General features: G+C 36.2%; 1 long non-coding RNA gene across 1 annotated transcript; it reads left to right on the top strand.

The window, feature by feature from the left end:
- The first annotated feature begins 34,948 nt into the window (after positions 1 to 34,948).
- On the top strand, positions 34,949 to 141,049 carry LOC101687447. The gene is made up of 4 exons (XR_201438.2): positions 34,949 to 35,052; positions 56,773 to 56,857; positions 140,553 to 140,608; positions 140,901 to 141,049. It is a non-coding gene; the product is annotated as an uncharacterized LOC101687447 (long non-coding RNA).
- Positions 141,050 to 144,179: the final 3,130 nt, after the last annotated feature.

Raw genomic sequence — 144,179 nt, 5'->3', positions numbered from 1 at the left:
CTATATTTAGAGAACCATAAAGACTCCACCAAAAAAACTAGTAGAACTGATAAATGAATTGACTACAGTTGCTGGATACAAAATCAATGTACAGAAATATGTTGCATTGCTATACATTAATAATAAAGTAGCAGAAAGAGAAATTAAGAAAAATTATTTAATGAATTAAGAAAATCCCATTTAGAGTTGCCTAGGATACCTAGGAATAAACTTGACCAAGGAGTGGAAAGATCTGTGGCATAAAAAGTATAAAACATTGATGAAAGCAATTGAAGAGGACCTAAACACATGGGAAGATATTCCATGCTCACGTATTGGAAAATCAAATATTGTGAAAAATTTCTATACTACCCAAAGCAGTCTACAGGTTTAATGCAATCCCTATCAAAATACCACCAGCATTGTTCACAGAGCTAGAACAAATAACCTAAGTTTTGCATGGAACCACAAAAAACCTTGAATAGTCAAAGCAATCTTGTAAAAGAAAAACAGCACTGGATGTATCATTATTCCAGACTTCAATTTATATTACAAAGCTGTAATAATCAAAACAAAATGGTACTGTCACAAAAACAGATGCATATCAGTGGGGTAGAATAGAAAAACTAGAAATACACCCATGATTTGAATTAATCTTTGACAAAGGAGCCAGGAATATGCAATGGGAAAAAGACAGCCTCTCTACATATAACAGACTAAAACTGGACCACTTTTTTACACTATATACAAAAATAAATTCAAAATGGATTAAGGACCTAAAAGTAAGACATGAAATCTTAAAAATCTTAAAAATAAGACATGAAATCTTAAAATTCTAGAAGAGAGCATAGGCCTGACATTGACCAAAAAAAGTTTTTCAAGATATGTCTCCCGTGGCAAGGGAAACAAAGACAAAAATCAAACAAACAAACAAATACCACCAACCCCCCCCCCCAAAAAATAACCCCAAAACTATTTGGACTACATCAAAATAAAAATCTTTTGTATCACAAAGGAAACAGTCAACAAAACTAAAAGACAATCTACTTAATGGGAGAAGATATTTGTAAATGACATATCCAGTAAAGGGTTACTGAGGCCAGCATTACCCTGATCCCGAAACCTGACAAAGACCTCATCAAAAAGGAGAATTACAGACCAATATCCTGATGAACACAGATCCAAAAATTCTCACCAAATACTAGCCAATAGGATCCAACAGTACATTAAAAGGATTATTCACCACAACCAAATGGTATTTATTCTGAGGCTGCAAGGTTGGTTCAACATCTGCAAAATCAATCAATGTGATACAGTACATTAACAAAACAAAGAACAAGAACCATATGATACTCTCAATAGATGCTGAAAAAGCATTTGACAAAGTAGAACATCCTTTCTTGATCAAAACTCTTCACACTGTAGGGATAAATGGTACATACCTCAATATCAACAAAGCCATCTATGAAAAATGCACAGCAAGTATCATTCTCAATGGAGAAAAGAGCTTTTCCGCTAGGTCAGGAACATGTCAGGGATGTCCACTATCACCACTGCTATTCAACATAGTACTAGAAGTCCTAGCCTTGACAAACAGACAACAAAAAGAAATTAAAGGCATCCAAATTGGCAAAGAAGAAGCCAAACTCTCACTCTTTGCAGATGATATGATACTTTATATGGAAAACCCAAAAGACGCCACCCCAAAGCCACTAGAACTCAAACAGAGATTCAGTAAAGTGTCAGGATATAAAGTGTCAGGATATAAAATCAATGCACAGAAATCAGTTCCATTTCTATACACCAACAGCAAGACAGAAGAAAGAGAAATTAAGGAGTCGATTCCAATTATAAGTGCACCCAAAACCATAAGATACCTAGGAATAAACGTAACCAGAGGCCAAGAATCTGTACTCAGAAAACTATAAAGTACTCATGAAAGAAATTGAGGAAGACACAAATGGAAAAACGTTCCATGCTCATGGATTGGAAGAACAAATATTGTGAAAATGTCTATGCTACCTAGAACTATCTGCACATTGAAAGCAATCCCTATCAAAATACTGTCACCTTTTTTAAAGAAATGGAACAAATCATCCTAAAATTTATATGGAACCAGAAAAGACTTCGAATAGCCAGAAGAATGTTGAAAAAGCATACCAAGGTTGGCGGCATCACAATTCCTGACTTCAAGCTCTGTTATAAAGCTGTTATCATCAAGACACTATGGTACTGGCACAAAAACTGACACACAGATCAATGGAACAGAAGAGAGAGCCCAGAAATGGACCCTCAACTTTATGGCCAAATAATCTTCAATAAAGCAGGAAAGAATGTGAATGGAAAAAACAGTCTCTTCAACAAATGGTGTTGGGAAAACTGGACAGCTACATGCAGAAAAATGAAACTGGACCACTTCCTTACACCACACATGAAAATAGACTCAAAATGGATGAAAGACCTAAGTCTGAGACAGGAATCCCTCAAAATCCTTGAGGAGAACACAGGCAGCAACCTCTTCAACCTCAGCCACAGCAACTTCTTCCTAGGTACATCGCCAAAGGCAAGGGAAGCAAAGGCAAAAGTGAACTATTGCAATTTCATAAAGATAAGAAGCTTTTGCACAGCAAAGGAAACAGTCAACAAAACCAAAAAACAATGGTTGGAATAGGAGAACATATTTGCATTGGCATATCAGATAAAGGGCTAGTATCCAAAATCTATGAAGAATTTATCAAACTCAACACCCAAAGAACAAATAATCCAATCAAGAAATAGGCAGAAGACATGAACAGACATTTCTGCAAAGGAGACATCCAATGACCAACAGACACATAAAAAGTGTTATCACTTGGCATCAGGGAAATACAAATCAAAACCACAGTGAGATACCACCTCCCACCAGTCAGAATGGCTAAGATTAACTAGTCAGGAAATGACAGGTGTTGGCGAGGATGCAGAGAAAGGGGAAGGCTCCTACATTGTTGGTGCAAATGCAAGCTGGTGCAGCTACCCTGGGAAACAGCATGGAGGTTTCTCAAAAAGTTGAAAATAGAGCTGCCCTATGACCTAGCAAATGCACTACTGGGTATTTACCCTAAAGATACAAATGTAGTGACCCAAAGGAGCACATGTACCTATATGTTTATGGCAGGAATGTCCGCAAGAGCCAAACTATGGAAAGAACCTAGATGTCCATCAACAGATGAATGGATGAAGAAGATGTGATACACACACACACACACACACACACACACACACACACACACACTGGAATACTATGAAGCCAACAAAACCCCCCAAATTTTGCCATTTGCAACAATGTGGATGGAACTATAGAATATTATTGTAAGAAAAATAAGTAAATCACAGAAGAGTAATTGTCATATGACCTCTGATATGAGGAATTTGAGAGGCAGGGCAGGGGTAGGAGGAAGAGAGGAAAAAATGAAACAAGTTGGGACTGGAGAGGAGGACAAACCATAAGAGACTCTTAATCTCAGGAAACAAACAAGGTTGCTGGAGGGGAGGCAGAGGGGGGGAGATAGGGTCTTGGGTGATGGACATTGGGGAGGGTATATGCTATGGTTAGTGCTGTGAATTTTGTAAGAGTGATGATTCACAGACCTGTACCCCTGAAACAATACATTATATGTTAATAATTTTTAAAAATTTTGAAAAAGGGTTAGTATCCAAAATATATAATGAACTGATATAACTCAATACCCCCAAAACAAGTAATCCAATTTAATTAATCCAGTTAAAAAAGAGCAAAAGACAAGAACGTACATTTCTCCAAAGAAGACATACAGATGGCCAACAGACACATGAAAAGATGCTCAATATAACTCATCATCAGGAAAGCACAAATCAAAGGTACAATGAGGTATCAGCTCATACCTGTCAGAATGACTAAAACAAAAAACACAAGAAGCAATAAGTGTTAGAGGATATGTGAAAAAAGGAACCCTTCTGCACTGTTGGTCAGAATGCAAACTGATTGGTGGAGCCACTTTGAAAAACTGTGGAGGTGCCACAAAAAAAATTAAAAATAAAACTACCCTATGATCTAGTAATTGTACTACTGGTATTTACCCTCCCACAAAAAATACAACAACACTAATTCAGAGGGATGCATGTCCCTATGTCTTTATTGCAGCATTATTAATATGGGAGCAGCAGAAATAGCTATCAAGCAGATATATAAATTGAATACATTGAATATTATTCAGCCATGAAAAAAAATGAGACCTTGTTATTTCCAACAACATAGATGGATCCTGAGAGTATAATGGTAGATGAAATAAGTCAGAGGAAGACAAATACTGTATGATTTTCCATTGCTATTTGCATATGATTTCACTCATATATGGAATTTAAGAAATGTAACAAATGAACAAAGGGAAAAAAAAGAGAGAGATACAAACCAAGGAATGGACTCCTAACTATAGAGAACAAATTGATGGTTACCAGTGGTGAGGTAGTTGGGGGGATGGATGAAATAGGTGATGAGGATTAAAAGAGTACACTTATCATGATGATTAGTGAGTAAGGTATAGAATTGTTGAATAATTATATTGTATACCTGAAACTAATATAACACTGTATCATAACTATAATGGAATTAAAATAAAAACCAATAAAAATCTTTTCTATTCTGACTTCATATGTGACTATATTTTCTTTGGTTCTTTCCTCTTTATTTTAAAGTTTTATTTATTTATTTATTTAGTAATCTTTACAACCACCATGGGGCTCAAACTCATGACCGAGAGTTGCATCCTTTTCCAACTGAAACAGCCAGCCTGGTTCTTTCCTTAAAAAATAATTTCCCAGTCTCTTTCTTTCATTGTTTATTTCTCTTCCATTAGCACTTTAAATGACTAGCATTTAACTTTTCATCAGCATAAGATAAAATTTCTCCCAAATATATCATTCATAATCTAGTTTTTCTCCTGAGTTTCATCTATATTTCCAACTATTTATTACTCATTTCCTTGTCAATGTCTTCTAGAAATGTTCATCTTTATGTTCTTAAGACTGCTTATTATCTATGTCCTGAAATCTGCTTTTCTTCCTACATTTACTACCTCAGCTAATATTCAACAAACTCAAATCCAGGAGAATCACTAGACTTATAGTTAGAAGTCCTGGGATCAAATCCTGGATCAGGATCAGATTAGTTTTATGATTTTGTAAGAGTTTCTTCACCCAAGCCTTCATTTTCTCACATGAAAATAGTAATATATATATGTATGTATATATATAAAAGAGGCATGGGTAGTTTCCATGGTAGCAGAGAGGAAGGAATGATCAGTTTTGCCTTGGACAGTGAAGGAGGGGTATCTGGGAGGTTTTATTTAGAAGATAATAGTTAAAGTGTAGGAGATAGATAAGCATTCTCCTGGCAGATGAAAGATATAAAGTCATTACAAATAGGAAGAAGAATATGTCAAAAGGCAAAAGACATAAAAATACATGAGGTAGGGAGTTTTCGGAAGTAAGCCTGGACTGATTAAAGCAGATGATGAGGATGATATGAGTTCTAATGGATTTTCATTGTAAGATTTACTTTTCAGGTCATCTAGCTGTAATATAGATACAGTCCAAATACTATAACAATCCACTGTGGTTCACCAAAATAGGAACTGGAAAAAGCTAGATAAAACTGACACCATTCTTTTAGTAAACCTCTGCAAGAAGAAAGCTTCTCTTTCATAATTATCCCAAATCACACTTCCCATAATTAGTTGTGTTTGTTTTCACTGAGGTTCGAAGCTCTTCCCTTAATTTATCAGCATAGATGGTGGTTAATTACTGGGCTTGGGTCATACAGTTCCATGGAGTCCCTTAAAATGCAGTTCTATGGAGTCCCTTAAACCTGAAAATTATATGATCTCAGAGTTGGGAAGCAGTTCCTCAAATGAAAATCACATGGATTCTGGGCTGGTAAAAATATTTACCTATTGTTAACATTGTAAATTTTACTATCTAAGTTTTGAACTCATTACACATGGAGCTACTAGAAATTTTTTATTCTATAAAAATTAACTAGAACAGAGAGCACTAAAGTATGTTCTCACTTTAGCAAACATTACCAGGTGTTATATGTTTCAAAGTAGACTTACCTGATTGCATTCTTCCTTTTCTGATACAAGTAACTACCAACTCACTCTTAAACTTGTGTTCCTCATGCGTTGATAGTCTATAATGTGTGAGGAATATAGTACAAGAGGAAATTAGGGTTGAAGAGGAGAAGACATGGTATAAAGGAAAGGTAATTTTATCACAAAATTCTAAAGATTAAATATTTGCATGCAACCCACCTTGATTCAAACAAATATTTTATAGTGCCCATATTTCCTCACTCTCAAAGGGCTCAGAAATTAGCCGGGAAACAATCAATAGATTAAAGGATGGTTACAATGTAGAAAATGTGTTATTAGAGGGTGCTATGGGAACCCAGGAAAGGGACATTTTTCTTGGGTTTAAGGTGGGTTGCAAATGTTATGGGGAAATGTATTTAGGAAGAAAATATGTTCTCTAAGTACTATTGAGACATATTTTATGTGTTCTCCAATAATTTACATATGAAATTTCTTAACTGTTAAAAATCATAACAGCCAGAGTGAAAAAGGAAACCTTGATTTCATGTCCTATAAATTGCTTTAGTGGAAAATATTCCACTGACCTCTCTCTTAGAACTTTTAGCTTATTAATTTTATAAGTGTTCTGACCTATACATTAACACTTGGGATAGAATTTTAGAATGGAGGAGTAACCACAAAACTGGAAAATAAGTTTTAAAAGGACACTGTGAATAAGAAACTACTTTTAAAGTCTCTCTGAGTACTCAGCAAAGCTCTGGTTTCATTTAATAAATAATTTGAAACTTCTCTACACAACTGTCTTTATCAGAGGGCAGAGTATCTCAATGGGAAGGGGAAGAGAAATACAACTTGTGGGTGCCTACTCCTTTTCAGATGCAAGATTTTGTGCTCCTCAGACTCTCACAGAAGATAATTTAGTTCTTGTGTTGGCTTTACCAGTTAATCAGTCCATGGTAGTCTTGGGCATTTTTTTTTTCTTTGTTTCCTTGGCTCTAAAATGGGAATAACATTTACATTTCTTACTTTAACAAACAGGCATAACTACTTTCTTTTTCTTCCTTTCCTTCTTCCCTCTCTCTAATCCTTTCTTCTATTCCCTCTTTTTTTCTTTTTTTCCTGAAAACATTTCACTAGAGCCTGCTAAGTACTAGGCAGTGTGATTAGTGTTGGGGTACAAAGATGAAAACAGTATAGTTCTTTTCCTCAAGAGCTCATGGGCAGTGCAGGAAACTGAAACTGAACACTGAACAAGTAATGTATGATTTGTGTTCTGTGAGAGGAAGGAGTCTTACCTCAGGCTGCTAGTAGTCTCTTAGCTGAGAAAAGAAAAATATATCTGCATCACATATATAGAATTCCTTATAAAAATCAAACCTGAAGTGGAATAAACAGCAGTTACTTTAGCATATTAAGTTACTCAATGAGTCATGAGTAATAAGCTCAGTTATTCAATGAGACATGATCATGGTACTCATTTACTGGGCCTTTAGACCTGGTATAAGATAACTTTTTTCACATTGATGTGGTAGTAGTACCACTGCTCTCTCTAACTGTTCCATAATATTATAGTGACCATGAGTCACTAACATTTCATGACTCTGGTGAGGATTAAAAGTATATGAAAGTGCTATTCTTTTGTTAGTAGCATTTTAAAAAATTCATTTACTCATATATTCAACAAATACTTATTGTGGACATAATGTGTGCAGTGTATTGGCTAAGCACTGAGAAATGCAAATTACACACACACACATACAGATACACACACACACACACACACACACACAGGAATAGTATTTTGCTTTTGAAAAAGAAGGAAATCCTGTCATTTGCAATGACATGGGTGAACCTGGAGGATGTTATGCTAGTAAAATAAGCCAGACACAGAAAGACAAATAGTATGATCTACTTATCTGTAAATTCTAAAATACTCAGACTTATAGAAGAGGCAAATAGAATGGTGGTTACCAAGGGCAGGGTAGAAGGAGAAATGGGAAGATGTTGGTCAAAGGGTACAAAGTTTCAGTTATACAGGAAGAATAAATACTGGAGATCTAATGTATAGCAAGGTGACTATAGTTAACAATACTGTAATGTACACTTGAAATTTGCTAAGAGGTTACATCTTTTAAAGTGTTCTCACCAGAGAAAAAGGGGAGAGACAGAAAGAGAGAGAGAGAGGAGGAAGGAAATGGTAACTATGAGGTGATGGATATGTTAATTAGCTTGATTGTGGTGATCATTTTACATGTATGTATTGTAATACATTGTGATACAAAATATCAAGTTGTGCACTTTCACTATATACAATTCCTATTGTCAATTATATCTCAATAAAACTGTAACAGTACTATGAAGAGATTAACAAAACAATAATAGTGGCATATTCCAAGATAGGAGATACAGAGAAGAAAGTAGGTGTGCACAGGAAAGATGAGGAAGAGATGATGAATTTAATATTGTGTATGTTGTATTTGAAACAGCACTAATGGTTTAGCACTCAAAAGTGCAATTTGGAGGTACCTGGGTGGCTCAGTCAGTTAAGCATCCCACTCTTGATCTTAGCTCAGGTCTTAATATCAGGGTTGTGAGTTCAAGCCTCATGTTAGTCTCCATGCTGGGTGTGGAGCCCAATTCTTTTTAAAAAAGTACAATCTGGACTATCAGTTTTAGAGTCCATAGCTCACAGGTAGAAGCTCTCAACAAAAATTCTCATTCTTTCTTAAAAATATATTTGCTCTGAAATGATATGAATCCTAAAGGACATCTTTAAAATCTAATAAATTAATTATGGCAGTTTATACTTAGAAAAAAGTTGGTTTATGTTTGTGTTGGCCAGTTCTTGACCATATATAATACTTGTATCTAAAAGTAAGCTAATCCATTTCTTCTCTTTTAGTATCATAGTGTTGCTCAATGGAGGTATAAGAGATTTTTGGAAAGGTAGAAGGAAAGAATATGGATCAAGAAGCAATCCATTTATATGTAGAAAGAAAACTAAAAGCTCTCAACCCAATGGGATCATTGTTATCAGCTTGGTTTCTTTTTATCTTAACAGAGCTATTGTTATTTACCAGTCTTCCTGGACACCAGAAAATATACCTTTATTCTAGTAAAAGGTCAGATGTTGTGTTCATTCTATGCACTGTTCCTCATACCCATACTTTAAATAGGTAGTTGTTTCAAATTCATGTTATAAGAAAATATAGGTAAAAGATGTTCCATGATAATCTTTTTTTTCTCCCTTTAAAAACAAATCAGGTATTCAGCTGTAGGTGAATTAAAAAAATAAAATAAAACCAAGTAAATAGTTTATCTTTTGTGGAATAGAAGCTCTTTCATTGTCTGGGAAGATCAATATCAGAATTTTGTTTGCTGATGAAAAGAAATGCTACAGAAGAAAATAAGAATCACAATTTCCCATTTCTATATATTCTTCCTAAAATAATTCACAGTTTAATTACCCTAAACAACTTGTGAAGTAAGCAGGGAAGATACTATTATTCCCGTTTTACAGATACTCAACTTCCTTCAGATTTAGCCATTATCCAAAATTGGGTAATGGAGACTGGGGTCTAGGACCCACAAGAAGTACTGAGGAACTCTTGAAATTAAAAAAATTATGGAGTTAAAGATCCAGTGCATTAAAAAATAGATAAAATTGGTTATTTCCCTAGCAGTAAAATGAAGGATTTAACCAGAGATGTCAAAGGTCCTGTTTACATTAACATTCTATCAATTATTCCATGAACAAATGCTGTATACACTGTGTGCACTGTTCCCATTGCTCAGAAACTTAGTGGATCATTTCAGGCCATGATGTATGCTGTTTCTGTATTTATTCTAGAGATAAGGATTGATAATCTCTAAGTAATTTCATAATTACCATATTACTGTATCTTGAAAATAAATATTTTCTTTGCATTGGAATGAGTATTATTATTGTTATTTTATGCTTTATATGACAGCTACTCCCATTGTTTGAGATGACTAAATAGCTATACACTGCATTAATTGAGATCTTACCCTGTGCCAGGATGGATGGTCTCTATATGCATTCTGTAATCAATCCTCCAACAATGCTGAAGGATAGGTGATAAGAGCATTCTTACTATCCTTAGTTTACAGATTAGAAAATATAGGCACAAAAGGATGGAAGACACAGTAAAGAAGGCTAAGGATTAAATTCTTAAGTAGGTCTAGTTAGTTCCAAAGACCATCTGCTATGGAGTGTTTCTAAAATAAAACACATGTGAAGTATGGAGGAAAAATCACAGAAGAAAGGCTTTTAGAAAGAGGATATGGATAGCAACAGTTTAGTTGCTATAAGTATACACTATATCCAGCTCCAAATTTTCTGACAAAGCAAAAATATGAAAGTATTTGGGTTGAGAATAATCAATCTGACAAGTAGAAATATACATTCTTTTTTTTTCTTGACAGTAAATTTTCAGAACTATATTTTTTGTACCTTTATATGATAGAGATATTTAATAAGACAATGGTCTATTTTCAGAAAGTACCTTGGTCAACAAGTAGTTATTGATAATGAAATTCCAAGATGCAGTTAATTAAAATAATCTTTTTACCTATGGTAAGAAAAAGCAAACATTTGGACCCTTAACCACCAGTGTACATATTTTACCTCTGACACATTTAATAGTGTGATTTGATGCAAATTATTTAATCTTTCCAAAATTCCATTTTTTTCAACTAGAAAAGTACTTCACAGAGCTGTTGTAAGGAGTAATGAGTTAGCATATATAAAGTATTTCCTAGCATAGTATCTGGTACACAGGTTCTCAATAAGTAAGTCCACAAACCCCCCATCCTCAAATTTATTTCTGTAGGTATTTAGCAATTAAAGACAAGAGTCAAATCCATAGCCAAATTAAATTCTTTGTATTAATTATGAGAGGCTACTTCAATTCAGCTTTCTTGGAGCTTTGTTTTTATTTTAGAGTCAACAATTACTCATGATGTCCCATTGTTATTACATACCCAATTGCTTTATCCTTCAATATCCTTAAAATTTAGTGCCTCTGATACTTTCGCTGTTATTAAAGCACATGAAAATAGAGGTTAGAAAAATATAACAAAATAGAGGATAGGAGCCTTGTGTAGGGAAGAAACAAATTGGATGCAAACAATTGAATAGGAAGCTTACACAAAGTCCTCCCTGTTTTAATGATTCACATCACAGAATGTCCTCATATTAATCAGCAGCTTCCAAAGGATATAACCCTATGAAGAAGCACATAGCCCCAAGACATTTTGCTGTACCTAGAATGAATCTTTGATAAACGCAGAAAATATTTTCTATAGGTTAGCAAAGGCCACTTAAAAATACATGGAAAAAATCTCTCTGGATTTTTAGCTAAGGCTGAATTTATGCAAAAAGACTTTAGAAACCACATAAGAAAGGAACAGTTTGTTAATGAAATGATCACTCATAATTAAACTGGACACTGGAGGCAACCTATTCAGTTCTCTAGATAGTCTATTTTTGGTTTTGTTTTCCAATCTCTCATTGCCAAGCAGTAATTTTCACTCGTGTAGAGGTTGATATCCATATCCCTCACACAAACACAAAATAATTCTGAAATGGCACATTACTATGTTGAAACAATTATTTTGCTGTTATCAGTGCAATAAAGGATCAAAATGTTGAGTGTAAGATTTGGAAGTTAGGCAGACTGAAGATCTTGAGTCCTGGAGTAACAAAAGTAACATCCAAATGTGAATCCAGGCTCAGTCTTTTTCTAGCTCTATCCCCCAAAGAAAGCTACTTAGTCTTTACCAACATCAGTGTTCTTTTTAGGAAAGTGCCATCTCGTTTATCCTGACCAAGTTTCTGTGGCATTAAGTGAGAGGGCATATGCAAAGTGTCTAACAAGTGCCTCTTTACTTCCCTCTAGAATCTGGTTTAGGACTGGAAACAGATCTATGGCCTCCTGAGTTGAAAAGACACTTAAGTTAAACTGCTTTCCCTACTCTCCTCTCCAGTTTTTTCTGACCTGTAGTAATTTTTTCAGTTGAAAAATAGTTGATATACTATTTAGTATTAGTTTCAGGTATACAATGTAACAGTTTGATATTTATATGTTATAAAGTCCTCACCATGGTAAATGTAATTACCATCGGTCACCATAAAGGGTTATTAGAAATTATTGATTATATTCCTATGATGTTTCATTCCTGAGACTTATTTATTTTATAGCTGGAGGATAGTACCTCTAAATCCCCTTCACCTATTTTTCTCATCCCCTCAATTCCCCTCTGGTATCCACCAGTTGGTTATCTGTATTTATGGGTCTGTTTCTACTTTTATTGTTATTTTGTTGTTGTTATTGTTTTCAGATTCCACACACAAATGAAATCATATGGTATTTGTGTTTCTCTCTGTAACTTCTTTTCTTTTTAATTTTCAAAAAAATTTTTTTTAATATCTAATGTATTATTAGCCCCAGGGGTATAGGTCTGTGAATCACCGGGTATACGCACTTCACAGCACTCACCATAGCACATACCTTCCCCAATGTCCATAACCCCACCACTCTCTAACTATCCCCTTCCCCCGGCAACCCTCAGTTTGTTTTGTGAGATTAAGAGTCTCTTATGGTTTGTCTCTCTCCCAATCCCATCTTGTTTCATTGATTCTTTTCCTACCCCCCCCAAACAGCCCACATTGCTTCTTGACTTCCTCATATCAGGGAGAACATATGATATTTGTCTTTCTCCGACTGACTTATTTCGCTAAGCATAATACCCTCTAGTTCCATCCACATCATCGAAAAAGGCAAGATTTCATTTCTTTTGGTGGCTGCATAGTATTCCATTGTATATATATATACCACATCTTCTTTATCTATGCATCTGTTGATGGACATCCAGGTTCTTTCCATAGTTTGGCTATTGTGGACATTGCTATTATAAACATTTGGGTGCATGTGCCCCTCCGGATCATTACATTTGTATCTTTAGGATAAATACCCAGTAGTGCAATTGCTAGGTTGTAGGGTAGCTCTATTATCAACTTTTTGAGGAACCTCCATGCTGTTTTCCAGAGTGGCTGCACCAGCTTGCATTCCCACCAATAGTGTAGGAGGGTTCCCCTTTCTCCGCATCCTCACCAACATCTGTCATTTCCTGGCTTGTTAATCTTAGCCATTCTGACTGGTGTGAGGTGGTATCTCATTGTGCTTTTGATTTGTATTTCCCTGATGCCAAGTGATGTAGAGCACTTTTTCATGTGTCTGTTGGCCATCTGGATGTCTTCTTTGTAGAAATGTCTATTCATGTCCTCTGCCCGTTTCTTGATTGGATTCTTTGTTCTTTGGGTGTTGAGTTTGATAAGTTCTTTATAGATTTTGGATACTAGCCCTTTATCTGATATGTCATTTGCAAATATCTTCTCCCATTATGTCAGTTGTCTTTTGGTTTTGTTGACTGTTTTCTTGCTGTGCAAAGGCTTTTGATCTTGATGAAGTCCCAATAGTTCATTTTTGCCCTTGCTTCCCTTGCCTTTGGCGATGTTCCTAGGAAGAAGTTGCTGCGCCTGAGGTCGAAGAGGTTGCTGCCTGTGTTCTCCTCAAGGATTTTGATGGATTCCTTTCTCACATTGAGGTCCTTCATCCATTTTGAGTCTATATTCATGTGTGGTGTAAGGAAGTGGTCCAATTTCATTTTTCTGCATGTGGCTGTCCAATTTTCCCAACACCATTTGTTGAAGAGACCGTGTTTTTTCCATTGGATATTCTTTCCTGCTGTATTGAAGATTAGTTGACCATAGAGTTGAGGGTCTATTTCTGGGTTTTCTATTCTGTTCTACTGATCTGTGTGTCTGTTTTTTGTGCCAGTACTATAGTGTCTTGATGATAACAGCTTTGTAATAGAGCTTGAAGTCTGGAATTGTGATGCCACCAACTTCGGCTTTCTTTTTCAATATTCCTCTGGCTATTCGAGGTCTTTTCTGGTTCCATATACATTTTAGGATGATTTGTTCCGTTTCTTTAAAAAAGGTGATGGTATTTTGATAGGGAGAGATTCCATTAAACGAGTAGATTGTTTTAGGTAGCATAGACATTTTCACAATATTTGTTCTTCCAATCCATGAGCATGGAATGTTTTTCCATTTCTTTGTGTCTTCCTCAATTTCTTTCATGAGTACTTTATAGTTTTCTGAGTACAGATACTTGGCCTCTTTGGTTACGTTTATTCCTAGGTATCTTATGGTTTGGGTACACTTATAATTGGGATCAACTCCTTAATTTCTCTTTCTTCTGTCTTGCTGTTGGTGTATAGAAATGGAACTGATTTCTGTGCATTGATTTTATATCCTGACATTTTACTAAATTCCTGTACAAGTTCTAGCAGTTTTGGAGTGGAGTGTTTTGGCTTTTCCACATATAGTATCATATCATCTGCAAAGAGTGATAGTTTCACTTTTTCTTTGCTGATTTGGATGCCTTTAATTTCTTTTTGTTGTTTGATTGCTGAGGCTAGACTTCTAGTACTATGTTTAATAGTAGAGGTGATCACATCGATTGATTTGCAGATGTTGAACCAACCTTGCAGCCCAGGAATAAATCCCACTTGGTCATGGTGAATAATACTTTTAATGTACTGTTGGATCCTATTGGCTAGTGTTTTGGTGAGAATTTTTGCCTCTGTGTTCATCAAGGATATTGGTCTGTAATTCCCTCTTTTGATGGGATTCTTGTCTGGTTTTGGGATCAAGGTAATGCTGACCTCATAAAATGAGTTTGGAAGTTTTCCTTCCATTTTTATTTTTTGGAACAGTTTCAGGACAATAGGAATTAATTCTTCTTTAAATGTTTGGTGGAATTCCCCTGGGAAGCCATCTGTCCCTGGGCTCTTATTTGTTGGGAGATTTTTGATGACTGCTTCAATCTCCTTACTGGTAATGGGTCTGTTCACATTTTCTATTTCTTCCTGTTTCAGTTATGGTAGTTTATATGTCACTAGAAATGCATCCATTTCTTCCAGATTGTCAAATTTGCTGGGTATAGTTGCTCATAGTACCTTCTTATAATTGTTTTTATTTCTTTGGTGTTGGTTGTGATTTTGCCTTCTTTCATTCATGATTTTATTTATTTGGGTCCTTTCTCTTTTCTTTTTGATAAGTCTGGCCAGGGGTTTATCAATCTTATTTATTCTTTCAAAGAAGCATCTCCTAGTTTTGTTGATTTTTTCTATTGTTTTCTTGGTTTCTATTTCATTGATTTTTGTTCTGATCTTTATTATTTCTCTTCTTCTGCTGGGTTTAGGCTTTCTTTGTTGTTCTTTCTCCAGCTCCTTTAGGTGTAGGGTTAGGTTGTATATTTGAGAACTTTCTTGTCTCTTGAGAAAGGCTTGTATCACTATCTGCTTTCCTCTCAGGACTGCATTTGCTGTGTCCCAAAGATTTTGAAGAGTTGTTTCATTTGTTTCCAAGAATTTTTTTAATTCTTCTTTAATTTCTTGGTTGACCTATTCATTCTTTAGAAGGATGCTCTTTAGCCTCCATGTATTTGAGTTCTTTCCAACTTTCCTCTTGTGATTGAGTTTTAGTTTCAAAGCATTGTGGTCTGAAATTATGCAGGGAATGATTCCAGTCTTTTGGTACCAGTTGATACCGATTTGTGACCGAGGATGTGATCTATTCTGGAGTATGTTCCATGTGCACTAGAGAAGAATGTATATTCTGTTGTTTTGGGGTAGAATGTTCTAAATATATCTATGATGTCCATCTAGTCCAGTGTGTCATTTAAGGCCTTTATTTCCTTGTTGATCTTCTGCTTGGAGGATCTGTCCATTTCAGTGACAGGAGTGTTAAAGTCCTCTACTATAATTGTATTATTATCAATGCTTTTTTAAAAATTTTGTTATTAATTAGTTTACATAGTTGGATTCTCCCAAGTTAGGGGCATAGATATCTAAAATTGTTAGATCTTGTTGGACAGACCCTTTGAGTATGATATAGTGTCCTGCCTCATCTCTTATTATAGTTTTTGGCTTAAAATCTAATTGATCTGATATAAGGATTGCCACCCCAGCTTTCTTTTGATGTCCATTAGCATGGTAAATTGTTTTCCACCCCCTCACTTTAAATCTGGAGGTGTCTTTGGGTCTAAAATGAGTTTCTTGTAGACAGCATATTGATGGGTTTTGTTTTTTTATCCATTCTGATATTCTGTGTCTTTTGATTGGAGCATTTAGCCCATTTACATTCAGGGTACCTCTTGAGAGATATGAATTTAGTGCCATTGTATTGCCTGTAAGGGGACTGTTACTGTATATTGTCTCTGTTCCTTTCTGATCTACTACTTTAAGGCTCTCTCTGCTTAGAGGACCCCTTTCAATATTTCCTGTAGAGCTGGTTTGGTGCTTACAAATTCTTTTAGTTTTTGTTTGTCCTGGAAGCTTTTTATCTCTCCTTCTATTTTCAATGATAACCTAGCTGGATATAGTATTCTTGGCTGCATGTTTTTCTCATTTAGTGCTCTGAATATATCATGCCAGTCCATTCTGTCATACCAGGTCTCTGTGGATAGGTCTGCTGCCAGCCAATCTAATACTTTTACCATAGTATGTTACAGATTTCTTGTCCCAAGCTGCTTTCAGGATTTTCTCTTTGTCACTGAAACTTGTAAGATTTACTATTAGAGAGAGTGTGTAGAGTTATCTTTATTGATTTTGGGGAGGTTCTCTGTGCCTCCTGAACTTTTATGCTGTTCTCTTAGCCAAATTAAGGAAATTCTCTGCTATAAGTTGCTTCAATATACCTTCTGCCCCTCTCTCTCCTTCTTCTGGGATCCCAATTATTCTAATATTGTCTCATCTTATGGTATCTCTTATCTCTCAAATTCTCCCCTCATGGTTCAGCAGTTGTTTGTCTCTCTTTTGCTCAGCTTCTTTATTCTCCATCATTTTGGTCTTCTATTTCACCAATTCTCTCTTCTGCCTCATTTAGCCTAGCAGTAAGAGCTTCCATTTTTTTTTTTATTGCACCTCATTAATAGCTTTTTTTTTAATTTCAACTTGGTTAGATTTTAGTCCTTTTATTTCCCCAGAAAGAGATTTTATTTCTCCAGGAAGGAATTGTCTAATATCTTCCATGCTTTTTTGAGCTCAGGTAGCACCTTGATAATCATCATTCTGAACTCTAGTTCTGACATCTTACTAATGTGCATATTGATTATTAGGTCCCTAGCCATTGGTACTGCCTCCTGTTTTGTTTGTTTGTTTGTATGTTTGTTTTGTTTGGTTTTGGTTTTGGGTTTTTTTTTGGTGAGTTTTTCCACCTTGTCATTTTATCCAGATAAGAATAGATGAATGACAGAACAAAATACTAAAAGGGTAGAAATGACCCCAGGAAGATATACTCTAACCAAATCAGAAGAGATCTGAAACCAGGGGAAGAAAAAAAGGGGAGAACGGGGAAAAAAGAAAAATTATATGTATGTATGTATGTATGTGTATATATATATATACACATACACAGATATATATACATATATATATATACACATACACACATATACACACACATATATATATACACATACACACATATACACACACACATATATATATACATACATACGTGCGCGCACACACACACACACACACACACATATATATATATATATATATATATATATATATTAGGCTGGTGAATAGAAATGAGCCTCACAATGAGCCAAGACCAAGTTTTCTGATCAGTGAGAACTGCACAACTCCAGAGCTAGAGGAAAGCAACCCATAGAATTCATGGCTTTTTTCCCCATAACTCTTAAGTCTCTCAAAGTTAATTTTTTTTAATTTTATATTTTTCTTACTCTATTTTTAAAGGTTTTTCCTCTTTCCTATTTTAATGGTTTTTAATTATGTTATCTTATCAATACCTTTTTAAAAATCTTTTTAAATTTTCATTGTTACATATTTTATCCCTTCACTGTATTTACCCTTTTTTTTTTTTTGTATACTTACAGGTTTTTTTTTCCTTTAAAAATTTGGGATACAGGGCGCCTGGGTGGCTCAGTGGGTTAAGCCGCTGCCTTCGGCTCAGGTCATGATCTCAGGGTCCTGGGATCGAGTCCCACATCGGGCTCTCTGCTCAGCGGGGAGCCTGCTTCCTCCTCTCACTCTCTGCCTGCCTCTCTGCCTACCTGTGATCTCTCTCTGTCAAATAAATAAATAAAACTTTAAAAAAAAAATTTGGGATACAAATTTTTACACGTTTAATTTTGGGTGTATTTTGGTCTGTTAGAAGAAACTTCTTCCCAAAATTTTAAAGAAGGAAAAATATATATACACAAAAATAAGGGTAAACATGATGAAGGGATGGAATATAACTGTAAGGATGAAAATTTAAAAATATTCTATAATAGGAATTGATAAGATAAAAACTTGGTTGAAAAAAGAAAGGAAAGAATGTGATCAGGCTGGAAAAAAGCCATGTGCTATAATTAGGGTATATTTTGATCTATTAGAAGATATTGTATCCCAAATTTATTTTTATTTATTAGATTTGTTTTGTGGCTTAACATGTAATCTGTCCTGGAGAATGTTGCATGTGCACCTGAAAAGAATGTATATTTTGCTATTTATGGATAGAATATTCTGTATATATCTGTTAAATCCATCTGGTTTGATGTGACACTCAAAGCCACTCTTTCCTTATTGATTGTCTGTCTTTATGATCTATCCATTCATGTAAGTGGGATGTTGAAGTCCCATACCATTACCATATTACTATCACTTTTCCCTTTTTGTCTGAAAATATTTGCTTTATATATTTAGGTACCCCTAACTTGGGTACATAGATATTTCCAATTGTTATATTCTCCTGTTGATCCCCTAATCTATGACATATACTACTGATTATGCTTATGTAATGCAGCTCTAGGGCCTCATCCACTTGTTGTCCTCACCTTGCCTCCAAACACAAACCTGCCTTAGCATATCAAAGCCAGATTTTTCTAGACTGGCAATGGAATAACATCCTCACAGAGGTAGGAATAGCTGTATTTTATAGCCATAATCTCTTCTCTCTAGATTGATTTTTTCTTTTAGATTTTTCACCAGTAGTGCTTCCCTTACCTTGGTTGCAGGAATGTTGTTTCCCTAAAATATGGGTCAAAGTATGACTATAGAGACTTGCACTAATCTTCCAGTAACATGATTCCAGTCATTCTTAGCAAATATTTGTTAATTGTTGAGTGTGCCCTGGCACTGTTCTACACCTAGGGGAATGCATCAGTCAATAAAGCAGACAAACGTCCTTGCTCACATGGAGCTTGCATTCTAGTGTAGATCAGAAAGTAAAATTTAAAAGTAGGTTTACCAAACATTTGGGAAAACACAAGGGAAAGAGATAGAGCTGGTAATTTATAATTTGATAACTTTGCTCATAAATCTGGCCTCTTCTCTCTCCTTAGCTGATGAACTACTGTAGATTGTTCTTAACTAGTCTTTGTCTCAAAGTGTCATCAGGTGTTTCTTCTCTAACACGTAGGAGTTTCTTTAATCTTGACTGACTCTTGAAAGTCAGAATGAAAATTGTGAGACCTAAAGATATGCTTTGCAAAAATCAGCTTTACATCTCAGAAATAGTCTCACTGCTTTTTGGAGTGTAAGAGAGACTTACCAACTGCTCATAGGGATTTAGGTCATGTTTTCCCATTATCTCAGCACAGCAACCTTAAGTAAGCAATGATACTCAGTAAACAAAAATGAATGTTGGTGCTATATGCATATTGCAGTAATGTGGTGATGGGAAGAATGGGAGTATTTGATCACATACTTGCATGTACACATATACACATAAAGGCATGACATTTTAATTTAGTTGCTGGCTTTATCCTTTTTTTTTTTTTTATTGGTAAGTACACAATTGTGTGGAAATATTTTTCTTCCTCTTACAGAACATGACTCAAAAATTCATGTATTCTGGGATATATTAAGATTTGTTATTTAAGATGACATGCATACTTGCTACATACACATATAACTGGTAACAAGATATTTTGATTGGCTTAGCTGGATTCAGAACCTGCTGATATCAATAACATCTTCCTTCCACTTTCTTTGGGTTATATATATTTTTTGACCATGTGAATAGATTTACCATGAGTTTATTTGCCCTGAGTGTACATGCTATTTTGCCCTCACGATGCCCAAAGAAAAAAATGTTAGATATATATTATTTCTTTTTTTAAAGATTTTATTTATTTATTTGACAGTCAGAGATCACAAGTAGGCAGAGAGGCAGGCAGAGAGAGAGGGGGATGCTGAGCAAAGAGCCTGATATGGGGCTCAATCTCAGGACTCTGGAGTCACAACCCAGACCGAAGGCAGAGGCTTCAACCCACTGAGCCATCCAGGCACCCCAGGGTATATATTATTTCTTATCCTGTCTTTAATTAAGGCATAATTTGACAGATGCCTTATATATAGTTTATTTGTTATAGAAAAGAATATTTGGAACTTTATTTATTTATTTTTAGTAATCTCTACACCCAGCTTGGGGCTCAGACTCACAACCCTAGAATCAAGAGCTGTATGCTACTATGAACTAGTCAGCCAGGTGCCCCAAGAACAGAGGTTTATTTTCCAAAAACACTTCTCCAATTTTAAATGCTGTGGCAAATTGTTAGGTTCTGTTACATTCATTTTTCAATGGTATTAGGAAACTATCATGCTGTGCACTTTTCAGTGGTACATTGCACTTGGGGATGATTGAAAGCTCTAGGTATCAGTGATTCTATTAAAACTGGTTGCATTTCTGTCTCTCAAAACTCACTGGGAAAGGACTTTGATTCTGGAATAATATTATGAAAGCTTTCATAACTCTTAATCAGCTCTCTGTCTTATTGGTTTGTTTTCCTAATATAGTTTATAATACTTTATGGGTAATTCTTTTTTCCATGCTGGCAAAAAGATTTTACTGAAGATTTTCAAATAAAGATGAAGCTCTTTAGCATACAGACTCTACATAATATCTTCTGTCTACAATCAAGGGTCTCTTCTTTAGTCCTGTCTTTTATCCTTCTTTAAACTCATTCCTAGTCTTCCTGATATTGAGCTAGTTCCATCCCTGCTTCCTATAAACTCTAAGTGCTTGTGACTTTTCTTATTTTATAATAAAATTAATGAGGAGGAATTTTCATAGGAAAAAAAACCCACAAAAAACAAAAAAACAAAAAAAACAAAAACCAGAGAAACAAGAAAGGTCTCAGGTACACAACCTAACCCTACACCTAAAGGAGCTGGAGAAAGAACAAGAAAGAAGCCCTAAGCCCAGCAGGAGAAGAGAAATCATAAAGATCAGAGCAGAAATCAATGAAATAGAAACCAAAAAAACAATAGAACAAATCAACGAAACTAGGAGCTGGTTCTTTGAAAGAATTAATAAAATTGATAAACCCCTGGCCCGACTTATCAAAAAGAAAAGAGAAAGGACCCAAATAAATAAAATCATGAATGAAAGAGGAGAGATCACAACTAACACCAAAGAAATACAAACTATTATAAGAACATACTATGAGCAACTCTACGGCAATAAATTTGACAATCTGGAAGAAATGGATGCATTCCTAGAGACATATAAACTACCACAACTGAACCAGGAAGAAATAGAAAGCCTGAACAGACCCATAACCAGTAAGGAGATTGAAACAGTCATTAAAAATCTCCAAACAAACAAAAGCCCAGGGCCAGACGGCTTCCCGGGGGAATTCTACCAAACATTTAAAGAAGAACTAATTCCTATTTCCTGAAACTGTTCCAAAAAATAGAAATGGAAGGAAAACTTCCAAACTCATTTTATGAGGCCAGCATCACCTTGATCCCAAAACCAGACAAGGATCCCACCAAAAAAAGAGAGCTATAGACCGATATCCTTGATGAACACAGATGCGAAAATACTCAACAAAATACTAGCCAATAGGATTCAACAGTACATTAAAAAGATTATTCACCACGACCAAGTGGGATTTATTCCAGGGCTGCAAGGTTGGTTCAACATCCGCAAATCAGTCAATGTGATACAACACATCAATAAAATTAAGAACAAGAACCATATGATACTCTCAATAGATGCTGAAAAAGCATTTGACAAAGTACAACATCCCTTCCTGATCAAAACTCTTCAAAGTGTAGGGATAGAGGGCACATACCTCAATATCATCAAAGCCATCTATGAAAAACCCACCGCAAATATCATTCTCAATGGAGAAAAACTGAAAGCTTTTCCGCTAAGGTCAGGAACACGGCAGGGATGTCCATTATCACCACTGCTATTCAACATCGTACTAGAGGTCCTAGCCTCAGCAATCAGACAACAAAAGGAAATTAAAGGCATCCAAATCGGCAAAGAAGAAGTCAAATTATCACTCTTCGCAGATGATATGATACTATATGTGGAAAACCCAAAAGACTCCACTCCAAAACTGCTAGAACTTATACAGGAATTCAGTAAAGTGTCAGGATATAAAATCAATGCACAGAAATCAGTTGCATTTCTCTATACCAACAGCAAGACAGAAGAAAGAGATATTAAGGAGTCAATCCCATTTACAATTGCATCCAAAACCATAAGATACCTAGGAATAAACCTAACCAAAGAGGCACAGAATCTATACTCAGAAAACTATAAAGTACTCATGAAAGAAATTGAGGAAGACACAAAGAAATGGAAAAATGTTCCATGCTCCTGGATTGGAAGAATAAATATTGTGAAAATGTCTATGCTACCTAAAGCAATCTACACATTTAATGCAATTCCTATCAAAGTACCATCCATCTTTTTCAAAGAAATGGAACAAATAATGCTAAAATTTATATGGAACCAGAAAAGACCTCGAATAGCCAAAGGGATATTGAAAAAGAAAGCGAACGTTGGTGGCATCACAATTCCGGACTTCAAGCTCTATTACAAAGCTGTCATCATCAAGACAGCATGGTACTGGCACAAAAACAGACACATAGATCAATGGAACAGAATAGAGAGCCCAGAAATAGACCCTCAAATCTATGGTCAACTAATCTTCGACAAAGCAGGAAAGAATGTCCAATGGAAAAAAGACAGCCTTTTCAATAAATGGTGCTGGGAAAATTGGACAGCCACATGCAGAAAAATGAAATTGGACCATTTCCTTACACCACACACAAAAATAGACTCAAAATGGATGAAGGACCTCAATGTACGAAAGGAATCCATCAAAATCCTTGAGGAGAACACGGGCAGCAACCTCTTCGACCTCTGCCGCAGCAACATCTTCCTAGGAACAACGCAAAAGGCAAGGGAAGCAAGGGAAAAAATGAACTACTGGGATTTCATCAAGATCAAAAGCTTTTGCACAGCAAAGGAAACAGTTAACAAAATCAAAAGACAACTGACAGAATGGGAGAAGATATTTGCAAACGACATATCAGATAAAGGACTAGTGTCCAGAATCTATAAAGAACTTAGCAAACTCAACACCCAAAGAACAAATAATCCAATCAAGAAATGGGCAGAAGACATGAACAGACATTTCTGCAAAGAAGACATCCAGATGGCGAACAGACACATGAAAAAGTGCTCCATATCACTCGGCATCAGGGAAATACAAATCAAAACCACAATGAGATATCACCTCACACCAGTCAGAATGGCTAAAATCAACAAGTCAGGAAATGACAGATGCTGGCGAGGATGCGGAGAAAGGGGAACCCTCATACACTGTTGGTGGGAATGCAAGCTGGTGCAGCCACTCTGGAAAACAGCATGGAGGTTCCTCAAAATGTTGAAAATAGAACTGCCCTATGACCCAGCAATTGCACTATTGGGTATTTACCCTAAAGATACAAATGTAGTGATCCAAAGGGACACATGCACCCGAATGTTTATAGCAGCAATGTCCACAATAGCCAAACTATGGAAAGAACCTAGATGTCCATCAACAGATGAATGGATCAAGAAGATGTGGTATATATACACAATGGAATACTATGCAGCCATCAAAAGAAACGAAATCTTGCCATTTGCAACAACATGGATGGAACTAGAGCGTATCATGCTTAGTGAAATAAGTCAAGCAGAGAAAGACAACTATCATATGATCTCCCTGATATGAGGAAGTGGTGATGGAACATGGAGGCTTAAGTAGGTAGAAGAAGAATAAATGAAACAAGATGGGATTGGGAGGGAGACAAACCATAAGTGACTCTTAATCTCACAAAACAAACTGAGGGTTGCCGGGGGGAGGGGGTTTGGGAGAAGGGGGTGGGATTATGGACATTGGGGAGGGTATTTGATTTGGTGAGTGCTGTGAAGTGTGTAAACCTGGTGATTCACAGACCTGTACCCCTGGGGATAATAATATATGTTTATAAAAAATAAAAAATTAAAAAAAAAAAAAAGAAAAAAAAAAGATATTTTAAAAAACTAAAAAAACAAAAAAAAAACAAAAAAAAAAACAAAAAAAAACAAAAACCAGGAGTGGAACTTGCACATTTTGTTCTCAGTTATATACTCAGTACATTTGGGTAATTCCAAGTGTGTTCTTGGCTCATCTAACTTCTGTGGTCCCAAGAATGAGGATACTCTCAATTTATCTTTTGTCTTTTTCCACAACATATTATGAACCTATGCATATTCCCTTGAAACTGCTGACTTAACATATTCTCTTTCAAATAACCTTATACAATTCCCTCTTTCAATATAATAGACTCTCTTCTAATCAATACTTCCTAACTCCAGTAAAGTAAATGATTCTTTAAGCATAGGTGAGAAAAGTGTTCTATAAATGAAACATATGTTCAGTTTTTCCTCTGATGTCATCTTTTTTACTCTGAAAAAACTTTATTGTAGAAATGACACTAATTAAAGCCAGCCTTTCTTTATACAAACAAGAAATAAGGTTAGTTAATATATTCCATGTTAAGAATAATGAATCATTTGGAAAAAAAAAGAACAATGAATTATTTGAAAGGATAGTACATTTCTTTTTTTTTTTTTTTTTTTTTTTTTTTTTTTATTTTTATAAACATATATTTTTATCCCCAGGGGTACAGGTCTGTGAATCACCAGGTTTACACACTTCACAGCACTCACCAAATCACATACCCTCCCCAATGTCCATAATCCCACCCCCTTCTCCGTACATTTCTTTTATAGCGCTTTTAATAACTGCTATGATTAGTATTTTAAATACTTCATATCTTCTTTCATCTCAAACAGAAAAAAATAAATACTTTTCCTGAAAAGGCAAAGTTACATTATCAAGAAAGTAAAAAGACAATGTACAGAATGGAAGAAAATATCTATAAATCACATATATGATAAGGACTTAAAATCTCCAAATATATAATGAAGTCCCAAAATTCAGCACAAAAAGACAAATAATTTAAAAATGGACAAAAGATTTGAATAGACATTTCTCCAAAGAAGACGTATAAATGCCCAATAAATACAGGAAAATATGCTCAACTTTATTAATCATTAGAGAAAGGCAAATCATCAAAACCATTGTGAGGTACTACTTCACACCCTCTAGAATGACTGTAATAATGTGGAGAAATTGGAACCATCATACAACGCTGATGGAAATGTAAAATGTTATAGCTGCTGTGGAAAAGAGTTCACTGTTTTTTTCAAAAAGTTAAACAGAATTACTATATGACTCAGCAATTCCACTTCTAGATATATACTCCACAAAGAATTGAAATTAAGGTACTCTAATAGATATATGTATGCTAGTGTTTACTGCAGCCTTGTTCTCAATAGCCAAATGTCCAAATGTTCACACACCTCAAATGTCCATCAACAGATGAATGGATAAAAAAATGTGGTAATGCATAGAACAAAATATTACCCATCCATTAAAAGGAATGAAGTTCTTAATCTATGACATGGATGAACCTTTAGCTTTGTGAAATAGGCTAAAGGACAAATATTGAATGACTGCACTTACCAAAATTTCTAGAATAGGCAAATTCCTGGAGACAGAAAGTAGGTTGGAGGTTATCAGGGAATTGGGGAGGAGAGGAGGAATAAGGAGTTATTACTTAGTGGTTACAAAGTTTCTGTTTTGGGAGATGAAAATTTTTGGAAATATTGGTAACAGTTGCCTAATATTGTGAATATATTTAATGCCACTGAATTGTGTACTTAAAAATGAATAAATGACTAATTTTGTTATATATATATTTTACTGAAATTTAAGAATTTTTTAAATTTTAAAAAAGTCAGCTATATTAAGGATGTGCTTCATTTATGGTGTGCTAGTTAAAAACTAGTATTTCTGGCTATTAACTCCAAAGAACGAACCTAAAACTTTTGTTCCTATATTCAACTTTTCCTTAGTGTTGCTATATGAAAACTACCTCTGAGAATTTTTTAAAAATACCATTTTCTTAGTACACCCATGAATACAACTGAAAAATCCAGAATTGGTGCATTGATTTTCATTATAGGCATGTGACACCAATAACTAATTCAAAACCATACATGATGAAATTATTTTAATTGATCCATTCTTACAGAATGTCTCATATTCTTTGCGCAGCTAAGTAGTTCTTATCAAATCTATATGGTTCCAAAGAGTCCCATAATTTACATTAATAGGCTTAACTGAAGTAGTAATTCAAGTGGAAAGTTGAATATGAGCTTTATAAACTCTAGTAGAAAACATCATATCTGAAGTGGCACTTGGGGATTTTTGTCTTAGAGAAGGCACTAACATTTAGAGACTTGCTTTTAAGAAAAGTTGCAATATCAACAATAATAAAAGGATACTTGAGGATTTGCCTCAACTTCATTTTCAGACCAGAGAATTATTTTGGGAGCAAATAATGTTATAGTTTTTCAAGATTCTTTGGGTCAGCACAATGGAAATCCACAGGGCTTCATAAAACTTAATACTCTCTCTTTGCTAGTCTATCACAAATAATATCTTTGAAGTTTCTTTCTCATCTTTATTTTGCAAAGGAAAATGTTGAGAGATGTTGGTTTGATGCTCATTTTTCTGCATTTCTTCTGGTGCTGTGACTTCACATTCATCTGGTCCTGTAGGATCACAAGAAGCCCTAGGAATGCCGTATTTCTTTCAGTCTAATCCAGCCTCCCAAGTCACTGTCAGCACCTGCTTAATATGTCTTAAAATCTGAAGATGATGAGAAAAATGGAGAAATGTTTGACTTAAGTACTAACCGTTTTTGCCAGCATATTTGCCAAATAGCAGGAAAGATTGATGAAGTCTTTATAGTATCCCAGAGGTGTTCCTCAGCAGCCTAGGCCACTTTATAGAATTCATAAGACCTGGATTTCCTCCATGATTCTAACAAGTATAAGGGACATTTTTTTCATATGATACATTTCATGTGCTGATTTCATTTCTAGCTTTTATTATTTTTCATATCTTTCATTTACATATCATTTTGATGACCCCAGGCATTAATTGTATTTTAGCCTTTTGAATTAATTTTGTTTATGCTACCTTAAAACATTTTTGGAAAGAGGGAGGGAACATTTTATTTGTGAAAGAAAAATAGCTGTAGTTACCAAATGCTTACCATGTGTTAAAACTCTTTCAAGCATTTTACATGCTTTAGTGCTATTTAATTCTTAAACCCTACATAGTAGGCTACAATTATCTTCAATTCAAAAGATGAAAGTGAGATACCAAAAAGGTTGACATATGTAGCTTTTATATGATGGATCCAGGAGTCCTGACTTCACAGCTTATGCTGTACCACCACATCATATTGCTTTGTCTTGTATATTGACCATCTCTTTCTGTATTGTTATTATTACCTGGCTAATTGAATCCTCATTAATCATATTAATCATAGGGCATCCTATTTTATTCATTCACCAAACATGTGTCCAGAGTCCATTTGTATACTTGCTGTCAAGACTGGAGAGTACTGGGCACCTGGGTGGCTCAGTTGGTTGGACGACTGCCTTCAGCTCAGGTCATGATCCTGGAGTCCCGGGGTCAAGTCCCACATTGGGCTCCCAGCTCCATGGGGAGTCCGCTTCTCCCTCTGACCTCCTCGTTCATGTTCTCTCTCACTGTCTCTCTCTCAAATAAATAAATAAAATCTTTAAAAAAAAAAAAAGACTGGAGAGTACTAAGGTGAAAGTGGTATTTTTCCAGTGGGTAAATGAGTTGAAACTTCAGAGACAGATTTGCTATGAAGCTAATGAAGCTTACATGTCATCAGCTTGGGAGCTTTCCAAAATCTTGGGAGGAGCCCAATACCTCTATGTAACTGTTCACAAAGTCAGGAGTTTGGTAAACTTTTCCAAAATGAAATATTTTAACTGCAATTGGTCAAGACTTGGTCAAGACTGCTGTCTCTTTTTACTCTGACTTCTTATCTGTTACACTTTTTGTATTAGGAAACAGCGAAGTGGCCAGTTATTTTTGGGATCCAACTAAAGAGAAGTTGAGTTTAGTTTGTATTTTGTGGACTATATTTATGGGATTAGCAGTTACTCTCTTATATAATAAAGTTATTGCTTGTCACCCCACCATAGGAATTAACTTCAGGATACATTTGGAGTAAAAACAGTGAATTAGGCTTTTGCTTGTTTTCATAGCCCAACTAATGAAAAGGAATGCATCAAATGGACACTTTGGAAAATATTTTAATATTTTAATTTGATCTGAGTTCTGAAACTGATGAAGATAACAATTATAGGACAAACAGCTTAATGGGTATCACTAAGTCAATGAGTATGTTAGGTTAGTCCCTAGATAGGAAAACATGAAATGCTCTGAAATCATAGAACATACACAGGAAAGGTATTTGATAGAGGTTATATTACAATAACTCAAAAAATATATATGACATGACCAAAAACAAGTTGTAAAGCTAAAAGAAACCATTCTCAGTTACTTTAATAAAATTTCAATCAATCATGTTAGAGGAAGTTGTTTTCTTAGTCACTACAGAATAATTATATTATAAAATCATTATCGTATTCAAGAGGTATTTAAAGAGTATGCAACCAAAAATGTACAAAAAGCCTATTCTAACTGCTTGTCAGGTAGTTAATTAATAAAAATGTTATGCTATATTGCTGGATTTCATCACTCTTGTATTTGTCAGTATCTTAACATTTATAATTTGTTGTGACTTATTTTGTTATTCTAAACTAGCATTTACTTTTGTATCTAATTTTGTATTTATGATACTATATTTTTTCTTGAGAAGGCTCCCAATATGTATAAGACTCACAAAACGTGAAAGTGTCCCTAATCTTATGTATAGTATTATCAGTTTACAAATTATAATCTTATTTTTTTTTCAAAATTATTATCCCTGTTTTTCTTGATATGGAAAGGGAAACTTTAAAAGCTTCAGTGACTTGCTTATTTTCACTGAGGTCTAAAGTTCAATACCAGAATTCAGGCATAGATTGCTTGATTCTATTGTTCTCTTCCCTACACCTTACTGCATTTCATGTCTGAGATTTATTAATTAAAGCAAAATCTTTCAGATATGTGTTACAAAATGAAAGCAAAGCCCGATTTTAATGGATTGCCATTATCTTGTGAAGAAAACTTATTTGAATTCCCATAAAGCAGTAAAGATCTAAATGAGCCCTTAATAAAACAGTATAAACTTTGACTTAACGAGTTGGAGTTTATAAACATTTCAGGACATGACAAAGGGGCTTACTTATTAAGCAGATGAGAAGGGTCCATGAGGGTAAAAGGGAAGAAAGAGGCAAAGAAGAGAACAAGTATTTTTAAGCACTTTATTTTATTTTTATATGATAAAGTTTTCTTAACCCTTTTATTTTCTTTAGGCTTGACTGATCACATTAGGCTTTAGAAGGATGTTGATATACCGGACTAAATGATCTGCATAGTTTTCAAACTATAATTGATTTTTGTATACACATAGTGCTTCTCATTTGTTGTTAGGTCTCCAAATCCATCAAATCATCACAACCTGAGGAATCTTACTACTTGTAAAGCCTTTACTGCAAGATCAGGCACTAAGGTACTTTACTTTATACCAGGCACTAAGGTTTTTTTTTTACATACATTAACCCATATGATAGTCACATTAACTCTTACAAGATTGGCATTATAATGATTTTTCCCAAATGGAAATTGAGGCATGGAAAGGTTAGGTAACTTGTTCAAGGCCATGCAGCTAGTTAAATGGGACTCAGTCTTACACTTTGGTGTATAAACCCTTTATCATACCTGTGAGAGGGATGATGCTGTTTGTAACATTTTACTTGGATGTATTTATTCTATGAAGGCTGTAGCTATATATCATGTTCTATATGCAGTTGGTTCCTTTATTTTATCTTTATTTCTACTAAATTAGAAATTCTTTTGTCATAATTATAGGTTCTTGGAAATGGCAGCAAGTGTTTGTTGGCACTGTCATAATAGTTTCAGATTTTCAGACTGCATATGGATCCAAAAATATGAAGAAATTTTCCACTGAAGTCTACTTTGACTATTCCGAAGGATGCTAAGTAGGCAAGGTTAATGTACACTAATCCTAAAAGCTTCAACTTGGGAGAGATAGCCGATGGTTTTCTAATTTGTTCTTTAGATAATGCTTACCTTTAAAAGTATAACCCATATTCTGTTGCAAGATTTTGGTTCAGATTACAAATAAGCCTAATTTCTTTCTCTGGCAAGTGTTGAACTCTTGGCAGCCAAGTTTCCTATCCCACCACTTGTTTTAAGAAATCCTGATGGGGCACCTGGGTGGCTCAGTGGGTTAAGCCTCTGCCTTAGGCACAGGTCATGCTCTCAGGGTCCTGGGATTGAGCCCCACATCAGGCTCTCTGCTCAGCAAGGAGCCTGCTTCCCCCTAACCACCCTGCCTGCCTCTCTGCCTACTTGAGATCTCTCTCTCTCTGTCAAATAAATAATTAAAATCTTAAAAAAAAAAAAAAAAGAGAGAAAAGAAAAGAAAAAGAAATCCTGATATCCTCTGGGGTGCCTGGGGGCTCAGTTCATTGAGCATCCAACTCTAGATTTTGACTCAGGTCATGATCTCAGGGTTGGCACTCACCAGAGCCTGGCACTGGGCTCTCCACTGGGTGTGGAGCCTACTTAGGATTCTCTCTCTCCTCTTCCCTCTGCTCCTTCACCTGCCTCTCTTTCTCAAAGAAAGAAAGAAAGAGAAAAATCCTGATATTCTCAATCTCAATATCAAAATTTTGTGTTTTGGCCATAAAGTGATAATCTCAGACTGTTTAAGATACAGGATTTATCTTTGAGGCACAGAGCTGGAGCAAATCACTTGAAATAAAGAAACCATCTATCAGTTCATGAAGAAATCCTTTTATCTTGCTTATCTTTTCAAAATCTCATGTGTCCTTTCAACGGCTAGCATTATTTAGTGGGTAAAGTCATCCTGTCCTGCCACTTTCTCTGCACAGCTCACTGAGAAAGTCATACTAGTGAAACCTTCCCTCACCTCCCAGTGCACTTACCTTAACCCTCTCTCATTACAAAACTCCCTCTCCCTCTGCCCTGCTTTATTTATATCTATGGTGTTTATCTTTTTTTAAAAAATATTAAGTTGAACTGTATGAACTTGTTATTTCTGTAGGACAAAAACTATCAAATATCAACTATGAAATTCAGTTTATTTGGTTTATTGTCTGTCCTCCTCCCCACCAACACACACAGCAAAATGAAGCAGATAATTTTGTCTGCTTCATTACTGATATATTCCCAACCCCACCAGTCAGTGCCTATCATGTACAATAAAAGTTTATTGAATCAATTAGAACATATTTGAAATCTGAATCACTTCCTTCAATATTGAGTCAATGAGGAGGTAGCTTTGACGGGAGTGATCCTTGTTGCTCCTGAACATCATTTGAGGAAATGATGATTAAGAAGCAGCAATATTTGTGGGATGGTAATGACTAAGCCTGGGTGGCTTAGTTGGTTAAGCTTCTGCCTTCAGCTCAGGTCATGATTTGGGGGTCTTGTGATTGAGCCCCATGTCTGCCTTTGGCTCAGGTCATGATCTCAGGATCCTGGGATTGAGCCCCACATCAAGCTCCCTGCTCAGCTGGTGGTCTGCTTCTCCCTCTCCCTCTGCTCCTCCCCCCACTCCTTGCTTGTATCTCCCTCTATCTCCTTCACAAATAAATGAATAAATAAATAAATAAAACCTTAAAAAATTAATCTTGCATTTCACATTTATGAAACTGCCAAACCACCTTTGAACCACTTGATAAGGCGCAGGCAGTGGTGTGTTGGTAACAGCAGGCTCTCTGGGGAGGAAGGCACTTGATTTGTAGCATTTGCCAAATTTTGTGATGTAAACACTCCCACTATGGCCAATTTCAAGCTACTACTAGTTTTCAAAATTCCCGGAAGCTTAAGAAGTTGGTTCTTACAAAATCGAAGTGGCATTAGCCTGTTCCAGCATCCATCGCAGGGGCCGTGCACCGATCTTGAAAATCCCTAGTCAAAGAAAGAAAAGCGGTTAACTACTCTTGGATTTTAAAAGTGGCTTATATTGTAAGACTTCCTTTACCTCCATTTAGTCTTGTAGCTTAGAACTGGCTCATTAGATGCAACTAATTATGGTTCAGCAGAGATCCTAGTTTTGAAACCAAAGGAAAACTTTATTTTCATAGTCTGACTTTATTAAACATGTGAATTTAAATTGGAAAATGACTAGAGCTTAAATACTTAAACCAAACTGGGCCACAGATTTATTTGAATCTGTGAAAAATTCGAATGTAGTGAGTTTAATTTTATACCTCAGAAAAAGGAATGTTCAAATTCTAACCCCTTCCTCCCTCTCTCCATATCTATAAATGTGACCCTATTTGGAAATAAGATCTTTGCAGTTACAATCAAGTTAAGGATCTCAAAGTGACATGATATGGATTTAGAGTCAGTTCTAAATCCAATGACTGGTGTCCCTGTGGGAAAAAAGGGCACAGAACACAGACAGAGTGAAGGGAAGATCATGCGAACATGAAGTCAGAGACCGGAATTCTGTTGCCACAAACCAAAGAATACCAGGAGATGGAAGCAGAAAGGAAGGATTCTCTTGTACAGGTTTCCAGGGAGCATAGCCCTGCCAGTGTTTCGATTTCAGACTTCTAGTCTCCACAATTATGAGAAAATAAATCTCTTGTCATTTTAAGACACCAAGTTTATGATAATTTGTTATGCAGCCTGAGAAGACTAATATATATTATATCAAATTAGTAGCAAAACAAGAAAAATCACTGTTTGTCTGGTTTCAGTTTTCAACTGAGTTACACAAAAGCTCAATTTTTTAAAAAAGAAATAAAATGAAAAAAAGCTCAATTTTTTAAAATGTATTTTTATTCCACAGAAGAGCCCTATTTCTATCACTATTAATTTAAATGTAAGATTATTTTATTCATGAAAACTAGCCATTAAATAGAATATCTTATAACTATTGAGACTTCCTGTAACTATTAAGATCATCATTTATGGGTACCATAATTAACTAATGAGTACTGTAACTAGTTTATTTAAGAAACTAAATATTCACAAAATCAAACAAATGCCTATAGACATTAAGCAGGTAATTTAAATGTGTGGATTTGGCTGGATGTGGTATGCAATAGTGTGTGAATGGGGCCTTTATGACATAGGGTATTCATGCTGCACATGAAAGAAAACTTAGCTCTTCAACTCTAGCTGCTTGTTGCCAGTGGAAGTGTGAGTTGCCAGATCCTCGGGTTTTTCTGAGGAGAAGCAAGGAGTCTAGATTTTATGTAATAGTCCTGAAGTTTTATATGTTGTCTCAAAAAATAAAGCAAAAACAAAAAATTTTTTTTAAAGGAAAAGGAAAAAGGAGGAAAGAAGAGGAAAAAAAGACTAGTTACCTGCTTTTGGACATATATGTGAATGTATGCTTTATACAATAAGTTATATTTTGAAAATTTTGCATAAATTTGATAGTGGCATCATGTTTTTTTAAATGTCTTTAGCTGGCAATAGTTCACAATAGAATAGGCTAGGCTTAAAAGTATCTGTCTTTTCCTCTTGGTCAAAGAAGTCAAATAGTAAATGATCTATGAAGAGAAAAAAATCTTGAATGTCTGGAAACTCATTTTCTAAAATTTTTATGGTAAAAATTTTCAGATGATGAAAGCTTTTTGTACTGCAAAAAGCACCTAATTGGGGGTCTGGGTGGCTCAGTGGGTTAAGCTGCTGCCTTCAGCTCAGGTCACGATATCAGGGTCCTGGGATTGAGTCCCGCATCGGGCTCTCTGCTCGGCAGGGAGCCTGCTTCCTCCTCTCTCTCTCTGTGTGCCTTTCTGCCTACTTGTGATCTCTCTCTGTCAAATAAATAAATAAAATCTTTAAAAAAAAACAACACCTAATTGATTTTGTAAATCTGCTTCTCATATATTACATTTTCTCAATATATTTCTCATATATTACATAACAGTATTGTATTACATATACATCTCATATATTATCATATTGCTTCTATAATAAGAATTGTTATTTTATAAAGGACTTTGACCTCTCATCTCATGTTTGAAATTTTCAGAACTAGTTATTATGTCTTAAAAATGTCAACCATCCCAGATGAAAAAAAGTTTGTCACTTTTAAACCTCCATTTGGGAGATGTATTTTTAGTTGTAGGGATGAAGGTGAAGGGGTTTGTTCTGTTGGTGTCATGCTGTCTTAACTTTATGAAAAGAAGGAATTAGGAACAACTTCTAGACAATGTACTGCAGCACATAGCAGCTGAGGTTAATTTATTTTGATTCTTTTTTGCTACCTATTGTGATGTTACAATGGATGGTGACAGTTTACATTATCCAGAGGCACAGCCCTCAGCAGAGGACTGAAGACATTGTCACAGGAGCTCTAGGTCAGTGATCTGGGCACAGAGACTTTGAAAGTGTGCACAGAAGTCAGACCAGAGTCAGAGAAGACCTGGCTGCAAAGAGAGCAGACAGATGAGGTAGGATATCATACAGGCAAATGAGAGAAGAAGCATTCTTACTGAACAAAAATGATGAAGGAAAGACAGCTGTGTGTCATTGAGCAAGATGGTAGGGTCTATAGTGAGGATTAGTTTAAAAGAATTTAAATAAGTATGACCAATTGGGAGGAATATTTTATGTACAAACTTAAATAAATACAGCCATAAGGAGTTTTTTTAGAGTTTTCTGAGGACTCAAATGGATTTATGGAAAATGAATTACCATAGGATTTCAAGGTGAATGACAAATGTTTGCTATGAAAGATGGCTTGGGACAAATTCCCAGAGGAGGAATAGGTGAATATTTTTCTGCATAGAGAAAGATATAGTAAGATTTCTTCTTGAGAAAACTTGTTTTATTCAACATTTTCAAATTAAGAGATAAAAAGTAAATGAGAGGAGGAGGACAATGTAAATACCCATTTTGCATTTGACCTTGTGTTATTTATGAATTAAATATCCTGGTCAATGGACATATATCCTAACATATCTGTTTGTTAAATACCAGATGAGTTTCCTCCCTACTTTTAATTTTCCAATATTTTTTTTTTTTTTTGAATTTTAATTTTTTTATTTTTATAAACATATATTTTTATCCATATTTTTAAAAAGTTATTAGCAAAACAATATATGGACCTAGTCTAAATAGTACAGTACTACTAAGAAGCTTATAATAATAGCTGTTTCTGACTCAACTCCTCTTTCTGATCCTACCTAAAAGGTAGCCATCTTCTGGGCATCTATCTGTGTCCCTCTGGTATACTTTAAAATATTTAAGTAATGAAATTATTCTGCTGTTCTTGATTGATCAGTTACAGACATTTTCAATGTTAGACATAATAATGTAGATGCAGGCCTCTGTGTCTCTTACCAGACACTCCTTTTTTGTTTTCTTAACAAAAAAGAGTATCTGGTAAGTTGCCCTAATTCTAGGATAAAACAATTGTCCATTTGCATCTGGGATATTATATACAAGTATAGTAAATGGATCTCACAAAAAAGACAAGAAAAATGATCAGAAGAGTAGAGGAATGCTGCTTGTAGACTGACCAACAAGATCTCTTTAGGGAGAACAGACCAAGGCTGATACTGGCCAGGATTAATATTTAAAAATATATAAACACCATGCATAATGTAGACACAGAGTTCTTAGTTCACTTTTAAAATTCTAGGAAGTAAAATTTTGAATAAAAATAAGTTCTTTATTCTGAAAGTGCATTTTTTTTTTTTAAAAGAGAACAAGCCTACTTTACATAGGTGCTCCATTTATACCCTTAGAAGAAGCCCTTATTTTATAGCAAGGATAGACAGCTGTTTGTGGGCATGTGTGTATGTTTATGTTATGTTTTATTTTTATTAAAGACAGAGTTCACATTAAAGACCCATTAAAACTTAATTGAATTGAAAATTTTATCAGCATCTGTTAAATTTGTCATGCCTTAAAATGTGTATTATCTTGGATTTTGCATGAGAATATAAAATGGTTTCATAAGTATAACAAATAATACATTTCCTGAACTAAAGAATAAGGCATAATTTTCTTCTCACATGCATACTTGGAAACTCTAAGTAGTGTTGGTTCTATGATTTGGTTGTCTTGGGAGACAAATAATGAAATCACATTTTAGCTTGAGTTCAGACATCTATAAAGAATTTTTGTTTTGCATAGATTAAAAAATACTTGTTATCATTTTACTTAAAAATAAAATATTTTCTTCTGGCAAACTTCATCTCAAAAAGTGTTTCCATAGAAACCTGAGAAGAAAAATGGGAACATCATTTTAGCTCTGCTCAGAATGATCTACAGTACCCAGATATTTTTTTTTTCATTGAAGTATTGTTCATACATAATGTTACATAAGTTTCTGGTGTACAACTAGTTATTTGACATTTCTATCCATTATGCTGTGCTCACCACAAGTGTAGTTACCATGTTACCATACAATGCTATTATACCATTCCCTATGATGTACCTTTTATCCTCATGACTTATTCATAAGTCACAACTGGAAGTCTGTATCTCCCATTATTTCTTTACCCTTTTTCCCATCCTGCCACTCTTATCCCATCTGGCAACCAACCATTTGTTCTCTGTATTTATGGGTCTATTTATCCTTTTTGTTTGTTTTTTTGTTTTATTTTTTAGATTCCACATATAGGTGAAACCATACAGTACTTATATTATTTTGTCAGATTTATTTCACTTAATTTAATACCCTCTAGGTTTATCCTGTTGTCACAAGTGGCAAGATCTCATTCTTTTTTTATGGCTGAGTAATATTACACTATTTCTATATACTATATTTTCTTTACCCATTCATCTATAGATGGACACATGTTGTTTCATATCTTGGCTATTATAAATAAAGCTGTAATAAACATAAGGGTATGTATATCTTCTTGAACTAGTGTTTTAATTTTCTTTGGGTAAATACCCACTAATGGAGTTACTGGATCATATGGTATTTCTGTTTTTAAGTTTTTTTGAAGAAGTTCCGTACTGTTTTCCACAGTGGCTGCACCAATTTGCATTCCCACTGCACTGACAGTACAGAAGGGTTCCTTTTTCTCTACATCCTCACCAACACTTGTTATTTCTTGTCTTTTTGATTCTAGCCATTCTGACAGATGCAAGGTGATATCTCACTGTAGTTTTGATTTTCATTTCTGTAATGATTAATGATGTTGAGCATCTTGCAGTGTCCAAAGATTTAAACTCGGCTTGAGATAACATTATTTATGGTCATTACCATAGACATATGGTCATTGATTATTAATAAAAGCAATTTATCTGGTTTCTTTATATATGTGTATATATATATACACATATATATAATTAGTTATCATCATCATTAGGATAGAAGAAACTCTGATTTATGCAAAAGCTGCAGCTATCTGCATAATTTTAGAAGCTAGGGGGGAAAAAGTAACAACTTTTATAATTCTTTCACGTTCCATCTTACTCTGGCTGAAGTACATCCTGAGAATTAAGAAAAATCTATTTATTTTACAAACTATATATATTATACTTCAGGGATGGTAAATAATTTTATTCCGTGAGCCGACCTTGAGATAGGAATAGTGCTGCTAGGAAGATTGTGCAAGAAGCCTGGCCTAACAGGTGAGAGTGATGAGTTTGATTAGCAGTGTCTGCCAGGAGTTCAGAATGGAGAAGTGACAGCCTGCAAACTATATATTTACTATCCCTAAAGTTCTAGATTCATAGATGTATTCAACAGACTTGTGTTCAGCATTCATCTACTTACTCTAATTTGTATTATAGCTTGGTCTCAGTTTAAGTTTCTGTCTAATATGTTCTTAGAAATATTTTTGGAGAAAAAGAACTTCAAAAAATTTTTTCAGATCTGAAATGAAATTTTAGATTTTTCTTCTCTTATCAAAAGTCTAAAGAAGTCCAATTCTCTTCTCACCAAATTGATCTTTAGAAAGGAGAAAGGATAGATGAAGTAATAAGGAATCCTAGCTAATGCAGTAAGGCAAGAAAAAGAAATAAAAGGGAGATAGTTTGGGAAGGAAGAATAAAACTATCATTGTTCACAGGTCATATGATTGTCTATGTAGAAAATACAAAACAATTGACTACAAAAAAAAAAAAAACCCCAAAAACCAAAAAAAACAAAAACCCTCCTAGAGCTAATAATAATTATAGCAAGGTTGTGGGATACAAAGTTAATATATAAAAGTTGATTGTTTTCCAATGTACCAAAAACGAACAAATTCTTCTATGTAGAATTTGAAATTAAAAACAATGCTATTTACATTAGCACCCTCAAAAATGAAATACTTGGAAATAAGTTTAACAAAATATGGATGAGATCTCTATGAATAAAACTACAAACTAACGAAAGAAATCAAGAGAATTGCATAAATGGGAAGATATTCCATCTTCCTGGAGAGAAGACTCAATATTGTCAAAATATTAGTTTTTTCCAACTTGATCTATAGATTCCACACAATCCCAGGAAAAATCTCAGTAAGTTATTTTCTGCATATCAGCAAACTGATTCTGAAGTTTATATGGAGATGTGAAAGACCCAGAATAGCCAATGCAGTGTTGAAGGAGAAGAACAAAATTGGAAGACTGACACTACCTGACTTCCAACTTACTAGAAAACTATAGTAATCAAGATAGTATGGTATTGGTGAAAGAATAGACAAAGAAATCATTAGAATAGACTATAGAGAGTTCAAAAGAAGGTCATTAAAGATACAGTCAACTGATCTTTAACAAAGGAATAAAGGTAAAATGGAGCATAAACTGTCTTTTCAACAAATGGTGCAGGAACAACTGGACATTCATATACAAAAAAATGAATTTCGACACTGACCTTACATTCTTCACAACAATTAGTTCAAAAATGGATCATGGACCTAAATGTAAAACACAAAACTATAAAGCTCTTAGAAGATAACATAGGAGAAAATCTAGATGATCTTGAGTTTGGTGGTGACTTTAGTCAAATGAAAAAACTAAGGGCATACTCCATGAAAGAAAGAATTGATAATTTGAATAATATTAAAAATCTTCTGCTCTGCAAAAGACCCTATGAAGAGAATGAAGAGACAAGACACAAACTGGGAGGAAATATTTGCAAGACACATCTAATAAAGGACTATTATCTAAAATATACAAAGAGGGGCACCTGGGTGGCTCAGTGGGTTAAAACCTCTGCCTTCTGCTCGGGTCATGATCCCAGGGTCCTGGGATCGAGCCCCGAGTTGGTCTCCCTGCTCAGCGGGGAACCTCCTTCCCTTCCTCTCTCTCTGCCTGCCTTTCTGCCTACTTGTGATCTCCATCTTTCAAATAAATAGGTAAACTCTTAAAATATATATATATATATATATATATATATATATATATATATATACACACACACACACACACACACAAAGAACCCTTAAAGCTCAATAGTAAGAAAATAACCTGGTTAAAAAATGGGCCAAATTCTTTAATATACTCCTCACCAAAGAAGATATACGTATGGCAAATAAGAATATGAAGAGATGTCCCATATTATATGTCATCTGGTAATACAAATTAAGACAACAGTGAGATACCACTACACACCTATTAGAATATGGCCAAAATTCACAACACTGATGACACCAAATACTGAGAAGAGTGTGGAGTAACAGGGACTGTCATTCATTGCTGGTGGAAATGCAAAATGTTTTAGCCACTTTGGAAGAAGTTTGGCAGTTTCTTACCATATGATCTAGCAGTCATACTCCTTGATATTTATCCAAAGGAGCTGAAAACATACTCACACAAAAACCTATGTTCAGATGTTTATAGCAGCTTTCTTCATAATTGTCAGAACTCGGAAGCAATGAACATGGCCTTCAGTAGGTACGTTCCCTCGAGACAACGGAATATTATTCAATACTAAAAATAAATGAGCTGTTAAGTCATAAAAGGACATGGAGGAAACTTAAATGCATATTACTACCTGAAAGAAGCCAGTCTATAAAGGCTACCTACTGAATGATTCCAACTATATGACATTCTGAAGGCATTATAAATTTGTCCAAACCCATAGAATAGACAACACCAAGAGTGAAATCTAATGTAAATTATAGAGTCTGGGTGATGATGATAATGATGTGTCTGTCTGTACGTTTATCACTTGCAACAAGTATACCACTCTGGTGAGTGTTGTTGATAATTGCAGAGGCTGTATATGTGTGGAGGCAGGGAGTAAATGAGAAATGCCTATACCTTCCACCTAGTTTTGATGTGAACATAAAACTGCTCTAAAAAATTACTTTTATTTAAGAAAAAATAAGTAATGTTAAAGGAAAAATAGTAAATGTTAAAAAAAAAATGAGGCATGGGTACTCAAAATCCTGATAAATAGTAAAATGTCTCCTCTATGCCTCTCCTGTTTCTACATTTTTGTATTGAATATGTTAATATCAAGCCCATGTATTTACCAGGACACTAGGTATAGGCCCATGAATATCACTGTGAAAAATGAGAACAACAAAAACAAAAAACAAGATTTTACCACTTTTTAATGCTGACTAGTGGCATGAAAACACAAGTATGCACTATATTTTCTGGTGAAATCAGTCCATGCAGTGGCACATGAATTTGTTGCTATTGCCAAATACATCAGTCAAATTTATTTAAACTGGCATGTTTAAGCATCATCTTTGGGAGGGGGATATAAGATAATTCTAAATCGTTACTGGCATATATTATTTCCCAAAGTACTGAAATGATAAGGGAATAAAGTAAGAAGAGTATCTCTTGGGAATAGGGAAGGAACAGGAATTAATGCATTTCAGCAATAAGTGATGTTTTCCTGAAAAATAACCACCACAGAAGATTCCAATAATTAGAAGAATTCGTTATAAATATAAAAAGAAGTTTAAGACCTAAGATAGGAAAACCAGGACTTTCTCCTAGTCTGACATTTCATTTTGATTATTTTTTTTAGTGAATTATGCATGGCTGATTAGAAATAAGCTAATAGAAATGTGTTTTTTTCTTATAATTAAATAATAAGCACAGATATATATTTTTAAATACCTCAGTGTTGAATTTAAAGTTGCTTTGTATACCATACAATTCAGTCTAATCTAAATCTAAAACTTGCTTGTCAGTGGTCTTTAAAATACAGAACCCTCAAACAGAGAAGACACTTTGATAGGATTTAAATGCTAACAGAAGTATTGCTTCTATTGTATTGCTATTAATTATGAATTCAATTTAACATCTTGTGTAAAAAAATATTTTTTCTAAGGTTAATGAGGATTTTAAAATGATTTGAGGCAGGGCAAGAAAGTCTCTTACCACAAATTTTCCTTAAGTATGGAAAAAATACCATGTCTTTGTCTCATATGACTGTCCTATTTTCTTTAATACAAAAGAATCATTTTTGTGTGAAAATATGACCTTTATAGGACTATAAATGTCAAAGCATGGCCTTTTTAATTCTTCAAATTTCTGACAGGCAAATATTTAATTTATTTACTAATGTCAGCTTTTGTACTTTTTCATTCCTAGCTCTTAGCCTAGTGGTTGACACATAAATCCCTCATAAATACTAGTAGAATCTAAATGAATTCTTTGAAAAGGTTCAGTTCTTTAGAACACAGAGCTCATCTCTATCACTCTTGTGCATTGCCATCATCAGACATTTATTAACAGCCCTTTGTTAAAGCAGAAAAAAGTCTTAACAGTCAGTGAAATCATATCCTTTAATAAAGGTAGAGTTTAGCAGCATAATCGTTTCATCTGAAAAATAAAATCATGGTTAATCAGTGAAAAAGGACATGAAGCTTCCAGCTTGTGTCACTGCAGCTCCAGCTGCAGGACTTTTTTGCCCACTGTCAGCACTCCAGGATCATGTTTTGATCCTTCTTATGTAATCTAGCTTGCTCCAGAAGCAGACATTGAGGCAAAACATTCCAGTGCAAAGAGAGGAATTAAAAAATGAGATAGGGAAGGGAATGAAGCTGATAGAAGATATATACCTTGCATGTTATAATTGCTGGTAACTTGGAACTCGGAATTAATGTGAAACTCAAGCCTCAGAATTATCCCTCCTGTGGATGATGGAGTTGGGAGTATTTATATCCAATATTCATGAATCATTAGTTGAGTGCGGCTCCCAGGTGGTGCCACTTCCCTGGAACTTCCAGCCTGCCAATCAGAAATTAGAACCCAGCTGCCAGGCAAAGCCTTAGGAACAGAGGAGCAGAAAGCTAGCATTTCAGAAAGGGTGCTAGCGGTAACTAGAATAGTAAACCAAAGGGGAAAGTGTGGGGCAGAGATTGTACAACTATTCTCCTCTAAAAGGAACCAAGATTTTAGGATAGCTTATTCCAGGTTTTAGGCAAGAGCAATTTAAATAGGGAAAAAATTGTTGTCGCTAGAAACCAAGTACATTTTAAAAGATGTTGTGGCAATGCTAAAAGGACAAAGTTGTGATAATATAAGCATCACAATAATAATGATGATAATTGTGATCAATTTGAATAAGTTGAATCTGTATTGGGCCAGGAGTTTATAATAATATAAAGTATGCAAAACATAGTTGTAACAAAACAAAGAAGAAGACTGAATGCAATAAGGCATATTTAATTTTTATTTAAAGAAACAAGGGAACGCTAATGATAATATATTTGGGTGTGTTGTTACTTCTACTTAATGTACATATGCTAATAAAGCATAGATAGGTATTTGACTCCATATAAACGTAGGGAACTATGAGTATATCTCTAGCAAAATTAGCAGTTACACCAAGGACTAATTAGTACTAGTGGTCACACAAAATAACCAGCCAGGAAGGGAATTGAGCTGTGAATCAGCATCAGTGATCACAACAATAACTAAGGAGGAACAGGGCTTAACTGTGTGTTCAAGATGATAAATTAGCCTCATGAACTAAAGAAGAGAACTAAGAGCTGAGGCTCACACAATCCCAGTCTCCTGGGAGATACTTCAGCTGGCCCTACTAATAAAAATAATAATGTTAAGTATATAGAACTTTAATAATGTTAACAACATAATTCAGTATCCTGGGACAGGACAGTGGATTATAATAAATCTTGCCAAGTGAGAATTTTAAAGTATATCTTTTAACATAACCATCCAAAGAAAATGATTATTGCACTAACCTTAAATGCAGCATTTTGATCATAGATTGTGAAATACAAAGACATCTTAATCTACAGTCAAGATTTTTATTGTTGGTAATAGTATCAGTGATGTTATTTTAGATATATGCATATACTTATAAGTTTATATTATAGGAAAAAACAAATAATTATGTTAATGTTAGGAATCAAGATTTTCAGAGAGAGAGAGATTGAGAAAGAGCCAATGATGTTAAGTAAAAATCTTACGAATTTAAATTTCAGTTGGAACTATTAGGCAGAATTTGTGACACTTTATCTCCTTTTATAAAAAACAAATATTTCCCAACTTTGTCCACTGAAAAGGTGTGGAAGTATGACAATGCAGGAGTAATTGATGAGCACGCAGAATGCCAAATTGTAGTATTGAAATTTCTCTACTAAAAGGAGTCAGGGCTCTTTGGGGGAGATGGCTGATTTCATATGTGGGGTTAGAATGTTCAAGATGAGTCTGTGATATATCATTGTGCCAGGAAGCAAAGGAGCTAACAAAGACTGACCAGTGGGGTCATAAAGGAAATAGGAGATAACATAAGGAGACTCCTTTTAGCCAAAGACTGCTCTTGGTTATATCATATTTAATGGAAAAAGGCTGTGTTCCTAATGGTATGAGAAGGAGGAGAGGGAGGAGAAGGAGGACTGAAAAAAAGAAACAAACAAAACGCATGGAAGCCATTGGATGTTGCCAGGACATCAACACAGTACTTCAAGTATTGGCAATTATAAAGAAAGAATTAAGCATTTACCTCGACTTTCTTTATAAACTTTATTTTGGTTCAATGGCATAGTTCTGTGAATAAAGGAATTTAGAGTATTCTCGCTAATTAATACAGAAGGATAAAAGAATTCTAGAATCACTAGTTTGCAAACACTAATGAAATATATTATTGAAGCAGGGCTCAAATGCTAGAACTATCAGGCGAATGTTGATAGAGAACTTTACAACAAAGGAAATTAAGCTGGCCAATCCCTTACACACACTGATTAATCGCAGCACTATTAAGAGTGAAATAACCGATATGCCTTCACATGTGGTGGGATGTTAAGGAGTCTACACCTTCTATGTAGTGTTCTTAAGCCTCTTCCCCTAAATATTGAATGTGAGCCAAATAAAGCCTTTCGTACCATTTTGTAATCAACAGGAAATACCTGAAAATAAGGAACCAGCCAGTTCTTTAAAGCCTGTAGTACCATTTTGTAATCAATAGGAAATATCTGAAGATAAGGAACCAGCCAGTTCTTGAGCAAGAAAGCAATCAAACACATACATGTTGCAGATGTTTTAGAGGACAATTCACTGGTTTCTCCAACAAATCAGAGTAATGAAAATAAAAAGATACTATTCTAGATTCAGAGAGACTTAAAAACAACTTAAAAGACCTAAAAAATACAGTGAGTGGATTTGTTTAGGTACTTATTTGAAAAAACTTAATAAAATGAAATAGTAGATAATTTGAATATGGGCTGGAAATTGACCATAGCAAAGAATTATTATTTTGTTAACTGTGAAGATAACATTGAGGCGATATTACCCCACCCCCGTTTTAGATGCATGTTGAAGTAGTTAAAGAGGAAATGACATTGTATCTTGTATTTGCTTTAAAATATTCAAGAAAAAGAGAGGAAGGGAACAGATGAAATAATTGTGGCAAAATAATGATGGATGCTGAAGATAGGGAGTGACTATGTGAAAGTTTGCTTGTACTTGCTACATTTTTTGTGTGAAATTTTCACAATAAAATTTTTTTAAAAAAACACCTTTTGGGGCGCCTGGGTGGCTCAGTGGGTTAAGCCGCTGCCTTCGGCTCGGGTCATGATCTCAGGGTCCTGGGATCGAGTTCCGCTTCGGGCTCTCTGCTCGGCAGGGAGCCTGCTTCCCTCTCTCTCTCTCTGCCTGCCTCTCCATCTACTTGTCATTTCTCTCTGTCAAATAAATAAATAAAATCTTTAAAAAAAAATTTAAAAAAAAAACACCTTTTAGTGAAAGACAACCAAGTTGTTCAAAAGTAAAACCTATGTGAAAGATATGGATTTTTAAAGTTTAGAGTTGAAAAACACCTTGAAAGAAGAAAACAAGTCCCTTAAACAATCATTTAAAAACTTGTACTCTGGGGCGCCTGGGTGGCTCAGTGGGTTAAAGCCTCTGCCTTTGGCTTGGGTCATTATCCCAGGGTCCTGAGATCGAGCCCCACATGGGGTTCTCTGCTCAGCAGGGAGTCTGCTTCCCCCCCATCTCTGCCTGCCTCTGCCTACTTGTGATCTTTCTCTCTGTCAAATAAAATCTTAAAAAACAAAAAACAAAAAACTTGTACTCTATTCTGGGTACAAGAATACCATGCCAATTCCAGGGAAGCTGTAGCAAACCTGGAAAGCCAAAACTCAGGGAAGTTATTACAATAAGTACAATAAGAAGCTCTAAAAACATAAGGTGAATAAATGAACTAAACCATGTATTGATATTTTATAATAAGTTTAATTGTATACTTAGTAACACATTTTGTAATTATTACATTTGTGTGTGTTTTGATATACTCAAAGAATCAGTTATGGTAAATTGTAGTTGCAGTTTTGTACAAAAACAATCAAATTGTAATCAGTGTTTAAATGCTCAAGAAAAATTGGTTTCCAAAGTTTTGTTTATCAGATACATGATTTTAATAAATTGAACATTAAAGTACAAATAATTATGAGTTTGTCACTAGATGTGCAAAGGACTTTTGGAGATTTATTGAATTAATCCTATATACCCAGTACTGTAAAAACACTGAATTAGTATTTTAAAGAGGTTTTTTGTTTTGTTTTGTTTTTACTAAAGGAGAGAATTATTGTAGCCATGAAAATTGAGACATGATGCTTTCATTTTACTGAGGAGTTCTTTTTCACAGAATTCCATCCATTTGTTAGAATTCTAGTATCTTACCTTCACGGTTTGAAAAGGGCAGGGATCATGACATTGTATTTTTGCAACTATTGGCATAAACTGATTTGGTTGTCCAAAGTTTGTTTTAAAATACCTGAAATGTGTGTGTCTATGTAGACTGGCGTCTTCTTTAGGGAACAATTGTATTTGTAGTAAGTACCACTTGATTGATAATTATGATGACAATGATGAAGAAAGATGTCATTGAGTTATGTCAGTGGACAATATATCTCATGAGATAATATAAGCAATGTTTCTAAACTGTAGGACTTAATGGTCATATTTTTATTACATTAGGATGAAAAATATAGTTATTACTTTCCAGTCATATGTCTTTTCTGAACAAACTATGTTACTTAATTAAGGGCCTTAAGGACCATCCAAGAGACTATATACTTCCTATTATTAATACACTTTATATTTCAGGGAATATGAAGGTTCTCCCTACCTTGCCCCAAAAGACACCAAACTAGAGCTGCCTGTTCAAAAGAGACTGAAGTGTTCTTAATTCTCACAAATATAGCATCTTTTTTATTCCCCTGAAGCAACACCAGTCTCAGAAAAATATGTCAGATTGCTGTGTGTCAGGTTTCTCTCAAATGCAAACAGCTGTCTATGTTTATAGCTTCAAAAGTAATTTACCCTTTGAGCCTGGGGCATATTAGGATGCTTAAATACAGAAAGGCCTTGTACAAAAATATAAGGTAGAAGAAGCTGATTCATGTCCTTTTTGATCCCTTTGGCATCTTCTTTTACCCTTACATGGTGCCTGTGTTTATGTGGTTTTCCATCATCTCCCTCACAAAACCTGTTTTCTAGATATTACTGATTACTGACATATTTTCTACTGGAAACAGGGCTGTATTTCTTGCTAACTTTTCACATTCAGGATTCCAGTTCTTGAAGCTTCTGTTTGTCCTAGATGTCTGGCACAAGAAAGACAAGACTAAGTTTATTAAGCCCTGTATAATAATATATTATGCTGTAATAGCAAAAAATCAAGGGGCTGCCTGTATTTAATGTATTTCTGGATAAATTGCTTGATACTCTGTTTTTTTCCAATAAAATTGGATTTGCCATTTCTTGAGCTCTTACTAATTTCTACCAAATTCTTCCTTGAACAAGGAAGGTTACAGGTTCTTTTCATGTTGTATCAATGTACCTCGGACAATTTTTGATGCTAAAGATAAATACGTCCAAATGTAGACATTGGGAGAGTAAAAGTTCTAGAGGTTAAGAGGTGTGGAAAGTATTTAAAGACTGCATTTAAAACAAGGATCCCTGCATTTTCTTTTTGTACTGGGACCTGCAAATTATGTAGTCTGACTTATGAAGGGTAGCCATTTATACTGTACTCTAATAGCAATGATTAATTATGCCTGTTTTTACAATGCATATAAATTGAGATACATACACAGGACGTACTCTTCTTGTGTCTGGCTTCTTTTGTTCAACAGTATATTTCTAAATTCCTCTGTATTGTTGTGTGTAGTTATAGATTTTTCACTTTCATTATTGTAGAGCCTTAATTTTCATTTTTGTGTGCATCAGAAGTACCTGGTGGGCTTGTGAAAACAGATTCCTGGGCTCCACCCCAAATTTGTTTTTCTGTAGATCTGGGGTATGGCCCAAGAATTTGCCTTTCTAACAAGTCTGTGAGAGTTATGTTGAGGCTGCTGCTCTGGAAATATGATTATGGCCCTGGCCCTAAGAATAGGTAGCTAGTTAGGAAGAGAAAAGCAATCAGAAAAGCAATAAATGTTACAATAAGAGTATGCAGAAAAATAAGAAAGATGAAGGTGGTGAGAAAATATTCTATCTGAAATTACTACTAGGCTGAATCTGGACATGGAGTGTTAGCTATAGAGGGAAAGGTAATTCTAGGCAGAGGAAAAAGCTTTGTGGAAGTTTGGGTGGGGGACTGGTAGATCACATCTAGGGAACCGCAGCCATTCCACTTGGAGGAACATTGGATAAAGCTGCAGAGATAGCCAGAGGAAAAAAGAATTATGTCTTGAAGTGACCAAATTAGTAGACTGGAAATCTAGCATCAGTTGAATGAATATATTTTATAATGTAAACTTATATCAATAGGGATATATGCCTTACTTTAAGCCCATGTAGAAAAATCAAAACCTTTACATTAGAAAAATTATCAGAAAATTCCTAGGTTTTTCTTTGTTATATTTCAAATAGGAAACAACTTTACTCTTCCAAATTGGTTTATATGTCAATCTTTAAACAAGATATGTACTTTCTTACTTTTCTAAAACAAATGCATAGCTACATAAAGAATAATAATAATATTTATTGAGTGCTAAGCATTGCCTCATTTCATCCTACCTAAAATTCTATGAGGCATGAATTATTAATATTGTCTTGATTTTACAGATGAAAAAATTATGTAATCTTAAGTAATTTGGTGAAGGCCATTCAGTTAATAAGTGGCAGATCTGGAACCCAGGTCTGATTCAAAGGTCTTGCCTTTAAGTACCAAGTCTCTTCCTTTTGCTATTTCATATTTAGCATGATTAACTAGGTGCAATTTAGAGCCATAAAATGATAATCTATGTGGATCTACTAGGATTCATTCCTTGGAGAAATCCCCACTAGCCTTACCTTCATAGAACCAACAGTCTAGTAGACAAGACTGATAATAAACACAAGTGGATGTGATAAATTATTACAGGGAATAATTGGACACAGATAATTCAGGGAGCAATTCTACTATACAGGAAGAATAAAGCCTTACGTTGAGTCCTATACTCCTGGCAGGTGTATAGCAAACAAAGGGAAAATGCCTTCTAGACAGAGGAAACATTTTGAACAAAAACCTTGTATGTTCTAGGAATTGCAAATAGTTTCATCTGGTTGAGGCATAGGGTGAATATGGAGAAAAATGACTAAAAAGTTGAGTGATATTACCTAACAGAAGGCCTTAGAAGCCACTGAAAGTTACATGGATTTTATGACTGAGGAGGGAAAGATTGAACAGGGGAATCATGTGATTAGACTTGCCTATTTATAGACCAAGAAGGCAGGGTGAAGGATGGATTGAAAGAAGCCAGGGAGACAACTTGAGAATTTTTCATCATAATTTAAGCACACTCTAATATTAATCTGTCTATGCCTACCATTTTTATTATCTATGAAAAAGCAAAACAATGATAAAAATGTCATCCACTGCAATTCTTCACTTAAAATCACAATGTCATCGGGAAGAAAAATAATACAATAGACCAGCGCTACAAAAAATTTTACAAAATTACAGATTTAAAATAAATTGTGTATGAAAAAAATCATTTCAACTTTGTTGATTTGCTCTAAGAGTATAATATTACAGAGAGCTTTATAAAGATTTAGATATAATATTTAGTCAAGAAATAGGAGTAATGATGTTTTATTGATTATGACCAATTATAGGGCTATACTAGATGCTGGCCTTCTTGTGAGCAGGGTTTTTAAAATACAGATATGGGCGCCTGGGTGGCTCAGTGGGCTAAGCCTCTGCCTTCGGCTCAGGTCATAATCTCAGGTTCCTGGGATCGAGTCCCGCATTGGGCTCTCTGCTCAGCAGGGAGTCTGCTTCCTCCTCCTCTCTCTCTCTCTGCCTGCCTCTCTGCCTACTTGTGATCTCTCTCTGTCAAATAAATAAATAAATAAAAATCTAAAAAAAATAAATAAAATACAGATATATTTTATATTATAACCATGTATAATTAGTATTACTATTCATATATATTATTTCATTGAAGACATATATCAATTCTGTGGAGCAGACAGGTATCATTTCCACTTTAAATAATTCATCCAAGGTCACATAGTAAGTAGTAGAGCAGAGATTTAAACTCAAATAAATGTGCCCTAGAACCTTACATCCTTAACTATTAAATTAATTCCTATAACATACCTCTCCCTTAGATTGATGCACGGTAGAGAGTTAATGTTAAATAAATGCTTGTCTTTTAAATACATAAAATAACTCAAACAATACATATGAACAAAATTTCATTGATCCAGGAGGACTTGCTTTAATAGTTGAGATTAAATGGAAATGGAAACAATATGTATTAACAGAATAACATTGTATGCATAAAAAGAGGATTATAAATTTTAAAAGCTAACTAAGCCTAAAGTGGTAGATAAAATGTGCACTATAAAGGATGGTACATGTACACTTGAAAAACTAAGTCTAAAAGGAAAAATGAACTAAGTCTAAAAGAAAATTTTCATTTTTCTAAAAAGAAAAATGAAATGGGAATGTGCACATTCAAAGAAAAGAGTACAAAAACAAAAAGAAAAGGAAAATTTGTGTGGTTGGGGATTGTGACAGTCCATCGGCAATTGGCTTAGGTACTATTCCCTGTTAGAATGACCATCCCTCATTTTACGCTTCCAAACTGAAATTATTCCTAGCACGTTGAACTTCTATATTGTTTAAGCAGCATTTTTTACAAAGTGGAGAGAGAGTAAGGATATTTACATGAGGTTTTAATGGTGGTGGTATGCGTCACTTCTATCCCCATTTGACTAGACAGACGAAGTCAGTCCCATGCTCTAACTGTAGGAAAACTCTAATAGTAGCTTGGTGATATGCCAAAGAATGAGAGCAAAGATCGGTGAACAATTAGTCACTTGCATACTCCCCAGCTATATTGTTAGTTCCTAACAGACATAAATAGTACTTTATAGTTATTTGTATGTCCCATAGCACCTTAACAGAATTTATGGAATGTGATAGATTCTCAACTAATTATTGAATAAATGTGTGAACTCTCTAGCTCACTTCTTAGCTTCAGGGCCATTTAAAGACCTTCATAGGCTCTAGTCACTCTTTTTTTTTTTTTTTTAAAGATTTTATTTATTTATTTGACAGAGATCACAAGTAGGCAGAGAGGCAGGCAGAGAGAGAGAGGAGAAGGCAGAGAGAGAGGCAGAGAGAGCCCGACGTGGGGCTCAATCCCAGGACCCTGGGATCATGACCCTAGCTGAAGGCAAAGGCTTTAACCCCCTGAGCCACCCAGGTGCCCCGCTAGTCACTCTTATTTAGAAAGCCAAACATACATTATATCAAAATATCAGTGTATACTTATATACAATATTAAATATAATTTTACCAGTAAGATTTGAAAAACATTACTGATTTTGAAGTTATGTGACTACTCCTATCAAATGGCAAAATTAATCAAAAAGGGTATCTATTGCATCAAAGAAGAGTATCAAGACTTCATAGGTAAAATTAAATTCATTATTAACAAATTCAAGAAAAAGTATATAGTTTAGAAATATCTGTTAATAGGAAATAAAATTAAAATCTGTTAATAGCACACAAAATAAGAAGGAAGCTGAAAACTGTAGTGTTTTTGCCATCACAGGAAGGGTGAACCAAGAACACAGCTGAATTTTGACTAAATGGAGGAAAACGTTTAATTAAGAATAAGCTACACAATGACCTTTCTTGCTACCTTAGTAACTAAATCCTGTATCATGATAATGTTATTATAACAAGAAATTAAAATGAAAATTAAAAAATTAATAATTAGATAATTAATAATCAGAGGTGAAATCACAGGAACCTCTCCTTCTCCAATCTGGAGATCTTAGGCTTTTGGAGGGACTTTATGCAGCAAAGGATAAGGTAATAATTTTGGAGAGTATATTAAAATTGGGGGTTAAATCGGGGCCTGCCTGCTTGGAAAATTCTTGGCTGTTAGAGATATTGTATTCTCTACTGACTTAGCTGTGCATGATTGAAATGTTCATTCATCCATGCTACCTCACCTGGCTTAATTGATATATCATTACACGTACAACTCTACAGAAAGTGGTAGAAGACAGTAAGAGTTTTAAATAATTTATTTAAATAAAATCAGTTTTTATTTCTTCACAATAATTATATATATTAGGAAATATTAATGGAATAAGAAGTCTAACCTAAAAATTGTTTTCTAATATAAAGACAAGGTTTGCAAATTCTAAGAATGAAATTGACATGTTATAATTTATTTAAATATTTAAACATTTATAGATTTAGATTTGCTTCTTTTCATATTTTGAAACTGATGCATGTATATTTTTCATGTCTCTAGTGTTTAGTAAGCCCTTGAAAAGCTCAGAGGCCCTGGGCTCTGTGCCTATATTGTGTAACAGAACAAATGGTCATGCTTGGTACTTGGCAATTGGGATTGCACTGAAGTGTGGCATGTGAAGAGAGGCACATTCCTTCTGTGTCAGCTCATGGATGAAAACCAAGTGGTTCTTTTGGAGGATTTTCTTTTGACAGATAACTTTGAGTTTTATAAATACATATTTTCATATTTACAAATATATAAAAATTTTACCAGATGCAAGATCCTGTGCTGCTTCTTGCTCTTTTCAGTTAGCTATACCTTCAAAATCTTTATATTTAGCAGTTTTTAATTCTGTCTGAATCAATTTTTTGTATATATTATTAATGTAAAAATCATAATTTTCTAAATCCATTGTTCCTGTTAGCTGGTAGTCTATCTAAGGAACTTTTCCTTCTCATTCATCTATCTATATCTATCCTATCTACCTATATCTGTCTATCTATCTATCTATCTATCTATCATTTATCTATCTGATCAGCATTATGGAGTCATGGATTCTTGTTTTATTCAGTGAATTATTGTCTTTAGTTTTATGTTTAAATTTCTCTAGATGTGGCCAGTGGGGGCTTCTTTAAAGTGATTCCTGGTTTATCATGCCCCCATTTTTTGGAGCACTTCTTTATTTTCCAAGGATGTTTGAATGCTATTCGTGTGGAAAGATATTTAGAAATAGAGACTTGTATGCTAGTTGTGCCCCTTGCTGATAGATTTCATTGCTTCCTTTGGCAAAGAAAGCTAGAAAACACATTCTCACCCCCTATTAACACACACACAAACATACACACACACATTTATATACTGAGACTTCCCATTTCAGTCCCATTCCATAGAGCTCTTTCTTTATTACCCTATTCCATTTATATTTCCTTTTTGCAGTGAGATCCTGGGATCCTCACATCAATGTCCTTATTTAATTGTTCTCTTCTTTTTTAAAAAATTTTTTGTTGTTCTCTTCTACAGTACATACAAAAAAGTTTCAGAATTGTTATACTTCTAAAAACAAATTTAAGAAAGTTTTAATATTTGTTTCAATTTTTATTTTCTTTGGATTAAGGATATGTAGTTAAAATGTTTACAAAATTCAAATGTTACTTAGATTTTTTAAAACCTTCTTTCAGCCTCCCTAGCAGATTTTGAAGTCTGGATAATTCCTCCTCCTTTTTTAAACTTAGATATTACTTTCTAATAGATGCCTTTCCACACTGTCCATGTTAGGTTTGTTTGTTAGATGATCTCATAGGATTCTCTTCTTTTCCTGTGTAGAACTTTTTGTCTTTAATATTTGTTATTTGCTGTCTTTCCTAATATGCCATAAGTTTCAAAAGAACAGAGATAATGTCTCTCATATAATCTCCTATTCCCCTCTGAACACATAGTTGGTATGAAATAAATGTTCATTGGATAAAGAATTCTAATTGTTGCTACAGGAATGTAGAAAAAGGAGGAATTATGAAAGGTTGCTTGTTACCTTTCTTTTTCCTCTCACTATTCCAGCCTTTTCCTTTCCTCTTCCAGAGGCAGAGATGCTTTCTGTTTAGTTGAGAAACACTTGTTAAGAGACAGTTATTAAAACACCTAATGCATATCTTCTGGGCACTAAAATACAGATGTTACACAGGATGTTAAGTTCTAGTGCCCAAATGTATTGTATGGTGACTCAAGAAATCAACTGAGATTATCCAAAGACCCCAGAAGGGTTGGCATAAATTGGTTTCTACATTCATCTGCCTTGAAACGTAGATATTCTTGTTTGATTAATGATCCGTACATTTCCATGTTCATTTTTAAAGATGTTTCTGCTAAGTATGCTTTCTCTTCAAGAGTTAAATGTAAAAATAGAACTACTTGCTTGAGGAGCCTCTGAATTAGGTTCTGCATATGAGTGTGAAAAACTATTACTGACGGAATTGCAGTGTAAATAATTGTAAGTAATTTTTCAAGGCTAGGTCTAGAGCTATGGGACTTCTTCCAATTTGGACCTTCCAAATGAAAACCATGTAGCCCATAACTAAATTGAATTTTTCATTATGTATTAGAAAACAGTAAAGAGGAAACAAAGCAATGGGAACAATGATAAGAACCTCTCTGGAAGGAATTTAAATGAAGTAGGAAATAAATTAATATGAAGTTATTTCTGTCACGTGATTTTCCTTCTTCTGTTGTGGCTAAGTCCCTGGATTTTTGTGCCATTTTCTTCATACCCTAAATCAGATTTTTGCTTGTTTCTGTTGAATTCAATGCTCAGTTGATTAAGTTCCTTTACTTTACCTTAGCTCCTGGAAAAAAAACTGGAGGATAATCAAAGAAAGAATGCAAAAAGAGGCACTATGGTATCATGGACTAGGATGGGCTTTAAACCAGGAAAGGCCTATCTCTATATCTCAGCTCTACTAGCTAGAATGCCTTAAACAAAGTTAATTTTTCTAAGTTTCATGTTCTGCATCACTAAAATGATGGGTTTTTTTTCAGTATATTTTTGGGAAAGTTGAAATTATATACAGTAATATTCCTCACACTATGCCTGGTGCATAGTGAGTATAAATAATCTGTAGTCATTATGTGGGTTCTTTCTCTTCTCTGTATCTACAAGCAATTACTGAGTATCTATTATGTGTTCTGTGGACTAAGTAGGATATAAATAAATTGTAAGTTACAATACCTGTCACATATAAGGGCATGGCAGTCAAATTAAGAAAGGCTGAGCTTGGAATTACTCCTACTATCTAGGTGGGAAGAAGGCCAGCCACAGTTGTTAAAAAGACAGCAGAAGATAGAATCTACAGTTTTGCAGAGTCTTATAAAGGATTCAGCTTGGATCCATTGCAGTTACAACGTGTGATATAGAGATGACAAGAGCCCAGGAGTGGGTGATATTCTTAAAGTCAAGCACACAAGCCAAATCAATCACATCTTTCCACAAACACAAAAAATCTATGGTCATTGTGCCACGTTGTGGGACAAAATTCAAATCTGTGGTAGAAATTGTCATTAAAAATGTAGAAATTGGTCCTACAAATTCTGAAATCCTTAACATGTTTATCAGGAGAAGGTTTCAGAAGACAGAAGCTAGGGAAGAGCTGCTTAGCAGAGCTGGGATACAGAGCAGGGACCGAGTCTCAAGAACAAAGTAGAACACTTCTTTTTAAGGCAGGGCTTTTAAGGCAGAGAAGTAGTAAGTATGATTGGATGGTGAGATAATTCAAATAGGATTATCTGAGAGGGAGATGAACCATGAGATATTATGGACCCTAGGAAACAATCTTGAGGGTCTCAGAAGGAAAGGGAGTGGGGGCAGGGGGTGGCAGGGTGATGGTATTAAGGAGGGCACATGTTGTCATGTGCACTGGGTATTATGCATAACTAATGAATCATAGAACACTACACGAAAAACTAATGATCTACTATACAGTGGATAACTGAAAATGTAAAAAAATAGGATTACCAAAATCAGACACACAAATGAGAAATTTGTGCTAGGAACAAGTTTTAATAAGGATTTCAGGGACACAATCAGGAGACATAGGGGTAGGAAGGAAAGATCTGAAATAGTGCACCTTACTGCATCCTTATTTTTTTCCCCCTCTCTGCAGCAGGATGTTCCCTGATTAATATATGAAGATTAATATATGAAGTCTTGAATGAAGTGTATAGTCAATTATGGAGGAAGAGCTGTTTGGGTTGTAAAACATCTCCATTTTAAACTCAAATAGTTACGTAGTTTATGTGACATTTTCCCAGGAAGCTGTCTATAAATCCATAGATTCCAGGCATTTATAAACTAAAAAATAATTTTATAGCAGGTACATACTGCTATCCATGAGGACTGTATCTCTAACAAATACCATTTGTTTGTTTTATGGGAGTCATTAGCCTTAGCACATTTATGAGGATATTTGACCAGGTCATCTTATCTTTCCTGGAGATGTCCCCTGTTAATTGAGGAGAGTGAATTGCAAATCTGTTTAATTATTTACTTTCTAGGTGATGAGACCCAGAAAATTGGAGCAAGCCAAATTCCTTCCTTCCTGAATCTGAAATTTTGAAGTTTGACTTAAGGATGGAACTAGTAAGTCGGAGGAATACAAAACTGAAGAAAAACTCAAGAAACTTTAGTGTTTGTCCTTACACTCAGTGAATAAATATACTCCATACCATTAAAACTTAAAAAGGATAAATGATATATAATAGATATAAAATGCCTTGAGTGTATGGATAAAGGAAGATCAGGTGAATAGGAGTAACCAGGGCAGGCTTTGTGACCTTCTTTGTTTACCTTCTCTTTTAATTCAATCCTTACTCTCAGCCTGTAATTCACTGAGAGAGATTTCTGTAGTCTACTAATGAGTGAATTTCTGAGCATAAAGCCAAAGCTCAGTCAGTACAAAGTCCCAAATAGAAGTGTTAAAGGTAAAAGAGGAACTATGAGATAGGATTTAATAGGTAGGTGGTTTCTCTGTCTTGAACAGGTTTGACTGAATTTATCATTGATACACAGCCCATTGTCAAACCTGAAGAACATTTCCTAGTAACATCTCACACCACTTGGAAATATTTCCATGGGGGATCATGTTTCCTCAGCCTTGGTTTCTTATGCAATATTTAACACCCAAACTAAGCAAACAGGTTAATTTCCTTCTATGTTGATAATTGAAGTTTCTTACCTATTCAATCTTTGCCTATAATTAACAGCTGAAATAAGAATTGGAGATCTGTACCTTCATAACAAGGTACAGAAAGAGAGGTAAGTTAGGCACAACAAAGCTCATCATATCATTAACTAACAATTCCTGCTATGAGCCTGGCTGACTTTGCATCTTTTAGCATGATGGGCTCAGCTAGTACCCTATACCAAGACATTGAGCAGAACTTTTAAAGACGGGACATAGAATATTTAGAGCAAACAGCAAGGCAGAGAAAGTGTTCATGGAAGGGTCCTACAGTGTTTCTGAGTCTTCTGGTAAATAATGTGAGTAGTGAATTCTCCATTACCTTGCAATATTTCATCTATGGTTGTCTTAAAATGTTATTTAAATATGTTTTATTATTTTCTACATTTACACACTTGCATTTTTTCACGCTAACTTTCGAGTTTCTAGACAACACAAGCAGTATAGGTGTTCAGTACATGTTTTTAAGATCTCATTTTGTAGATCTAAGGGACTTTGAGCAACTATTTTAAAAATGTCTCTTTGGTATTCTGTCTCTGCTAAGGCACCTTTCAGAATTTGTAAAGACAGGCCAAATACAATTTGTAACAGAAAATTTAAATTTTCCAGCTTCATTTTAGAAGACCATACGCTAGTACTAAAATAACACTGGGCTTAAAGAGAAAGCAAAAGAACATTATGTGGCATTAAAAGGGAATTAAATGACAATCAAATAAAATTTTTTTTTTTTTTTTTTTAGATTTTATTTATTTATTTGGCAGAGATAGCACAAGCAGGGGAAACGATAGGCAGAGGGAGAAGCAGGCTCCCCACTGAGCAGGGAGCCCGATGTGGGGCTCAATCCCGGGACCCTGGGATCATTACTTGAACTAAAGGCAGATGCTCAACCAACTGAACCACTCAATGCCCCTCAAAATCTCTGGAGTATTGTTTGAAATGAATTTTAAGAGAAAGGGTCAAAAATGTTTTAATCTTTTAATAGGCTTTAATTTTTTTGTTCTTTATCCATTATTGTAAGCAGTTCCCAGAAAATCTTTACTAATATTACAAATACTGTCTATATGGGTTCCAATCAGAAAAATGGATATTACTTAAAATATTCCATCTGGGGTCTCAAAGAGGATGTTTCTCTAGAGTTTGTCCATCTGCTCACACTGCTAGCAGAGATGCTTCTCTCTTCAACCTTCCAAATCTAGCCTAAGTGCTTCTCATCATCAAAATCGACTCAGATTGTTAGGTATTCTAGAAAACATAGTTTTGACCTCTTATTTGTGATGCACAGGAGATGTAGAAAGAAATGGACAGTGATGCCTAGTAGACCACAGATCATCTTGTATGCTATTTGTTAAGCATTAAAAAAATTTTAAAGGAGTTATAATAAGGATTGGTACATTAATATTTGTATATTTGCTTCAAAGATACAATGAACTTCCTCTTCAGATAGAAAGCAGGAATTTTTAGATATATTTGAGGAAATTCAAAGTGACTCTAAGTCTCATAGTTGGGAATAGTGCTCTAGGGAAAAATTTATACTTCTCTTTATCTTCAAAGTAGGTTCTGACATAGAACATCCTAGCAAAACATTTTTACTTTTGTTTCATGATGTAAGAGTTCCATGAACTACAGTGAACTAAGTTTTCTCATTTTTTGGTATCCCAGACATGACTATAGGACAATAATAGAAAGGCTGACTTTGTTATCTTTTTCTGTTGTTAGGAATAAGTTTAAGAATAATGGATATAGGGGAATCTGGGTGGCTCAGTGGGTTAAAGCCTCTGCCTTCAGCTCAGGTCATGATGCCAGTGTCCTGGGATTGAGCCTCACATCGGGCTCTCTGCTTGGCAGGGATCCTGCTTGCCCCCCTCCACCCCCACCCCCCACCTGCCTCTCTGCCTTGTGATCTCTCTCTCTCTCTGCCAAATAAATAAATAAATAAAATCTTTTAAAAAATATATTGTAAAAAAATGATGGATATAAATGACATTTACTACAGCTAAGTAGTAACAATGACATTGTTGAGTCAAGGGTATTTAGAAAACAAAATTTGTTATTGATTTTTAGACTTTTTAAAACTGTGATTATTGTTATGGATATAATTAATTATCAGTTGTTGACTTATAGAACTCTTTTGATATGCCAGGTTAGTGCTTTCTGTGTGAAATTTTAAAATAATGATGTGTATTAAGCATTAATATCTTTAATTTATGGAATAGCACAAATGAGATTACTATCACAAATATTAAGTGACCCAGCTAGTAATGGAACCTATAGGACCTCCATTTTTAACCAATTACGTGAGCATTTTTAATTAAGAGGAGTTTTAGTAGAGTTAGTTTAACTATTCATTCTATACTCCAGGGAACTAGACGTTGAAGAGTTAAAGCATCTTGCCTTTGGTTATTCAGTAGACCTTTGAACAACACAGGTTTGTACGTGAATCCACTTATAGTGGATTTTTTTCAGGTAGAGTATAGTATTGTAAATATATTTTTTCTTCCTTATGATTTTCTTAGTAATATTTTATTTTCTCTAGCTTACTTTATCATAAGAATATAGTATATAATACACATAGCATACAAAATATTTAATCAGCTGTTTATGATATAAACAAGGCTTCTGGTCAGCAGTAGGCTATTAGTAATTAAATTTTGGGGGGAATCAAAATTATATGAGAATTTTCTGTTGTAGGGGAGTTGGCACCCCAACCCCCATGTTGTTCAAGGGTCAACTGTACTGCTAATGGTAAATTCAGAGTTGTTACTATGATACAGGTATGGTAGCCAGGTCAGGCTAAGTTTGGCTGCCATAACAAATGGCCTGAAATCTCAATGGCTTCAATACAATAAACATTTATTTCCTCTTTATAAAGTCTAGGAGAGGTCAAGCAATCCTACCCTATGGAACACTTAGCCTCTACTCACTTTTAACTGCCTGGGTCTGAAAGTAATGTTTTAGATTTCATGCAAGAGAATCAATCAAATAACCTCAACTTAACTGCCAGGACAGCTGGAAAATATGGGCTTCATACAGATGTGGCAAACGTACAACATTGTCCCTATCATCAGAAGTCCTGATAATCAGTCACATACTCTTATTATGACATTATTCTGCTTTTTGCCCCAGAAACTCTCCAGCTTTGAAGCTGGTTTGATATTCTTTAATGATAGTATTCTTAGCTAAATCATATTTGTTTCCATAAAAGCTGGTCATTCCATTAATTTTTTCCTTGTTTTAAGAATATTAATCATGACTGCTTATAATGAGTAAAAAGTTTTTTTTTAACAAATTCCCATTTGGGGGCGCCTGGGTGGCTCAATGGGTTAAAGCCTCTGCCTTCAGCTCAGGTCATGATCCCAGGGTCCTGGGATCAAGCCCCACATCCGGCTCTCTGCTCATCAGGGAGCCTGCTTCCTTCCTCTCTCTCTGCCTGCTTCTCTGCCTACTTGTGATTTCTGTCTGTCATATAAATAAATAAAATCTTAAAAAAAAAAAAAAAAAAAAAAAAAAAACAAACAAATTCCCATTTGAGGGGCGCGTGGGTGGCTCAGTGGGTTAAGCTGCTGCCTTCGGCTCAGGTCATGATCTCAGGGTCCTGGGATTGAGTCCTGCATCGGGCTCTCTGCTCAGCGGGGAGTCTGCTTCCTCCTCTCTCTCTCTCTGCCTGCCTCTCTGCCTATTTGTGATCTCTCTCTGTCAAATAAATAAATAAAATCTTTAAAAAGAAAATTCCCATTTGACACAAATTTCAAATTGGCAAAATAGGTGAAGGGAAGTGGGTGATACAGGCCTCTAGTTATGGAATGAATATTTCACAGGGATAAAAGGCACAGCATAAGAAATGTAGTAAAGTGAAAACAAAAACAAAAACAAAAAAATAGGCAACATTCCCCATAAGTCCCTTATTCAAAGTAGATGGGAAGCTCATCAGGTCTCATAGAAACAACTCAGGTTTCACATTTATTTCTTCTAGTTTTATAATGTAAGTGGGCACTGTACGCATTCCATTTCCCCACTTCACGTTGAAAAAAATCACGCTAACTGCAGGTCTAGTTCTACGATCTTAGATGAAATATCAATGGAAATATGTCATTGTGATAAAGAGGAGAATTTGGCCAAGATTTGACATTTTTTATGTTACTCTTCAGAGAAAAGCTATTAACAAGAGCTGAATGGTATTTTTGGTATTTGAACTATAATGAATAGAAGATATATAATGATGCAAAAATTCAAATATTTATTGAGTAATAACTAAATAAAAAGGAGAAAATGCTGATTCTGCTCTACACTGACACCTAAGAATCATGAAGTATGGCTAGACAGCTGAATATCACCAAATGAGGTGTATAATAGAGAGTTAACTTAGTGGGCTTGTTGTCCTCAAATCCTGCATACCCCAGAAGGAAATGGCACTTGACTAGTTCCTGGGAGACAATCTCTGAGTCCTTGGAATATCATGCCTGAAAAGAGTATCTTTGTATACCTGAGACGTTGGAACACAGGAGATGGTTTATGCTAATAGTAAAATTTATGGTGAATGCATGTTTTTATCCTTCCTCAGCCATGCTATATTAGTTTGACCTCTTGTGACAGTGGAGAGGGTTGGAGAGTAAATAGTTAGGTTGGTCACATAAGCATAGAATTGCTACATGAGTGACTCCCAATAAAATCCTAGGATCCCAAGATTCTAGAGAGCATCTCTGGTTAATAATACATTGTAGATGTTGTCCCACATTTTTCCTGGAAGAATTAAGTATTGTCTGTGCAACTCCAATAGGAGAAGGTAACTGGAAGCTTGTGCCTGGTTTCTCTTGGACTTTGTACTATCCATCTTTTGTTTTTTGCTGATTTTTTTTGTCTTTCTATACTTTTTTTTTTATTAATTTTTTATTTTTTTTAAACATATATTTTTATCCCCAGGGGTACAGGTCTGTGAATCACCAGGTTTACACACTTCACAGCACTCACCCAAGCACATACCCTCCCCAATGTCCATAATCCCACCCCCTTCTCCCAAACCCCCTCCCCCCAGCAACCCTCAGTTTGTTTTGTGAGATTAAGAGTCACTTATGGTTTGTCTCCCTCCGAATCCCATCTTGTTTCATTGATTCTTCTCGTACCCACTTAAGCCCCCATGTTGCATCACCACTTCCTCAATATCATCAAAGCCATCTATGAAAAACCCACCGCAAATATCATTCTCAATGGAGAAAAACTGAAAGCTTTTCCGCTAAGGTCAGGAACACGGCAGGGATGTCCATTATCACCACTGCTATTCAACATAGTACTAGAGGTCCTAGCCTCAGCAATCAGACAACAAAAGGAAATTAAAGGCATCCAAATCAGCAAAGAAGAAGTCAAATTATCACTCTTCACAGATGATATGATACTATATGTGGAAAACCCAAAAGACTCCAATCCAAAACTGCTAGAACTTATACAGGAATTCAGTAAAGTGTCAGGATATAAAATCAATGCACAGAAATCAGTTCCATTTCTATAGACCAACAGCAAGACAGAAGAAAGAGAAATTAAGGAGTCAATCCCATTTACAATTGCATCCAAAACCATAAGATACCTAGGAATAAACCTAACCAAAGAGACACAGAATCTATACTCAGAAAACTATAAAGTACTCATGAAAGAAATTGAGGAAGACACAAAGAAATGGAAAAATGTTCCATGCTCCTGGATTGGAAGAACAAATATTGTGAAAATATCTATGCTACCTAAAGCAATCTACACATTTAACGCAATTCCTATCAAAGTACCATCCATCTTTTTCAAAGAAATGGAACAAATAATTCTAAAATTTATATGGAACCAGAAAAGACCTCGAATAGCCAAAGGGATATTGAAAAAGAAAGCCAACGTTGGTGGCATCACAATTCCGGACTTCAAGCTCTGTTTTTTGCTGATTTTAATCTATATCCTTTCACTGTAATAAATTGTACCATGAATATAACAGTTTTTCTGAATTCTATAAGTTCTTCTAGGAAATCATTGTAGCTGAGGGTATATTGGGGTCTCATGAAACAAAAGATGAGTAAAGAGTTCATAAACAAAAAAAAGTTGCCAATACAATTATGAGATACTCAGTGTCATAATTATAGATCACATGTTTATTAAGTGCATTACCATTACAAAAATTTCTCATAATTTATTATAAGTATTCAGAGGAGTGAGAATCACTTCAAACCATAGAGGTTGAACAAGTGGAAGAAGAGTCAGGATGTTAACCTGCCTCTCAAAGGGCTCAGGAGAGGAGGAAAAAAACAGAACAAAATAAGGAAAAAACAACCTAGGGCCAGAGGGCAGTAAGCAGAATACCTTGACTGAAGTGTGAATTTGAAAAAGGTAAGTAAAGAGTTAAGATTGGAAATGTAGACAGGGAACAAACTGTAGGGTTTTAATGCTGCTGTTTACCATAAAACAAAAAGCTAAACTTTCAATAAATTAAGCTAATCAAATACCAGAAAGTTTTTGTGTAGAGAGGTTTCCCTATAGGAGGTCTCAATATGCTGCTAAATTCTAATCATAAAGTGATTGTTACTGCCAGAAAAAAGTAATAATGATCTAGTGAGGTTCCACATGTATCCAATTACAGTGATGTCCACATCAAATTTGCACAATTTATTACCACAAAATTAGGTTGTCTTTGGCCAGAAATTTTAAGATCAACCTGTCATCTGAGAATCCAGCTGTGTTCTTTTGGGGTTGTTGTAACATCACAGTAATAAGCATTTTATAATCAGAATTGAGCTCGGAATTTTGATAATGATTCATGATACAAAACTGTAGCTCAGCTTCCCTGTGGCTTCACTGGCCCTAAAGTCCCCAAAACTGCTTCTGTCAGGAAGATACACTGGTATTACTTTGGTGTTATTCACTGAGTACCCTAAATACATATAATTTTCTTTGGAAGTCAGTTGTGGGAGAATGGGGTTGGAGTTGGTGGGACTTATTAGGAGGAGAGGTTAGGTTTATGGAGGGGTTTGAATTACAGAAAGGCGTGAAACCTCATGTAAATGTTAAAAGGTTGTAACTGTGGGCAGGCTGCCCCTGCATCTTCATTTCTATAAGAAAGTATTATACTAACTGGCCCAGTTTCTTTCCCCCCAGCTATATAAAGATAATGTTGTGAGTTGGATATGTGTTTTTAGTTCAAATCTATTTCTTCCATCAAGAGTGAGCCTGAGTGGCTCAGTGTGTTAAGCTGCTTGCCTTCGGCTCGGGTCATGATCTCGGGGTCCTGGGATCGAGTTCCGCATCGGGCTCTCTGCTCAGCAGGGAGCCTGCTTCCCTTCCTCTCTCTCTGCCTGCCTCTCTGCCTATTTGTGATCTCTGTCTGTCAAATAAATAAATAAAATCTTTAAAAAAAAAAAAAAGAGTGAGAAACAGAGGCACACTGTATTTGACAGTCCAGTTTGTTTCAATGCAAAATTCATATTATTATATTACTTCCTGCCATATTATTGTAGAGAACAATTTTATCATAGCCATATACTCTTACATATCTTTTTTTTAATTTAAGTATAATTGACATACAGTGTTATTAGCTTCAGGACAACGGTGTAATGTTTCAACAATTCTATGCATTACTCAGTGCTTATCAAGATAAGAGAACTTTTAATCCCCTCTGTCTTTGTTGCCTCTCCTCCTGCCCACCTCCCCTCTGGCAAGCACCAGTTTGTTTTCTGTATTTAAGAGTCTGCTTTTTTGTCTTTTTTCTTCTTTGTTTGCTCATTTGTTTTGTTTCTTAAATTCCACATATGAGTGAAATCATGTGGTATTTCTCTTTCTCTGACGTATTTCATTATACCTTCTAGATCCATCCATGTTGTCAAAAATAGCAAGATTTCATTCTTTTTTATGCCTGAGTAATATTCATATATATTTTTCATATGTATTTTTTGTATACTTATATATTTATATAACATCTTCTTTATCCATTCACTTCTATCAATGAATGCTTGGGCAGCTTCCATAATTTGGCTGTTGTAAATAATGCTGCAATGAACATAGGGATGCATATATCTTTTCCAATAGTGTTTTCATTTTCTTTAGGCAAATACCCAGTAATGGAATTACTAGATAATATGGTAATTCTGTTTTTAATTTCTTGAAAAACCTCCATACTGTTTTCCATAGTAGCTGTACCAATTTACATTCCCACCAACAGTGCATAAGCTTTCCTTTTCTGCACATACTCACCAACACTTGTTATTTCTTCTTTAATTCTAACCATTCCAACAGGTATGAGGTGATTTATCACTATGGCTTTGATTTGCATTTTGCTGATAAGTCTGTTGGTCATTTGTATGTCTTTTTTGGAAAAATATCTGGGCAGGTCCTTTGCCCATTTTAAAAAATATTGTTTATTTTTTAACAATTTCTATTAACAGACAGTGTTATATTTGTTTCAGGTATATAATATATTGATTCAACAACTCACACATCATCCAGTGCTCATCACAGCAAGTGCATTCCTAAATCCCCATACCACCAATTTAACCCATCCCTCCACCTAACTCCTTTCTGATAACCATCAGTTTGTTCTCCATTGTTAAGAGTCTGTTTCTTGGTGTGTGTGTGTGTCTCTCTTTTTTTTTCCTTTGGGTCATTTGTTTCTTAAATTCCACATATGAGTGAAATCATATGGTATTTGTCTTTCTCTAATTTACTTTGTTTAGCATTATATTCTTTAGCTCCATCCATATTGTAGCATATGGAAAATTTTTCATTTTTTTCTTCCAAGTTTTTATTTAAATTCCAGTCAGTTAACTTATAGTGTAATATTACTTTCAGGTGTAGGATGTAGCGATTCATTATTAACATACAACACCTGGTGCTCTTCACAAGTGCACTCCTTAATACCTATATAACCCCCACTCACCTCCCCCCAGCAATCCTCAGTTTGTTCTCTATAGTTAAGAGTCTGTTTTATGGGGGTGCCTGGGTGGCTCAGTGGGTTAAGCCTCTGCCTTCGGCTCAGGTCATGATCTCAGGATCCTGGGATCGAGTCCCACATCAGGCTCTCTGCTTGGTGGGGAGCCTGCTTCCTCCTCTCTCTCTCTCTGCCTGCCTTTCTGCCTGCTTGGTCTCTCTCCATCAGATAAATAAATAAAATCTTTAAAAAAAGAGTCCGGGGGTGCCTGGGTGGCTCAGTGGGTTAAAGCCTCTGCCTTCGGCTCAGGTCATGGTTCCAGGTTCCTGGGATGGAGCCCCGCATCAGGCTCTCCACTCCTCGGGGAGCCTGCTTTCTCCTCTCTCTCTCTGCCTACTTGTGATCTCTGTCTGTCAAATGAGTGAATAAAATCTTTAAAAAAAAAAAAAAGAGTCTGTTTTATGGTTTGCCTCTCCCTTTCCCTGCAGCATACTAATCTGTTTTATTTCTTAAATTCCACATATGAGTGAAATCAAATGCTTTTGTCTTTCTCTTACTGACTTATTTAGCTTAGAATAATATTCTCTAGCTCTATCCTCATCACTGAAAATGGCAAGATTTCATTCCTTTTTATGGCTGAGTAATATTCCATTATATAAATATATACATATATACATATATACCCCCACATCTTCTTTATCCATTCATCAGTCAATGGATTTTTGGGCTCATTCCATAATTTGGCTATTGTTGATAAAGCACATATTCAGGGTGCACATATTCCTTTGAATCAGTATTTTTGTATCCTTTGGGTAAATAAATACCTGGTAGTAAAGTTGCAACATCATGGAGTAGTTCCATTTTAACTTTTTGAGCAAACTCCATATTATTTTCCACTGTGACTGCACCAGTTTGCATTTCCACCAACAGTGTAAGAGGGTGACCCTTTCTCTACATCCTTGCCTACACCTTTTGTTTTTTGAGTTGTCAATTTTAGCCATTTTGACAGGCGTGAGCTGCTATCTCATTTTAATTTTTATTTGTTATTTCCCTGATGATGAGTGATGTTGAGCATCTTTTCATGTGTCTGTTAGCCATCTGGATGTCTTCTTTGGAAACCTGTCTATTCATGTCTTCTGCCCATTTTTTAACTGCATTGTTTTTTGGATGTTGAGTTTGGTAAGATCTTTATAGATTTTGGATACTAACTCTAAATCACATATGCCATTTAGAAATACCTACTCTTATTCTGAAAGATGCCTTAGTTTTCTTGATTATTTCCTTCACTGTGCTGAATCTTTTTATCTTGATTAAGTCCCAGTAGTTCATTTTTGCTTTTGTTTCCCTTGCCTCTGAAGATGTAGCTAGTAAGAAGTTGCTACAGCCAATGTCAAAGAGGTTCCTGCCTATCTTTTCCAGGATTTTGATGGCTTCCTGTCTCACATTAAGGTCTTTCATCCATTTAGAATTTATTTTTGTATATGGTGCAAATAAGTGGCCCAGTTTCATTCCTCTGCATCTTGCTATCTAGTTTTTCCAACACCATTTGTTGAAGAGAATGTTTTTTTTCCATTGGTTATTCTTTCTTGCTTTGTTGAAAATTAGTTGGCCATATAGTTATGGGCCCAATTCTGGGCTTTCTGTTCTGTTCCATTGATCTATGTGTCTGTTTCTGTGCCAGTATCATACTGCTTTAATCACTACAGCTTTGTAATATAACTTGAAGTCCAGAATTGTGATGCCACCAGCTTTGCTTTTTTTATTTCAAGACTACTTTGGAAGTCTTTGGGGTCTTTTGTGTTATACAAATTCTAGGATTGTTTGTTTGAGCTCTGTCAAAAATGCAAGTGGTATTTTTTTAGGAGTTGTATTAAAAGTGTAAATTGCTTTAGGTAGTATGGACTTTTAACAAAATTTGTTCTTCTAATCCATAAGCATGTAAAGTTTTTCCATTTCTTTGTGCCATCTTCAATTTCTTTCATAAGTGTTTAGTAGTTTTCAGAGTACAGATCTTTTACTTCTTTGCTTAGGTTTATTCCTAGGTTTATTCCTTATGGTTTTTGATGCAATCGTAAATGGGATCGGTTCCTTGATTTCTCTTTCTGCTGCTTCATTATTAGTATATAGAAATGCAACAGATTTCTGTCCATTGACTTTGTATCCTGTGACTTTACTGAATTAGTGTATCAGTTCTAGAAGTTCTTTGGTGGAGTCTCTTGGGTTTTCTACATAGAGTATCATGTTGTCTGCAAAGAGTCAAAGTTTGATTTCTTCCTCACCAATTTGGATACCATTTATTTATTTTCGTTGTCTGATTGCTTTGGTTAGGACTTTCAGTACTATGTTAAGTAACAGTGGTGAGAGTGGGCATCCCTGTCTTGTTCCAGACCTTAGAGGAAAAGTTCTCAATATTTCCCCATTGAGGATAAGATTACCTGTGTGTGTTTTTTGTATATGGCCTTTATGATCTTGAGGTATGTTTCTTTACCCCTACTTTATAAGATTTTTATCAAGAGTGAATGTTGTACTTTGTCAAATGTTTTTTCTGCATCTATTGAGAGGATCATATTGTCCTTATCCTTTTTTTTTTTTTTTTAATGTGGTGTATCTCATTGATTGATTTTGAACCACACTTGCAATCCAGGAATAAATCCCACTTGATTTTGGTGAACAATTCTTTTAGCGTCCTGTTGAATTCAATTTGCTAGTATTCTGTTGAGAATTTTTGTGTCCATGTTCATCAGGGATATTGGCCTGTAGTTCTCTTTTGTAGTGGAGTCTTTGTCTGGTTATGTAATCAGGGTAATGCTGGCCTCATAGAATGAGTTTGGAAGTTTTCCTTCCACTTCTGTTTTTTGGAATAGTTTGAGAAGAATAGGTATTAACTTCTATAAATGTTTGGAAGAATTTCCCTGTGAAGTCGTCTGTCTCTGGACTTGTTTTGGGGGAAACTTTTTATTACTTGTTCAATTAACTTGCTGGTTATCAGTCTGTTCAACTTCGATTGTTTTATTTCTAGGAATTAATCCACTTTTTTTTCCAGATTGCCAGATTTGTTGGCATATAACTTTTCATATTTTCTTAAAATTATTTATATTTCTGTGGTGTTGGTTGTGATTTCTCCTCTCATTTGTGATTTTATTTATTTGGGTCCTTTCTCTTTTCCTTTTGATAAGTCTGGCTAGGGGGTTGTTTATCAATTTTATTAATTTTTTCAAAGAATCAGCTCCTTGGTTCATTGCTCTGTTCTGCTGGGTTTTTTGTTTGTTTTCCTATCATTTATTTCAGCTCTAATCTTTATTATTTCCCTTCTTCTCCAAGTTTTAGGTTTTCTCTGTTGTTCTTTTTCTACCTCTTTTAGGTGTAAGGCTAGGCTGCATACTGGGGATTTTTCTTGCTACTTTTTCTGCTATGTTTTTCCCTTTAATGACTGCTTTTGCTACATCAAAGAATTAGAAACAGGAAACACAGTAGAACACATCAACAAAACTGGAAGCTGGTACCTTGAAATAATTAATAAGATTGATAAACCACTGGCCAGGCTTAACCAAAAGGAAAGTGAAAGGACCCAAATTAATAAAATTATGAACTCAACACACACAAAACATAATCTTGTCAAAAAATGGGCAGAAGACATGAACAGACACTTCTCCAAAGAAGACATAGAAATGGCTAACAGACACATGAAAAACTGCTCATCATCATTAGCCATCAGGAAGATTCAAATCAAAACCACATTGTGATACCACCCCACACCAGTTAGATTGGCTAAAATTAACAAGACAGTAAGCAACACGTGTTGGAGAGGATGTGGAGAAAGGGGAACACTCTTACACTGTTGGTGCGAATGCAAGTTGGTGCAGCCACTTTGGAAAACAGTGTGGAGATTCCTTAAGAAATTAAAAATAGAGCTTCCCTATGACCCTACTATTGCACTATTGAGTATTTATCCCAAAGATACAGATGTAGTGGAAAGAAGGGTCACCTGTACTCCAATGTTCATAACAGCAATGGCCACAGTCGCCAAACTGTGGAAAGAGCCAAGATGCCCTTCAACAGATGAATGGATAAAGAAGATATGGTCCATAAATACTATGGAGTATTGTACCTCCATCAGAAAGGAGGAATACCCAACTTTTGTATCAACATGGACAGGACTGGAAGAGATTATGCTGAGTGAAATAAGTCAAACAGAGAGGGTATATTATCATATGGTTTCACTTACTTCTGGAGCATAAGGAATAACACAGAGGACATTGGGTAAGGGAGAGAAGTGAGTTTCAGAAATCGGAGGGGGAGAAGAACCATGAAATACCGTGGACTCTGAGAAATAAACAGAGGCTTTTGGAGGGGAGAGAGATAGGGGGTTGGGATGACCTGGTGGTGGATATTAAGGAGGGCATGTATTGCATGGAGCACTGGGTGTGGTGCATAAACAATGAATCTTGGAACACTGAAAAAATTAAATTAAATTTAAAAAATTTATGTCAAAAAAAGAGTAATGATTGATAGATATGAATGTAGTGCCATTTTATTACTTGTTTTGTCTTTGTTTTAGGATATTTCTCTGTCCCTTTCTAGTTTTTGTCACTTTTGGTCTTTCTTTCTCACTCAAAGAATCCCCTTTAATATTTCTTGCAAGCCTGGTTTAGCAGTCACAAACTCCTTTAGTTTTTGTTTTTCTGGGAAATTCTTGGTCTCGTCTCCTATTCTGAATGATAGTCTTGCTGGGTAGAATTTCTTGGCTGTATATTTTTTGCAGTCAGCATGTTGAATTATCATGCCACTTCTTTCTCGCCTGCCAAGTTTCTGTTGAGAGATACTCTGCTAACCTTGTCTTCCCTTGTAAGTTAAGGACTTTGTTTGTCTTGCTGCTTTTAGGATTTTCTTTAGCCCTATATTTTGCAGATTTAAACTACAATATGTCTTGGCGTTGACCTGCTTTTGTTGATTTTGGTGGGAATTCTTTGTGCCTCCTAGATTAGGAAGTCTATTTCCTTTCTCAAATTGGGGAAATTTTCAGCTATAATTTTCTCAAATAAACCTCCTACCCCCTTTTTCTCTCTCTTCTTCTGGGACTCCTATGATACAGATGTTATTAAGTTTTATGGAGTCACTGAGTTCTCTAGGTCTACTTTCATGAGCCAAGATTTTTCTTTCTCTCTTGTTCAGCTTCATTATTTTCCATATCATTTATTTGTTCCTCTACTTCATTCATCCTTGTGGTCATTACCACCAGTCAGTTTCAAATCTCAGTTATTGCATTTTTCATTCCAACCTGATTGTTTTTAAGCTCTTTTATCTCTGCAGTAATTGTATCCCTGATGTTTTCTATATTTTTCTCAAGCTCAGCTATTATGATCATTGCTTTAAATTCTGGATCAGGCATATTTCTTAAATCTGTTTCAATTAGATCCCTGGCTATTACTTTCTCTTGTTCTTTCTTTTAGGATGAATTCCTGTGTTTGGCATTTTATCTAGGTCTCTGTCATCTCTGTGTTGGAAAAGCCTATTATGTTTCCTTCTCCTAAGAGTAATGGCATTATGAAGAAGTCATATAATGTCCAGGGCCTGGTGCTTCATGAAGTGTCTCTGGTGTATGCTGCATGCATTCTTCTGCTGTGTTATGACTACTCTAGCCCTCAGATCAGTTTGCTGTGTTTCTCCTTGCCTGCAGTGGAGAGGGTTTGGACCTTGTCTAGAGTGTGATAAGTTTTAACTAGGTGTGATATGGGTCTGCTTCTTAAAAGAGGCAAACGTATCAAAAAATGGGCAGAATATATGAACAGACACTTCTCCAATCAAGACATACAAACGGCTATCAGACACATGAAAAAATGTTCATCATCACTAGCCCTCAGGGAGATTCAAATTAAAACCACATTGAGATATCACCTTACACCAGTTAGAATGGCCAAAATTAACAAAACAGGAAACAACATGTGTTGGAGAGGATGTGGAGAAAGGGGAACCCTTTTACACTGTTGGTGGGAATGCAAGTTGGTGCAGCCTCTTTGGAGAACAGTGTGGAGATTCCTCAAGAAATTAAAAATAGAACTTCCCTATGACCCTGCAATTGCACTCCTGGGTATTTACCCCAAAGATACAGATGTAGTGAAAAGAAGGGCCATCTGTACCCCAATGTTTATAGCAGCAATGGCCATGGTCGCCAAACTATGGAAAGAACCAAGATGCCCTTCAACGGACGAATGGATAAGGAAGATGTGGTCCATATACACTATGGAGTATTATGCCTCCATCAGAAAGGACGAATATCCAACTTTTGTAGCAACATGGATGGGACTGGAAGAGATTATGCTGAGTGAAATAAGTCAAGCAGAGAGAGTCAATTGTCATATGGTTTCACTTATTTGTGGAGCATAACAAATATCATGGAGGACAAGGGGTGTTAGAAAGGAGAAGGGAGTTGGGGTAAATTGGAAGGGGAGGTAAATTATGAGAGACTATGGACTCTGAAAAACAATCTGAGGGGTTTGAAGTGGTGGGGGGTTGGGAGGTTGGGGTACCAGGTGGTGGGTATTATAAAGGGCACAGATTACAGATTGCATGGAGCACTGGGTGTGGTGAAAAAATAATGAATACTGTTTTTCTGAAAATAAGAAAAAAAAAAAAGAAAAAAGGAGGCCAGGTACTATTTCCACTAAAGCTGATGCTTTGCTGCACTGTATGGTTAGTAGATGTGAGTGTGCAGGGGCTTGCACTGGTCTTCTGATGGAGGAGCCATCACCTTGTTTCTCAAGCAGACCTGCCAGAGAAAAGCAGTACGAGCAAAACACAGCAGGGCAAGACCTGATCTAAGCAGTTTAGTCGGCTAATGTTGACACTGCTGTTTACTGAAGTTAATTTATGCTGAGGGGTGGGGGGAGGAAATGGTGGCAACCAGCTCCTTTGTCCCTGGTGTCAGGGAAGCCTTCCCTGAAGAGTGAATATTTTTCCCTTGTTTGTCCTAGGTTTTTCTTAGATTACTGTTGTCACACTGTCTGTGTCTATCTTGCATGCTTGCTGGAGCAGTGTAGTACACTTTGCACTCCATCTCAGCCAAGCCATCTGAGTTTTAAAACTACAGACTTTAGGGACCTGGTGTGGTAGGAACCTGCACTGGTCTTCTGAGGGTGGGTTTCACCACATTGGTATTTAATGCAGGTTTGACCTAGAAGGACAGTCATACCAGAATGCAAGAGCATGTGGTTTATAGTAAAGTACACTAAAGAGCTAGTGTCCAGTTTGGTTGACCTCACCAGTTGTCTCTGCACCTATGCTGAGGGGTAGGAGAAGGAAATGGCAGCCACTAACTCTTTTGTCCCATAGAGGCAATACCATCTCTTTCAGATGTACTCGAAGAAGAGTGAATTGTCTCTACCAGTGCATCTTAGGTGATCCTCATATTGCTCTGTCTGCCCCCAGGTTATCTGCCTGCCTTCTTCACTGGAGTAGGCAGAGCCCTCAGAGTTCTATACCAAGTACAACACAGACTTCTAAAATTCCAGTCTTTGATCCCTACTGGTTGCAAAAACTCATGAAAATCACCCCCTCTCATTTTCCCTGTCCGTGGCTTTGGGAAGTATTTTTCTTATGTGATCCCCAGTGTGTTCTTTTCTCTCTCTTCCTCCTGCCTTTATGACCAGGGTTCCCTCCCTTCTGCAGCACTCATGATGTATTTTTTTCCCCCAAACCAAGTCTCAGCACTACATACTTTCCATGATGTAACCTCTTCTCTTTCTCTAGTTGTGCAGTTTGTTCTGACAGTACTCAGATTGATTTCTTGGGTATTCAGAATGATTTGATATTTATCTAGCTACGTTCAAGGAATAAGCCAAGAGTGGGAGAGAGAGCACAAGAGTCAGAAAGAGAAGCAGGCTCCCCACCTAAAACAGAGCCTGACATGGGACTTGATCTCAGGACCCTGGGATCATGACCTAAACCAAAGGCAGATTCTTAACCAACTGTGCCATCCAGACACCCTCTTCACTGATTTCTATAGATAGAGGTGATTTTACAGCTTTTGTGCTTTAACCTCCATACTCGTTTTTTGCGTGATTAATCTACTCTATGCTTACATTTACCTGTGAAATTTTTTTTCCTTTCATATATTTTTACTCATGAAAATGACCTTTTATTTTCACTCAAAGATTTCCCTTTAACGTTACTTATAAGCCTGGTTTAGTGGTGATGAAATCTTTAACTTTTGTCTGGGAAAATCTATCTCTCCTTCCATTTTGAATGATAATCTTGCAGGCAGAGTATTCTTGGTTGCAGGTTTTCTCTTTCAGAACTTTGAATATATCTTGTCACTTACTTCAGGCCTGTAAAGTTCCTGATGGAAAATCATCTTACAGTCTTATGGGGTTTGCCTCATGTGTAACTATTTTCTTTTGTTGCTTTAAAAAGCTCTCTTTATCACCGCTTTTTGCCATTTTAATTACAATGTGTCTTGGTGTGGATTTCTTTGGGTGAATTTTATTGATGGCTATCTGTGCCTCTGGATCTGGACATCTGTTTCCTTACCCAAATTAGGGAAACTTTCAGTTAATGTTTCTTCAAATAATTTTTCTGCTTTCTTCTTTCTTTTTTTCCCCCTTCTGGGATCTCTACAAGGTGAATGTTATTTTGTTTGACGATGTTGTTGAATTCCTTTAACCTATTCTCATTTTTTTATTATTGTTCTTTCCTTTTGGTCTTCACTTTTGTGGTTTTCTATTGCTCTGTCTTCCAGGTCGCTAATCCATTCTTCTGCCTCCTCTAATCTGCTACTGAGTCCCTCCACTGTATTTTTTATTTCAGTAGAGTTCTTCATCTCTGATTGGTTCTTGTTAATATTTTCTTTTTATCTGTTGAAGGTTTCACTGAGAACTTCTACTCTTTTCTCAAGTCTAGTGAGTATCTTTATGACTGTTACTTTAAATTCTTTATCAGGCATATTGCTTATCTCTATTTAATTTAGCTTTTATTTCCTATGATTTTGTCCTATTCTTTCATTTTGGACATATTTCTCTATCTCCTCATTTTCATTTTGTCTCACTCTTTATTTTTTCTCTGCATTAGGAACGTCATCTAGATCTCCTGCTTTTAAAAATAGTGGCCTTCAAAGCTGTTGCCATGGCAGCTACAGCAGCAGAGACAGCCCAGAGAATTCAGGAGGAAGAGTGTCAACCAAGAGATGACTTTAGTGATGCAGACCAGCTTAGAGTGGGTAATGATGGGATTTTCATGCTGGTATTTTCCATGGCATTTATTTTCAACTGGCTTGGATTTTGTTTATCCTTCTGTATCACCAGTACCATAGCTAGAAGGTATGGTGCCATCTGTGGATTTGGACTTTTGTTGATCAAATGGATTCTTATTGTTAGGTTTTCTGATTATTTTACTGGATATTTCAATGGACAGTATTGGCTTTGGTGGATATTTCTTGTACTTGGCCTGCTGCTTTTTTTCAGAGGATTTGTTAATTATATAAAAGTCAGAAACATGTCTGAAAGTATGGCAGCTGCTCATAGAACAAGATATTTCTTCTTCTTATAGAGACTGCATCAACCAGACATTCTTTTTTTAAACCAATGTGAAATTTCCAGATCATCTGTAAACCTACAACTTTAATAGGATAGAAGACTACTAAAAGCAGAAGACAAATTAGCAAAGAAAAGATAGATCTTCAAAATTGAATGGCAGGATGGTTTATGCTTAAAAACCATTTCTGTTCAATCTCTTAAATATTTAAATTTCATTTGTTTTGCACATTTGCATATGTGCCCATGTTAAAGATTTGCATATACTTGAAAGAAACTATAAAGTTGTAGCAGTAAAGTCCAGTCATATTTGGTTAATCAGTGTTTGATATAATTGAAAGGGATGAGTGAGAAACAGTCTTCCAGCATGTAAATGCCATTGACTTCTGACCTGATATTTAGTATAATAAAAATGAAATTATTAACCTTGTCAAATGCTTTAGTTTCTGGCTCCTAGATTCATCTAGTAACTCTACACATGAAACGCCCCTTGTTATATATAGTTTTTTGAAAACTGCAGTGCTGATTATAGAAAAGCTTTGTCGGATTTTTGAACATGATATTTACATTATTATTTAGCAAAATCTTTCTGTAAATAACCACACGTAAATTACTTTCTGCATTGTTTTCTTAGAAACTGTGTCTGGATAGCTTTTCAATTAATTTAAAATTAAGTGAACTTAATATAGAGAGAAAATTTGGTTGTTAAAGATAGTTTGTTTTTGGACAGATTTTAAGAAGATATGGGTATTCCACATGTCCTTTAGAAGAACATCTTTTTGTTGTTTTCTTTTTAAGGGACATGCCAGGTTTAGGGATTCTCAGTCGAGAAGCTTGGTTTTTAAGATTGCCATCTTAGAGAGTCTTTCAGGAAGAGATTGTATTAGATATTATATTTATTTCATTTAAGACACTTTTGAAAATTAATTTTCTGAATAAGATATTCTAATTTGCGTTTGTCTTTTAAAAAGCCAATAAAGGTATCTTTCAAAAAAAAAAGTAGTGGTCTTATGAAGAAGAGGTCCTGTGGTACCCTGTAGCACAATGCCCCCTATTTACCAAAACCAAGCACTTTAGAAGTGTCTCTTATGTGGGTGAGCCACATTCAGCTTCAGTTCAGTTGGTTGCTATGGCCCGCTTTGCCTGTTGTGGGTGTGTATTATCAATTAGCATCAGCTTGTAATATGACTGAAATTGAGCTATTGAACTCCTTCTCAAAAATCATGTGCTTTCCATGTATTCTCTATCTCAATGCCACCAGTATCAACCCAGATCCCCAAATCAGAATCTGAAATCATTCTGACTTTTCCCACTTATTCACTTTTTATTACAGTCAGTCATCAACTCCTGGCTAACTTACTACCTGAAAACTTTACCATCCTGTCCACTTTTTCTCTTCCTGTTACTATTTCTTAGTTTATGCCATCATGATTTTTTACATGAATTGTGGAAATAATTCACAATTATTGGCTGGTCCCTCTTTTTCTCATCTTCTATCCTTTAATTCATTTTTTAAAAAAAAATCATGAAATATTGCACTAATTTTCAGAATACAGAGCAAGAGACACATGATGGTCACTGAATATCTTTTCTGCCACTTTCCCTCTCCTCCCTATTCTATTTAATACTGCAGAGAAACTAGGGAGAGAGGGGAAGGTATAATGAGGAAAGAAAAGAAGCCAGCTATTTCCTCATCCAGGCCTGTGGTAGGGTGAGAGGCAAAGTTTAATTGGAACATTTTGGGATGGAGAAGGAAAGTCTGATATAGACATGTTAACTTCAAGATATTGGGCATTTGGGGGGCACCTGGATGGCTCAGTCAGTTAAGCATCTGCCCTTCAGCTGGGGTCATGATCTCGAGGTCCTGGGATCAAGCCCCACATAGGGCTCCCTGCTTAGCAGGGAGTCTGCTTCTCTCTGTGCCCTAGGCTTGTACTCTCTCTTGTTATCTCTCTATCTCTCTCTCAAATAAATAAATGAAATCTTAAAAAAAAAAAAAGAAATTGGGCATTTGGATGGAGATGTTGAATAGACAGTTGGATTTAGGAATCTAAACTTTAAGGTTAAAGGATGTCCATTCTCACCACTTCTAGTCAATATACTACAGGAAGTTCTAGCCAAAGCATTCAGTCAGGAAAAAGTAGAAAACGGAATCCAAATCAGAAACAAAGAAGTCAAATTGTCTCTTTTTGGAGATAACATGGTCTTATATCTGGAAAACCCTAAAGACCTCACAAAAAAATTCTTAGAACTAATAAACAAGTTCAGTAAAGCTATAGGCTACAAAATCAACAAACATAAGTCAGTTGTGTTCTTAAATACTAACAATGTACTGTCTGAAAAAGAAATAGGGGCACCTTGGTGGCTCAGTGGGTTAAAGCCTCTGCCTTTGGCTCAGGTCATGATCCCAGGGTCCTGGGATCAAGCCCCAAATTCTCTGCTCAGCAGGGAACCTGCTTCCCTTCCTCTTTCTCTCTGTCTCTCTCTGCCTGCCTCTCTGTCAAATAAATAAAAATAAAAAAAGAAGAAATAAAATAATCCCATTTATGGTATTATCACAAACAATAAAATACATGGGGATAAATTTAACCAATGAGGTGAAAGGTCTCTATACTGAAAACTATAATATATTGATGAATTAAATAGAAGAAGATACAGGTAAATGAAAAAACATCCCATTTTCACAGATCAGAAGAATTAATATTATTAAAATGTCCATATTACCCAAAGCCATCTGCAGACTCAGTGTAATGCCTGCCAAAGCTACAATGGCATTTCTTACAGATAAAAAAAAAAAAAGCATTAATAAACCTAAAAGGTACCACAAAAATCCTGAATAACCAGCAATTTTGAGAAAGAAGAATAAAATTTGGAAGTATCACACTTCCTGATTTCAAACTATATTATAAAGTGTGGTAATCAAAGCAGTATGGTATTGGTATAAAAACAGACATATAGACCAATGGAACAGATTAGAAAGCCCAGAAGCAAACCCCTGCATGTATGACAAGGGTGACAAGAATATACAATGGGGAAAGGAAAATCTCTTTAATAAATGGTATTGGGAAAACTGGATATCAACATGCAAAAGAATAAAATTAGACTGCTATCTTATACCATACACAAAAATTAACTCAAATTCACTGAAGAGTTTAATTCAGGGCACCTGGGTGGCTCAGTCGGTTCAGTGTCCGACTCTTGATTTCAACTCAGATCATGACCTCAGTGTCGTGAAATGGAGCCCCACATTGATTCTCTCTCTCCTGCTTACTCTGCCCCTCCCCCCTGCTCTTTTGCTCTCTCTCTCACTCTTTCTCTCTCTCAAAATAGATAAGTAAATCTTGGACGCCTGGGTGGTTCAGTGGGTTAAGCCGCTGCCTTCGGCTCAGGTCATGATCTCAGGGTCCTGGGATCGAGTCCCACATCGGGCTCTCTGCTCAGCAGGGAGCCTGCTTCCCTTCCTCTCTGCCTGCCTCTCTGCCTACTTGTGATCTCTCTCTGTCAAATAAATAAATAAAAATCTTTAAAAAAAAAAAAAAAGATAAGTAAATCTTAAAAAATGACTTGAATGTGAGACCTGCTTGAAACCATAAATCTAGAAGAAAACATGGAAAAATCTCCTTAACATTGATTGGTCTTGATTTTTTTGGATGTGACTCCAAAGACAAAGGCAAGAAAAGCAAAAAATAAGTAGATGGGGCTACATCAAATTAAAAAGCTTCTACATTACAAAGGAAACAATCAACAAAATGAAATGGCAACCTACTGAATAGGAGAAAATATTTGCAAATATATATCTGATAGGGGTTAATGTCCAAAATATATTAAGAATTCATATAAGTCAATAGCAAAAAACCAGATAATCCTATTAAGAAATGGACAAAAGACCTGAATAAACATTTTTCCAAAAAGGACATAGGGATAGTGAACAGGTACATGAAGAAGTGGTTAACATCACTAATCATCATCACTAATCAAAACCCCAGTGAGATATCACTTCACAACTGTTAGAGTAGTTATTGTAAGTTATTATAAAAAACAAGAGATAACAATGTTGGCAAGGATTTGGAGGAAAGGGACCCCTGTTGGGAATGTAAATTGGTCTAGCAACTATGGAAAACAATATGGGGTTTCCTAAAAATAAATAAATAAATAAAAATAGAACTACCATATGACCTAGCAATGCTTCTTCTGGATATAAAGCCAAAGGAAACGAAATCATTTTCTTGAGGAGATATTGGCACCCCATGTTTATTGCAGCATTATTCACAATAATGAAGATATGGAAAAACCTTAGTGTCTGTCAACTGATGAATGGATGAAGAAAATGTGGAATGGAGTACTATTCAGCCATAAAAAAGAGGAAATCTTGCTATTTGAGACAGCATGGATGAAACAAATGCATTATGGTAAGTGAAAGAAACCAGACACAGAACAACAAATACTGTAGGATATCACTTATATATGGAATCTGAAAAAGTCAGTCTTATAGAAACAGAATAGAATTGTGGTTACTAGGGCCCAGAGGGTTGGGAGAAATAAAGGGATATTAGTCAAAAGGTCGAAACTTAGTTATAAGATGACTAAGTTCTGGAGGTTTAATGTACAATATAGTGATTAAAGTTAATAATATACTGTATACTTGAAATTTACTATGGGTAAATTTCATAATAACTCAATAAATGAGTAAAAAAACCTCATTTATGAGGTTATGAGTAAATGAATTTACTATGAGTAAATCTTAAATGTTCTCATCAAAACACAGAGAGGTATTTATGTGAGATGATGGATGTGTTAACTAACTTTATTGTGGTAGTTGTTTCACAATACATACATAGAACAGATTATTATGTGTACACCTTAAATTTATATAAATTTTTTTGTTAATTGGGTTTCAATAAATCTGGAAGAAACATAAGTGAAAATGAAAAGAGTTTTAATTCCACAAAAATAAAATCAATTTAAGCCTGGTGATACATAGATTTGGGAGTCTTCAAGATTCTAGTGATATCAAAAGCCATGAAGCTAAATGAGATAATGAGGGTATAAGTATAAATAGAAAAAAAGATTCAGAGATTGAGACCTGGGGCCTTCCAATGTTTAGATGATGGATTGATAAGGAGGAAATAACAGAGACTGAGCAGATGCTTCCAGAGATGTGGAAGGAAAAGCAGATTAGTGTGGCATCTTATAAGTCAGGTGAACAGTGTGTTTCAGGGAGTTGGACTATTGGCCTTTGTGAAATGGTGGTGAAAAGTCACAAAATGACTTTTGAGAACTAACCATTGCAGTTAACAACATGAAGTTTGTCAGTGAGCTTTCAATTTCAGGGAAGTCATAGGGACAAAGGCCTGATTTGAACAGACTAGAGAAAACAGGAGAATTATAGAGGGTAGAGAGTATAAACAAAGGGAGGAGTTTGGATCTACATAAAAATGGGGTGGCTGATGGAAGCAGAAGTGGATTTTTAAGATGAGAGATGTTTACATGCCACTGAGCAAGAGAAAATTGGTGATACCAGAAGGGGAGAGGAGAGTGACTGAAGCAATGTTCTCGTTTAAGCAAGAGGGGATTGGATCTGGTGCACAAATGGAGGTGCTGGATTTATTGAATAGGTAGTTCTTCCAAATTAACCGGACAAAAGGCAGAAAATATGGGCACAGATGCTGATAGATGGATGGGTTTAGTGGTGGGGGCATCTAAAGTTCTCTTCTGAGTGCTTCAGTTTCCTCAGGCAAATAGAAAGCAAGGTCATCAGCCATGTAGGAGGGAGTAAAAACTGAAAAGTCCTCTTATCATCAGTATATCTACAGTTTATCTCCTTGTACTTATCACTAGCATACTCTGTATTTCACTTCCTTATATGTATTGTCTATTTCCCCACCAGAGTGTGAACCATGAGAATAAGGTTTTATGTTTGATGTGTTTTACTGCCGTAACTGCAGAGTTTAGAAATACTACCAGGTAAACAGGTATTCATTAGATACTTGTTAAATTAATTAATAGGTTTTATTATTATTAAAGGTGGAAGGGGAATTTTCATACAAAAACAACGGAAGTATCCGTGCATAATATAGGAGTGACTGAAAAAGCTATGGGACTTGTGTACATAACGTCCTAACAGTGGGAGAAAAACCCGGCTGAGTGGTGAGAAGACTAAGGTTAGTCCCTGCAGGTACCTTCCTGAGTCTACCTCATTCTGTTAGGTCTGTAATCAAAGGAGCGAGACTGATAAAAAGCGAAGGTCAAGCAAAGCTTTATTTTGCGCCAAGCATCGAGAATCAAACTGACCATTCCCGGCTGCCTCTTACAGAAAGGGCAACCCCTCCCTGTCTTACAGACTAACTTTTATAGAGCAAAGGCCATAATGGTTGAGCCTGGCCACACACAGGTGGCCAATGAGATTGTAACACACAGAGAAAGCTGCACAGTCATGCTAGGTCACACATGGGTGGCCAATTGAATTACAATTCACCCCACAGTAGCTATTTGAACTAGCCTATCACCTTGGTCAGAATTGGCACCCAAAAGGCAGGGCCCACACTCCTTGGTAGCTAGGGAGACAGTATGCATGCCCCATTGATTGGATGTCTCCACCTGGACCAACTCATCCCTGCATTCGGGCTGTTATCTCCACCTCACCTGACCCACCCTTGTATTTGGGCTCTGTTATCAGGGACTGGTCAACCCTATTTTACTGGTTTCCCAGACTTGCTTTTAAGGAAGTTCCCCTGGTGGGGGGGTGCAGGGTCAGTTTAAGTTTTACTGCATAAACAGCAAAGTGGCTGTTCAACCGAGGTGGAGCCACTCTGGCTAAATAGGTCCTTACAATTCAACAAATTGGTTATAATACTTCATAAGTTTTAGGAAAAGGAATATCTTCACTTACGTGAAAGCATTCTAAAGCTTGGAAAAAATAGCTTTAGACTGCTTATGGGTTAGATAGTTATGAATGTTGAGTCTTTTTTACATGTTGAACTTCAGGTTCAATAGTCTGACAGTATGACAAATTATATGACTGGTATCCAAAGGGAAATGAGTCTTAATAAAACATTAAAATTCGTGGTTGTGTGGCATACTTTTTAAGCTTCATATGCTTCTCTGCCAGAATCCAGGCCATGCTGCAGTAACTAAACACAAATGTTTTTTTAACATAGCTGTGTCAATAACAGTTTCCAGTTATATAAAACTATTAAAAATGCATAAAGTGACATCGGGGACATATAAAAGAGTCAGAGACAGAAATTATTGTCATATTTTAATGTGTGACACACATTCATCCTTAAAAAAAAAAAACTATCACTTTTTTGTGGGCAGTGTGCTGTTGTGAATCAATAGAAAGAGAGCTAGGCAAAGTAATCAAATAAACTAAAATTTGAATCTTTAATCAGATGATTCAGGAACAGAAAAACCAATCCAGGTTTCCCCTTTCCTTTCCCATCTTCCTCCCCTTTTCCCTCCTCTTCCCTTCTAGAGATTTTGAATGTTTAAAAAATTAAAAAATTGTTTATGCAGTTGAGGAAAGGACTGAGAAGCTCTTGTGAAGGGGTTTGGTTGGGCAATTCAGAGATTAGCAAGAACATGAAGCGGCAACCCCTAAGGCTAAAGCTGCTAGAAGGAGGTGGACTACTCAGTCTTTTCTGTGGCTTCCCAGTAACTACCTGCTCCCAACTTTCCCATCCCTTGGCCAAATATATCCAGAAGCCACAACAAAGGAGTCTAGAAAAGTGTAGTTCCTTCCAATAGAGAGCAGGCTCAGTGAGAGAGCAGAAAATATCTGAGAGCAAAGAAATAGCTCAAAAATCCTTTCAACCTTTCACTAGCTGTGAGACCTTGCTTTAACATTTAGATCTCAGTCTCTTCATCAGCAGTATGAGAAGAGGGATACCTGCCTTAGAGATTTGTGATTACAAATGCAATAATGCGTATAGAGTGCTTAGTTCATAGTGGGAGCTCAGGATATGTTTCCCTCCTTTTCCTATTTAGAAATAGTCATCAAAGAATTGTTTCCCTAGAAAGATGAAGAAAGGAAGATTCTGAAGAAGATTTAGCCACTGAGTCATACATTTGGCTCTGCTTTAATTTCAATAATCTTCATCAAATTAGCACAAAATCCAAAACTGACTGAAAGGGGCAGTTCTCAAAGCTCACATTTATCTAGAATTATGTCATTGAATTATTGGTCATTTCCCACATGCCCCTGACAAGATAGCATTTGTAGTAAAGGCCACAAAAATCAATGAACAAGTGTTTCTAGAAGAGACTAAAGTCAATAGCCCTTAATTCTTGCTGCTAAAATAAAATGTAATTTTTCATAGATCTTGAAAGAGAGGCTTTTTAATGAGTGCACTAAAATCTTAAGGGAGATTTATCCCCGACAGTAAAACCCACTGCCAAAGTTAAAAAAAAAAAAAAAAGAAAAAAGAAAAAAGAAAGAAAGTATGCACGAGGAAACAGTAAAATTGTATTTATTTAGTTTGTCCTAATGTGAAATTTGGGGTAACTTTGGTCTTGAAAAGATTTAAGTCCCTACTTAATGATCTAATTAATTTAATTCATGAAGATTTTGCTGAGTTGCTTTTGCCCCAGGGCTGGACTCAGGACAACAAACTCAACAACACTTATAACCTGTCCCTACTTTTAAGGCATTCTTTGTTTGGTAGAGTTTCCCTTGGTGGAAAGTTAGAGTAAATTATGATTAGGGAGCAAACTTAATCTATTTAATAAAAAGCTTTTAGTAAATTGTATGACTCACTACAAATAATTTGTATCTCTTCATTAAGTCGGGCTGTGAACTTTTTTTTTTTTTTTGGGCTTCACATTTCATATTTAATAACATAAAAATTTATTTAGCATAAAATCACTTATAGTTTATCTATTTCCAGATTCTGTAATGTTGACATTCCTCATTTAAGTAATGTGTTCCTTCCATTTCTGAAGAATGAATCCTTTAATCATAATGAAATGTCGCCTTTTATCCTTTAGTTATCCTTTATTCCTGGGAGTCTAGTTTGTTTAGCATTAATTTACCCATCTCATTTTTCTTATCCTTAATTCTGCATGGTGTATCATTTTCTTTCTTTTTTTTTTTTTAATATAATTTTTTATTTTTTATAAACATGTATTTTTATCCCCAGTGGTACAGGTCTGTGAATCACCAGGTTTACACACTTCACAGCACTCACCAAAGCACATACCCTCCCCAATGTCCATAATACCACCCCCTTCTCCCAAACCCCCTCCCCCCAGCAACCCTCAGTTTGTTTTGTGAGATTAAGAGTCACTTATGGTTTGTCTCCCTCCCAATCCCATCTTCCTTCATTTATTCTTCTCATACCCACTTAAGCCCCCATGTTGCAACACCACTTCCTCATATCCGGGAGATCATATGATAGTTGTCTTTCTCCGCCTGACTTATTTCGCTAAGCATGATACGCTCTAGTTCCATCCATGTTGTCGCAAATGGCAAGATTTCATTTCTTTTGATGGCTGCATAGTATTCCATTGTGTATATATACCACATCTTCTTGATCCATTCATCTGTTGATGGACATCTAGGTTCTTTCCATAGTTTGGCTATTGTGGACATTGCTGCTATAAACATTCGAGTACACGTGCCCCTTTGGATCACTACGTTTGTATCTTTAGGGTAAATACCCAATAGTGCAATTGCTGGGTCATAGGGCAGTTCTATTTTCAACATTTTGAGGAACCTCCATGCTGTTTTCCAGAGAGGTTGCACCAGCTTGCATTCCCACCAACAGTGTAGGAGGGTTCCCCTTTCTCTGCATCCTCGCGAGCATCTGTCATTTCCTGACTTGTTGATTTTAGCCATTCTGACTGGTGTGAGGTGATATCGCATTGTGGTTTTGATTTGTATTTCCCTGATGCCGAGTGATATGGAGCACTTTTTCATGTGTCTGTTGGCCATCTGGATGTCTTCTTTGCAGAAATGTCTGTTCATGTCCTCTGCCCATTTCTTGATTGGATTATTTGTTCTTTGGGTGTTGAGTTTGCTAAGCTCTTTATAGATTCTGGACACTAGTCCTTTATCTGATATGTCGTTTGCAAATATCTTCTCCCATTCTGTCAGTTGTCTTTTGATTTTGTTCACTGTTTCCTTTGCTGTGCAAAAGCTTTTGATCTTGATGAGATTCCAATAGTTCATTTTTGCCCTTGCTTCCCTTGCCTTTGGCGTTGTTCCTAGGAAGATGTTGCTACGGCTGAGGTCGAAGAGGTTGCTGCCTGTGTTCTCCTCAAGGATTTTGATGGATTCCTTTCGCACATTGAGGTCCTTCAGCAATTTTGAGTCTATTTTCGTGTGTGGTGTAAGGAAATGGTCCAATTTCATTTTTCTGCATGTGGCTGTCCAATTTTTCCAGCACCATTTATTGAAGAGGCTGTCTTTTTTCCATTGGACATTCTTCCCTGCTTTGTCGAAGATTAGTTGACCATAGAGTTGAGAGTCTATTTCTGGGCTCTCTATTCTGTTCCATTGATCTATGGGTCTGTTTTTGTGCCAGTACCATGCTGTCTAGATGATTATAGCTTTGTAATAGAGCTTGAAGTCCGGGATTGTGATGCCACCAACGTTGGCTTTCTTTTTCAATATCCCTTTAGCTATTCGAGGTCTTTTCTGGTTCCATATAAATTTTAGAATTATTTGTTCCATTTCTTTGAAAAAGATGGATGGTACTTTGATAGGAATTGCATTAAATGTGTAGATTGCTTTAGGTAGCATAGACATTTTCACAATGTTTATTCTTCCAATCCAGGAGCATGGAACATTTTTCCATTTCTTTGTGTCTTCCTCAATTTCTTTCATGAGTACTTTATAGTTTTCTGAGTATAGATTCTGTGTCTCTTTGGTTAGGTTTATTCCTAGGTATCTTATGGTTTTGGGTGCAATTGTAAATGGGATTGACTCCTTAATTTCCCTTTCTTCTGTCTTGCTGTTGGTGTAGAGAAATGCAACTGATTTCTGTGCATTCATTTTATATCCTGACACTTTACTGAATTCCTGTATAAGTTCTAGCAGTTTTGGAGTGGAGTCTTTTGGGTTTTCCACATATAGTATCATATCATCAGCGAAGAGTGATAATTTGACTTCTTCTTTGCCTATTTGGATGCCTTTAATTTCCTTTTGTTGTCTGATTGCTGAGGCTAGGACTTCTAGTACTATGTTGAATAGCAGTGGTGATAATGGACATCCCTGCCGTGTTCCTGACCTTAGTGGAAAAGCTTTCAGTTTTTCTCCATTGAGAATGATATTTGCGGTGGGGTTTTCATAGATGGCTTTGATGATATTGAGGTATGTGCCCTCTATCCCTACACTTTGAAGAGTTTTGATCAGGAAGGGATGTTGTACTTTGTCAAATGCTTTCTCAGCATCTATTGAGAGTATCATATGGTTCTTGTTCTTACTTTTATTGATGTGTTGTATCACATTGACTGATTTGCGGATGTTGAACCAACCTTGCAGCCCTGGAATAAATCCCACTTGGTCGTGGTGAATAATCTTTTTAATGTACTGTTGAATCCTATTGGCTAGTATTTTGTTGAGTATTTTTGCATCTGTGTTCATCAAGGATATTGGTCTATAGCTCTCTTTTTTGGTCGGATCCTTGTCTGGTTTTGGGATCAAGGTGATGCTGGCCTCATAAAATGAGTTTGGAAGTTTTCCTTCCATTTCTATTTTTTGGAACAGTTTTAGGAGAATAGGAATTAGTTCTTCTTTAAATGTTTGGTAGAATTCCCCCGGGAAGCCGTCTGGCCCTGGGCTTTTGTTTTGTTTGGAGATTTTTAATGACTGTTTCAATCTCCTTACTGGTTATGGGTCTGTTCAGGCTTTCTATTTCTTCCTGGTTCAGTTGTGGTAGTTTATATGTTTCTAGGAATGCATCCATTTCTTCCAGATTGTCAAATTTATTGCCGTAGAGTTGCTCATAGTATGTTCTTATAATACTTTGTATTTCTTTGGTGTTAGTTGTGATCTCTCCTCTTTCATTCATGATTTTATTTATTTGGGCCCTTTCTCTTTTCTTTTTGATAAGTCGGGCCAGGGGTTTATCAATTTTATTAATTCTTTCAAAGAACCAGCTCCTACTTTCGTTGATTTGTTCGATTGTTTTTTTTGGTTTCTATTTCATTGATTTCTGCTCTGATCTTTATGATTTCTCTTCTCCTGCTAGGCTTAGGGTTTCTTTCTTGTTCTTTCTCCAGCTCCTTTAGGTGTAGGGTTAGATTGTGTACCTGAGACCTTTCTTGTTTCTTGAGAAAGGCTTGTACCGCTATATATTTTCCTCTCAGGACTGCCTTTGTTGTGTCCCACAGATTTTGAACCGTTGTATTTTCATTATCATTTGTTTCCATGATTTTTTTCAATTCTTCTTTAATTTCCCGGTTGACCCATTCATTCTTTAGAAGGATGCTGTTTAGTCTCCATGTATTTTGGTTCTTTTCAAACTTCTTTTTTGTGGTTGAGTTCTAGCTTTAGAGCATTGTGGTCTGAAAATATGCAGGGAATGATCCCAATCTTTTGATACCGGTTGAGTCCTGATTTAGGACCGAGGATGTGATCTATTCTGGAGAATGTTCCATGTGCACTAGAGAAGAATGTGTATTCTGTTGCTTTGGGATGAAATGTTCTGAATATATCTGTGATGTCCATCTGGTCCAGTGTGTCATTTAAGGCCTTTATTTCCTTGCTGATCTTTTGCTTGGATGATCTGTCCATTTCAGTGAGGGGAGTGTTAAAGTCCCCTACTATTATTGTATGATTGTTGATGTGTTTCTTTGATTTTGTTATTAATTGGTTTATATAGTTGGCTGCTCCCACGTTGGGGGCATAGATATTTAAAATTGTTAGATCTTCTTGTTGGACAGACCCTTTGAGTATGATATAGTGTCCTTCCTCATATCTTATTATAGTCTTTGGCTTAAAATCTAATTGATCTGATATAAGGATTGCCACTCCTGCTTTCTTCTGATGTCCATTAGCATGGTAAATTCTTTTCCACCCCCTCACTTTAAATCTGGAGGTGTCTTTGGGCTTAAAATGAGTTTCTTGGAGGCAACATATAGATGGATTTTGTTTTTTTATCCATTCTGATACCCTGTGTCTTTTGACAGGGGCATTTAGCCCATTAACATTCAAGGTAACTATTGAGAGATATGAATTTAGTGCCATTGTTTTGCCTGTAAGGTGACTGTTACTGTATATGGTCTCTGTTCCTTTCTGATCTACCACTTGTAGGCTCTCTCTTTGCTTAGAGGACCCCTTTCAAGATTTCCTGTAGAGCTGGTTTGGTGTTTGCAAATTCTTTCAGTTGTTGTTTGTCCTGGAAGCTTTTAATCTCTCCTTCTATTTTCAATGATAGCCTAGCTGGATATAGTATTCTGGGCTGCATGTTTTTCTCATTTAGTGCTCTGAAAATATCATGGCAGCTCTTTCTGGCCTGCCAGGTCTCTGGATAAGTCAGCTGCCAATCTAATATTTTTACCATTGTATGTTACAGACTTCTTTTCCCGGGCTGCTTTCAGGATTTTCTCTTTGTCACTGAGACTTGTAAATTTTACTATTAGGTGACGGGGTGTGGGCCTATTCTTATTGATTTTGTGAGTCGTTCTCTGAACATCCTGAATTTTGATGCTCGTTCCCTTTGCCATATTGGGGAAATTCTCCCCAATAATTCTCTCTAGTATACCTTCTGCTCCCCTCTCTCTTTCTTCTTCTTCTGGAATCCCAATTATTCTAATGTTGTTTTGTCTTATGGTGTCACTTATCTCTCGAATTCTCCCCTCGTGGTCCAGTAGCTGTTTGTCCCTCTTTTGCTCAGCTTCTTTATTCTCTGTCATTTGGTCTTCTATATCACTAATTCTTTCTTCTGCCTCATTTATCCTAGCAGTGAGAGCCTCCATTTTTGATTGCACCTCATTAATAGCTTTTTTGATTTCAACTTGGTTAGATTTTAGTTCTTTTATTTCTACAGAAAGGGCGTTTATATCTCTCGAGAGCGTTTCTCTAATATCTTCCATGCCTTTTTCGAGCCCGGCTAGAACCTTGAGAATTGTCATTCTGAACTCTAGATCTGACATATCACCAATGTCTGTATTGATTAGGTCTTAGCCTTCGGTACTGCCTCTTGTTCTTTTTTTTTAGTTGAATTTTTCCGTCTTGTCATTTTGTCCTGAGAAGAGTATATGAAGGGGCAAGTAAAATACTAAAAGGGTGGCAACAGCCCCAGGAAAATATGCTTTAACCAAATTAGAAGAGATCCCAAATCGTGAGGGGGGAGAAAGGGGATAAAAAGAGGTTCAAAAAGGAAGAAAGAAAAAAAAGAAAAAAGAAAAAAGAAAGAAAAAAAAAGAATTAAAAAAAAAAGAAAACACCTAAGAAAAATATAAAAAAGAAAAAATATATGTATTAGATAAACTAGTAAAAAATCGTTAAAAAAGAAAAAGGTAACAGTTAAAAAAAAATTTACCCAAAGGCGAGAAAAAAAACCAAAAAATCAAAAAGAAAAAAATTAAATTAACCGCAAGACTAAAAAAAAAATCACAGGGAAAAAGCCATGAGTTCCGTGCTTTGCTTTCTCCTCCTCTAGAATTCTGCTGCTCTCCTTGGTATTGAAACTGCACTCTTTGGTAGGTGAACTTGGTCTCGGCTGGATTTCTTGTTGATCTTCTGGGGGAGGGGCTTGTTGTAGTGATTCTCAAGTGTCTTTGCCCCAGGTGGAATTGCACCGCCCTTACCCGGGGCCGGGGTGTGTAATCCGCTCGGGTTTGCTTTCAGGAGCTTTTGTTCCCTGAGCGCTTTCCGTAGAGCTCCAGAGGACGGGAATACAAATGGCGGCCTCCTGGTCTCCGGCCCTGGAGTTGCCGAGAGCCCAAGGCCGCACTCCTCAGTGCGCGCTCAGAGAACCGCGCCCAGTTACTCCCGTCTGCCTGACCTCCGGCCGCGCTCCGAGCTCACCGAGCCTGCGACCGGTTCAAGGTCACCCCGAGCTGCGAGCTTACTGTCGGCTCTGTCTCTGTAGCCGGCTTTCCCGTTCCAATACCCGCAAGCTCTGCGACACTCAGACACCCCCGATCCTTCTGTGACCCTGCGGGATCTGAGGCCACGCTGACCCCGCGTGGGCTTCGCCCCGGGTAGCCTCTGGAGCGATGTCCCTCAGCAGAACAGACTTTTAAAAGTCCTGATTTTGTGCGCGGTTGCTCCGCCGCTTGCCGGGAGCCAGCCCCTCCCCCCGGGGTCTATCTTCCCGTCGCTTTGGATTCACTTCTCCGCCGGTCCTACCTTTCAGAAAGTGGTTGTTTTTCTGTTTCCAGAATTGCTGTTCTTCTTCTCTTCGATCTCCGATGGATTTTCAGGTGTTTGCAATCTTTAGATAAGCTATCTAGCTGATCTCCGGCTAGCTGAAGTAGTCTCAGCCAGCTACTTCTCCGCCATCTTGACTCCGGGCTGTGAACTCTTATTTTGCTTAGAGTGTTACTTAATTGTGATAGAACGAACAAAACTTTTTTTTTTTTCTTTTAGCAAATAGTCCTGGGATCAAAATCTGACTGCGATACACTAGATTGATTTTGGACAAACCATCAATTTTGTGGATAATACTATCTGCTCTGTAGTATTTCCATGGCAATTAACTACTAAGGAAGTGTATAAGATTTGGCCCATCACCTGGTTCCACATTCTTAAGTAATATTTGATGATTCCTGGTCTTCCTTTTTTGGGAAATGCTCTACTTTTTTAGTGACCAATTCTAGTTATCCAGTCACTAGAGAGTAATAAAAAATGATTTAAAAATGTTTTCTATGTTTTAGAATTTTATTAATAATCAGTCATGCCCTATCCAGAGTTTGCTTGCATTTAAAAGTGTTTTGTTTTGTGTTTTTAACTTATATATAAGAAAACATTGTGGGAGGGATCAGCTTTTCTCCTGATTACCATATTGTAACAGGAATTTAGGCACTCGATGAAAATATGTGGAAGCAGAAACAAATTTTAACTTCCTTCCTTAGAAATACAATTGCTATCTTTTCAGAGTATTTTCCCTTTAGTTTTTTTTTTCTTTAAGATTTTATTTATTTGACAGAGAAAGACAGAGCGAGAGAGGGGACACAAGTAGGGGAAGTGGGAGAGGAAGAAGCAGGCTTCCCGCGGAGCAAGGAGCCTTAGCAGGGAGCCCAATGCAGGGCTCAGTCCCAGGACGTGGGACCATGACCTGAGCAAAAGGCAGACGCCCAAGGACTGAGCCACCCAGGTGTCCCTCCCTTTAATCTCTCGGTCAAACAGTTTATGTCATTAGAATGCTATTATATCAGGGTGCCTGGGTTGCTCAGTTGGTTAAGCGGCTCTCTTCAGCTCAGGTCATGATGCCAGGGTCCTCAGTTTCAGCCCAATTCCTCCCTGCTCATCAGGGAACCTGCTTCTTCCTTTCCCTCTGCTCCTCCCTTGCTTATTCTCTCTCCCAAATAAATAAACAAATAAAATCTTTAAAAAATAATACTATATATGCATACGCATTGTGCTATCTCACTTTTTTGGATAACATTATGTTATAAACATTTTTCCATGCCATTAAACACTGTAAAGCACAATGTCTCATTATAGGTATGTATCACAATTATTTAGGGGGATTAAACTATTCCCTTAATGTCAGGCCCTTTGTTTAAGTTCCATTTTTTTAAGTTATAAATAACACTGTAAATATGTTAGCACTTCAGTATATACCCACATTGTTGGATTGTTTCATCAGAATAGGCAACTAGTCATATATTTATAGGTCAAATTTATATATTTTTTTAAAGCACTTGTTAAATACTATCTAACTTAGTGTATCAGCAGTGGCACAGATATTATAATTTTTTTAACTATTTAAACTCTATGGAAAAAATAATGTACATTATTCCCATTCAGTAAATATTTCTTTAGAATTTTCTGTTCTAGATGTTGGAACAACAGGAGTTAGTGTGGATAGAGATGCATAAAATGTAATCTCTATCTTCTAGAAATTCTAAGTATCAAAGAAGAGAAAGATAAAAATAAGATGAACAATGGAAACAAAACAGTTTGAAATTAGAATAAAGAGTGATTAATCTTTGAGGAAGTTTTTGAAAGATGAATGGAAATTTTTTAGGCAGATAATTAGGGATAGGGCTCTTTAGTGCAGTGAGTTGCAAAAACTATGGAAGTTGGGAAGAGGAAATATTCAGGAACTAAAAGTACTTAGCAATAACTGGAGTATAAAATGGTTCAAGAGAGGATGGAATGGGAAGATGATGATGGAAAGATGGAGAAATTTGCAAGAAGCAGATCATGAGAACCTCACATTTCATGCTAAGCAGAGAGACTTGACCCTGAAAGTGATATGTAGCTTCTGAATTCAGTCTTTTTATCTAATAATTTACAATTTCATAACTAAATAAATAGCAATTTAAGCTTTTAAAATGTCTCATCTGTAAGCTAGAACAGTCTGTTTATATTTTGCTATGCTAAACATGCTGTGGAAAAACAACTCTGATTATGTGATGTTACCTTGGAGACATGAGAATTATTTTAGGTAACAGACTGATTGCCTTGTCCATAGTGCATTCCCACCAGGGCCCAATTATTTCCAGATATCACACACATCCTTTATCTACTTAGTTCTGAGGAACTGTGACACTTTTCATGCCACAACAAAATGATACATATTTTAAAATCATCAAGCAATTTTCATTTTATGAATATTCAACATCCATGTCTTTACCAAGCCTTTGTGTGACTTTTCATTTAGTGATAAAATTACACAGTACTTCCCTTTTTATATGTTAAGTTTACAAGTATAGATGTTAATTAGACAGCTAACCTTCATCTTCCCCCTAAAGGTCAAGGAGTCCCAACTAGCCTCAGGCCAAACTATGTAGGGATCCTCTCTCCTGCTCTAGTTCTGTCAGCACTGTAAACACAACCATATTTGGCAAGTGAACACTGGGTGGCAGAGGTGCAGGAAATTATTTAAATATTAACTGAGGGTCAGGGGACTTCCACGCACTTCTTTAAAATAACCTTTACTGAAATGCAATATACATATAGAAAAAAATGCAAATAAGTATATAGCTAGCTGAGTTATTACAAAATAAGCACCCCATTGTAAGTACCATCAGGTCACAAAATATTACCAGCAGCCCAGAAGCCTCTCTCATATCTACTCCTACTATAGCAATCATTATCCTTATTTCTAATGCTATAGATAACTTTTTCCCCATGCGGTGGTTTTAAAAAAAATATTGGTCTGTGTTTGGCTTTCTTTATCTCAGCATATTATTCCATTTTAACCATATCGTTATAAACATATCACAATTTCTAAATTCACTTTATTTTTTAATAAGATTTGGGGATGTTTTGAGTTTAGGGTTTTTACTAATGATTGTGCTATAGACATACATACAGACATTTTTGGTGTGCATATATGTGTATATATATTGGATATATATCTAGGAGTGGACTTATTAGATTATATAGTGTACTTATATTGGTAATATACTAACAGATACTACTGAATAGCATTCCAAAGTGGTTATACAATATTTGTTCTTATCAGAAGTGTATGTATCTGCACTTCATCCTTACCAACACATGTTATTATCAGTTCTTTTAATTTTAGCCCTCTAGAAGATGTGTAATGGTATCTCATTTGTTTTTTTTTTGTTTTTTTTTAAAGATTGTATTTGTCAGACAGAGATCACAAGTAGGCAGAGAGGCAGGCAGAGAGAGAGGAAGGGAAGCAGGCTCCCGGCTGAGTGGAGAGCCCAATGCGGGGCTCAATCCCAGGACCCTGGAATCATGACCTGAGCCGAAAGCAAAGGCTTAACCCACTGAGCCACCCAGGTGCCCCTATCTCATTTGGTTTTAGTTTACATTTTTATGATGCCTAAGTTGAACATCTTTTCATATGTTTATTTGTTCTTTGTATATCCTTTTTAGTGAAATGTCCATTGAAGTGTCTTGTCCATTTTTTTAATTTCATCATCTATCCTTTTACTTGCTGAGTTATTTTATAAATTTTTATAAATTTTATAAATTTTTATAAATTTTTATAAATTTTATAAATTTTATAAATTCTGAGTACTAGCCTTTTGCTGGTTACATGTTTTACAAAAATCTTCTCCCAGAATGTGATTATGTGATTTGTCTTTTTTTTTTTTTTAGATTTTATTTATTTATTTGCCAAAGAGAGAGAGAGAGCATAAGCAGGGGGAGTGGCAGGCAGAGGAAGAAGCAGGCTCCGGATGTGGGACTCGAACTCAGGACTGTGGGATCATGACCCTGAGCAGAAGGCAGATGTGTAACTGACTGAGCTACACAGGCATTCCATGATTTGTCTTTTTGTCTTTTTCTCTCTCTTGATGGTGTCATTTGATGAACAGAATTTTCTTTTTAATTTCATAGTTTTAGATGAGTAGAAATTCTTAATTTTAATGTAACCCAGTTCATCAGTCTTTTCTTTTATGGTTAGTATTTTGTATATTCCATAAGAACACTTTTCACACCCTATCTGTGTACTTGAAAGGGAGCAATGAAAGTTTGTTTTATCCTCAGAAAGCTTACTTACTGGGACGCCTGAGTGGCTCGGTTAAGCAGCTGCCTTCGCTCAGGTCATGATCCCAGCGTCCTGGGATCGAGTCCCACATCGGGCTCCTTGCTCAGCAGGGAGCCTGCTTCTCCCTCTGCCTCTGCCTGCCATTCTGTCTGCCTGTGCTTGCTCTCTCCCCCCATCTCTCTCTGATAAATAAATAAAATCTTTAAAAAAAAAAAAAAGAAAGCTTACTTAATTTCTTTGTTATTTGTAATTAATGGGGATTAATATGGGCAAGGCATTTTTAAGGGTATGGGAACAAATCAACTCAGATTGATTTGTTTCTTTAAAGAATGTTTTGGGTTTGAACTCAATCTTTTGAGAACCAGGGACTCTCTGTAGCCATTTGGTCTATTAATGCTGCCTTCTCAACCCGCCCAATGGTGAAACCTTTAGTTCTAATTGTCTTATCCTCCTCTTGAGGAAGAAGGGGAAAAAGAAAGGGTTTTGCTTATCCAGAATAAATCCCTTGACACGGTCACTTTTCACACTCTCACCAGCAGTGGAGTATGCAAGACAGGCACCAAGTATAAAAATGACATCCACGAAAGAGTGTCAAGGATATTAGCCAAAAGCAGGGGGAGTGCATATCCATTCATGTTTTCAGAGAAGGGTGGGCCCGGGTTGAATATCAGGAACCTTGTTACAGAACTAAAATATAGTTTGGGCCAACCCAAAAGACAGTGGCTATAATTTCTTGTGACTGGCTTAAATGTTTCTGGAATAAGTCACAAGAGTGAAACAGGGCAAAGAATTGGAAGTACTCATCGTCAGATAATTTTTCCCACATATTTTCTTTCTTTACATGTTAGACATTCCTATATTAATAAAATCATCTTAAAATTTAATCTACTAGTAGAGATAACCATAATCTTAAAGAATGTATGATTCTCTTCAACAATCTCCCATATATAAGAAAGTACTTTTTATTTCTGAGAGTTCTGTTTATGTCAAGAAGACTTCAGCTTGCTGTTCCCTAAGTACAGTGGGTATATCTATGATTCTTTTAAAAAAACTTTCTTCATTAGAAATTGCTATTAATGGGCTTCCAGTGATACTAATAAAATTTCTTGTCAGAGAGGACAAGGCCAAGGAATCTAAAAAGCTCTGCATTTCCTTGCTGTTGGTCTTATGCAGAACATTGTTCCCCTGTAAGGAAGAGGTTTTGTAGTCCTGCTTGGTATAGTTGCCAGTCATCCTACACATTGGTAGCCAAGTATATCTTATGTACATTTTATCAGGTGAAAGACAGAGATTTCATGAGTATGTAGGCCTCCAAAATAAAAATATGTCAAAGAACTGTCTGGTACTATTGGTCAGAAGGCTCTGCCAACTGCTCCTTGTACTTTTCAGTCTCATTCCCATAATTGTCTTCAAGTTTTCATTCATTTCTTGTCCTCAGTTACAGCTTTGAGCACTTCCTGGTATCAGTTAGTGTCCTCTGATGATGGACTTTGGCTGCTCCTGGAACCACACCTCATGGATTGCATGCTGTGCTATCTACTTTTTCTTTATAGTGGAATTTACTTATATGTAAGTGGAATCTACTTATAGACAAGCGAGGTTCAAAAATGCTATCTGTGTTGGTGGGATGGAATTCAAATGCTTCTTTGCCATCAATTACCACTTGTCTCTCTTCACATTCCATCCTAAATTATAGCGAACTATTTTTAGGCTTCCAAATACCTCCCCCCCACCCCACCCCTTCTTCCATCTGTCTTCCTTCAGGCAATGGATCCCTAGTGTATGCTGCCTCTTCTGCTTTGAACCTTTTCTGTCTCTATCAGCTCTTATTGTATGCAGCTTACATTTATTCTTCACAACTCACTTGAGGCATCAGCCTCCCAGGAAGCTTTCCTAATTACTTTTCCAACCCAATCTTGATCACCTATGTTGTCTTGGGAGCCTTTTCTATGGCTCTCCATAGCTCATTGTGTGTACCCCAGCTTGGCACTCCTCACACTCTGTTTAGTTCTGTGGCTATTCATCTGTCTCCCAGACTAGATTCTTCTGTTGAAGAATTGTTGAGATTCCTTTGGACCAGGAATATCATATTTTAAGTTGTTAGTTTCCCAACCCCTATGGTAATACCTGATACACAACTAGCAAAATAGATATGTTGATTGTTGAATGATGACTCAAGAGAACAAGCCCTGAAAAAACAACAAAATGTCTTACAGATCAATATTGAACTCCTCCTACCTAATTTGTAATTTCATTTTGGATCTTTTCAGATATCTTCCCCTCAAGACTCTGCTAACACTTCACATCCTAGTAGAGCAAGAAATTGCTTTTTTTTTTAACCTTTATTTAATGGAGAAATGCACATTAATTTGCTTTCCACTAACTTCAAAATTTGTAAAAATGTAGACAAAGACTGAACTTCCCACTTAACAAATATGTTTTCAAAGATGGTATAATTTCCCTTATATTGTAAGCAAGAATGTTCACATTATTCAAGGAAACACATGCTTTAAGAACTAATTTAGAGAAAGGAAATTCATATAGTGGTTACTAGTCATTCTCATATATTTACTAAATTTATAAATTGTAAATGTTCAATTAAATTTATAGAATAAGGAGGGAGACCAAAGATTTCTGCTAAATAACATTGTTCTATGTATTAGCTTATATTCTTGAAAGCAACAGAACTATTTCAGAATGTTTCAAAAAATCTCAGACAACATGAACAGATTTCAACCAGTTCATGATAATGAATCTTATTATAAAGAGGAGGCCTTTCAAGGCAGATCTCGGCCATGAGCTAGCTGCATGATTTTAAGCAACTTACTCAGCCTCTCTAAACCTCAATTTCCCCATTTAAAAAAATTTTCCCTAAGGATTACATGGAAAAAAAAATGTGCTTAATATAATGCTTGGCTCAGCATACCATTCAGTGCTAGTAGACATTATTATTTATTATTACCTGATCTACGTTAGTGACAGTCTTTTATATCTTCAAAATTTTTCTAGTACCTCCTGATAAAGATTGCAATTCTCTTCAAGGTAGGCAAAAGTTAAATAACACTTTTATATATTTAAGTATATTTAAGTATATTTAAGTAGCTTCAGTATTCAACTGAAGAATGGGATCTGGACGAAAAGGGTAGTGGTCTGAGCTAGGCATGATGCTTAGTACTTGACCAGGACATTATTCAAATTCCTGGACAGCATGTCCAGGGGTGAAGCTCTGCATGTACCATCATACTAGATACTGTAACATACATCGCAGCTGTGGGGCCCTTATAAACATGCCTCCCTCACCTGGCCCCAAGTTCTGCCACCCTTCTCCCCTGTTCTCTGCAGATAGGTAAAAACTCTGCCCTGCCAAGGTGAGATCTCACCATCTGTACTAAGTACCATTGTTGTCTATACAAAGCTGCAGTGTACAATCCAGCAGTCACTAGCAATGTAAGATTCTTTTTGTATATTTTTCAATTGGCAGAGAAGTTCTGTACCTATTTACCAGTGTTCTGTTATTCCTTTGTATTGGCACAAATATTGTCCTTAGGATACAGTGCAGGATTCACTAGATAGGAAATCAGACTAATATGAAAATCTTCACTCCACCACCTGCTCCTTAAGTGGGCCTCAGTATCCTCTCAATTATATATGAAAAAGAGTAACACCTGCCCTACTTCAATTGGAGTTTTCTTTTCAGGATCAAGTAAGATAATTTTTGTTAAAGTGTATTAGAAAGCGTAAAGTAGAAAGTTATTTTAAATTATATTAAAAAAAAACAAAACAAAAAAGAAAGCATAAAGTAATATAAAATTTTAATAAATTCTTTTTGTACTATTGTTAATTGTAAAGGAAAAGCTATTTGTGAGAAAAGAAAGCCTCCACTGAAATTCTCATTCCTCAAGAGATAATAGTCAAAAATATTACATATGGCAAAGTCATTTTCTTTTCATAAAAAGCTTAGTATTTTTTGACATCAGGTGAGGAACAGAGAAGACAGGATTAAGAGAGAAACATTAGCCAACTGAAAGGGAAAGCATTGAGAAGTTCTTTGTATGGGCATTTCTAGGTCAATGATATTACAGAGATGGTCCAAATAACTTTGTAGAAAATGTTAAGTGATCCTTGAAGTAATAACAATACATCTTGATAGAGTATGTTAGGAGATACCTACTTTTTAAGTGAAATTATTTAGGAATCTATTTCCAATTTAAGATGAACACATAATTTAAAGGGGCTCACTGTCAGTTATTAGTGCTTAGAGTCTTGTTTGCAGCTAATTATGGGAACTGTAGACATTCTTCATAAACACCTCATATTAAGTAACTTCTTAAAAGTAACTTCTTTTCTGGATGCAAAGAATATGAGTGGCTGCCTTATGGATGTGAACTTGAATGTCACCTGCAAATTTGTACCTGATACAAATTTTAAGACAAAATACACATTTTTAAAAATCCTACATTTAACTTAAGCTAAAGACAAATTCCTGGAATAATTTTTTTTCATTTTATTCCTACTTCTATTTCATTTACCATTAATAGGGTAAATGATATCCTAATGACTTAAAGTCATTAATATAACTCTCTTTTTGTCATTTTTGAGTCTACGTATTTCAGCTGAGCCCATAGTTCTTGTTGATGTGAAAACATTCCTAATGAGATTGAAGTGAAGAATCTGATCTCTGGACTTGATCACAGTTACTTCTTAATCAAGGAACCAGTTGAAAGAATATGAATGGGTAAGCACCATAGGTGGAAAAACAATTCAAAATAAATTTCTTACAGATCATGATTATTAAAATCACCTTGCTATGCACAGATTCACTCTTTCTTTTCTTTTTTTTTAAATTTTTCATTTTTTATAAACATATTTTTATCCCCCGGGGTACAGGTATGTGAATCACCAGGTTTACACACTTCACAGCACTTACCATAGCACATCTTTATTTTCCTTTTAATTTAAGAGAGAGAGAGAGCCCAAGTGGGAGTGGGGAGGTGCTGAGAGAGAGGGAGAGAGAGAATCTCAACCAGACTGTGCTGAGCATTCAGCACAGAGTTTGACTCAGGGCTCAATCTTACAACTCTGAGATCATGACCAAGCAAAACCAAGAGTCAGCTGCTTAACTGACTAAGCCACCTAGGTGCTCCACAAATTCACTCCTAAGCCAGATAATATTTTCTTTTCATTTATTTTATTTTCTAAATTTCCTGGGGAATGGATTTCCCAAATCTATTTTTGACATGGCCCTGCAACTTCATTTACATGATACTGCACAGGATTTAAAAGTTATTAAAAAAAAAAAAAAACGATGAGGTAAGTAATTTATAGAGCAAATATTCTTTTTCTGCAAGTTACTGAAATTACTCAATGAGTTAAAGATAACTTAAAATATAATGGGCTAAGCAGGAATGAAGGGGAAAAGGATAAAAATCCAGAGTAATTTCAAATACAACAATCCATTCATCCACACATATCAACAGTTTATCCTAAGAATTAGAGATTCATTAGAGTTTATCAGGACAAGAAAATCTCATAACTTTTTTTTTTAAGATTTTATTTATTTATTTGAAAACAGAGAGAGATAGAGAGATCACAAGTAGGCAGAGAGGCAGTCAGGCTCCCCACTGAGCAGAGAGCCCCATGCAGGCCTCGATCCCAGGACCCTAAGATCATGACCTGAGCTGAAGGCAGAAGCTTAACTCACTGAGCCACCCAGGCGCCCTCTCATAACTTATTAAATGTAAAAAATAATATTAACATTATTTCTGCAGTTGCTCTCAAATTTGTACCCTAGTTTCCATTGTCCCTCACCTACTTCAATCCCTCATTATGTCTGCAATATTTCTATAGCCTTCTAACGAGTTCCTGGTGTGTTTCCCTTCTGACCATCCTTCCACCATTGCCATCTAATTTTATTCTCACTGACAGTCAAATGTGAAATGACTTCTGCTGTCTGTAGTAGTTTGGTTTTCAAGGTCCTGCATAGCAAGACATCTCCCAACCTACCTTGTCATATGCTCTGCTTAGATTCTAACATCAATAATGCAAGATGAGAATTAATAGAAATTATGCTTCAATTAGATTTGATTAAACTGTGATTAGAAATATCTCTAAAGCATCTTGCATCATTCCTGGAAAATAGCAGGCATTAATAAATTATATCTGCTACTGCTGTTTTTGCTTTTAGTGTTATTGTTGCTTACTATCTCTGCCTGGAATGCCTGCTCAGGTCTTATACTTCTTTAAAACTCCTCAATTCTAAAAACCCTCTCTTCAGCACAATATTGAAATCCCGTTTATAAGTCATATCATTCTACTTTATAGCAGTGTTCATTTTTTTCTGTCATTGTCTATCTTTTCATCATGAAAGTGAACTTTTAGGCAACAGAAACCATATTTCTACTTTAGCATTGGAACTACTAAAATAATATTTTGGATATATCAAACACTCAGTAAATATTTGTTGAAGGTATGGCATAAGAACAGCAAAGTTGTTTGCAACATATTGCAAATTTATGTTTTAAAATATGGCTATGGTTACCACATAACATATTGTTCCAAATGGGGATACTTTGAAAGTAAAAGAGGATGTTATGGGTAATTATATTATCAGGCACACACTGGAATGTATGGTCATCATGAGCAAAAGAAAACTTCATGAAAACACAGCTGAATATTGCAAAGATAATCCAAATTATATTACTCTTTCCCTTTTGCCATCATGAAATCTACCCAGTTACAGAGAGAAGTTCAGGTATGATCAAATTTTTAAAATATGGAAGAGTACTGGGCACCTGGGTGGCTCAGTGGGTTAAGCCTCTGTCTTCAGCTCAGGTCATGATCTCAGGGTGCTGGGATTGAGTCCCACATAGGGCTCTCTGCTTGTCAGGGAGCCTGCTTCCTCCTCTCTCTCTCTGCCTGCCTCTCTGCCTACTTGTGATCTCGCTCTGGCAAATAAATAAATAAAATCTTAAAAAAAAAAGTTGGAAGAGTACTAATAGGTGCAACTGCAATATGTATCAGAGTTCGAAGGTCCTTAATATTAGTCTAAGTTGATCAGACTACAGATATGAAATGAGTACAAGTAGAATGTTTTAAATTTGCCTGCTATGTTGAACAGTAGTTTAATGGGGGAAGTGTCCCTGGGCAGTGAAATGTGCTACCTCTGAAATATAAAACCCTTGCCTAAACTCTCTTCTCTCTTTCCAGAACTTCTTAGGCTTTAGCCATTTAGGCTGTAGTCTTCACATCTATGTGCATCTTTCTGTTTCCCACCCTCCTCTCTCTCTTATCTGTTAATATTGAGTGACTGTTTTAAAAGGTTTTATTCCACCCTCTCTTCAAATCCTAAGTGAGCGTGTTTTGGAGCCATCAGTGGTATTGCCCATGGAGTATGAAGGAAAGCATTTTCCAAAAAGGGGTGCGGTATTCTCTGGCAGAGGCAGCCTTGCTGTGGGTAGAGCAGGAATTTAAATGAGTCAGAGAAATCACAGGGCCCACATTGGAGTTAAGAGGACTCTGATGAAGTAAAGAGGAATGCTTTCTGTCTCAGCTCTCCTAGAGATAGGACCTCAAATGAGGAGATTAGAAGTAGCTTTCACACTCACTTGGTGAGCAGCTGTAAGTCAGCATCCAACAAGAACACGGTGACCATTATATCACATACAGTTTAATGAAGGGCTGTTAGTATTTTGTCAGGGAAACTCTGAACTGAGAGCTAGAAGACCTAGAGCCCAGGATCTAATTTAGGTAGAGTCACCAACCATCACATAACAACCCTGTGTTTTGAGTTATACAAAACAATAACAATCATTGAGTACATTATAATAGTGAGAGTAGATGTAGATCACTTGTTAAACTGTAAATCACCTCAAACATCCTGTCCTCTACTGTTAAAGCAGGGCACTTTATTCCCTATATGTTACACTCTGAAGTCTTTGTTTCTTTTAAGCACTGTTCTGAGTGCAGTTAAGCTGTTTCTTTTCATGATTCCAATTTTTGGGCCACATTACTTCAAGACAAGTATATATTACTTAATGAAAAAACAAGTAAATGGATTTTGCTTTTCAAATTAAGAAAATTAGCTTGAGATGATATGGCTTTTGACAGCAATAATGCTAGTGAGCCAAGCTGTCTAATTTGGAATGCAGTACACTCAACTATGTAGGATTTAATTGATTCTGAAGAAAAGAGTACATTGTTTTAAATCACTGTGGTCTCTTAATGTGTCTAATTTCATTAATAATTTGAGGGGAAAATACTAGATTTTTGATCCAGTTCAGCTCTACCAATCAGTTCTCTGTGACCTCTGGTGAGTCACTTAACATGTCTAGATCTTCATTTTAAAAATTTGCAAATCACTTGGAGTAGTTACTATCTAAAATCCCTTCAAATTCTAAAACCCAGACTATTTCACAACCATTACAATTTTAAAAGCAATTTTAAACTGGAATGTTTTTACCCTTTTATTAAAACTAATAAATGCATGGTTGGGATTAGTTCACCCATCACCAAACAAACCACAGCTCAGTGACAGTAATTACAAAATGAAGTTGTCAAAATGAAAGAGTGACTTTTTGGAAAAGAGTATTAAAGTGCAATTGACTTTGAAATAATCTGGCTAGGCGTGGCTTACAAATTCTATCCAAAACAACATTTTGAGACGGTTTGCTTAGTATGCAAATTAAAATCATCATTAAAAGATCAGTGGCCATGTGGTGGCTCTATGATTAATGATTTCCATAGCCAAAGGGAGAGATCTGAGTTAATTAGCTTCCTGATCTCTTGCCCCCTTTGCCTCCTGAGACAGAGCTGGGTGCAGAGGTGTTTCCTTATGGGAGAGAAAGGTATCCTCAGTCATGGATGCCAGCTCTTCAACTGACCTCGACAGTCTTAGCCACTTTATTACCCCTCCTTTGTAGCTGAGGGAAGGTCATTGCTTGAAAGACAAAGTGATGATGATTCTGGTGAGAAACAGGGTTATGAGGTGACTGTATCTTATCCATGATGGAAATCAAAGTAATAAATCACAGAAATAAAAATAGCTAGCAGAAATTAAGAAAAAAAATGCAAATTCCAATATTTAAAAAAGGACAAAGTCTATTTTTGCATTATTACCCTCTCTGCTTTTGCCTCATTGTTCCTACCTTTACCATAAACATCTCAGTGTAGTAGAAAAACAGTCTCTTGGTTTTCCCATAACTGTTTTTTTATAACCTTGGCAAGTGAGAAACTCTCTGGCACTTTTTTATTGTATGCAAAAGTGTTTCTAACTTTAGCAACTCTTCAACTCAGTGACTCCATAACTCCTTTTATTTAAAAAAAAAAAAAAAAAGACTATTCATGAAATCTGAAGGTCAGGAAAGTCATAGGTCAGAAAGAAGTCAGGCAAAAAGGATTTAAGAAGACAAAGAAAGCAAGGACGGTTGGGGGTTTGAGGTCTCAGTCAAGTGGTCTGTGACCAACCAGGTCAGCAAGAACTAGAATAGCTAGAAATGCCTGGGCTCTTGTCACTTTCACCTGGTCACTGTTGTTTCTACCCTAGACACTTGTATTACTCAAATAGGTCAGTCCTGGAAGTTTTAACCCAGTCTCATATTACTCCAATCATCTTCTTCACTTCTACTCTGTGACTGCCAAGTTCTGATGGTAAAAATCATGCAAACACTCAAACTGATATCACCAAAGTCCTGTGCTCTCAACCCTTCATCAGTCACCCAAAACCCCACTCTATCTTCTCTCTCTCATTCCTTCTGCTGAACAGAAAACTTTTTCAACCTTACAGAAAATAATAGATTTTTTTTTTTACCAAGACCTCTTCAGTGTTTCCCTATTGACTAACTTTCCTCCCAGCATATATTTGGTTGTTTTCCCTTCTTGAAACATAGTTGTATGTTCTCTTATGGTTGCTTACCTATGAATTCCCTCCTTTCATGGTCAAGCTCCTAAGAAAGAGTTTGTTGTTCTTTCTTCCTCACCTTCTATATATTTTTTTAAACCTGTTCTGTCTGGGTTTGAGTTCCTTCAAAAGCAGACTCTGAGACAAGGATACAAGTGCAAACAGATTCTTTGGAAGTTGATTGCAGGCAACACATTAGGGGTAGAGGAAAGCAAGATGCGGAAGAGAAGAATGCTGATCCACAGTATGTAATCACTCCCCTTTAGGCTGGTTGTCCTCAAATCTGTATCTCTAGGTGATGTCCCAAATTATACAGGTCTTTATTTCTAAGTCTACTAAATGCCCCTAGCCAAATATCTCTGGCATCTCAAACCTAACATCTACAAATACTGGTGTCATGGATTCAAAGATCCTCCTACTTACTACGTATGTAGCACTGAGCAAGTTATTTAACCTACAGAGGTAATTTTCAGATCACCTCTCTATAAAAATAGGGCCAAAAATAGTATATCAATACTGATACAATAATGTAAAAGAAGTGTTTTGAGAATTAAATGAGGTTGTTTATGTTAAGCAGGAAGCACAGTACCTGGTATATAAGAAGTGATCAGTAACATTAACTTCCATTTTTAATTTAATAAGGACTTTCTCCACAAACTAATTTCTTATTATAAATTCCCCATCTTTATTAATGGCATTGTCATCTACCTACTTAAATCATAAATTTCCAGTCATCCCAGAATCTTTTACCACTCTGAACATTAGACACCATAGTCTGCCAAATCCACCTCCCACATACTTCTTAAATTTGTCATTTCCTCTTTATCCTTCTCCCTCTGCCTTATTGCCATCCTTTGTCACTTCTTACTGAGATTAAGATTCCTTAAGGGATTCTTCCTACCCACAGAGCCTAGCATAGTATCTGACACAAAAGAATCATTTAATAAATGTTTGAATGAATGAATATCATCAAATCATCTCTATTATAATAAATGGTACCACATTCCCATATGCTTAGGAATCTTCCTTGATTCCATTTTATTTCTCAAAGCACACATTTAATTCATGGTAACCCTTTTGTCTCTTTCAAAACCCTTTCAAAATATACTCAGAGTCCCAGCATTTCTCAGTATCTCCCCTAATACATTCCTGGCTTAAGACCAGACTTATCTTTCTACTCAGGCTTTCCTCTTCTTGCCTTTCTCTATGTCTGCATAGAAACTTGGACACTGGAGTGATAAAAGCATAATTTGAATCTTACCATGCCTCTGCTTAATAACTTTCTGTGGCTTCTTAATAAATTCTTTAGTATCATCTACAAGGACTCCAAAATCCCTCATTGACTTCTTCTACTTTGTCTGTTCTTGTCTCTTCATTTATGTTATTTTTTACTATGGCCTTTGTTCTGCACGTGGAGCATACCAAAACTGCACCCTTTTCAGTGTTATTTTCTGCGTGGATCAACCACTCTTCCCTGGGTCTTCACAGAGCTGCATCTTTTTCATCATTCAAGTCTCAATTCTCCACACTTGGCACTGTCTTATTTACATCTTTATGTCTTATTGTCTATCTCTGCATCCCCACTCCTAGAATGTAAGCTACATGAGGCAAGATTTATATTTGTTATTGTTGCCTCCCAGGACTTGGCATAATGCCTAGCACATAGCAGGAGCTCAGTAAATACTTGTCAACAAAAATACTTACTCTGTTCAAAATTAGGCTTTTGTAGTATACTAAATGGTAAAACAAAACAAAACAAAACAAAACACAAGGTTAGCAGATATCAACCGGAACACCAACACCACCAACAACACTAACAAGAACTTAAATACATATAAATAAGGATGAGAAATAAATTAGAAAAGTTAGAAATAGTTAATAGTTAGGATGGTAAGATTCTGTGTTTCCTGTTGAAAAATCCTTTAATTATCATTAATTTAGAAGCAGTAAATGAAAATTATGAGTTGAGTGCTGTGACAAAATGTCCTGTGACACTTCCCAGAAGGACATATTTTATGGCCATTGTAGTCTGAGAAGACTAACTACTGTTACTCAAGTCATTCAGTAGACAAAGAATTATTGACATAGTATATAACAAACATTTTTCTTCTGTAGGTTATTTTCCAATAATAGTTTTGAAATTTTTTAATGACAGTAATGATAACATCTTAATGAAATAGACCATCTAAAGTTCTGGCTCACTGGTGGGCCAAGTTGAAATAAGATTTATGTGTGTGCATAGAGGAGCAATTAGCAGATATCCGGGAAGATGCTCTGGTTTGGGCCCCTGGCTGCTCATCAGATTGCAGGTGGCACAGCCACTTGTCACAGCCTTCCCATTCCACTTAACCTGGAAATTCTGAACAAGTTCCTGAGGTTCTCTTGATTTCCCTTGAGAGTCCCTGAACCAAAAACAGCTCTTATGGTAAACTTGAGCTGAGAAATAAATTGGTCTGAGAACACTCCCATGATTCCCATTACCAAAGAATGCTGTTTCTTTTAATTATAGCATAGTACAGATTTCAGAGTGTAATTTAGAGACAAAAAAAAAAAAAAAAAGAAAGAAAACTGTTAGAGTATTTTTTAGAAAGGAGGTGTCAGAAGCTTTCTTGTTTTGGTGCTATTATGATCGAAGAGTTTCCGCAGTCAACATAAATGAGATAATTTGGTATCATAAACTACTTTTTGATTTCTACTTAGATCAATAATGGCAGTAGGATACATGAAAATCACTTTAAAAATTAAGAGCTCATGATTATATGGTTTAGGCAAACTAAAATAAGTAAATCTAAGTAATTCTGTCAATAGTAATACAAAATCTAAGAAGTGGTCTCATTCTCATTCCTGAAAACCAGACAATGACAAATCAAAGCACTTGGAAAAATTAGCTGGTGGTTTTATATTTCTTCACCCAAAATATTGGTAAATATAAATTTTCTATTCATTTAGACTCCAGCATTGACATTAAGAAGTATAAAGCAGTTGGCTGTTGTGGCAAAAGTTGCTGGGTGATACCACCACATCTTTCATTTTTTTGCTGGATATTCAGTAGACTATATTTCCCAGCCTCCTTTGCAGTTAAATGGGGCCTTGTGAGTAACCTTTGGCCAATAGAATGAGATTAAAGGTGATGTATACCCTTTTAGAACTTGTCCATAAAGCCTCTTATACATAATTTTCAAAATTGGTGAGTATTATGGAGAACATATATTGCATGGAGCACTGGGTGTGTTGCTTAAAAAATGAATTTTGGAACACTGAAAATAAAGTGGGGGAAAAGGACATATGATCAAAAGATGAGGGGCATGTGGGTGGTTCAGTGGGTTAAAGCCTCGGCCTTTGGCTTGGGTCATGATCTCAGGGTCCTAGGATCAAGCCCCACATTGGGCTCTCTGCTCAGCGGGGAGCCTGCTTTCTCCTCTCTTCCTGCCTGCTTGTCTGCCTACTTGTGATCTCTATCTGTCAAATGAATAAATAAAATCTTAAAAAAAGAAGATGAATGAATAAAGAATATGTGGTACACACACACACACACACACACACACACACACACACAGAGGAATATTATGCAGGCATAAAAAGGAATGATATTGTGCCATTTGCGAAAACATAGATGGACCTGGCATATATTACACTAAGTGAAATAAGTCAGACTGAGGGGGAAAAAAAAAACCATATGACTTCACACATATGTGGATCTAAAAATCAAAACAAATGAATAAACATACAAAAAGCAGAATCTGACCTATAAATACAGAGAACAGACTAATGGTTGCCACAGGGAAGGGGGTTGGAGAGATGGGCAAAATGGGCAAAGGAAATTGGGAGATACAGGCTCCCAATTGTGAAATGAGTAAGTCACAGGAATAAAAGGTGCAGCATAAGGAATATAGTCAATGATCTCATAATTGCTTCATATGGTGACAGAAGGTAGCTATACTTGTGGTGAGCATAGCATAGAGAGGCATGCTATATACAGAAATGTTGAATCACTATGATGTATACTTAAAATTAATATAATATTGTGTGTCAACTATACTTAATTTTTTTTTAAAAAGACACATGGCCAGCTGTCCAAGTAATGAAAATATATATTGGTTTGTCCTTTCATGACCACATGGATTGATTTCTTTAGATATTTACTAACTAAAGGAAAATAATATATCAGAAAGAAGTTTTCTCCAGAAATATGATTATAGATTATAGTATAATTGTCAATATAAGGAGCTTTTGCTTTTCAATCATGCTTTTCCCTTTTAAACTAGAAACATGTTTGCTATTGGTACCAAGCCATGATTCCCTTATTCAGGAGTTAATCAGTCATGCTTCTGAAACCTTAGAAGGTGCAGATGAGAAATCAAGCTGTTTTCTGGTTTACAAATTGTAGACTATGGAAATAAATTCGAAGGTGTTGACTCATGCATGCAGTTTTATCACTCTATCAGTACTCACTTTGTATATATGAATATTTATGAAACCTTAGAGGTTTTCAAATAATATGTATAAGAATTCTTGGTAAGGAAAGGCAGAAGTCTTCTTAGTGAAAGTTTTAAGAAGGAGCAAACTCTTAAATTTAATAAACAACCAGTGGTGGTTATTAAGGAGGGCACATATTGTATTGCATGGAGCACTGGGTATGGTGCATAAACTGTGAAACTTAGAAAACTGAAAAAAAAATTAAATTTAATTTAAAAATTAGTAAACAACTTTTTTAGGAACAGAAATATATTTTTATAACTGCCATCAGATTCCAGACAGCAGCTGGTTCATCATTACCTATTCTTTCTATGAAGTTTAATCCAGTCACACATACGCCAACAGAGCATTGTTTTTTGAGTTTTCCTAACCTCCATTTCATGATGGAGTTGGACATTTAAAAGCTTTCAGTAATAAATTACTAGTTGGCACTAGCTTCCAGTTGCCTCTCATGGCAATTCCATTTTTGCTTTAAAGCTCTTCACCAATTCTCATCCAAATAGTGGGTTTTTTTCTTTATCCTACTTTATTCCTTCTCTCGGTCCTAGCTTCTCTTACCCACCTCCCAAAAAAGATAGTATTTATGAAGTCTTTGCCATTTTGTCCTAGCCAGTTCTTCCCCAGTCTCTCCTTGTTCTGTTTCCTCAATCAAAACTTAACTCAGTGGAAGGAGCACTGAACTGGAGTCAGGCAACCTCAAAACTTTATTGCTGGCTATCACAGTTAGATATTGATTTCCTCAGAGAAAATGCTGACCACATATACTTCAGTCAAACTAACTGTACTGCTTTCCTCTTTCACCTTTAAGTATTCCTTTTTGGGCTATAACCTAACCTTCCTCTCTTTACCTTCTGTTCTCTCTCTCTCTCTCTCTCACACACACACACTCACACACATACATACACACAGGTGTGTGCACACACACACATTTAACATCCATATTTAAATTTTGCACACACTATTTTTCAAATTGGAATCATTTTTTAAAAGATTTAGTTTATTGTTTTGCTTTTTATTTTAAAAAAAGATTTTGTTTTTTATTTTGTATTATAAATAGTTTCATCTGCTTATAATAGTCATATGTCATGATAACAACTACTACTATATTTGCTGAGTGCCTTCTTATGTCAAGTATTTTAGTAAGTACTTTACATGTTATACTTCCATTAAACTTTATGAAAACATTCTTCAGAGTATTTCAGAGTAATCTCAAATTTAAGTGGAGAAAACAGATTTAGAGGTTAATTTTCACTTAAAGACCCACAGCTAATACAAAGGAGGGTTGAAGCTCAAATGTGTCTGCTTTGAAAGCCTGATTTCTTTCTTCTTTGTAGTATATTGTCACAAAGAGCTATACCTTTGAACCCCTATGATACTGTGTTTAAATCTTAGCCTTGCCATTTATAGAGAGAGTAACCTTATGTAACTTGATTAATCTCTCCAAACCCCAGTTTCCTCATTTGTAAAAATGAAGAATTTTTACAAAAACAAAACAAACAAAAAACAAAACAAACAAACAAACAAAAAAAACAACCAAAAAACAAAGTTTTCTGGGAAACAAAAGGGAAAGCAGATATAAAGTGTTTTAGCTGCTAGTATTATTAATCTCATAACCTGTACTTGGCAAACTCCATTTATTTTTTTAAACCTAGTTCAAATGTCACCTCCTAAATTGGCACCTTCTCCAACTCTTCCACGCATAATTGTTTTCTCCTAAGTTCCCATAGGACTTTAGTTCGGTGGTTCTCCAAAGCAGTCTGGGACCAGGATTTGAGTTAAGCAGTCTTTTGAGAGGTGCAAGAGGCATGTACAGATAAGGAAGGAAGCAGTCAGGGAAGGAAGGCAGCCTTTAAGAGGTATGTTATTAAGTCAACTATTGTGGGCAACTGATAAATACTATCCCATTGGGAAACTATGGAAAACTGCAAAATTTATCCGGGAAGGTGGGATCTGGGTATTTTTATTCCTACACTGATTTGTCATTGGTTACAAGCTACCCCTGTACCAGTATAGGCATTTTTGGCTTCTGAGGGCAACCCACCAACAAAGATATCAGTGCTGCCTTTGAAAGTCAAGCTGATGCATAGTAAGAGGATCTGAGAGAATAGGAGTGGAACACTGAGAGTTGTCTGCTATATATGTCTTAAATTATTTTTTCATTAATTAATGTATTACATTATTTGTGGATTCATTCATCTAACCTTGTTCTTTATCAGTCTCCTTTTACCTTAGATTTTCTTGCACAATGACTACCATGCAGTGAGCAACCAATAAATGATTAAAGAAGGAAAGGGAGGGAAGAGAATTTTAAAAAGAAAGAAGAAGAAGGAAAGGGAGAGGAAGGAGAGGAAGAGAAATGCATGGAAGGGAGTGGAGGGAAGGGAAAGATAAGGATGAATCCTATATCATTATTTGGAATGGAGAAGTCTCCCTTCTTTTTACTTCTTATGGCAAAAACAAATAAAATGTATAAAGCTGCTAAAGAAACAAAGAATTCCCTGGATGACATACCTAAAGCCATCTAAATATGAATTTAAGTATTACAGTATGAGAATAAATTGTGGAATCCGACTTACTTGAATCAATCTTACTTTTTCTTTGCCCAATCAAAAACCAAAATGTTGCTATAACGCTGGAAAGGAACCCTGACCTTTAGCATACGTAGCTTGAGAAAAGATTCTAAAAAAGATAAGTGAGGATTTTTTTTTTTCTCTCTGTACTAGGTAATGAGTTTTATAATGGAAACACAATTGCAAGTTACATAATCAAGTAGGTCAGAGCTATTGATCTGCCCATTGACAAGACTTCCTGAGTGAATTGCAAAAAGTGTCACCTGAATTCTGTACCTCCAATAGCATTAGGTTCATTGCTCTGTACATCAAAAATGTTAGGCTAAAGAAGCTTTTGAACCAATGTAGAATGTGAACACAGCACTAGGAGGCAGGTATGACACTACCTCTGTCTAGCTTATATGGCTTTGAAGTTACCACAAAAATTCCTTGGGTTCTAATTTCATCATTTGTAATATTAGGACATGGGACTTAGTCAGAAATTGGAAATCCAGATGTTGGTGCCTCCTGAATGAATGATAAGGATGAGGGTGAACAGAAGAGCACATATCCCATCTAATGAGGCAGTCATTACTCAGATCCAACCAATGGTTTTCTGGCTGAAATTTCACTCTTAGCCTGTGAAATCTACCAACGTTTTCTAAGAACCAAAAGATGACATTTATGTAAATTCTCCAGATCTTAATGTATTGATACAATTATTCTGAGAGACACAATGCAGGCCAAAGGAAGCTTATCAGTTATGGGAAGCATATAGCCCACAGGTTATTACTCACTTCTGGGCTGGATGAATCTCAAATGTCCTTTCAGTTATTCACCTTTTGAAAATGATATATGGAGACATAGTTGTGCTTCTAAGACTGAGACACCTGTGCATATTGCTGCTCCTGTTCCTACACCTGCTTTCTTGCCTAAAGGGATTTATGTACCTTGGGTGAGGTCCAGGACAGTTACCAGTAATCTTCCTCAGCTAGGAAATTCTTCAGCAGCTTTAGCACTCTTTCCTGATTACCTGGCTCTATGTCCTAAAATCTAAAAATTGATGGAAACAATCATCCCAATTTTGGATAAACTCCTATTATCATAATGTTGGTTACCTTAAAGATTGGGTAGGTCCCTGTATTCTTGTGCACTCTGGAACCTCGTTGAAGCCCCCCCAACACCTTTGTACCCTCCTTGATCTTTCATTAGGACTGAAGAGATTGACATATTTGAAGCCCAGGTTACACCGTCAATCCTAGAGGATGCCATTAAAAGTCATTTCAAGTGAATGGTAGAAAGCACAATCTAGGACACAGGAGAACGATTCAGGGAGGAGAGTAATAGAAAATACAAAAATAATTGATGGAGCAAGTTGTCAGAATGACAACAGGTGACAAAGGAGGGGATAGGGGCCACAGTTGAAGGGATGCCTTGAAACAGAATCTCTTCCTCTGAGATGGATGGGAAAATAAGAGCTTGTAAAGCCAAACTGTTGAGAAGCAGAGAGAAGATTAGATAGCCTGTTGCTTTCAATCTTTCCTGTAAAGTAGGAGCTGAGGTTTTATTGAGAAAGTTAATACCAGTTAGCTAATCTTTGAGGAGGGAGAAAAAAAAAAATCAAGAAAACGGTTTTTTTAAAAAAAATGTCATAAGTAGACAAATGTAGATTATTTTTAAAAATACCAAGTAGATTTTAGATTTATTTAATACATTTGAGGCAGCAAGAACCCACTGTGGAACAAAATGAATGAGCTTCTTGCCTTTCTATAGGAAGATAATTAGTAGCTTTAGAATAATTGAAGAATGAAAAAGAGCCTAGGGTGGGAGGAGGGAAAATTTTGTTTTGAAGAACTGGAATATAGAGTTATTCTGAGGCATGCCAAGTTTCAGGATGTGGTCATGCCTGTGGGTGGCTTAAATGGAGTAGAGAAACAGACCATATGTATTCAGAAGGTCGTCAAACTGTGACGCCAGTAGGGGAAGAGGTTAAAATTACTAAGAAATGTAGCTGTTGAGGACACTGGAGACAAATGCTATTTAAAGAAGGTAGGTGGTTATTCTGGAGGTCAGCTTTGTCTGTGGATGGTCGTAGGGAGCAAGGAGCTTACTATTCATATTCTGAGAATTTTGACAAATGGTATAAGGTGTTGCTTCCAGAAGAGAGTATTATCAGAGAAAAGGAATTGTCAGCGAAGCATCACCATCTCATTTTTGGTGAGAAGATAAAACGAGTGACTCAGTAATGTTTTCTGGCAACGGGGGAAGGGTTTCAATGGAAAGAGAGCAGAGGCTCATGGGAGTGATAATAGGGGAGGAACAGAACAAAGCTATAAACAAATGAGAAGAAAAAAACTGCAAGGAGTAGCTTTGAAATCACAGATCTGGGTTTGAATCAGCTTTGCCACTTACTGCTGTAGGAGTTGATCCAATTTTAGATGCTCACTTTAAGAAAAATAACATGAGGAGTGACACTGGAAAGATGGCAGACTAGGAAGTCCTAGCCCTCATGCCTCCTCTCAAAAATCCCCACAATATTATAACTATTCACTGATGAGAATAGCTCCGGTGAACAATTGCAAAGCTGTGGCAACCCAGTGGAACAAAAAAATGGAAGATGACTGCCTAGAAAAGTATGAGAAACCTTTTACCTGCATCACCCCATCCCACAGGCTGGCACAGCTTAGGGCCAAGAGGGATCCCCTTACCACAAATATCTCCAATAGGGGAAAAGGAGACCAGAAGAACTTCAACAGCCTTCACCTCTGAGGACCCCAAAAGCTCTCACCACCACCATGGGCACCTACGACTTTCACTACCAAGGACTTCAGCTGACAGAGCTGCCCACATTCCATGCCACTGTGTGCTCCCTAAGCAGGAGCTGTTCCTCATCCCCCTCAGGGCCACACCCTTCCCTTTCTCACCCTACTTCCCCCAAGTCCTGGTGCCACAGCGTGGGTGTCCATGCCCCCAGACTGGCACTGCTGCTGCTGTGCAGGTACCTATGCTCCTGGCCTTGACACCAAGAGGGATCCCCTCAGGTATGACTGGTTCACAGGGTGGGATGGGGAAAAGAAGAGACCAGGAAGACCCCTGCAGCCACCACTGAACATTTGCAGTACAACTGAAGTTAACTTGGTATCAACTTAAAATAGAAACGTAACTACTATAAAATAATTTATGCAAGCCATGAACGAACCATCAGGAAAAACCTATAATGGGGACAGAAAAAGACAAAAGAACCAAAGCAAATCACTATAAAAAAATTTCAAATAATAAAGAAAGATAGCAAGAGAAGATGAAAGGAACAAAATGCAACCTAAGCAGCATTAACTTTACAGAAAATCGACAGCAGATTGGTTGTGTGACCCCACACTATATACCTCACTTCTCTAGGAACCATTTCTCCAGTGCACAGGTTTATAAGGCAGATGAAAGAATGGAAATAAAATGTCAGTATCTAGTGTACAATGAATAATAAATGGCAAATAAAAAATAATTATTACACTTTGTAAACCAGTGACGTTTTATGTATTTGATTATAGTAGGTGCCATCCAAACTCTTAGAGGCTGTGAACGTTTTTTGGTTTTCTTTTTAAGACAGTTAGGGTAGGCCACTTGAGTACTTTTTACCATCCCCTTGAGCTGAGAACTCCATGGAATTATTATAATGGAGAGTTTGGAATCAGAAAGGATGGGAATGGGGTGGGGCAGTTTTAAAGCAAAGGCATGATAGCTTAAGTCCAAAAGGAAGTCTCCTTAAGGATTGGTTCCCTTCCCTTTTACCTTGTTAGCTGTGACTGGTACATGGGCTCAGATAGGAACATGCATTATATCTTTATACATTCCTGATAGAAGGTCAAGAATAATTAAACAAGCACACACACTTTTTGAGCAGCTTTTGTGTGCCAGGCATTGTGTGGGACCTGCCGTCTCAGTTAAGCAAGCCTGTGCCTGTGAAAGTCCTCAATACCTAGATGAAGAAACAAACATGGAGAGAAGATCAGCCTATTCAGCTCTCACTTGGAATGTTTTTTGGAAAAGTGGAAAAGCCCAGAGTGGAGAGAAGCTGTGCTCCATCTGTGTGGTTCTCAGCTACAGAAGTGCTTGAACCAACTGGCCTGGCTCCCTTCCTTCTTGGGCTGGCCCTGGGCAAAGCAGGCACTGTAAGCCACTCTCCAGAATTGCATGTGGTAGGCCAAGGGGGCAGTGCTAAGTTCCATGAAAAAGAGTAAACACCAGTAACAGGTGTGGGAGCAGGAGCTGCTTAAAAGGTTGGAGAAGAGGAAGGAATGTTATCTTCAATGTGAAGACATTAAGTTCAGATATTTTTAAAAATACATTTTGGCTAACAGTAAAAGTTGTTTTCTTACCACCCCTGCTCCCCAAACCTTGAGATAGCATTAATTAGAATAGTTGTGGCCATTTTTTTTTAAACTAAAGGAGTCACTGCAAATTTTTTTAACCAACCAGTACCCTCAGAACGTTTGAAGATGGGTCAATTTCTTAAAGATTTGTCTATTACCCCAAGCAGCATGGTATCTATACTTCAGACCATCAAAAATCTCCCATGCCATTAACAATGGTATCTGTACCTGGTGACTGAGATAAAAAGTAAAAAAGTACTGAAATGATTTTATTCCTGCCCTTTGACTTTTCCCACTCTGCCAGACTCCGACCATCAGAGCTCTGTGCTGTGGGCTACCTTGAACATTCCTTGTTCCTCTAGCCTAAGAGGTAAGGATGCAAAGTAAGAGACACTGTCACATGTGAGTGAGAGAGGGGGTGAGTGCCATGGGTTGTGTCCCCTGAAAGCAGGTCCTGAGATGGAGTAAGACAAGCAAAACCTCTTCAAGAGAGAAGTGAGTGGGGGGTGAGGGTGGGCAGGAAGCAAGATTGGGGAGGGCTTCAGATCGTGATGCAGGTCTGTCAGGGCCTCTGCACACCTAATGGGAGGTCCAGAGCAAATATTGACCATCAGAGGAATTTGCAATGGGCTGAAATGGACAGGTGCTTATACCTTCATGTTGTTCAATCACTGGTTGCCAACCACTCAAATACTGAGGACCTGGATCCCTGAAGTTGAGGCAAATTCTGAAGAAGTCAATGAAGAGGGGCTGTCTGCTATCCTCTGCTTCCTTGCACCTGGGCAGAAATGTATTTCTTGAGGAAGGATGGGCAGCACATTTCTGTGTCTACCACAGTCCATTTGTATACTCCCTCCATCTCCTTCTCCGCTTGTTTTGGCAGCATATCCTCTGATATTCTGGTGGACTTATTTTCCTAAAAGAAACTTAGAAAAGAGAGGTTAGTAGGATAGGCTGTAGCTGCCACAGGTAACGTTGGTCTCAGGAAAACAACTGGTGCTTCTTATCTCACTCCTCCCACTCAACTTTCCAGAGTCCCCTCGTCCTTAGCTACCAGATCTGCTCTTCTCCACAGCTGCCTGGTAGCACAACCCAGACCCAGGGCACAGAGGCTGTCAGCTGACCACATTCTCTACATTTACAGCAAGTCCTTCTTTGAAGGCAGAGCTGAGCAGTGCATTTCCATGTCTGCCATTGAACAGTGGTATTAAGCACCTTCCACAAAAGGATAAGAAAAATATAATTTATGTTGGAATAGTAATTTGTCTATTATTTGGTATTCATATTTATTTTTAAGTAAAGCAAATAATAATGTTTCTTATTCAAAGTTTTATATTTCTCTTTAAAACCAGACATCTCTGGATTATTAGATAGAACAGAACAGGAGGAAATAACTATCTGGCTCTTAAATAAGCATGAGTTTTTTATTTAGCAGGTGGTTTTACATAAAGAAAGGTGTCTTTTTTTCATTCCTTAAAAAAGAGGCATAAATCCCATAATCAAAATAGTCTTGTCTAGATGTTTAGGAGTCAGTTATTTTTCTGATAATAAAAACTTCAAAGTGAAACAAAGTCCTGGTAAAATTGAGTGAATGCTAGGTATGTGGCAAATCAGAAAAAGGAGAAGACAACTTGCCAGGGAGGACTGTTAAAAAATCTCCAAGTCATAGGAGCCATTCTCAAGATGAGGAAGGAATGAGAAATGAGTTCATTCTTCAATATATGGGCATCAGTGGCAGAAATGAATAGACTCTTAAGAGAGGCTAATGCACAACTTGAGTCCCTGGGAGGGGGCTCTGCTCTACATGAGCCACCCAATAGGTTCAACTCAATGAGGACACAGGTTTCTTGCTCAAGTAATAGTATTCTTTTGTCCATGACCAAGTATGGAATGCAATGGGGCCTAGAGTCCTATGTATAAGTCAGTAGGACTGAGCTATAAATACTATGGAAAAATGAGGGCATATATCCATGTGTATATATACTTCATATATATATATATATATATATATATATGTACACACACATACACATATATACTCTTGTGTATATATATACATATATATGCATGTATATATATGCATACACACACACACACATTTGCATAAACTTGGCAGATAAAATTCCGGTATGATTCAGGAGATGACACAGATGCAAACACATATATATATAAATCTGCATGTTGGCAAATGAACAAATTTATCAGTTGACCAAATGAGTCTTACCTAAGTGTTGAAAACAATTAACTTTTAAAAACTATAGTGTTAAACCCCTTTGGTAGAAGATTATTATATTAAGGTCTTTAAGGTCAGGGACATTGTTGAAACTTCTAGAGTGGTGCTTGGCATATAGAAGTTACTCAAACATGTTTGTTGAATGAAGGATAGGTGGATGGTGAATGATTATTTGATTGACTACAAGCAGAATAAGGAAAAGAGTTAATCCTTAGGAGCCGTTTTACAATTGTGATTTACTTCACCTACCTCAAATCAATGCCAATGGTTATAATTACAGGGATTGTTAGAATTGCAATAGACTTTAGGAATCATGTAATTAAATCCTCTTATTTTACCCATAAGAAGAGTTAAGCTTAGAGGAGTGAAATGATTCACATAAGATCTCTCAACTAATTTGTAATCTGGCCTGTTTTAAACCCCAGGAATTCTGGCTTTGAATTCACAGTGCTGCCAAATAGTTATCAAGAGATCTTAAACTGGTTCATCTGTTTCACACCATGTGTGAGAGTGTGTTTGTGTGTGTGCATATGTGCACACATGCGCAGTGTTTCTGATGCCATTTTCAGATTTCTTATTATTCTCTCCTCACAACACCATTTGCCCACGGATAGTCAACTCAATATGCATATGTGTGTGAACATCTCTCTCTTACCTTTCTTCCTTTACCAGTTCCATTTCTCTTTGAATAGTTTCTTTTTGTGGATATTTTGGATTTAACTTCATTTTAGATTCCAGTAAACCTGATCTTTGAAAACAGTTGGGGCCCTATCTCATGTGCCTGTTCTGCTTGAAATCTCTATTTACGTAATGAACATTTCAGTCTTCTGCCATGCAGTTACTAGATTTAAGCCGAATCATGTCATGCACTTTGCTGTTCACTTTCCATCTCAGGTGTCCTCTGCAGCTAACCTTTGCACTGAGTGCCTGCCATCATTATTAAAGGGTCCACAGAGCTCTGTTACAGAGTAATAACCTTGGCAGTCTGTGCCTAGTGTCAAACCCCTTTCCACAGCCTGTTATAGAACTGGTCCTCTCTGGAACTCAGTCACTCGTAACACAGAAATTGGCCTTCGGTGAACTTTCTATTTTTAATTGCAGTCTTATTTTCTTTCTTCCATTATTTCTCTTCTCCTTAGCTTCTATAATGCCTTGTTTCAGGTCAAGCTCTGCTCAGCTTCCACTTTCTTCACTTAACCTCTCAATTCTCCTGACAGCTCATTCTTTTCCTTTGTCAAAGCTGCACTTTGTAGAATGTTTCCAGTCTATAATTGGAGTTTTGGTTTATGTTTAGCAAAAGTATGCATGTTACTTCTAATTAGAAGGTACTACTTTATAACTGGAAAGAAAATATTTGTTGAGCAGGAACTGCTGTAAGCATTAGGGATGGAGCACCGAGCAATGTTGTCCCTGTCTTTAGTGGCACTAACATCCTTAAGAGGACAGCAGATTATAAATTAATGTACATTCAATAGAAGTGAGGTAGTGATAGTGCAATGAAGAAAAACAAAGCAAGGCAGGGAGACAGACAAGAACAGAAAGATGAAGGAGCATATTTTGAGTAGAGTCAGGGAAGAGAAACTCTCTAAATTGAGCAGAGATAGGAATGAATTGAGGAAATGGGACTCTGTAAAGACCTGGGGAAGTATATGCCAGGAAAAGAGGCTGAGAAATGTTGAACAGGAAGGCCACTGTGACTGAGGAATGGTGCTAGAGGGGAGTGATGAAGAGGTGGAGATGCTGGCCAAGGCCAGATCTTATACAGGCCTGGGGAAAAATTTAAGCAAGCCACTGGAGAAGAAGAACAGAATGATATGATCTGAATTACGTATTAATAGGACTCGTCCAGCTGCTGCACGGGGAACTGGCTGGGGGTTGTGGGAAAACGGGAATAGGCAAGAATGGAAACAGGGAAGCCAAGTAGGTGGCTAGTGAGGTAAAATTTAGGTAAAATTTGAAGGATGGCAGTACAGGTTATCAGAAGTGGTCAAATTCAGGATGTATTTGCACTAATGTGTACTCCTCTAAAGAGAGGAGTCAAGAATGAGATTAGGTTTTCGGACTGAGCAAGAGGATGAAGAGGCCATTTATAATTTGTAGATGACTGGAAGGCTGCACATACCTGGTTTGTGTGGTGGGCCGGGAAGAAATTCAAGAGTTCTGATTACATGTAAATTTGAGATGCTAGGCTTGGAAAATTCAAAAGAATAAAAGACATTTAAAGAATCTCAAAACAAAAATGAACCAAATAAACAAATAAAAAAAGAATCTCAAATACCTATTGTTAGGGTCCATAATCAAAGGAGCGAGACTGATGCAAAGCAAAGGTCAAGCAAAGCTTTATTTTGCACCAAGCATCGAGAATCAAACTGACCCATCAGGGCCATCTCTTACAAAGAGGCGATCCCTCCCAGCCTCAGAGACTAACTTTTATAGAGGTGGTTGAGCCTGGCTATACACAGGTGGCCAATGAGATTGCAATACACAGAGAAAACTGCACAGTCATGCTAGGTCAGCAACACACAGAGACAACTGCACAGTCATGCTAGGTCACACATGGGTGGCCAATAGAATTTCAATTTACCCTAATAGATATATGCATGCCCCACTGATTGGATGTCTCCCCCTGGCCTGACCCATTCTTGTATCTGGGCTTTGCAAGTAAGTTCCTCTGGGAGGGGCAGAGTCAATCTAAGTTCACTGCATAAACACAAAATGGCTCCCTCTGGCTAAGTAGGCCCTTACACCTATTAGCATTATAGTTTTTCTTTTCAGAATATATGCACTTCATATGATTGATTTAGCTTTGAATTTACCTTATTTCAGAAGAAATATGTTCTTTAAACTCATGTATGACACTCTAATAGATGATGTTTTGATGTATAGAGGGAATTCTCTGAAAAGTTTCATTGTATGCAAACTGAAAGTTTCTGTGCAGGATTTAGATATACATGGCTGAGAAGACTCCAAGAAAGTCCAGGCCTTAATTTTAAAAAATGACTAGTCTTCTCCCAGTGTAAATGCAATGTGGGAAGATTGGTAGTGATGGACAGATATATAAACCTCTCTCCATTTCCTTAGTTATTCCTGTTTAGTATTAACAAGAGAAAGAACAGGATGAGGTCATAAGAAGTTCTGTGTCATTTTAAGGAGCAGGTGGTTTTTAGAAGCATAGAAGCTAGCTATAGTGGCTTGCAGTGGAAACATCCTGGACCCGGAGTGAAGAGACCTGCCTTCCAGTTCTGGCACTGTCACTTTACTACTGCATGGCCATCAGTCACATGATTGCTCTGGCATTCAGTGTCTACACTTCTGAAGTTGTGTTTACACTATTTTGCTTATATAGCTTGTAGGACTGTTTTGAGGATTCAACAATAATATGTATTATGTATATGTGTGAATAATATTCATAATATATATGAAAATACTTTTAGGCAAATGAAACTATAGATTTTAATATATAATCTATATATATGAATCTATAGTTTCATATAGATTATATATATATATAAAATCTATAGTTTCATATATATATGGCCTATGGGTTATATAGGAATCACATTTTTCATTATATTGTATCATACAAATATGCTAATAGTGGAATTACATACATAAAACAGTTTTCTTAACAGTAAGATCTGTATACTCACACATTAGTGGGAATTAAAGCTATAATTTTCATATATCTTAATATCACAATACAGATAATTATAATTAGAATAAAATGACCTGTAATATACCTTATCTACTATGATTTGCTGACACAAGTAAATACAACAATTAATGAGCCTCTACTAGAAGAACATGTGGGTAAAAAAAAAGAGGCTCAGCGGGTGATTTAATCTGAGCTACAAACCAAAAGATTTTCTGGATACCCCTGTCAATTTTTCTGTGAGATATCTGCATAAATACAAATTATATAATTTCTGTTCAAGATAAATTGAAATAATCTTTGAGGGCATGTTTGTATATCTGATATGCCTCTTTATTTTATTTATATAACTTCATATATATTCTATCTTGAATTACAATATCTATCAAGAACTATAGAAAGAGATATGCCTTATAGATAAAATTGAACTGAATACAGAGATTCAAGGGCAATGCTGATTTACACAGCTAAAGAACTTTAAGTCTTAAAATTATTCATTTTATTTCATAACCTCACAAAAGGCAATATGGAAGCTTTCTATAGTGAACACTGAGTAAGGCATGAAGATACACTTATTGTTTAATAAGGTATAACAGGTTTTTTAAAAATTGTATATACCTATATCAACAGGTACATTGGAAAAAACATAAGAACATTATTTCACTTGTTTGTTTAGATAATGCCTTATTCCAGAAAAGTACTTGAAATTTTTTATGAAACAATGTCAGTAAAAATGATATGGTCAAGGAACAGAGAAAATGAAGGTAGGAAAAGAATATGAAGCTGGGAGGCCACATTACTAAAAAAACACTAATGCCAAAATACCTCACTAGGGATTTGATTCGTTCTGAGCTTCCTGGAAGGCCCAGCACAAAAGGAAGCATTAGTTATGAGTCACAGAGTCAATTTTATGAAAGCAAATCAATTTGCTTTATTTTTTATAAATTTTTAAAAGATTTATTTATGAGAGAGAAAGAATGTGTGTGTGCATAGGAGAGGCAGATTTTCAAGCAGATTTCCTGCTGAGCATGGAGCCCCATGTGGGACTTGATCCCATGATCCTATGAGATCATGACCTCAGAAGAAACCAGAAGTCAATCACTAAACCAACTGAGCCACTCAGGCACCCCAAAGCAATCTGCTTTAATGTGGGATTTTTGTTGTTACTGTATTTTGTTTTCCCCAAAAGAAATACATTTGGGTAAGTAGATACAACTTGAATGGTATAGGCTGACATTTCCTTTTCTCATAAAATGCTGTGGTTACCCACTTGGCTATGAGTTTTGAAATTTAGAATCAACCTGTACAACCCACTGGTGCCGCAAAGATCACCCGTGCCTTAGTAAACATTTCAAAAAGCAATCTAATTTGGCAAAGTCGGTAAAGACCTGGAAATTTATGATGAACAAACCACAGGGAAGTAGTAGGAGAGGCTCACAACGGAAAGGGTATCAAGCTAAAATCTGAAACTATGGTTTTATATTTGATACCGTTGCTTATTAGTTTTATTACCAAGAAAAGGGGGGAAACTTCTTAGCCTGAACTTTTTCATCAGAAAAATTCTGATTTTCAGAGATGACATTTAATCTACCTTTCTGAGAATCTGAGTTTATAATTATACTCTGGAATTGGATAAACAAGGTAAGTTGTCTTGAAAAAGGAAAATAATATTCAAGATGATAGTGAATGCCAGAGTAACAGAAAAAAGATAACACTGATTCATTATATGTATTAATGTATTAATTCTGTCATGTTTTAAATACATAATTTTGGTAAAAAGATTTTAGACATAGTTCTTCCTATGTTGCAACTCTTTATTTTTGAATATTTGCTCAAAGCTTTATGAGCTTTTATACATAGAACTGGGAAACTCTGATACATAGAACTGAAAAATCAAACTTTGTAAATTATTCTATCACAAAGCTCACATACTTTCAAGTTCCCTCACCTTACCATAAAAATTTCAAAAACTGGAAAAAAATAGGAAAATAGCAAGAAATGAGTTATTATAGAAAGTGTTTTCAAGCTGTCAAATAAGTAAATGATCCTGTAGTTTGAAGATAAAATTAAAGACAACTGCTACACTTTTATATATCCATTTCTTTTTTTATATCAGTAGATTTATAAAATTATTTTTCTGATTACAAAAAAATACATGTTCATTGTAAAAGAAATTGGAAAGAAGTATAAATAAGAAAATAAAAATCCATATCTATACTTCCTGGGGGGGGGGGTTGAAATCACAAATACTATCTTCCCTCTAGCACTTTTTAAATAACATAAAATACTTACCATATTTATAATGTGTCACAAATTATGCTAAATACTTTGTATGCATTCTCTCATTTAACTCTTTCGACAATCAAATGAGTGTATATTTATTATTATATATATGAACATATATATATATACACACATATACATACTAAACATGTAACGTACCATAAGTACCATTTTAAATTCTTCTTTTTTTTTTATCTTTTTTTTTTTTTTTATAAACATATAATGTATTTTTATCACCAGGGGATAAAAGATCCGTGAATTGCCAGGTTTACACACTTCACAACACTCACCATAGCACATACCGTCCACAATGTCCATTAAACCCACCCCCCCGACCCCCCTCCCCACAGCAACCCTCAGTTTGTTTTGAGAGTTTAAGAGTCACTTATGGTTTGTCTTCCTCCTGATCCCATCTTGTTTCATTTATTCTTCTCCTACCCCCCTAACCACCCATGTTGCATCTCCACTTCCTCATATCAGGGAGATCATAGGATAGTTGTCTTTCTCTGATTGACTTATTTCACTAAGCATGATATCCTCTAGTTCCATCCACATCGTTTTAAATGGCAAGATTTCATTTCTTTTGATGGCTGCGCATAGTATTCCACTGTATATATATATATACCACATCTTCTTTATCCATTCATCTGTTGATGGACATCTAGGTTCTTTGCATAGTTTGGCTATTGTAGACATTGCTGCTATAGACATTCAGGTACACATGCCCCTTTGGATCACTACGTTTGTATCTTTAGGGTAAATACCCAGTAGTGTGATTGCTGGGTCATAGGATAGTTCTATTTTCAACATTTTGAAAAAATTTGCTGTTTTCCAGAGTGGTTGCACCAGCTTGCATTCCCACCAACAGTGTAGGAGGGTTCCCCTTTCTCTGCATCCTTACCAGCATCTGTCATTTCCTGACTTGTTAATTTTAGCCATTCTGACTGGTATGAGGTGATATCTCATTGTGGTTTTGATTTGTATTTCCCTGATGCTGAGTGATGTGGAGTAATTTTTCATGTGTCTGTTGGCCATCTGGATGTCTTCTTTGCAGAAATGTCTATTCATGTCTTCTGCCCATTTCTTGATTGGATTATTTGTTCTTTGGGTGTTGAGTTTGCTAAGTTCTTTATAGATTTTGGACACTAGCCCTTTATCTGATATGTCGTTTGCAAATATCTTCTCCAATTCTGTCAGTTGTCTTTTGGTTTTTGTTAACTGTTTCCTTTGCTTTTGATCTTGATGAAATCCCAATAGTTCATTTTTGCCCTTGCTTCTGTTGTCTTTGGCGATGTTCCTAGGAATATGTTGCTGTAGCTGAGGTCAAAGAGGTTGCTGCCTGTGTTCTCCTCAAGGATTTTGATGGATTCCTTTCTCACATTGAGGTCCGTCATCCATTTTGAGTCTATTTTCATGTGTAGTGTAAGGAAATGGTCCAATTTCATTTTTCTGCATGTGGCCATCCAATTTTCCCAACACCATTTAATTGAAGAGGCTGTCTTTTTTCCATTGGACATTCTTTCCTGCTTTGTCGAAGATTAGTTGACCATAGATTTGAGGGTCTATTTCTGGGCTCTCTATTCTGTTCCATTGATCTATGTGTCTGTTTTTGTGCCAGTACCATGCTGTCTAGATGATTATAGCTTTGTAATAGAGCTTGAAGTCCGGAATTGTGATGCCACCAACTTTGGCTTTCTTTTTCAATATTCCTTTGGTTATTCGAGGTCTTTACTGGTTCCATATAAATTTTAGGATTATTTGTTCCATTTCTTTGAAAAAAAATGGGTGGGATTCTGATAGGGATTGCATTAAATGTGCAGATTGCTTTAGGTAGCATAGACATTTTCACAATATTTGTTCTTCCAATCCAGGAGCATGGAACATTTTTCCATTTCTTTGTGTCTTCCTCAATTTCTTTCATGAGTACTTTATACTTTTCTGAGTACAGATCCTTAGCCTCTTTGATTAGGTTTATTCCTAGTTATCTTACACTTTTTGGTGCAATTGTAAATGGGAATGATTCCTTAATTTCTCTTTCTGATGTCTTGTTTTGGTGGAGAGAAATGCAACTGATTTCTGTGCATTGATTTTATATCCTGACACTTTACTAAGTTCCTGTACAAGTTCTAGCAGTTTTGGAGTGGAGACTTTGGAGTTTTCCACATATAATATCACATCATCTGCAAAGAGTGATAGTTTGACTTCTTCTTTGCTGATTTGGATGCCTTTAATTTATTTTTGTTGTCTGATTGCTGAGGCTAGGACTTCTGGTACTATGTTGAATAGCAGTGGTGATAATGGACATGCCTTCTGTGTTCCTGACCTTAGAAGAAAAGTTTTCAGTTTTTCTCCATTGAGAATGATATTTGTGGTGTGTTTTTCATAGATGGCTTTGGTAATATTGAGGTATGTGCCCTCTATTCCTACACTTTGAGGAGTTTTGATTAGGAAGTGCTGCTGTACTTTGTCAAATGCTTTTTCAGCATCTATTGAGAGTATCATATGGTTCTTGTTCTTTCTTTTATTAATGTGTTGTATCACATTGATTGATTTGTGGATGTTGAACCAACCTTGCAGCCCTGGAATAAATCCCACTTGGTCGTGGTGAATAATTCTTTTAATGTACTGTTGAATCCTCCTATTGGCTAGTATTTTGGTGAGAATTTTCACATCTGTGTTCATCAAGGATGTTGGTCTGTAATTCTCTTTTTTGATGGGATCCTTGTCTGGTTTTGGGATCCAGGTGATGCTGGCCTCATAAAATGAGTTTGGAAGTTTTCCTTCCATTTCTATTTTTTGGAACAGTTTCAGGAGAATAGGAATTAGTTCTTCTTCAAATGTTTGGTAGAATTCCCCTGGGAAGCCGTCTGGCCCTGGGCTTTTGTTTGTTTGGAGATTTTTGATGACTGTTTCAATATCCTTACTGGTTATGGGTCTGTTCAGGTTTTCTATTTCTTCCTGTTTCAGTTGTGGTAGTTTATAGGTCTCTAGGAATGCATCCATTTCTTCCAGATTGTCAAATTTGTTGGCGTAGAGTTGCTCATAGTATGTTCTTATAATAGTTTGTATTTCTTTGGTGTTAGTTGTGATCTCTCCTCTTTCATTCATGATTTTATTTATTTGGGTCCTTTCTCTTTTCTTTTTGATAAGTCTGGCCAGGGGCTTATCAATTTTATTAATTCTTTCAAAGATCCAGCTCCTAGTTTCATTGATTTGTTCTATTGTTTTTTTGGTTTCTATTTCATTGATTTCTGCTCTGATCTTTATGATTTCGCTTCTCCTGCTGGGCTTAGGGTTTCTTTCTTGTTCTTTCTCCAGCTCCTTTAGGTGTAGGGTTAGGTTGTGTATTTGAGACCTTTCTCGTTTCTTGAGAAAGGCTTGTACCACTGTATATTTTCCTCTCAGGACTGCCTTTTCTCTGTCCCACAGATTTTGACCAGTTGTGTTTTCATTATCATTTACTTCTATGATTTTTTTCAATTCTTCTTTTATTTCCTGATTGAACCATTCATTCTTTAGAAGGATGCTGTTTAGTCTCCATGTATTTGTGTTCTTTCCAAATTTCCTCTTGTGATTGAGTTCTAGCTTCAGAGCATTGTGATCTGAAAATATGCAGGGAATGATCCCAGTCTTTTGATACCAGTTGAGAACTGAGTTAGGACCCAGGATGTGATCTATTCTGGAGAATGTTCCATGTGCACTAGAGAAGAATGTGTATTCTGTTGCTTTGGGATGAAATGTTCTGAATATATCTGTGATGTCCATCAGGTCCAATGTGTCATTTAAGGCCTTTATTTCCTTGTTGACCTTTTGCTTAGATGATCTGTCCATTTCAGTGAGGGGAGTGTTAAAGTCCCCTACTATTATTGTATTATTGTTTATGTGTTTCTTTGATTTTGTTATTAATTGGTTTATATAGTTGGCTGCTCCCACATTAGGGGCATAGATATTTAAAATTGTTAGGTCTTCTTGTTGGACAGACCCATTTGAGTATGATATAGTGTCCTTCCTCATGTCTTATTATAGTCTTTGGCTTAAAATCTAATTGATCTGATATAAGCATTGCCACCCCAGCTTTCTTCTGATGCCCATTAATATGGTAAATTGTTTTCCACCCCCTCACTTTAAATCTGGAGGTGTCTTCGGGTCTAAAATGAGTTTTTTGAGGGCAACATATTGATGGGTTTTGTTTTTTATCCATTCTGATACCCTGTGTCTTTTGATTCGGGCATTTAGCCCATTAACATTCAGGGTAGCTATTGAGAGATATGAATTTAGTGCCATTGTATTGCCTATATGGTAACTGTTACTGTATATTGTCTCTGTTCCTTTCTGATCTACTACTTTTAGGCTCTCTTTGCTTAGAGGACCCCTTTCAATATTTCCTATAGAGCTGGTTTGGTCTTTGCAAATTCTTTCAGTTTTTGTTTGTCCTGGAAGCTTTTCATCTCTCCTTTATTTTCAATGATAGCCTAGCTGAATATAGTATTCTTGGCTGCATGTTTTTCTCATTTAGTGCTCTGAATTTATCATGCTAGTTCTTTCTGGCCTGCCAGGTCTCTGTGGATAAGTCCGCTGCCAATCTAATATTTTTACCATTGTATGTTACAGACTTCTTTTCCCAGGCTGCTTTCAGGATTTTCTCTTTGATGCTAAGACTTGTAAATTTCACTATTAGGTGACGGGGTGTGGACCTCTTCTTGTTGATTTTTGAGGGGGGTTCCCTGCACCTCCTGGATTTTGATACTTGTTCCCTTTGCCATATTAAGGAAATTCTCTACAACAATTCTCTCCAATATACCTTCTGCTCCCCTCTCTCTTTCTTCTTCTTCTGGAATCCCAATTATTCTAATGTTGTTTCGTCTTATGGTGTCACTTATCTCTTGAATTCTCCCCTCGTGGTCCAGTAGCTGTTTCTCCCTCTTTTCCTCAGCTTATTTATTATCTGTCATTTGGTGTTCTATATTACTAATTCTTTCTTCTGCCTCATTTATCCTAGCAGTAAGAGCCTCCATTTTTCATTGCACCTCATTAATAGCTTCTTTTATTTCAACTTGATTAGATTTTAGTTCTTTTATTTCTCCAGAAAGGGCTTTATCTCTCCAGACAGGGTTTCTCTAATATCTTCCATGCCTTTTTCAAGCCTGGCTAGAACCTTGAGAATCGTCATTCTGAACTCTAGATCTGACATATTACCAATGTCTGTATTGATTAGGTTCCTAGCCTTCAGTACTGCCTCTTGTTCTTTTTTTTTTTTTTTTTTTTGTGGTGAGTTTTTCTCCCTTGTCTTTTTGTCCAGATAAGAGTATATGAAGGAGCAAATAAAATACTGAAAGGGTGGCAAAGACCCCAGGAAAATGCGCTTTAACCAAATCAGAAGAGACCTCAAATCGTGGGAGGGAGAAAGGGAATAAAAAGAAGTTCAGGAAAAAAAAATTAAAAAAAGAAAACAAATAAAGAAAAAATATAAAAAGGAATATATATATATATATTATATATACATGATAAACTAGTTAAAAAAACATTAAAAAAGAAATGGGTAAAAGTTTAAAAATTTAGCAGAAGAAAAAAAAAATTAAATTAACAGCAAAACTAAAAAATCATGGAGAGAAAGCCATGAGTTCTGTGCTTTGCTTTCTCCTCCACTGGAGTTCTTCTGCTCTCCTTGGTAGGTGAACTTTGTCTTGGCTGGATTTCTTGTTGATCTTCTGGGGGAGGGGCCTGGTGTAGTGATTCTCAAGTGTTTTTGCCCCAGGTGGAATTGCTCCACCCTTACCAGGGGCCACGCAATGTAATCTGCTCCAGTTCGCTTTCTGGAACTTTTGTCCCCTGAACCCTTTCCATAGAGTTCCAGAGGATGGAAATGAAAATGGTGGCCTCCCAGTCTCCGGCCTGGATGAGCCAAGAGCTCGGGGCCCTACTCTTCAGTGTGCCCTCAGAGAAAAGAGCCCAATCACTCTCGTCTCCCTGACCAGTGGCCATGCTCTGAGCTCACCCAGCATGCGACCAGTTCAAGGTAACCCCAAGCTGAGAGCTCACTCCTTGGCTCTGTCTCTAGCCAGTTTCCCCGGTCTAATACCTGCGAGCTCTGCAACACTCAGACACACCTTACCCTTCTGTGGCCCTGCAGGACCTAGGGCCACACTGGCCCCACGTGGGCTTCCTCCCGGTTTAGCCTCTGGAGCAAGGTCCCTCCATGAAGCAGACTTTTAAAAGTCCTGATTTTGTGCTGCATTGCTCTGCTGCTTGCCAGGAGCTGGCCCCTCCCCCCACAGTCTATCTTCCCATCGCTGTGGATTCACTTCTCCGCTGGTCCTACCTTTCAGAAAGTGGTTGATTTTCTGTTTCTAGAATTGCTGTTCTTCTCTCCGATCTCCCATTGGATTTGTAGGTGTTTTCAATGGTTTGATAAGCTATCTAGCTGATCTCCTGGTACCTGATGTAGTCTCAGCCTGCTACTTCTCTGCCATCTTGACTCCTCCCTCTCTTCTCTTCTTAAGATTATATTATGAGCAGCACTAAAGGTACTCTTTTGGTGCCTGGAATCCAAATTTCTAATGTTTGGGGAAGGTAGTTCCCTACACCTTTGATAGACAATGCTCAGACACCAGTAGGATGTCCAAGAATTTAACTCAATTAGACTCAATTCTGGCACTATCTACCCAGTGATAGCGTTAGATTCCACAGGTTAAGTATTCCATCCTACAAAACTGTCTTCCCCATTTCAGGAAGCCAGTCATAAGCCTAGATTGTTACTGTACTTCTGACTGACTGACTATAAATCAGAGGGTCCCATGAACCCTTCCTCAGGTTTAATTAATTTGCTAGAGCGGCTCACAGAACTCAGAGAAATGTTTTGTTTACTATATCATAAATGTATTATAAAATTAAATAACTCAGTAACAGCCAGATGCAAGAGACGCACAGGGCAAGGTATGGTATATGGGAAGAGCATGGAGCTTCCATGCCCTCTCCAGGTGCACCTTTCTCCCCAAATCTCCACATATTCACCAACCCAGCTTTCTGAGTTTTCATGGAGGCTTCATTACACAGCCATGATTGATAAATATCATTGGCCATGGAAAATTTGACTCAATCTCTAACCTGTCTCTCCTCCAAGGAGATCTGGGGTTGGGAACTAGAAGTTCCAGTCTCTAATCACTTGGTTAGTTTCACTGGCAACAAGTTCCCATTAGGCAGTTTTCCAAAGTCACCTTAGAAACATAAGAAAAAACACCTTTATCACACTCAGCACTTAGAAAATAGCCAGAGTTTTGGGAGCCATAAGTGAGGGACCAAGGAGAAAGACCAAATATATGAGAAATCTATTTTGGTCATCTGAATGACCAAATATTTATTTTTCTAATAAATTACAGTATCTCAGGTACCTGTTAACTCCATGGTACCCTCATTCCATTGCCTGCAGGGGTAGCACTATGACCTGGTCCCAACTTCTGGCTAACTGAACAAGAATGCACTCTTTGCCAAGTAGGACCATTACACCAATGCTGTCTGAGAAAATGGAATTGAGGAACAGAAAAGGCAGGCAGGTGAAGATCTATGTTGGAGCTTGAGGCCATTTTCAGCTGTAAGCACCTTAAGTTAAGAAGAGAAAGCTTGTCTGGAGGGAGAAACAAGAGAATAAAGGAGACACCCAGAGATGAAAAGAAGCTAGAGAAATTGGACATTCTTGTGTCCAGGGAGAGAGGGGGATAGAATAGGACAGAATAGAATAATAGCCTAGAGGCATCTCCAGTTGCAGGAAGATCCTGCTATGTTCCTTCCAAATGGATACACAAACTCTTCTGTGTATCTTTACTTTAAACACATTTTTGATTTAAATAAGTTTCAGTTAAAAAAATAATAGATACATAAATAAATATGTTTCAATTTTTAACTTAGAGTGTCTATCCTTAGAATACCTTGTCAGAGTATATTAATAATGACCAACTTGCTACATGAAAGGCATTAGTCTAAGTGTTTTTGCTCATTTCTCTCATTTAATGTCTTAATTTTCTTATCAACCCTAAAAGGTATTGTCTTCATTTTCATATGAGGAAACAAAGCTTAAAGCACTTAAACAGAAAGTGCTATTTAGGAATAGCAGGTTTATTGTCCTCCCCCCTAACACACATGCACGCACACACACACACACACTTTTTGCCTTTGTCACATCTTCAAACCTGACTAAAATGACGAAAGGGGAGTTTTTGAAAATGCTTATATACACCATAACCAAGAATGTGAGAGCAGTAAAAGGAAGATGAACAAGTGTAATTGATCTGCATAAATTCAGAAAGCTGAATGTCAACCTGGTAGTGAGAAAATTAGAAAAGCAGTTTATTTTGCCTTTCATAACTGACCTCAAAACTCAGGGGAGACAACAAAAAGAAGGGAAGATGCAGCAAAAAAAAAAAAAAAAAAAAACGGAAAAATGGGTGAATGTGTTGAAGCAGCATTTCAAGCCCTGGACATGGACTCCTAGTCCATTCATGGAGATACCTGCTTCTTCCCTCTCCTTTCCCAAACTCCTCCCCAGAGATATACTGAATGTTAAGTCCAGGGAAAGGGTAAAACGGAGGATCCCTCAAATGGGAAACACTACTACATTTAAGGTAGGGTGCTATGTTTTAAGCAGGGAAGTCGATGCCTTGTGTATGCCAAGACTCTCTTTACCTACTTGCCTTCCAAAATGCTAGCAGCCAGACTCTTAACCACGTGGGCAGGTGACTAGAATACTTACCGCTTAGGAATCAGCCAAGACCTGGGTGCCTGGATGGCTCGGTCATTAAGCATCTCCCTTCAGCTCAGGTCATGATCCCAGGGTCCTGGGATCAAACCCTGCATCGGGCTCCCTGCTAGGGCCCCCTGCTTGGTGGGAAGCCTGCTTCTCCCTTTCCCACTCCCCCTCTTTATGTTCCCCCTCTCTCACTGTGTCTCTGTCTGTCAAATAAATAAAATCCTAAAAAAAAAAAAAAAAAAAAAAAAAAAGAAAAAAGAAAAGAAGGAAGCAGCCAAGCCCAAAAGAAAAACTGAAAGACACAGACATCAAAAATAGTCTAATGAAACAGCACAGTCATTTCACTACACAGATGTCCTGCCAACAAGTTTCACCCACCTGCACAAAGCTTCTGGTCACATTTCTATTACAAATAGTCTATGGACACCAGGTATTACGCAAATACAACACAGGTGGAAATAAGACCAGCAACTTGGGTGAAATGCTTTTAAAAACTCAAAATATTCTGATTGATGTGAATATGAATAATATGAGATATATCCATGAGATAATAAACCTATGAGGGAAATAAACTTGAATGCTTTAAAGAAGTACATTCAGAGAACACAAAGAAAAGTTCTTGGATATTAATATATAATAGGAGAATTTAAGAAATTTTGGAAGATAAAGTCAGAGAAATATTGTACAGAGAAGAGCAAAAAGGGAAAGCTATAGAAAATAGAACAGAGTACAGGAAAATTAGGGGGACCAGTCCATGAATCTAGAAACAGAGAATAGAGAAAATAGAATATAGAAATAATTCAAGAACTTTCTCCAGCATCGAAGCACACAGCATTTCCAGATTGAAATATCTCACTACATGCATGTGACAATGAAAGAGAAAAGACCTACCACAAGACATAGCATTGTGACATTTGGGACACTGACTGCAAAATAATAAGAATAAGAACAAAAATATTCAAATTAAAAGTTCATGTTTCATTGAAAAGTTCACTAATTAATTGTCAGTAAATCATGATTAAGAGCATTAACTTTCTACCTGGTTTACCTGGATTCTAATCCCAGACTCGGTAGCTCTAAAACTCTGGTAAAGTTACTCCAAACTTGTGTCTCAGGTTCCATTATCTGTAAAATGGATATTAAACATATCACCTACCTTAAACATTTGCTGTGAGAATTACATGAGATAATAACCATCAATATATACAGAAGTATAACTGACACATAGTCAGTGCTGATAAAATGTTAGCCTTTGTTATTGAATCTCTTATTTGCAACTCTAGACATTAGAAGGAAATATATCAAAGCCTTCATAGTTCTGAGGATATGTGATTTCTTGTCTAGTATTCCACTCCTAGCCAACTATTAGTTAAATATGAGTGAAGTTTTTTATATTTCAGACACATGTTGTGTTAAAAAGTTTATCTTCTATGAGCAGCTTTGGGGGATCTGTGCTCTGACAAAACAAAGAAGAAAACTAAGAGAGAGGAAGACATGGAATCCAGGAAAAAAGGAAATCTCATGCAAAAGATGGAAAGAGAATTCCTAGGCTTACTGGGAAGGGAGGCCCCAGAAAAACAGCTGAGAGTTAGCGGGTCCAGATGTGGGAAGTCAGAAGGCACATGGGACTCTAGGAGGATGGAATTAATGCTTAATGTATATGTGTGTATCGAAAAAAGACTTGCATCACTGGGGAAATATTTGTGAATGAAAGAATTGCAAATACATAGGAAGCTAAAAATAAACAACAACACCCCAAAAAGAAAAAAAAATTAAAGGCAACTGGGAAAACCAAAACTTGCTTAGAAAAATGAAAGTAATAATAATACCCAATATGACTCATTAAGGCTCATGTTTATGTCATAATGCTATATACAGTGATGCAGTGATGTAATCAAAATTATGATGTAATCAAAATTATGATGAAGCTCTGTTGGGAATGAAGGGTAGAAAGTAAAGGGGAGAGAGAGATTGAGACTGAGTGTATGTGCTGGGAATAGAGGCAATGAAGGAAAGCTAAATTTTGTTTCCATAGTAGGAAGTCAGTAGATAATGCCTTAAACTTAAAAACCAAGCTTGTTTGTTTCTTTCTTTGCCTTTAGAGTGGTGGAAGTATGGAGGCAAATACCCAAAGAATCAGTTAAAGGAGCTGAAAGCAGAGCCTCTAAGGAATAAAAATTGGAAAAAATCAGTCAGAATTCTGCTGTTTTTCTGTAATAAGCCTGTACAACAATTTGATTCTTCAAATTATGATTGTGTGTGAATTTGATTAGAGCACAATCAAGTTAAGACATTTGTTCAAGGTCATAGAACCTGAAAGTGGAAAAACAAGGATTCAACACCACTCCTCTGCATATACAGATACTTCATTTTAAGGGGTGGATAATAAATTATTGAATGAATATTTCCTAATTTATTTAGGCAATCCCGTATTATTAACCATTTATGTTTTATTCAAAATTTTCAGTATTATGTAACAAACACCCTTATATCTTCAAATGTTAATCTCTGACAAAATCTCTGATTATTTATTTATTTACTTATTAAAGATTTTATTTATTTATTTGACATACAGAGATTACAAGTAGGCAGAGAGAGAGGCAGAGAGAGAGAAGGAAGCAGGCTCCCCACTGAGCGGAGAACCCGATGTAGGGCTCCATCCCAGGACCCTGGGATCATGACCTGAGCCGAAGGCAGAGGCCTTAACCCACTCAGCCAACCAGGCACCCCTGATTATTTATTTTTGATAAATATCTAGAAGTTATCACTGTTTAGTAAAAACTCACTCTTGAGATCTTTCAGATGTGTATCAGTGGGCCGTATGCTTGAAGGATGCTTACTAACATATATCTTGGAGGGGGAAGATAAAGGAAGTTTCCAAAGAAATTCCTATATGTTTGAAGTAGATTTACAGGATCCTGGGAGGGATCAGGCTAAGATTGCCTTTTGCCCTTGGTAAACTGTCAACATCAAGGCAGCTGAGTTCCCAGAGGAAGGTCACTCTGCCTGTTTCTAAGACTTGACAATGGGTTATAAGTAATAAGGAAATACAATTTTTTTCTTTTGCCTCTCTATCCCATATCAATCAGTATTTACCTTTGGGATTCTTGCCATTGGTCAGGATATTTGGAAGAAGACATGTTGTCACACAAGTTATGTGATACAGACTGTGTTATACTTGGTCTTGTAGAGGACGAAGACCCTCCTCTGCTATGTGGTTCTTCTTGCTGGACTTAGAATTAACTTGACATGATACAGACTGACAGGAGAAAATTCAGTGTAATCACAAACGTATGGGGAATCTACACAGAGAAGAAATTCCAAAGACAATGAGGCCACAGGAAGTTTACTGGAGCTACGGAGAGGTGAAGGGTCTGAGGACACAGAAAGGAGAAATCTGTTTTTTTTTTTTTTTTTTAAGATTTCATTTATTTATTTGACAGAGACAGAGATCACAGGTAGGCAGAGAGGCAGGCAGAGAGAGAGGAGGAAGCAGGCTCCCCGCTGAGCAGAGAGCCTAATGCAGGGCTCATCCCAAGACCCTGGGATCATGACCTGAGCCGAAGGTAGAGGCTCAACCCACTGAGCCACCCAGGCGCCCTCAGAAAGGAAAAATCTTATTAGCAAGAAAGCAGAAAGAGATGTTTGGAAAAACCAGGTTGCCCTGTTACGCAGATAGGTTCCTTAAGCTGAGAGTCTCCGTTAATAGCTCTCTTCCTGTGGCAGGCTCTGCTTTCCAACTTAAATTTAGGCAGTTATGGGGGAGGCAGACAGCTTTTCCTGCATCTGCTGAGTATTTATTACTTTTAACTCAAAATAATCTTTATGCCAAGTGGCACATTATGGGGTGTCTCACCCTGCACCACTTCAGTCTCATAAAAATAAGTTCTGGTCTGATCTGAAGAAAATTAATGATCCTAGCCTTTAGCCTTTCATATTAGATGTAGTTGTGTATTTTAAGACTATCTTAAATTTACACAGTGCTTTTCTCTTGAAAATATTTATTCAATATTCATTTAACATTTAAGTATATAGTGTTCTAGAATGTACCAAGTGCTGGGACACAATGATAAACAAAACAGTCACTGCCCTAAAACCTCAATGCTTATATAGGATTAATGTAACAATCTTAGAAAGTCCAGATAATCTTGGCAATTGAAGAAGAAAATTATTTCTGAAAGTATAAATGTCTCTATAGTATAAGAAACAGACCTCCTTATTGTCTGCCAAGATCTCAGTTTATTTGGAAATTACTGCACTTTAGAATATTTAAACTAATCATATACAGAAGTATCATATTGATGAAGGATAGTTGGAAGACAAGCAGGCAGTGACAAGGACCAACCCTCCCCCCCAACCAAGAGGAAACCACCTTTAAAAGGATTTTATACCACCCTGGAAGGAGCCTTCCACTCTTTTCCATGTGACAAAAGGTTGCTTGGATGACAGGTGCATGGAGGGTTAATCAGATTAAAACAGTCCCCCAACAAGCCTATAAAACTCCCTGTGTGTAGCAACTCCAGTGGAACCCTCTTGGGTCCCCTCCCTCCCCTGGAGCTTTGTACTATCACTTTGCTATTGTTCAATAAACCTTGCTTGGGTGTCCACCATTGCTGGTCTATCTCTTTGTTATTTGAAGCAGCTTGACCAAGAACCATGAACTTAGAGAAAAAAAAATCCTGTAACAATATTACAGTTAAATATATAATGTGCACTTATGACTCAGACACCATGTACTTTCTATTCTGTTTATGAAAATTGATAGAAAAAAAAGACTTTTCATCATATGAAATCTAGAAAATCTCCTCAAATTCTGTTTTATCTTTGTACATTCTCTGTAAACTTAGTTTTTGTCAGAAGAGGCATATTATCCTAGTTCAGAAAACACAATTCAATACTGTTATGTGGTTGTTGTCAATGACACTTCATAAGAAACTGGATATGGAACCTGACACATACATGAAAATGTCAACATTCTGTTGTAGCTCCACATAAAAAGGAAAAACTTCACAGAATTTTCACCCGCCCCCGATATGCTATTGGTCTGCTTCTCAGCCTCAGTGACATTTTCTCATTTGTCAAAAACTATTTCTGTGACAGAAATATTCCTTCTCTTTATTAGACAGACCTAGGGTTATAACTCTCTTTAAAAAAAAAATTATTTGGAAGCTTAGAAGATATCCTCTGGCCTTACAAAGTGAAGATAAAATCACTTTTATCCTCTGCTCCCCCTCACAGTGCTGCAAGGACTTGGTTTCCCTTTTGAAAAGTGGTTTAGTGATTAGAATGAAGTCAGGGTATATTTGTAGAAAGACGAGGAGGCCATATCAGCACAATAATGGCATAGTGCTATAAATATCAATGAATATAACTCTCCAGTCCAGTGCTAGTGAGTAGCAATTTAAGGAATCATTATCTGAATGTCTCTAGTATCAAGGGGCCAGGACTTTCAACATGCTTCACTGAAACAACTCATAGATGTATCCTTCTGCTTTTCTAACCATTTCCTGATTCTTATGCTTCTTTTTTGCATTGTACTGAAAAAAGCATAATTTTATAAGTCAGGTAGATGTGGGTTTCGATCTTGATGCAACTTAATTATGTCAACTTGCTCTTCTTAAACTCTTTAAATCTCAGATCCTCACCTGTGAAGAGGGGGAAATGCCCCCAAGTAGGTGCAACATAACTCCACACTCCTTAAGTGTGGGCTGTGCATAGTGGTTGTTTCCGTTATGATGGTTTCTTTTTCCATCCAGAGTACAGTGTAGAAAAGAGGTAAAACCAAGGACTTTACAGTGGAAAAATCTGACAAGGCTTCCCCCAAGGTTAACATCAACAATGATGAGTCATGTTGATAAAACATACCCTGATATATGTGATAAGAATGACACTTTTCCTCTGTGATCTTCCTCCCCAAAAAACCCATAACCCCAGTCTAATTATGAGAAGATCACCAGAAAAACCTTAACTCTAGGTTTTACAATGTAAACATTGTACAAAAATGCCCCAGCCAAGACTACCCTAGAGGGAAGTGGCATTTATTTATCTTATTATGAAAATCAAAATATTTTTAGATATTGCATAATGTTAGACAATTATATATTGTTCAAAATATACATTCCCACCCTATTGACATTAGGTTTGGCCATGTGATTTGCTTTGAGAAATGAAATGTGAGCAGATGTGAAGTATGTCTTTCAGTGCCTTCTGTACTGTGATTTTTATCATGCTGTTCCCCTCTGAAACCTCTGAGAAGGCCTCTTTTTCATTCAGTCCAAATCCTAGATGAAGTCAATGAATTGCCCATTGGCAGTTAACCTGCCATAGACATGTAGCATAAGAGAAAAAAATGTTATTGTACCATACTGAGATATTGGGGTCATTTTATGACAACAGACAGCTTAGGACATAGCTCTAATCAGAGTTGAGGACCTAGCTCTAATCAAGTAATTAAATCCATACCTTTTCTTCTTATGTCTCTTGTCCTCTCTCTCCATGATTCCCTCCTCTCTCCTCCACCTCCTCTTCTACAAACTTCTTCTCACATTACATTTACTGATTTCCAAGTTTCTCCTTCTTCTAATAACTGTCTTTAGATCTGAGCATTCCAGCATCTCTTCTTAAATTTGCTCTTAGTTATTTCTGTCACTTTCATTTTTCTGGTATTTTCAGCCCGAGACACCAGTAAGTGATTGAGGTTCAGATAAAATCCCTCTGCTACTCATATGTTTTGCCCTTTATTCACCCCACATTTGTGTCCTGATGAAATCAGATTAAAATTAATATCCAGAAACCCTCTGGATGGAAAAAGAAACCACCACAAAGGATGAAGGTTGTCTTTAAAAAGGTTAGAAGCTGATTATAAGCATGTAAGTCTCATACTTTATTTTATTTTTTTCTTTTAGCAGTAGCTATCTCCTGAATCACTGCCCAGTTGCCAGCTGCAAGTCCTCACTCCAAAGTAAGTCCAGCCAATTCTGAAATTCTGGTTGACTCATCCAACCTTCCTGTTCACTCAGGACTGACTTCAACATCCCAAATGACTTAAAATGTAGAGTTCCTCTCATCTTGAGATATCAGCACCTGCTCTATGATGCAAAGGGTAAATAAGTGGGGAGAAAGCGATTCTCTACTTGTGCCCAATTTCAGTTTCACATGAAACTGTTTTATGTTTTGTGTTTTATGAAAACACAATATGATTAAATTTGCCCAACCTTCACAAAATAAAACCATGTATTCAACCATTTTTACAGGAAGTAAGTGTCCACAGCACAAAGCCAGAAGAATCTCTGAAGGGCTATTATAGCAGATAATAGCAGAAGGAACTGGTGTTCTGAAGTCAGAAATAATTCCCACCAGCTTTGAGATTAATTTCATTGCACAGAGAGAGCATTACTGATTGCCATCAGGTAAGTATACACACAATATATTTTTTTAGTTCTGTAAAAAAGATTGAGGGATTTGATCTTCTTCCTCAGTTTCAATCTTAAAATTCATATTACCCCCTAAAGTGTTCATTTATCTCTCTCATCTGATGATGTAGGATATGTCTGCTCAGGTTGCTGCTTTGGGCATCAGGGAGCAAAACTAGAGGAGAAAGTCAATCTGCAGGAGAGTTGGTTGTTCAAGAGTTGCCTATGTACTTCCTCCATGAAAAGTCCTATTGGCATTGCTGTGCTGGGGGATTAAAGGAGACAGTTACATCCCATAGCAGTGGGATGTTGTGGTGGGAGAGGGAAGAACATCACTGGGTTTCAGGAAAATGTTCTAGAAAAGAACCTGGTATGGTGTACATTTTTGTGGTACAAAAACTTAGATGTATAGTTGAGGACAGAAAATTGTCCGGTTTTGCTGTAAGTGGCAACTAGATAAAATTTGTATAAATATGCATCTAAAACCTATAGAGATATGATGGTAATTCGGATTCTACAACTTCTAGAAAGCTGTTTGAGCAATTTTTGTAATGTGTAAGAGTTTCGGCAGAATTTCCACTACTGTTCCATTCCTGGATAAGAAAAAGGGGGGAAGAAGAAAGTGATAGATGCGACAATCCAAGTGGAAAACATAATTGCCTTACAAGTTTTTTTTTAATTCAGCAAACTGGTCACTAATTTTCTGAGCTCACTATGGAAATTTTTGTTGATCATCAAATTTTTATCTTTCCCTATTGCTTGTTCAGTTGATTTTGTTTGTGTGGGTGTGTTTTAGATTACTATCTACTTTAAATCCTGTTCTTAAAGTTTCTATATGGGAGCAAGGGCAAATTTACAAAAAACTTTTTACATTTTTCATGTACAAAGTTCACTATACTGCCTTGGTAATGATTTTTTAAAATACATTTTGAACATGATTTATACCATCCCCTCAAAGGCAAGCAGGAAAGTCATTTACTAAATATTCTAATCACCACAAACAGTTGCTAAGAAGAATAAGTCAATATAAACAATTAAAAGTGTGTCAAACATAATAAAAAGAACAATTACCAATCAAACAGATGGTTATCATCTTGACAGCTTGAGATAGAGGTTAAGCCCAGAGAGTACAGCATTTGAATTCATAAGAGAAAGGAATGCACTCTTAAAATATCAAAAGGTAGACTATAATACTTTTCAGAATAAATTATTTTGTATCTTACTAGAACTTGGTGTAAAGCACTCTTGAGTCTACATGAAATATAACAGGTTGCTGATACTTTGTGTACTTGTGCCTATATCATTTGTAGAAAGCTATTGTTTTGAAACATCAACATTCAAACATTAGCATATTACTTAAAAATAAGTGGGATGGACAGAGCACTAAGGTGAGTTGCTAAGAATAAAATTCCCTAGACCACTTCTTGCTCTAAAGTCTGGCTAAACAAGGTCTTTCAGCTAAAGGAGAATGGAAAGAGCAACTGAAATTTTAGGGATATGGTGCATGTATACTTTGTGGGAATGAGCACTAGACTACTTGAGGATTATTATTTATTTCCTTGTGTACTAAGTCTAGATGATGCAGGTATCTGGATTTACTTGATAAGTAACATATAAGTAATATAACATGCATAGAGTAAATAATAACTATTCATATAAATACATAAAGAAAAATGTGTTCTGGATATTTTATTAGACAATGATATTACTCATATCACAAGACACACCTGTAAATTTGTTTAGATATCTTTGTACATACCTTTGTTAGTAACTGGCCTGCATGTTGAATCCTCTTCTGCAAACCTCTCTAACACGCTCAAAAAAAAAAAAAAAAAGAGAGAGAGAGAGAGAAAGAGAGAAAATTCATCTTTTATCTACTCTATAAGGATTCCTAAGAAGTACTTATTTTAATTTAAATGAATTGTTCAATCACTTGTTCATTTGGAGAAGTGACCCCTTGGCTTTTCATTATAGGAGCTATACTCTACCCATTTATGGTAATCTTGTGTCCTCCTGATGGAATAAAAATTGGCACATTTGTGCCTTTCCTAGTGTGCTCCCTCCTCCTGGAATGCCTGTGTCTCTAAACATAGTAAATGTTATTTATACTTTAAAGCCCAGGTCAATGACATCTTCTTCTTAAAGATTTTGCTATGCAGAGTAGGCAGTCAATAATTAATGTTTGTTTATGTTTATTAAAATGTGTGGCCAAATATGTAAATCAACCAGATTTTTCCCCCCAAATTTACATCATACAGCTGCTGATTTCTAGAAGGTGGTGCAGGATTTAAAACTAATATTGGAGTGCCTGGGTGGCTCAGTTGGTTAAACTCAGTTCAGCTCAGATCATGATCCTGGGGTCTTAGGATGGATGGAACCCCCACATCCAGCTCTCTGCTCTCTGTGGGGAGTCTGCTCCCTCTCCCTCCACTTGCTATTCTCCCTGCTTGTGCTGTCTCTTACTGACAAATAAATAAATAAATTCTTAAAAAAAAAAAAAACCCCAGCAGTGAATTTCAAAGATTTGAATTAAAACTTCATACTGCCTCTGCTAGTTACTAGTTATAAAAAGAAATCTAGGCTCTTATATTCCAATGATGGTTGCTTTTTTTCTTTTTATCCACAGTAATGTCTTAGTTTCCTTTTTTCTTTCCTATTACTTTCTACAGCAGACTTATTTTGTGTGCATCTTATTTTATCGTGATTGCTATTTTCCAAGATTCATCATATGATAGGTTAATCCACTGATGTTTTATCATATTTGAGAGCATGTCATATCCAGGACCTTTTCTTATAGTTCTTTGCTATAGCTGTTTCTTTAAAAATGGAAGTTCTGGTGGGTATTAGAGAGGGCACGGATTGCATGGGGCACTGGGTGTGGTGCAAAAATAATGAATACTGTTATGCTGAAAATAAATAAAATAAAAAAATGGAAGTTCTGCATTTTTACTAAAGGAACTTCGGCTCTTGAGGGTTTTTTTTTTTTTTTTTTCATTTAAGACAAACTCTTTAAATGTTTTTATTATCATTTTGATCATTCCTGCTACTTCTCCTACCATTTTAATTTTATGAGTAAATTGCCTGAGATGGTATCTTTGGCTTCCCAGGGGCCATTTATGC

The sequence above is a fragment of the Mustela putorius genome, unplaced genomic scaffold (genome assembly GCF_011764305.1).
Source record: "Mustela putorius furo isolate JIRA1106 unplaced genomic scaffold, ASM1176430v1.1 tig00003834_pilon_pilon_pilon, whole genome shotgun sequence".
Taxonomy (NCBI): Eukaryota; Metazoa; Chordata; class Mammalia; order Carnivora; family Mustelidae; genus Mustela; species Mustela putorius.
This window is presented reverse-complemented; position numbering and strand designations above follow the sequence as displayed.